At 41.7% G+C, this 144,179-nt stretch overlaps 4 protein-coding genes across 5 annotated transcripts; 2 read left to right on the forward strand and 2 right to left on the reverse strand.

Moving 5' to 3' along the window:
• Positions 1-25,633: 25,633 nt before the first annotated feature.
• thoc5 (THO complex 5) lies at positions 25,634-56,594 on the forward strand. The gene is made up of 15 exons (XM_069307447.1): positions 25,634-25,903; positions 27,059-27,196; positions 29,494-29,574; positions 30,641-30,850; positions 32,251-32,436; positions 36,820-36,927; positions 37,297-37,443; positions 37,731-37,857; positions 40,020-40,122; positions 42,442-42,667; positions 44,132-44,292; positions 48,529-48,716; positions 52,565-52,680; positions 52,802-52,998; positions 56,432-56,594. Exons 1-15 carry the CDS (start codon positions 25,718-25,720, stop codon positions 56,493-56,495), a joined length of 2,238 nt encoding a protein of 745 aa, XP_069163548.1. The 5' UTR covers positions 25,634-25,717; the 3' UTR covers positions 56,496-56,594.
• A 2,775-nt stretch (positions 56,595-59,369) lies between these two features.
• Positions 59,370-91,414, reverse strand: LOC123766925 (sulfhydryl oxidase 2). 2 transcript variants are annotated; one of them, XM_069307448.1, is made up of 7 exons: positions 91,124-91,414; positions 85,422-85,546; positions 77,681-77,811; positions 76,511-76,640; positions 74,549-74,753; positions 72,817-73,978; positions 59,370-59,484 (listed from the first exon to the last, which is right to left on the reverse strand). In XM_069307448.1, exons 1-7 carry the CDS (start codon positions 91,380-91,382, stop codon positions 59,385-59,387), a joined length of 2,112 nt encoding a protein of 703 aa, XP_069163549.1. In that variant the 5' UTR covers positions 91,383-91,414; the 3' UTR covers positions 59,370-59,384. The 2 variants fall into 2 exon arrangements, with proteins under 2 accessions (XP_069163549.1, XP_069163551.1); XM_069307450.1 differs by lacking the exon at positions 59,370-59,484 and adding an exon at positions 65,510-65,721.
• Positions 91,415-99,680: 8,266 nt separating this feature from the next.
• On the forward strand, positions 99,681-101,539 carry LOC123766926 (uncharacterized). Its single transcript, XM_045756418.2, has 5 exons — positions 99,681-99,839; positions 100,284-100,592; positions 100,758-100,932; positions 101,072-101,177; positions 101,329-101,539. Exons 1-5 carry the CDS (start codon positions 99,837-99,839, stop codon positions 101,480-101,482), a joined length of 747 nt encoding a protein of 248 aa, XP_045612374.1. The 5' UTR covers positions 99,681-99,836; the 3' UTR covers positions 101,483-101,539.
• A 34,176-nt stretch (positions 101,540-135,715) lies between these two features.
• Positions 135,716-139,249, reverse strand: LOC138353845 (uncharacterized). The gene has a single exon (XM_069307270.1). It carries the CDS (start codon positions 139,247-139,249, stop codon positions 135,716-135,718), a length of 3,534 nt encoding a protein of 1,177 aa, XP_069163371.1.
• Positions 139,250-144,179: the final 4,930 nt, after the last annotated feature.

Raw genomic sequence — 144,179 nt, forward strand, 5'->3', positions numbered from 1 at the left:
ACTAACCACCACCACCCACAGTAACCACCACCGCGCACAGTAACCACCACCTCCCACACTAACCACCACCACCCACACTAACCACCACCACCCATAGTAACCACCACCACCCACAGTAACCACCACCACCACCCACAGTAACCACCACCACCACTCACAGTAACAACCACCACCCACAGTAACCACCACTACGCACAGTAACCACCACCACCACCCACAGTAACAACCACCACCCACAGTAACCACCACCACCCACAGTAACCACCACCACCCACAGTAACCACCACCACCCACAGTAACCACCACCACCCACAGTAACCACCACCACCCACACTAACCACCACCACCCACAGTAACCACCACCACCCACAGTAACCACCCACAGTAACCACCACCACCCACACTAACCACCCACAGTAACCACCACCACCCACACTAACCACCCACAGTAACCACCACCACCCACAGTAACAACCACCACCCACAGTAACCACCACCACCCACAGTAACCACCCACAGTAACCACCACCACCCACAGTAACCACCACCACCCACAGTAACCACCACCACCCACACTAACCACCACCACCCACAGTAACCACCCACAGTAACCACCACCACCCACAGTAACCACCACCACCCACAGTAACCACCCATAGTAACCACCACCACCCACAGTAACCACCACCACCCACAGTAACCACCCACAGTAACCACCACCACCCACAGTAACCACCACCACCCACAGTAACCACCACCACCCACAGTAACCACCACCACCCACAGTAACCACCACCACCCACAGTAACCACCACCACCCACACTAACCACCACCACCCACACTAACCACCACCACCCACACTAACCACCACCACCCACAGTAACCACCACCACCCACAGTAACCACCACCACCCACAGTAACCACCACCACCCACACTAACCACCACTACCCACAGTAACCACCACCACCCACAGTAACCACCACCACCCACACTAACCACCACCACCCACACTAACCACCACCACCCACAGTAACCACCACCACCCACACTAACCACCACCACCCACAGTAACCACCACCACCCACAGTAACCACCACCACCCACACTAACCACCACCCCCCACACTAACCACCACCACCCACACTAACCACCACCACCCACACTAACCACCACCACCCACACTAACCACCCACACTAACCACCACCACCCACACTAACCACCCACCCTACAACGCACTCACCCACTGAGTGCCTCACCACCTGAACATCAGCATTCCATCTTGATAACCTCTTGATAACCCACCAAGCCTCGTCAATTGCTAATTGAGTCTACTGTAACTCCTACAATGCAGCAGAGGCAAGGTGAAGCAATATACCTTTATGCCCAGCATCGCTGAACACCCCATGGCCGCCTCGGACACAATTACCAAACCATCGAAGTACGAGGCTTTGTGCTCGTCCAGTGGGTCTCCTAAGAGATCCCTCTAGTATACTTTTGATGATTTCTTCCTCTTTCGATAAACAAAGCCTCAATGTAGGTTCATTTCAATGCTTGACAAGCTCTGATGACATTATAAACACGTGCTCGTATACTGGTTTCAAAGCACCGTTAACAATCTCCTGGTACACGCAAGAGTTGATAACCCGTCGCTTACTATACTGCATATAATATTGGGCGATGTGGCCTTGTACAGCATGTGAGACATCAGCCAAGAGTGTATCAGTTTGGTTTAGTTAAGGCTAGTGGCCTTCACTGTCACAGCCATGCATAGAAAACGAGACTACGAGCTTCCACTGGTTTAAAATTCAAATTCAAATTCAAATTCAAAAAATCAGTAAATCAGGGTAAAACAGTAAAATAAAAAAATCAGTTTACATCAGTAAATCAAGGCCACTCAGTAAATTATACTTGCATGTCTGTGTAAATATAGAATTTGTACACAAGTCTGTAAACTTAATTTAGAATATTTAAGTGACCTGTAAAAATATACAGTACATGATAGACAGTTCTAGTTATGTGTCAGCTTAGGAGCGTGGCTGGTGTGTTTTATTTAGTGTGTAAGCTTATATGTGATACATTAACGCCAGTTTCATGAGTAAATACATTGGAAAATGCAATGTAATGACAAATAATGGGATATCTTATCTGTAAATTTTGTCCTCGGTGAGCATAATGAAATGTTTAACATTAGGCTATCCCACATTGAACCTGCAACAGGCAATTCAACTCTAAATAAATAAATATTTGCATAGTAGATTTAGCACAGATTGTAAATTAAAATATTAAGCGGATTGTGATTGGAAACGTCGTGCAAAGTTTCCAGTGAGTTCCAATAATGGGTTCCAATCATAATATTTAATTTGATCACTTCTCACGTGTAGTGTGCAAAACTGTGCATGCTGTGCAGGCTGCGTGATCAATGGTATCCTTGTAGTAGACTGATTTACCCCCTGGCCGGAGAACATATCAAACCAAGTCATCCCTTTGTAATTTACATAGCATGATTAAAACATCAGAAATGGCAGTGAGGGTTGGAGTGTGGAGGCGCACACACTACATCTGCAAGTTCTTTGTCTCTCAACTTGTTTACTCTTTACAAAAAATGCAAATGGGTTGGTTATGCAGGGTTAATTGGTATAAAACTATGTTGTCTTTATTATACAAGTTTGTGTACTGTAACCCATTTCCCTTTATGAGCGTGCGAGGCTAGGCTGATTGGTCTGGCGGTGCTGTTAAACTTTGTTTTGACTTTTTTTGGTTGGGGGGGGGGGGGATTAGAGTGGCATTTGCATATTTCCAATCTAGGGGATTTTTCCTTGACTTGGAAATTTTCTGAATAGGCATTTCAGTGGTAGACACTTCATGAGCTAATTTCATGATTTTGAATATAATTCCTTCTGCTTGAAGATCTAAATTTCCTTAGTAAACGGAGATTTTCTTTAAGCTCAACAAGCCACAATGTAGGACAGAAAACAAGAGAGGCTTTTTCACCCACAGGGTTGTAAACTCGTGAAACCGCCTACCCGCCGAACCCGTAAACGCTAAAACTCTGCTGGCTTTTAAAATACAGCCGGAAAAGGTCATCAGGGTAAATGGGGGGACCTTTGACAAGCCGCCGGCTTCTTGTCCTCATTGAGGCCATTATTATTAGTGGCCTTCAGGTAAATTATGGTACATTTTTCCCGATTGTTTCGCACGTTATGAGGATGTTCTTCTAATTCTTTGGTTCTGCTTCAACCTTGTGTGTGGGTGTTAGAATACTGTCTAATGTTTCTAGCATTCAGTCAGTGTTGGCTGCCTCTTTATCATCAGTCAAAACTTGCTTGGTCTCATCTTATCTTATATTGCTCCTTGTGTATATATAAAAAAAGATTAGATCCGTCTTGATGTTTTCAGCAAGTTTTATTTCAGAGCTTCTTATGGCTGATCTGATTTCCTGGCCATTTAATGTCCTTTTTCCATGTCATCAAGTTCTTCTTTTTCACGATACACCTTCAGCGTTCCTCGGGTGTACGTACCTACACTGACCTACCTACCTATTGAGACCACTGCTCATTTGATAAGACTGCGAACATGTTCAATGCTTTCATTTCCATTAAAACCATTCATTTTGTCCGTTTCGGTCAATACCATAAAAAATATAGCTTCATTATGTTAGCATAGATAATCTGTCTCCACCAGAGCTATAACCGGGACCAAAGTTGTGGTACTCGCAAGTGAGAGTTAGCGTAGTTGAAGCAACTGTGTATAGTCAGCATAGTCGCTGTACTGCCTGCCTGGTCCTGGGACTGCTCGCCTCACTGCTCCCGCTTCACAAAATGGAACTAACCCATCGTTTCAAAGTAAACATTCTACGCAAGCAAAATAAAATGACCTCCACGTTTGGGATTTTTTTGAATCCTTGCACACTGATACGAATAGCTATTTTTCCCCCCAAATTAGCCATTCCAATCGATACCTGGCTGGTTTGTCAGTGCCAAATGGCATCCTACCAGCAGTGAATGCAGATTACGAGCGCACACAAGATCGCTACACACTCATTTTGTTTAGTTTGTAAAAGCACGTGTTCTCCGAGATATGGTTTCCACTGCCAAGACCGTCGGCCCAGCCAGCAGTACTTACTGAAACAAAGCAAAGTTGACATTATAGTTTTCTAGGTCAAGGTAGAAGGAATGCTATTTACGATGTGGAGGTTCCTGTAGCAATTCTGCCCTCAGGAGGTAGGAAGTGGTTGAGGTGATCTGCACCTGGGTCACTGCGACCTCTACGGAGGCCAGACACAGAAGAGAAGAGAAGAGAGAAGAGATAAGAGAAGAGATCAGCATAAAGCCGGCCTTGTCCAGATCTAAGTACGAACGTACAACTTTTCCTATTTCTAGGTTATCACCTCTTAATAAACAGAGCGACACGCTCTCCTTGCGGCGGAGGCATGCGTCCCCACCACCATCCCCACCACCACCACCACCACCACCACCATCATCATCATCATCCCCACCACCACTACCCCACTACCCCCACCACTACCCTCCCACCACCACCATCATCATCATCATCCCCACCACCACTACCCCACTACCCCCACCACTACCCTCCCCACCACCACCACCACCACCATCATCATCATCATCCCCACCACCACCACCACCCCACTACCCCCACCACCACCATCACCACAAACACCACCCCACTATTTATTTATTTATTTATAACACCACTAACACCACCACCAACGCCACCAACACCACCACGCCACCAACACCAGTGTGGAAAATTTGGCGTTAACAATCCGAGGCGAGGCTACACTGGCCTAGGCTGACCACACTAGCCTAGAAGACAACGCCTGGTTCAGTCTTGACGACAAGTGGACGTCGGAAGAGCAGCTCCGCCTGGAGTCCGGCGGATCACGCCACGCAATTCATCCCTTTGGGTCTCTATACTGCCGTCAGGCATCCCTGTTCAACGGTCCGGATTATTACGACGCCCGGCTATTTTATTGTCTGGGGGGCACAGGGAAGTTGGTAGGTCTTGACCGTTTTCTGCCTGTTCTTCGGGCGGGGGAACTGTTCGGTGCCAACCTGGGGCCAGATTCACGAAAGCAGTTACGCAAGCACTTACGAACGTGTACATCTTTCCTCAATCTTTGACGGCTTTGGTTAAATTTAATAAACCATTTACAAGTATGAAAACTTGCCATTCAACTGTTGTTATTGTTATAAACAGCCTCCTGGTGCTTCGGAGCTCATTAACTGTTTAATAATTGGAAACAATGTCTCCAAAGATTGAGAAAAGATGTACAGGTTCGTAAGTGCTTGCGTAAGTGCTTTCGTGAATCTAGCCCCTGGCCAACAGGTGTCGGGAGTTCCCAAGGGGCTCCCAATCATCTGCCTATCAGTAGGCTTTTATATTTATATATGCAAGAGTAATTATAAGGAGAAGGCGCAAAGCCATTACGACTATATACAGAGTTCTTACATTATTTTAACGCCACTAGCATGCATGGCGTTTTGGGCAGGTCCGTAATCTTAATTTTCCCTGGAATACGACCCGCCACATCGTTTAAGAACCAGGTACCCATTCACTGCCGAGTGAACAGAGGCGTACAGTTAAGGATTGGCGCCCAATCAATCCTCCCCGGCCAGGATACGAACCCAGGCCAAAATGCTGGCGAAGCGCGGGGCGAGTGTGTTAGCACTGCGCCACGAGGACCCGCAAGGCGTGTTCGTTTCCGCCGCCAGACGAGGCTAATGTAGGCGCCAGGCTTTATGTGTTACCCTTCAAGGGTACGCCGGGGCACGTGGGCACCGCTGCCCTCGCGGACCCTAAACCAATAACAACATTTACGTAGACTCAACCACAAAGAACTTGCCAAAAGACTTTATTAATTAATCTAACAGCATATCTTCATATTCACTAACTCGCTGTTATATCATTAGATGCGTATGTCTCTACTCACTGAACATATTCTCCATTAAGAACATTACTCGCTGATTAACTTGATGTTATCGTCCACTATAAGTGATGCAGCAGCGACGTCATGGTCACCTCCAAACATCCCCCCCTGACACCAGTCACCTCTTGGGTCACGATTTTATTTGGGAGATTTTATTTTTATTTTGAGAAATTTTATGTAAATAATCTGATCTCTTATTGCAGCAGGTGTAGGTGACCCGAGCGCCGCGCACTGATACTCTGCGCCCTATATGGACGGCTACTGCCCTGGACGTGCCCAAGGTGCCCACCCAGGACTGGACGTGCCCAAGGTGCCCACCAAGGACTGGACGTGCCCAAGGTACCCACCCTGGACTGGACGTGCCCAAGGTACCCACCCAGGACTAGACGTGCCCAAGGTGCCCACCCTGGACTGGACGTGCCCAAGGTACCCACCCAGGACTGGACGTGCCCAAGGTACCCACCCAGGACTGGACGTGCCCAAGGTACCCACCCAGGACTAGACGTGCCCAAGGTGCCCACCCTGGACTGGACGTGCCCAAGGTACCCACCCAGGACTAGACGTGTCCAAGGTGCCCACCCAGGACTAGACGTGTCCAAGGTGCCCACCCAGGACTAGACGTGTCCAAGGTGCCCACCCAGGACTAGACGTGTCCAAGGTACCCACCCAGGACTAGACGTGTCCAAGGTACCCACCCAGGACTAGACGTGTCCAAGGCACCCACCCAGGACTAGACGTGTCCAAGGCGCCCACCCTGGACTAGACGTGCCCAAGGTACCCACCCAGGACTGGACGTGCCCAAGGTACCCACCCAGGACTGGACGTGCCCAAGGTACCCACCCTGGACTAGACGTGCCCAAGGTACCCACCCAGGACTAGACGTGCCCATGGTACCCACCCAGGACTAGACGTGCCCAAGGTACCCACCCAGGACTAGACGTGCCCAAGGTACCCACCCAGGACCCAGGACTAGACGTGCCCAAGGTACCCACCCAGGACTAGACGTGCCCAAGGTACCCACCCAGGACTAGACGTGCCCCAGGATGACACACTATGGGTGATGACGGTGGACCCCCTCCCACCCCACACTCACACCCTCCTGGTCGACACAATAAGCAGCCGTGTTATGCTACTGCTGTAGAAGGGGACTGGACAGGTACGAGTTATATGGGGGAGGAAGTGAGGAAGAGTAAGCATGGAAGAGGAGAGTAACGGGAAGGACCTGCCAGGATGCGAATGATTGCGTCAGAGACCATCATCATGTGTCGCAATATGAGGAACTTTCCTTAAGTAAGAAAGGAGTGAGTGCAAGTGGGACACACAGGGGGGGTTAAGAACCTAAGGGAACTGTGATGCAATGGTGGCAATGTTTACACCAGCGTGAGGACGGGTTGCAGGTGACGCCACGTTGCGAGGGGCGACCCAAGCACATACACCCACCCACTACTCCTCACAACACCTCCCTCATGGAGTGCCAACCCACCAAACACACACCGTAACTACGACGTTGGTACAACGTTCGAACAAGTTTTAACACTTCCTAACCAGTTATAACAACCAATATAGCAAGTTGTAACAACGTTCTAATACGTCATAAACACGTTAAGCCAAGATGTAACAACTTTGTTACAAGTTGTAACAAGCGGAAAATAGAGACAGTTACGGTTTGTGTTTCCAGGGAAAGATACTCGTTTCTCTTCCATCTGGACATGGTTATAAGTTTGTTTATAATGACATTAACACAGAAATTTATTACAATTAATACACTCGAAAAGTGAAGAAGTTACTAATTGAGTTTGGTTACGGGTATCTGGTTATACCCGTACAACATATTTTGTTTTTTATGACGCCAAGTATTTGTGAATTATACCTTTTGAGATCATTGTACTGTGTCATTGTTATTCACAGTGAATATGTTCTTCCCTTTTTTCACTTTCACATGTTCTTTCACTGTTGTTTTCCTCCAGGTGTGACTGTGAAGCTGTGAGTATAGATCTTGGCTTTATTTGCTACGTCATTTTCATATCGTTTCTCTGCTGTTACACCGAGATACTCACTCCTGGCCCTCTGCTCTCTTGCGTCCTCTTGTTCCTCTCTGCTGTTACACCGAGATACTCACTCCTGGCCCTCTGTTCTCTTGCGTCCTCTTGTTCCTCTCTGCTGTTACACCGAGATACTCACTCCTGGCCCTCTGTTCTCTTGCGTCCTCTTGTTCCTCTCTGCTGTTACACCGAGATACTCACTCCTGGCCCTCTGCTCTCTTGCGTCCTCTTGTTCCTCTCTGCTGTTACACCGAGATACTCACTCCTGGCCCTCTGTTCTCTTGCGTCCTCTTGTTCCTCTCTGCTGTTACACCGAGATACTCACTCCTGGCCCTCTGCTCTCTTGCGTCCTCTTGTTCCTCTCTGCTGTTACACCGAGATACTCACTCCTGGCCCTCTGTTCTCTTGCGTCCTCTTGTTCCTCTCTGCTGTTACACCGAGATACTCACTCCTGGCCCTCTGCTCTCTTGCGTCCTCTTGTTCCTCTCTGCTGTTACACTGAGATACTCACTCCTGGCCCTCTGCTCTCTTGCGTCCTCTTGTTCCTCTCTGCTGTTACACCGAGATACTCACTCCTGGCCCTCTGTTCTCTTGCGTCCTCTTGTTCCTCTCTGCTGTTACACCGAGATACTCACTCCTGGCCCTCTGCTCTCTTGCGTCCTCTTGTTCCTCTCTGCTGTTACACTGAGATACTCACTCCTGGCCCTCTGCTCTCTTGCGTCCTCTTGTTCCTCTCTGCTGTTACACCGAGATACTCACTCCTGGCCCTCTGTTCTCTTGCGTCCTCTTGTTCCTCTCTGCTGTTACACTGAGATACTCACTCCTGGCCCTCTGTTCTCTTGCGTCCTCTTGTTCCTCTCTGCTGTTACACCGAGATACTCACTCCTGGCCCTCTGCTCTCTTGCGTCCTCTCTGCTGTTACACTGAGATACTCACTCCTGGCCCTCTGCTCTCTTGCGTCCTCTTGTTCCTCTCTGCTGTTACACTGAGATACTCACTCCTGGCCCTCTGCTCTCTTGCGTCCTCTTGTTCCTATAATTCCCCGTGTTCTTGTACTTCTTCGCTTCCTTACATGCTTCAGTAAACCATGGATTCGTTATTGGAATGTTTACCCTTTTACACCGGGATGAACTTGTTCACTGCCTCCTCACACTTTTGGCTGATGAACACCATCAAGTCTGCCCATTGTACAACCTTTGTACATTGTGCTCTGCCCATTGTACAACCTTTATACATTGTGCTCTGCCCTTTGTACAACCTTTATACATTGTGCTCTGCCCTTTGTACAACCTTTGTACATTGTGCTCTGCCCATTGTACAACCTTTGTACATTGTGCTCTGCCCATTGTACAACCTTTATACATTGTGCTCTGCCCATTGTACAACCTTTATACATTGTGATCTGACCATTGTACAACCTTTGTACATTGTGCTCTGCCCATTGTACAACCTTTATACATTGTGATCTAACCATTGTACAACCTTTGTACATTGTGCTCTGCCCATTGTACAACCTTTATACATTGTGATCTGACCATTGTACAACCTTTGTACATTGTGCTCTGCCCATTGTACAACCTTTGTACATTGTGCTCTGACCATTGTACAACCTTTTCTCTCAGTTCTGTTCCCACGGGCGAGTCTGTCCAATACTGCGCACACAGGTGACAGTGTCTAGGTGAGTCTACCCACGACCAAACAATAAAAGTAACACAATTCCCGATGAACTTTCCAATCCAAAAAAAAAAAAAAAACATTTTGCCACCTCCAATCACTTTTGTTCCTACTATATTCCCCTCACATTCCACCCCGGGCAGGAACCCTGCCTTTTAGCTTTCTGGGTCCTGGCCGGGCGCAAATTTTCCCAGAGTCCTGGCCACAAATTTCTGGGTCCTGACCGCAGTTAATTTGACCATTAATGGTAAGAAATATTGGGAAGATGGGTCCTCTCGCCCAGCCCAATCCTCAACTCCTGTAACCCAGGAAATGTGATGGGTGACTGAGTCAATCAATCAAATGACTGAACCACCTTGTAGCGAGCAACGGGACCGCCATATCTCTTACACTATATTTAGTAATATATTTATATGATATATTTATTTCCTGGCGGATATGAGGTGGGGTGGCGGGCTCCTGGAAGCCACAGATGTCACAGTCTCCGGGGAAGGTGCTGGTTTATCACCGCCTTCTCTACCCGTCTCTTATGAGACAAGTTCAACAAGGTAAGACGTAAGTGTTTTATTGGGCCAAGATCACTATTTGCATCACATTTGTTCACCGCTTCTGTTATGCCCGAAACGCTTTACGTAATACTGGCTTTAGGCATTGTATGTACTAGCTCTATCTGTAACTCCATCAATCTTTGTAAAATCTCTTGTATGTATGTACCTTACCTAAATAAACATTTATTTATTTATTTATAAACCAGGGAACAAAACAACAGCTGCAACAAGGAAGGTGTTAACAGACAACAAGGAAGACGTTAACAGACAACAAGGAAGGTGTTAACAGGCAACAAGGAAGACGTTAACAGACAACAAGGAAGACGTTAACAGACAACAAGGAAGACGTTAACAGACAACAAGGAAGGAGTTAACAGACAACAAGGAAGGAGTTAACAGACAACAAGGAAGGTGTTAACAGACAACAAGGAAGACGTTAACAGACAACAAGGAAGGTGTTAACAGACAACAAGGAAGACGTTAACAGACAACAAGGAAGGTGTTAACAGACAACAAGGAAGACGTTAACAGACAACAAGGAAGACGTTAACAGACAACAAGGAAGGAGTTAACAGACAACAAGGAAGACGTTAACAGACAACAAGGAAGGTGTTAACAGACAACAAGGAAGACGTTAACAGACAACAAGGAAGGTGTTAACAGGCAACAAGGAAGGAGTTAACAGACAACAAGGAAGACGTTAACAGACAACAAGGAAGACGTTAACAGACAACAAGGAAGACGTTAACAGACAACAAGGAAGACGTTAACAGACAACAAGGAAGGTGTTAACAGACAACAAGGAAGACGTTAACAGACAACAAGGAAGGTGTTAACAGACAACAAGGAAGACGTTAACAGACAACAAGGAAGACGTTAACAGACAACAAGGAAGACGTTAACAGACAACAAGGAAGACGTTAACAGACAACAAGGAAGACGTTAACAGACAACAAGGAAGGTGTTAACAGACAACAAGGAAGGAGTTAACAGACAACAAGGAAGACGTTAACAGACAACAAGGAAGGTGTTAACAGACAACAAGGAAGGTGTTAACAGACAACAAGGAAGGTGTTAACAGACAACAAGGAAGGTGTTAACAGACAACAAGGAAGGTGTTAACAGACAACAAGGAAGGTGTTAACAGACAACAAGGAAGGTGTTAACAGGCAACAAGGAAGGAGTTAACAGACAACAAGGAAGGTGTTAACAGACAACAAGGAAGGTGTTAACAGGCAACAAGGAAGGTGTTAACAGGCAACAAGGAAGGTGTTAACAGACAACAAGGAAGACGTTAACAGACAACAAGGAAGACGTTAACAGACAACAAGGAAGACGTTAACAGACAACAAGGAAGGAGTTAACAGACAACAAGGAAGACGGTAACAGACAACAAGGAAGACGTTAACAGACAACAAGGAAGGAGTTAACAGACAACAAGGAAGGTGTTAACAGGCAACAAGGAAGGTGTTAACAGGCAACAAGGAAGGAGTTAACAGACAACAAGGAAGACGTTAACAGACAACAAGGAAGGTGTTAACAGACAACAAGGAAGGAGTTAACAGACAACAAGGAAGACGTTAACAGACAACAAGGAAGGTGTTAACAGACAACAAGGAAGGAGTTAACAGACAACAAGGAAGGTGTTAACAGACAACAAGGAAGACGTTAACAGGCAACAAGGAAGGAGTTAACAGACAACAAGGAAGACGTTAACAGACAACAAGGAAGACGTTAACAGACAACAAGGAAGGTGTTAACAGGCAACAAGGAAGGAGTTAACAGACAACAAGGAAGGTGTTAACAGGCAACAAGGAAGGAGTTAACAGACAACAAGGAAGAAGTTAACACGAGGATCATATTTACAGAAAAAGATCAATGTCACACAAGTTCCCCAAAGTGCAGTATATCCAATGAAGTTTTTATGACGAGGACTGTAGTGGGCGGAACAGGATATCCAAGCAACAAGTAATGGTGCCGGCAACTGTTGCTTGCACACACGGAACACTGTTGTCTAGTGCCGCTAACTGTTGCTTGCACACACGGAACACTGTTGTCTAGTGCCGGCAACTGTTGCTTGCACACACGGAACACTGTTGTCTAGTGCCGCTAACTGTTGCTTGCATACACGGAACACTGTTGTCTAGTGCCGGCAACTGTTGCTTGCACACACGGAACACTGTTGTCTAGTGCCGCTAACTGTTGCTTGCACACACGGAACACTGTTGTCTAGTGCCGGCAACTGTTGCTTGCACACACGGAACACTGTTGTCTAGTGCCGCTAACTGTTGCTTGCATACACGGAACACTGTTGTCTAGTGCCGGCAACTGTTGCTTGCACACACGGAACACTGTTGTCTAGTGCCGCTAACTGTTGCTTGCACACACGGAACACTGTTGTCTAGTGCCGGCAACTGTTGCTTGCACACACGGAACACTGTTGTCTAGTGCCGCTAACTGTTGCTTGCATACACGGAACACTGTTGTCTAGTGCCGGCAACTGTTGCTTGCACACACGGAACACTGTTGTCTAGTGCCGCTAACTGTTGCTTGCATACACGGAACACTGTTGTCTAGTGCCGGCAACTGTTGCTTGCACACACGGAACACTGTTGTCTAGTGCCGCTAACTGTTGCTTGCACACACGGAACACTGTTGTCTAGTGCCGCTAACTGTTGCTTGCACACACGGAACACTGTTGTCTAGTGCCGCTAACTGTTGCTTGCACACACGGAACATTGTTGTCTAGTGCCGCTAACTGTTGCTTGCATACACGGAACATTGTTGTCTAGTGCCGCTAACTGTTGCTTGCATACACGGAACACTGTTGTCTAGTGCCGCTAACTGTTGCTTGCATACACGGAACATTGTTGTCTAGTGCCGCTAACTGTTGCTTGCATACACGGAACATTGTTGTCTAGTGCCGCTAACTGTTGCTTGCATACACGGAACACTGTTGTCTAGTGCCGCTAACTGTTGCTTGCACACACGGAACACTGTTGTCTAGTGCCGGTAACAGTTGCTTGCACACACGGAACACTGTTGTCTAGTGCCGCTAACTGTTGCTTGCACACACGGAACATTGTTGTCTAGTGCCGCTAACTGTTGCTTGCATACACGGAACACTGTTGTCTAGTGCCGCTAACTGTTGCTTGCACACACGGAACACTGTTGTCTAGTGCCGGCAACTGTTGCTTGCACACACGGAACACTGTTGTCTAGTGCCGCTAACTGTTGCTTGCACACACGGAACACTGTTGTCTAGTGCCGCTAACTGTTGCTTGCACACACGGAACACTGTTGTCTAGTGCCGCTAACTGTTGCTTGCACACACGGAACACTGTTGTCTAGTGCCGCTAACTGTTGCTTGCACACACGGAACACTGTTGTCTAGTGCCGCTAACTGTTGCTTGCACACACGGAACATTGTTGTCTAGTGCCGCTAACTGTTGCTTGCATACACGGAACACTGTTGTCTAGTGCCGCTGTTGCTTGCACACACGGAACACTGTTGTCTAGTGCCGGCAACTGTTGCTTGCACACACGGAACATTGTTGTCTAGTGCCGCTAACTGTTGCTTGCACACACGGAACATTGTTGTCTAGTGCCGCTAACTGTTGCTTGCACACACGGAACACTGTTGTCTAGTGCCGCTAACTGTTGCTTGCACACACGGAACACTGTTGTCTAGTGTAGGCTACTGCGCTTCTACACACACTCTTCTACAGAATAACGCCAACACAGCTGGTGATGGAGAAACGCCACATAATATATATATCTAGAGAAGAGAATGTTTATCTGTCCGAGGTTGGAGGCCATGCAGATGTTAGAGATTCGCCTCACCCAACTTGGACAAGAAAACGGTCAATTTAAAGTGGTCCCTCCCCTAATCTACCAAGAGGACCCACAACAGAAAGCGGGACAGGACGTCACTTTCGCCAGCCGCTTCCATTTTCTAGTACGACGGTTTTTGGCCTTATGTGACGAATACGAGCGAAATGTGACGTTCTTTGTAAGAGGAGAGGTTGCATAGGCATGTATATACCTCCCCACTTCTACGATTTGCATGATGTCTGGACTAAATGTTGTGTTTACCGTAGAGTTATTCGGCAGTTTCAGGGCTTCGAAATCTTAAATGTTCTGAGAGAGAGGGAGGGAAGGAGGGGGGGAGAAATGTTGGGGGAGAGGGGAGATGTTGGAGAAGAGGGGGGGGAAAGGTAGAGAGAAGGAAGAGAGGGTTTAGTGAGGGACGATAGAGATAGGGGAAAGAGACCCGGGCACAGCCGGGACCCCATCTAGTAAACAAATAAAAACCAAACCCGCACATGAAATAAGATGAAAGTGACGACTTGACAAAGAGACGGACCCAAACTATGTCACTTTCACGGCGCATGTGTGGGCTTGGTAACTGTTGTCAGTCACAATATTGACAATCTCTACGCCACCTACAACAGTTCTAGAACACATTCATCACTATAGTATCACGTCGGAGTAGTCTATACCCCAGCACATTACGATACCATAATTGAGGTCAAACAAATCACCAAGTGCTATTAGGCTGTCCTCATATATCCCAGCTCCTAGGCTGTCCTCATATATCCCAGCTCCTAGGCTGTCCTCATATATCCCAGCTCCTAGGCTGTCCTCATATATCCCAGCTCCTAGGCTGTCCTCATATATCCCAGCTCCTAGGCTGTCCTCATATATCCCAGCTCCTAGGCTGTCCTCATATATCCCAGCTCCTAGGCTGTCCTCATATATCCCAGCTCCTAGGCTGTCCTCATATATCCCAGCTCCTAGGCTGTCCTCATATATCCCAGCTCCTAGGCTGTCCTCATATATCCCAGCTCCTAGGCTGTCCTCATATATCCCAGCTCCTAGGCTGTCCTCATATATCCCAGCTCCTAGGCTGTCCTCATATATCCCAGCTCCTAGGCTGTCCTCATATATCCCAGCTCCTAGGCTGTCCTCATATATCCCAGCTCCTAGGCTGTCCTCATATATCCCAGCTCCTAGGCTGTCCTCATATATCCCAGCTCCTAGGCTGTCCTCATATATCCCAGCTCCTAGGCTGTCCTCATATATCCCAGCTCCTAGGCTGTCCTCATATATCCCAGCTCCTAGGCTGTCCTCATATATCCCAGCTCCTAGGCTGTCCTCATATATCCCAGCTCCTAGGCTGTCCTCATATATCCCAGCTCCTAGGCTGTCCTCATATATCCCAGCTCCTAGGCTGTCCTCATATATCCCAGCTCCTAGGCTGTCCTCATATATCCCAGCTCCTAGGCTGTCCTCATATATCCCAGCTCCTAGGCTGTCCTCATATATCCCAGCTCCTAGGCTGTCCTCATATATCCCAGCTCCTAGGCTGTCCTCATATATCCCAGCTCCTAGGCTGTCCTCATATATCCCAGCTCCTAGGCTGTCCTCATATATCCCAGCTCCTAGGCTGTCCTCATATATCCCAGCTCCTAGGCTGTCCTCATATATCCCAGCTCCTAGGCTGTCCTCATATATCCCAGCTCCTAGGCTGTCCTCATATATCCCAGCTCCTAGGCTGTCCTCATATATCCCAGCTCCTAGGCTGTCCTCATATATCCCAGCTCCTAGGCTGTCCTCATATATCCCAGCTACTAGGCTGTCCTCATATATCCCAGCTCCTAGGCTGTCCTCATATATCCCAGCTCCTAGGCTGTCCTCATATATCCCAGCTCCTAGGCTGTCCTCATATATCCCAGCTCCTAGGCTGTCCTCATATATCCCAGCTCCTAGGCTGTCCTCATATATCCCAGCTCCTAGGCTGTCCTCATATATCCCAGCTCCTAGGCTGTCCTCATATATCCCAGCTCCTAGGCTGTCCTCATATATCCCAGCTCCTAGGCTGTCCTCATATATCCCAGCTCCTAGGCTGTCCTCATATATCCCAGCTCCTAGGCTGTCCTCATATATCCCAGCTCCTAGGCTGTCCTCATATATCCCAGCTCCTAGGCTGTCCTCATATATCCCAGCTCCTAGGCTGTCCTCATATATCCCAGCTCCTAGGCTGTCCTCATATATCCCAGCTCCTAGGCTGTCCTCATATATCCCAGCTCCTAGGCTGTCCTCATATATCCCAGCTCCTAGGCTGTCCTCATATATCCCAGCTCCTAGGCTGTCCTCATATATCCCAGCTCCTAGGCTGTCCTCATATATCCCAGCTCCTAGGCTGTCCTCATATATCCCAGCTCCTAGGCTGTCCTCATATATCCCAGCTCCTAGGCTGTCCTCATATATCCCAGCTCCTAGGCTGTCCTCATATACCCCAGCTCCTAGGTTGTCCTCATATATCCCAGCTCCTAGGCTGTCCTCATACCCCAGCTCCTAGGTTGTCCTCATATATCCCAGCTCCTAGGCTGTCCTCATACCCTAGGTTGTCCTCATATATCCCAGCTCCTAGGCTGTCCTTATATCCCAGCTCCTAGGCTGTCCTCATACCCTAGGTTGTCCTCATATATCCCAGCTCCTAGGCTGTCCTCATATACCCCAGCTCCTAGGTTGTCCTCATATATCCCAGCTCCTAGGCTGTCCTCATATACCCCAGCTCCTAGGTTGTCCTCATATATCCCAGCTCCTAGGCTGTCCTCATATACCCCAGCTCCTAGGTTGTCCTCATATATCCCAGCTCCTAGGCTGTCCTCATACCCCAGCTCCTAGGTTGTCCTCATATATCCCAGCTCCTAGGCTGTCCTCATATACCCCAGCTCCTAGGTTGTCCTCATATATCCCAGCTCCTAGGCTGTCCTCATATACCCCAGCTCCTAGGTTGTCCTCATATATCCCAGCTCCTAGGCTGTCCTCATATACCCCAGCTCCTAGGTTGTCCTCATATATCCCAGCTCCTAGGCTGTCCTCATACCCCAGCTCCTAGGTTGTCCTCATATATCCCAGCTCCTAGGCTGTCCTCATATACCCCAGCTCCTAGGTTGTCCTCATATATCCCAGCTCCTAGGCTGTCCTCATATACCCCAGCTCCTAGGTTGTCCTCATATATCCCAGCTCCTAGGCTGTCCTCATATACCCCAGCTCCTAGGTTGTCCTCATATATCCCAGCTCCTAGGCTGTCCTCAAATACCCCCAGCTCCTAGGTTGTCCTCATATATCCCAGCTCCTAGGCTGTCCTCATATACCCCAGCTCCTAGGCTGTCCTCATATACCCCAGCTCCTAGGTTGTCCTCATATATCCCAGCTCCTAGGCTGTCCTCATATACCCCAGCTCCTAGGCTGTCCTCATATACCCCAGCTCCTAGGTTGTCCTCATATATCCCAGCTCCTAGGCTGTCCTCATATACCCCAGCTCCTAGGCTGTCCTCATATACCCCAGCTCCTAGGTTGTCCTCATATATCCCAGCTCCTAGGCTGTCCTCATATACCCCAGCTCCTAGGCTGTCCTCATATACCCCAGCTCCTAGGTTGTCCTCATATATCCCAGCTCCTAGGCTGTCCTCATATACCCCAGCTCCTAGGCTATCCTCATATATCCCAGCTCCTAGGCTGTCCTCATATACCCCAGCTCCTAGGTTGTCCTCATATATCCCAGCTCCTAGGCTGTCCTCATATACCCCAGCTCCTAGGTTGTCCTCATATATCCCAGCTCCTAGGCTGTCCTCATATACCCCAGCTCCTAGGCTGTCCTCATATATCCCAGCTCCTAGGTTGTCCTCATATATCCCAGCTCCTAGGTTGTCCTCATATATCCCAGCTCCTAGGTTGTCCTCATATACCCCAGCTCCTAGGTTGTCCTCATATACCCCAGCTCCTAGGTTGTCCTCATATATCCCAGCTCCTAGGTTGTCCTCATATATCCCAGCTCCTAGGCTGTCCTCATATACCCCAGCTCCTAGGTTGTCCTCATATATCCCAGCTCCTAGGCTGTCCTCATATACCCCAGCTCCTAGGCTGTCCTCATATATCCCAGCTCCTAGGCTGTCCTCATATACCCCAGCTCCTAGGTTGTCCTCATATATCCCAGCTCCTAGGTTGTCCTCATATATCCCAGCTCCTAGGTTGTCCTCATATATCCCAGCTCCTAGGTTGTCCTCATATATCCCAGCTCCTAGGTTGTCCTCATATATCCCAGCTCCTAGGTTGTCCTCATATATCCCAGCTCCTAGGTTGTCCTCATATACCCCAGCTCCTAGGTTGTCCTCATATACCCCAGCTCCTAGGTTGTCCTCATATATCCCAGCTCCTAGGTTGTCCTCATATATCCCAGCTCCTAGGTTGTCCTCATATATCCCAGCTCCTAGGTTGTCCTCATATATCCCAGCTCCTAGGTTGTCCTCATATATCCCAGCTCCTAGGTTGTCCTCATATATCCCAGCTCCTAGGTTGTCCTCATATATCCCAGCTCCTAGGTTGTCCTCATATATCCCAGCTCCTAGGTTGTCCTCATATATCCCAGCTCCTAGGTTGTCCTCATATATCCCAGCTCCTAGGTTGTCCTCATATATCCCAGCTCCTAGGTTGTCCTCATACCCCAGATCCTAGGCTGTCTTCATATACCCCAGCTCCTAGGCTGTCCTTATATCCCAGCTCCTAGACAGTTTCGACCATGGATTATTAATTTAAATAATCTCCGTTTTTGAAGATGTTGAAATTTGGTTTAACCTGAGGGTAGCCTCGTGGTGGACCGTCGTTGTCTCTCAACAAATTTGATTCGTGGATAATATTGCCTCTAAATCATTATATGCTGAAATTCATACGATTTTGATGCACTGATTTTAATCGATACACCTGAGGTGACAATGTGTGTGGAGATAGTGATGATATATCAACAAGTTTTCACTACGAAACAAATTTTACCAAAAAGTTTATCATGATTTTTCATTGTTTCTCACTAAATTTCGGGCGCCGATTCCTCAAATGTTATTATTTTTTATCCGCAACCGTTAAAAATTACACTTATAATTATGATTTTTAGTATCTGGAAAGTCACTTTGTTGTGAACAGCACTTGCAGCTACATATCTCAAATTATTTTTATTCATATCTAATTTCTCAATTTCTTGCTTTGGATTGCTTTCTAGAGCGGTTAATCTTAACTTTTTGCAATATGGCAAATAAACAATGCAGAAATTCGTCAAATACGTTCTCCTATGTTTATGGATATTATATTTATTTATGTATTTATATATGTACAAGAAAGTACATTGGGGGTTAAGTGAGAACATAGAGTTTAAGTTGGAATTACAATTTTGTAAAGCCACTAGCTTTATATGTTGGACCAAAGCAGATATCACATAATTGTGAAAGATGTCAAATTCTGGATAGCAAATAGACTGTACTTTGGCATGCCTATGAGTCACCAAGACAAGCCTTAGCTCCCCTTAAGTAATATATGGAAGCTGTCAGTCTACTCCAGAATGATGGTCAAGAGGTGCGAGAAGAGATAAGTTCTTTGCTATTTCCAGAATATAAAAACCACCCAAAACCACCACAACAACTGCTATTTATGCATGATAGATGTTTGCAAAGTGCAGGAGAGTTAAAGGAAGGCATATATAGTGGTATATATTAGTTGGACCTCAAGTAAATGCCTCTTATAGTGCCTCTTATACTCTTAAATGCCTCAAATGCGATGTTGAAGTTGAAAATTGAGCACCATGGAAGGGGAAGTATGGTAGGCATTGTGCTGTATAGTTCATGGATTTCAAGGGACTCACAAATATCCTAAATACAAGACAAGCCTTAATGAATAAGCCTTGCCCTGTATTTACCCTAAATAAAGGGCAAGGATGACAAGGTTCATTCAAAGCTATAACAACCCTGGCTGTTACATGTTTTTAAAAAGATTTTTTTTGTTTTTTTTTCATCTTAGTGTTTCCTGGAACAAAAAGAACAAACGTACCTTAATTGGGTGAAGACATGTCCCTCGAAGAGCTTAAACCCTACCTGTAATGGCATGTAAACGAATTATGCAAATGCTTTACAATTTTATAAAATATTTTTTTAATATTATTAAACACAATAAATTCTTCACGTGGATTATAATCATATTATATATATATATATATATATATGTCGTACCTAGTAGCCAGAACGCACTCCTCAGCCTACTATGCAAGGCCCGATTTGCCTAATAAGCCAAGTTTTCCTGAATTAATATCTTTTCTCTAATTTTTTTCTTATGAAATGATAAAGCTACCCATTTCATTATGTATGAGGTAAATTTTTTTTATTGGAGTTAAAATTAACGCAGATATATGACCGAACCTATCCAACCCTACCTAACCTAACCTAACCTATCTTTATAGGTTAGGTTAGGTAGCCGAAAATGTTAGGTTAGGTTACGTAGGTTAGGTTGTCGAAAAACAATTCATGAAAACTAGGCTTATTAGGCAAATCGGGCCTTGCATGGTAGGCTGAGAAGTGCGTTCTGGCTACTAGGTACGACATATATATATATATATATATATATATATATATATATATATATATATATATATATATATTTATATATATATATATATATATATATATATATGCGAACAAGCCTGAATGGTCCCCAGGACAATATGCAACTGAAAACTCACACCCCAGAAGTGACTCGAACCCATACTCCCAGGAGCAACGCAACTGCTATGTACAAGACGCCTTAATCCACTTGACCATCACGACCGGACATAATGAGGTGATAGCCGAAGCTATTTGAGCCACCCCACCGCCGGCACTCGGATAGTAATCTTGGGCATAGCATTTTACCAAATCACCTCATTCTTTGGGGCACACGTGAGGAACACAAATGCGAACAAGCCTGAATGGTCCCCAGGACAATATGCAACTGAAAACTCACACCCCAGAAGTGACTCGAACCCATACTCCCAGGAGCACTATAGAAGATTACTATCCGAGTGCCGGCGGTGGGGTGGCTCAAATAGCTTCGGCTATCACCTCATTATGTCCGGTCGTGATGGTCAAGTGGATTAAGGCGTCTTGTACATACCAGTTGCGTTGCTCCTGGGAGTATGGGTTCGAGTCACTTCTGGGGTGTGAGTTTTCAGTTGCATATTGTCCTGGGGACCATTCAGGCTTGTTCGCATTTGTGTTCCTCACGTGTGCCCCAAAGAATGAGGTGATTTGGTAAAATGCTATGCCCAAGATTACTATCCGAGTGCCTGCGGTGGGGTGGCTCAAATAGCTTCGGCTATCACCTCATTATGTCCGGTCGTGATGGTCAAGTGGATTAAGGCGTCTTGTACATACCAGTTGCGTTGCTCCTGGGAGTATGGGTTCGAGTCACTTCTGGGGTGTGAGTTTTCAGTTGCATATTGTCCTGGGGACCATTCAGGCTTGTTCGCATTTGTGTTCCTCACGTGTGCCCCAAAGAATGAGGTGATTTGGTAAAATGCTATGCCCAAGATTACTATCCGAGTGCCGGCGGTGGGGTGGCTCAAATAGCTTCGGCTATCACCTCATTATGTCCGGTCGTGATGGTCAAGTGGATTAAGGCGTCTTGTACATACCAGTTGCGTTGCTCCTGGGAGTATGGGTTCGAGTCACTTCTGGGGTGTGAGTTTTCAGTTGCATATTGTCCTGGGGACCATTCAGGCTTGTTCGCATTTGTGTTCCTCACGTGTGCCCCAAAGAATGAGGTGATTTGGTAAAATGCTATGCCCAAGATTACTATCCGAGTGCCGGCGGTGGGGTGGCTCAAATAGCTTCGGCTATCACCTCATTATGTCCGGTCGTGATGGTCAAGTGGATTAAGGCGTCTTGTACATACCAGTTGCGTTGCTCCTGGGAGTATGGGTTCGAGTCACTTCTGGGGTGTGAGTTTTCAGTTGCATATTGTCCTGGGGACCATTCAGGCTTGTTCGCATTTGTGTTCCTCACGTGTCCCCCAAAAAATGAGGTGATTTGGTAAAATGCTATGCCCAAGATTACTATCCGAGTGCCGGCGGTGGGGTGGCTCAAATAGCTTCGGCTATCACCTCATTATGTCCGGTCGTGTTCTTCAAGTGGATTAAGGCGTCTTGTACATACCAGTTGCGTTGCTCCTGGGAGTATGGGTTCGAGTCACTTCTGGGGTGTGAGTTTTCAGTTGCATATTGTCCTGGGGACCATTCAGGCTTGTTCGCATTTGTGTTCCTCACGTGTGCCCCAAAGAATGAGGTGATTTGGTAAAATGCTATGCCCAAGATTACTATCCGAGTGCCGGCGGTGGGGTGGCTCAAATAGCTTCGGCTATCACCTCATTATGTCCGGTCGTGATGGTCAAGTGGATTAAGGCGTCTTGTACATACCAGTTGCGTTGCTCCTGGGAGTATGGGTTCGAGTCACTTCTGGGGTGTGAGTTTTCAGTTGCATATTGTCCTGGGGACCATTCAGGCTTGTTCGCATTTGTGTTCCTCACGTGTGCCCCAAAGAATGAGGTGATTTGGTAAAATGCTATGCCCAAGATTACTATCCGAGTGCCGGCGGTGGGGTGGCTCAAATAGCTTCGGCTATCACCTCATTATGTCCGGTCGTGATGGTCAAGTGGATTAAGGCGTCTTGTACATACCAGTTGCGTTGCTCCTGGGAGTATGGGTTCGAGTCACTTCTGGGGTGTGAGTTTTCAGTTGCATATTGTCCTGGGGACCATTCAGGCTTGTTCGCATTTGTGTTCCTCACGTGTGCCCCAAAGAATGAGGTGATTTGGTAAAATGCTATGCCCAAGATTACTATCCGAGTGCCGGCGGTGGGGTGGCTCAAATAGCTTCGGCTATCACCTCATTATGTCCGGTCGTGATGGTCAAGTGGATTAAGGCGTCTTGTACATACCAGTTGCGTTGCTCCTGGGAGTATGGGTTCGAGTCACTTCTTGGGTGTGAGTTTTCAGTTATATATATATATATAAAGCATATGAGAGCGAGACTTACCTTGTCTTGAAGAAGTACTGGTAGTGGCGGCGACATTCTCCCATCAAGAAACTTATATTATTTTCACTCCTCAAATATTATGCCACTAAGAGGTGTTGTCAAACCTTGACTGATCTTGTGAGACGTCACAAGCACTCAACACGAAGTGGTTGAAGGAGTTATTACATGATGATGTTGACACAGTGGTGAAGTATAGCTGGCAGAGAGCATGGCTTCCACTAGTTTATGCCTCACAAATCACTAATTTCTCCTGAGTTAGCATTTAGTTGTGCATAAGAAGAGGAGGAGCGTGTCTAGTTGCAGTGTCTGGCTACACAAGACGCCAATAATTAGAGCACGGGCGCCGGATATAACATTTAGAAGTGAGGAGTTCCGCCACACTCACCCCCACCACCTGCTGCTGCTGCTCTCAGCCGCCAGACTCAAAACATTGACATAATGCTTCACTCGCTTCACGTGTTCGAACTGCTCTTTTAGGAATTCTTCAATCATGTACTTTTAAATGCAACGACACGTCCTCATAAACAGCGGCCAAATACTCATTAATCCGGGCGCAAAATTTTCTTGTTAACGAATGACAACACATTATACGCGGGCAAAATCTTCCTGTTAATGAATAACAACACATTATACACGCCTCACAACTAATGCCGCTAAAATGTTCTCTTCTCGAACAGTCAGTCCTTCGCTGAATTGTTCTGCTCGAACCACATATTGTAAACAGCCCATCCTCGTGTTGAGGTGGTACTTATAGTAACGATGACCACCATCCTTCATATGTTGATGTAATAAACAATTAGAAAGTAGAAATCTGTGCTATTGAATTTAGACAAACCGGAAAAGTTTTTGTATTGATGTTGCAAAGATACCTTAACCTATGAACAAATCCAAATAAGGATTTCCATTCCATTAAGCTAGCCTAACTTTCCTAGGCCCAATACACGCTGAGGCCTAATATAGTACGTATGGGCTATATTAGTCCTAGGAATATTTTAATTTGCTTTTTAGCTTCATTTTTTTCAGTTAATACTACTAAATTCTACTATCTAATTGTCCAGTATGTCCATGTAAGTACTACGGTCCACATAATTTCAAAAAGTACTATCTAACAGGAGGCTGGCTTGCTGTCTCACTAATGTACGAAAAATACAAATAATTATCAACAGAATCTAAAACCTAATTAATAATAAACTAGATCTAACCAAATTCTAATAAATAAAAATATTAATTTACATTTGAGAAAAACCTGATTTTGAATCAATAATACAATTAAAACTAGTGAATGCGCCTCAATGGTCGGCCGCACCTAGATCCTTGTTCTACCAATCAGTCCCAGTGATTGGGCACCAGTCCTTCCCTTTGTTCTGCCCCAGTGATTGGGCACCAGTCCTTCCCTTTTTTCTGCCCCAGTGATTGGGCACCAGTCCTTCCCTTTGTTCTGCCCCAGTGATTGGGCACCAGTCCTTCCCTTTGTTCTGCCCCAGTGATTGGGCACCAGTCCTTCCCTTTGTTCTGCCCCAGTGATTGGGCACCAGTCCTTCCCTTTGTTCTGCCCCAGTGATTGGGCACCAGTCCTTCCCTTTGTTCTGCCCCAGTGATTGGGCACCAGTCCTTCCCTTTGTTCTGCCCCAGTGATTGGGCACCAGTCCTTCCCTTTGTTCTGCCCCAGTGATTGGGCACCAGTCCTTCCCTTTGTTCTGCCCCAGTGATTGGGCACCAGTCCTTCCCTTTGTTCTGCCCCAGTGATTGGGCACCAGTCCTTCCCTTTGTTCTGCCCCAGTGATTGGGCACCAGTCCTTCTCTCTGTTCTATCCCAGTGAATGGGCACCAGTCCTTCCCTCCGTTCTATCCCAGTGATTGGGCACCAGTCCTTCCCTCCGTTCTATCCCAGTGATTGGAATAGAGCGGAGGTGGTGTGGTGGTAAGACACTCGCCTGGCGTTTCGCGAGTGCTTTGGCCAGGGTTGGTATCCTCTGGCCGGAGAGGATTGACTGGGCACCAATCCTTAATTGTAGCCTCTGTTTACCCAACAGTAAAATGGGTACTTTCTGATATGATTTGATTTGGCGGGTCGTATTCCAGGGAATATTAGGATTAAGGACCTGCCCGAAACGCTATGCGTGCTAGTGGCTGTACAAGAATGTAAAAACTCTTGTAAACATAAATAAATAAATTAATAAATAAATAAAGGGATAGTGGCTCTCAGATAAATAATAATGCCAGATGTTTCAGGGATCTTCCCTATATAATTGTATTGACTATTAAAAGTACATTTTCTTAATCAATCAGTTAAATAACTTATTAAATTTTATTATATATTTTAAATTATTATTAAGAATATATTCTAAGATACATATCTTATCGCTGCCCGAAACGCTTTGCGTAATAGTGGCTTTAGGTATTGTATGTACTAGCTCTATTTATAAATCTATCAATTTTTGTAAAATCTCTTGTATATATGTACCTTACCTGAATAAACATTTATTTATTATTTATATAGTTGAATTGCTTTGTAGCGCGGGTCCCTGAGATAAACACAGAGACCCTCCTCGCAGGTGGTGGTGGTAAGGCTCGTGGATCTCCAGCTCTCTTTACGGAAATATGGGACGAGGGGACGAAGATGGCGACACGGGGACTCGAGAATCAAAACGTCGACGCAAAGCCGGGCCAGAGTTGACCAAGAAGCCTGGAGCAGCCGGAGAGGCTGAGAATGCGACCCCGACGCCCCCGACGCCGGCCCGCACCCTGGCCAAGGAGAAGACTGTCACCATCACTGATTCTTACCAGGTAGGCCAGCATGAGACTCAAGGAAACTGTAGAAGGCCTGTTGGCCCATATGTGGCAGCTCCGAATTATGTCCACCAAACTCGTTCACATAACCACTATAGTGGCATGCGTTCACCAGTTCTGCGAACACATCATGCTGATTGATACCAGGTGAGCCAGGATGGATGCTGTCCTGTCTTCAAATAACTGTTTTGTTCACAGTACGTTTCATATCTGTGAACCTTTTTTCCGCATATATGCGCTAACTTGTTTTTTCTAGTGCTTCGTATTGCAATAAAATAGAATTATTCAATTGAAACAAGTTGTTTTTCAGATAATAAATTAAGAATATTAATAAACAGAATTTTACTCGCAAAGTGACTAAGATATGAACGATGTAAAACCAAAAATAGTTGAGAGTGGATTTCATAAATTGTGCCTGTAGCTGATTTGTGCTGTCTTCAGATTATTATCTTTTTTAAGCTCTATATAAAGCTTAAGTACAGTATGTATTTGTTTCTTTTGAATAAAGACAATAATCTAAATCTCGCCTATTACCATGTGATAATGTTTTACATGTTCCCAAACTGATATTTAACATTTCAAGTTTAGAAACAATTATTTTTATAATTGTGTAAGTAACTCACTTTCTCAGATACATGGAGCATCTTATCCAGGAAGATCAGAATAATGGAATGAGTTATTAAGGTGCAGTGCATAAAGTTGTTCTGAGAATGACTAAAAAATTTGTGTTACTTTCACTTCAGGAATTAATGATAAATACATTTAGTTCCTGTTTTTCACTTAAAGCAGCATGTGCCAGCAAGCTGCTAAATATTATGTTTGTAGCATTTGCTGTATATATGTTGCAGCAATAATAATAGTTAAGAGTGGCTAGATAGCTTTTAGATTCAATGTTATCTCCTTTTCCAACTCCATTCATAAAAGCATTTGCATTTGGTCGTAAAAATACAATTGTATGCTGCAATGCCAGTTTCTACCCAACTTAGTAATTTCACTACCCGCCCACAGTTAAATAGGGGCGGTTGAGTAAACAATGTGCCTGCTTCACGTGTTCACATTCCAACTTGAGCTAACTAGATTACTAAATATGTTAAGTAAATGATATCGTTTGAGTAATGTGTTAATAGAAACTAAAAGAATTTCATCTTGCAGGCAAGTTTGGACCATGAATGTCTGGAGGCTCAAGAGAGAACAGAGGAAGAAGACCAGAAGCTTGTGGCTGCCATTATGCAACAGATACGATCTCTGATGAAAGAAATTCTCAAACTGAAGCTTGACAGGCCAGACCAGGTAAATACTTCTTAATAAAAAAATCTACTTTACAGTATTATGCATCATGTAACTATAATTGAATGAATTGCAATAGAACAGTACCTACAGTGGGCCAGAAATAATTGGCTACTGGACAACCTAGATACTGTACCTGTATAAAGAAACAGGGTCTTTATATGTTGACCAGACCACACACTAGAAGGTGAAGGGACGACGACATTTCGGTCCGTCCTGGACCATTCTCAAGTCGATTGTGAGAATGAACAATCGACTTGAGAATGGTCCAGGACGGACCGAAACGTCGTCGTCCCTTCACCTTCTAGTGTGTGGTCTGGTCAACATACTTTAGCCACGTTATTGTGACTCATCGCCTGCATAGGGTCTTTGTATGACTTAGATGATATGATACTGTATTCTGAACCAACTCAATGCAGATCCCACTTTTCTATAAATTTGTTGCCAAATCATGCAGAGACTTAATGGATAAGAGAGGTGGACCATCTCTGACTAAATGGTGTGCATGATCATAAACCTGATCATACTCAGATTTATGGGAATGGAGTCCTGGATATTTCTATTGTCTGTTTAATCTGAAAGTTCAGATAATCAGGGTCTCGGATTAACCATAAAATGGCTAATCCAAAATAATGTCGCTTGCTAGGTATCTGGACATCCTACTGTCGGGGCCGAAATAATGGGTAATTTACTAATTTCAAACGTAAGTTACATTGATATAAATATGTCAAGTACTGTACTAGATATTTTTCATCCAGTGAAGATCATGAGTTGCAGATACAATTTAGTAAACTATTGTTAAATCTCTTATAATGCAGTACCTATTTACACTATAATCTGGCAACCTGTCCTTTCAAAATAGTACATCGCATTTTGACATATAATTCCCCAATGGCCAAAATACAATGTTTTATAAATCATAGCGACTCAAAATTTATGGGCTGTCATGTTTTTGGTTAGGTTAAGTTCTGGCAATTTAGCACACCATTTTTGTAATGTGGCAGCTCGCAAGGATGGGTGGAATCTGGTATGGGTATGGACCTACATACATGGGTATGTGTTAACGTGCTGATGGTGGAGAAGGAAATGAACTGAAAAGAATTTTGCAGAGGAGACAGTGTGAATGAGCGAGTGTGTGAGGATGAAGTGCAAGGGTCCTGAACCTGGTGTCGGAGAGGCTGCATGATCCAAGTAAGTTCAGTAAAATTTCTGGTTTCAACTCTTCATGCCGTAGCTCAGTCGATTAAGGCAGCGTCTGGGATGCTCTCGGACACAGGTTCAAATCCTCTTCACGGCCCTTGTGGATTTGTTCAAGAGTATTATGTGTTTGATGTGTCAGTGTGTTGAAACACTTCTTCACTGATTTAATCACCTCTCATAGATATATCAGTTGTCACACGATATTTCACTCTTCTCACATTATCAAATCTAATCATGTTCACATTAGCATCTCTTTCATCACTTCCACCCATTAGAAGAAGCCCCCACCAACTCTCCTCTTCACCATTTACCATTTTACCATTGCTATCTTGGGCATTCCCATATACCCATCAGCGTCTCCCTGCTACACTTCCTTATTATTTTCAAAAGATTTTACTGTTTTCAAAATAATTTTCTTTCATTTTCTCTTTATCTCTTCATTTACTTTTTTTTTTTTAGTTTAGCCATTTCATATATCTTTGGCACTTATACACTTAAGTTTTTTAATAATCTACGTTCTAATCTAATCTAAGTTAATAATTTAACGTTCTAAATAATCTAAATAATCTTTAGTTTTCCTGCATCTATCTCATTCACTCTGTATTCATAAAATGCACTTCTTTTTGTATCATCATCAATACTCCTGCTACCATTTTATCAACCCAACAATTTTATACTTCTACCAGTTTGTACAATTCTGTGCACACTTCCTGGGCATTCTTAACCAAACAGTTCTTGTTTACATCCCACATGACAGACACTGAGGTTCCTTTGTACATCACTTCCACCCATTAGACTGTAAGGGTATTATTTCTCTTTCTCTTTCTATTGAGTCTCTTTCTCCAAGATCACTCTCAACTCTTTTTCTTGTGTTCATTTCATCAGTTCTCTCTCTCAACTTATCCATTTTTAGTCTTTTACCTCTGGAATCTTTATGGAGAACATTTAATCTTTTGTCACCTAGCTTTATCTTACATAGTACCAACATGTGCTCAGATAATATTGCACAGTATTAAAGAACATTTCTTCATAAAGTGCATAATTTTATAATGTATAGTATCATAAACATAAATATAGAATAACACAATTTTTTGTTTCAGTGGGTAAACGAGGTAGAAGAGCGACGCATCCAAGTGCTGATGCTGATGCTATCATTTCGGCGTCTTAGTCGAGTGCAAAAGGTAAGAAAGAGGAGCGTCTTTATCAAGTTTTATAACTTATGCATAATCCAACATAGTTTGTATGATGCTGTAATTTAAGTGCAGTATTTGATCACTTCAGTCCAGCTCACCTTTTCACTATTGTATTCCTCGTTCTAGCATTGTCTTGCATTCAGTTCTTATTTTGTTCATAATACTTTTACCTCCTTAATTTACTGAAGTTAGTAATTTTATTTTGTTAATAGATCACCTCTAAACTGCATTGAACTGCATTTTTCTCATTGCTAAATTTCATTCACCTTTCACATTGCCTAATTTTCACACATTTAACAATAACATGTTTAACTTGGCTGTTTCCTTTCTTCACATGATTTATTCAGCACTAGGCAGGTTTATTTTCAATACAGTATTTTAATTTTGATGTTCAATATTGACTGTTAAATAAATATACTGTATCTATAAATTCATTTGAGCACCTTTAAACAGAATTCAACCAAAATTTAGCATGATGCTAATCAACATCTACAGGGAAATTGGAGTCTATAAGCAAGCATGTTGTGGACCCCAAAAGCCATAGGAATGCCCTAAGATGCCCTAAATGTAAAAAAAAAAAATATTTAGAAAATGGCCCATGTTAAATCTCATGTAAAAATTGCATACTGTATAGTGAAGATCCATTCAGATGAATATTGTGTGTAGAAAAATTCTTCACCCTGGCATTTCCCAAGTTGAGGATCATGTGTTGTGAAGACTGTTTAAAGATGATCTTCATCCAAGTATAGCCTGGATGATAATTACGTATAAATGATTTTCACTATATATTAATATCTATATATAGGGAAGATTATTGTGTAATGAAGATCTTTGCCCATCCATGGTTTGGATGAAGATCTGATATGAAGATGTTACAGTGATGGAGATTGTGTGAAATGAAGATGCTACAATTTGTAGTGAAGATATACCCTATAAATAACTATGCACAATTAGATTTAATAAACAAAGTTCATGGTTGGTCAAGGAGAAAGGGAAACCTTGTTTATCACCTGAACAACAGCACATCAGTTGTATCATAATTTCACTCCTACAGGTTCGAGTACGTGACTCCCGAGAAAAAACAGCTGAAGCTCGGCAGAGTGTTGATGGCGTGACATTGCAGTTGCAGAACCTTCTCTATGAAGTGGCCCATCTGAAGAAGGAAGTTAGACGTTGTCTTGATTTTCAGTCGGCTGACCAGGAAATAGATCTTGTTCCTGTGGAGCAGTTTTATGTTGAGGCTCCCGAGTACATCAGTCGACCAGTAAGGCATTCCAACTCATAATGTGCTTGTGTCATTAGATCTTTTGCTGTTTTACTTTTACTGTACTGTATGTAGACTACATGGGGTAATAGTAGTTTTTTTTAATATTTCCCGAAGGTTTTAAAAACAATAAATGAAAAGTGTGATTGTGACTCCTTTCTCTAGATTAAGAATAAAGGTATTTTTTATGTACATAACAAATTTGGTTATGTGGAACACTCCTGATATTATTTAAATATCCAAATAATATTTGAATATTTCTTTTATTAAAAAATTTATTTTATTCTTTTATTAAAGATTTATATTTTGTTTATGTTCTTTAATTACATTTTTTACTTTGCTGTTGCCCAACCACTTGGGGTGGACAGTAGAGCGGCGGTCTCACTTCATGCAGGTCGGCGTTCAATCCCCGACCGTCCAAGTGGTTGGGCACCATTCATTTTCCCCTGTCCCATCCCAAATCCTTATCCTGTCTCCTTCCCAGTGTTATGTAGTCGTAAAATGGCTTGATGCTTTCTCCTGATACTTCCCTTCCCCTTGCTGTTGTCTGTATTGTTTCATTGTACCTTTCTGGTGGGTAATTCTTAAGTTATCTTGCATTTTGTGTTCCTTGTGTCTCTGAGAGAGGATCAGGGTTGGCCTCGGGTCTCCGTTAGACTCTTCAAGATTAAAAGGGCCTGGTGTGATTTAAAATGGATGGAACTAACTTTATCATATATCACCAACTTCTTTCATGGGCTTTTCACTACCAGATGCGCAAGGACACTTTTCGGATTGAAGGGCATGTTTGCCCATGAGTATTGATTTTACACATGCATATTTAAGTAATTCCAATGCAAATTGCAATTAGGAGAAAATCCAAAGTATTATTCTTGTCAATAACACTGAGAGGGTTAATATGGCAACTGAAAAAGCAAAATCACTGGTACAGTACCTTCTTTAATAACAAAAAATAGTGAGACCAACAATGCTTTATTACCAGGTATGAGGTACTGTATATAGAAATTGTCTATAAACTGTAGGATAAATTTAAGAATGTATAAACATAAAAGCAGTAATCATGTACAGTACTGTATATGTATATGAATCCAAAGTCCATCAAACTTGATGGTAGGTGAGTACTGAGTGTCTGAGCCACCACACTACAGAGGTAGATGACAGTGATTTATGAGTGAGCCCCACTCTGTGTGTGCATCCTGGCCTGATGTATGGTGGTTTCATCATTTCCCATCTGTCTGGCAACTTAGGCTACAGGGTTACCATCCTGGAAAAGGCTTTGGATTATACATTTACAATAGCAGTATCTGTCACACAGTTGTTCAGGTTTAATATATCTGTCTATATGCATATGTCTAATAAAATATTATTACCTGTATTTTCACTTGTGTTGCTTATTCTAGGCTGATACTGTGGAGGATCCACATGAGCAGCGCTTGGCTCGTCTTCAGTGGGAGCTGGAGCAGAGACGTGACCAAACACAGCTGTTTGACAAACTCACTCAGGAAAAGGAGGCTGTTGCAGAAACAATAAATGAACAAGAACGTAAGCTAGCATCACTAGCTCCAAGGATTAACTCAATTTTGGAGGTAATATCTTTTATGATAAATTTGTATACATCAAATTCAGTTAATCATCAGTTATTTGCAAAAAATGCTCTTAACCATGTTAAAAATGGGTCACATGCCAGCTAAGGTCCCAGAAAGCATCTTAGATAACTAAAGATTTTGTGGAGTAAGAAAGAGGATAAATATTTAAATAGTCAATTTTTTCACCAGAATTAAAAAGTTGGAAAGTGTGTTGTGATGATGACAGAATAGCATTGATCCAAATTCATTAATTTGGATCAGCAGAGTGTTGTGAATGACAATATCATACCCATAACTTGAATGCTACAAGTACCAAGTACAGTCATTGGCAGATCCAAATATCTGTGATCCCATCCCAAGATCACATGCAAAACAAACCGTCTTCAGTAGTATTTTATTAAAGATCTCGTAGGTAAGAATAGATCCTATACAGTACTGACACACACACTCGAACACACACATGCAATTCATGCACATTCACACACTTACTACAAGCACATTCACACCATATACGGCACAGTGCTGCATCAGCCAGGAGCTCCAGAAATATTCATTGCATAAGTATCTTATGAAGATTTGGGAGTTATTTGAATGGAGTCCCAACATGTATGAACAGTCAGAGAATTGAAGGAATAAAAAGGAGGAAACAAATATGTTGTGTGTGTGGTATAAGTTTGGATTAAAGTAGTGAAGTTTAGTATTCATTACCATCTGCAAAATTTTGGTTTAACCCTCAAACCGCGCATATCATATATAAATGATATCAGTGACAAAACCGAAACCGCACACATCATTTATATATGATTTCGTGTCTAGCGATATAATTTAAACGCCCCGCATGGGATAGGGGCAGCTATAGTACAGCCACGACCGATAGTTGCCAGATGCCACCTAGAAAAAAAAATCCAGGCCAACATTCTTGGGTGTTACAGCGTCAGTATTGAGCAAGCCACCAAGGCTGGCGCACGCAGCACGAGCTCACAGCACCGCTGTTCAGCTTGTGACCACAGCATCGCCTACAAATACCATAATATAAATGATACTGCTACTATTTAGCAGTGATAGTATTACTGAAGCCCCCTGACTGTGATAAAACTGACCAGGATTCTGATAATAGCAGGATTGTGGTGATATTTAGCATTGTCTTCTGACTGTGTGTGGCCACCATTTATTGACTGCACTCACCATACCAGCTTAGTGGTTCGATATGGTGAACACAAATGTAGATACTTATATATAACGTGTGTATAGTGTGAGATAACAGCGAGAGGAGTAGGTTGGGAGCCGCCATTTTGGTGAGGGAGGAGCGTCGTCTGCATGACTTGGCATGTTGTTTACTGATGGCCACTATGGTCTTTGGGCACCATACCAGCTTATTTGTTCAGGTATAGTGAATAAAACAGGTAGATACTTATATGTAATGTGTGTATATAGCGTAATAACACTACAAACAATATTGTTGGATGACAAATATTAGTGCGTCTCGCCTTGAGGGCGGCCGCCGATCAGCTGACTGTGTGAGTAGCTACGTCTTATGGCCTTTACTCACCATACAAGCTTAGATGTACAGTTATGGTGAACAAAACATATAAATACGTATATATAACGTCTGTGTATAGTGAATAAATACAAAAGAGTATTGTGGGAGGTGAATGAGGGTGAGTGAGGTGGTGTTGAGGGAGGGAGTGGCAGTGAGTGGCTCGCTGGTGTTTGGCGGTCACTCCTCGTTGCTTTTTGACTCACAAGACCAACTTAGTAGTTCGTTATGGTGTACAAAACATGCAAATACTTATATATAACCTGTGTATATAGTGTAACAACAGCAAAACTATTTGTTTATTGTTTTATGAACATAATAATTGAATCACTAATATGCACACCATAATTTTGAGTACAGCGATGGTTCACACATTTTATAATATAAATATACCACAATTCACTGTATGGAATAATATTACTGCAAAAAAACTTAAGAAAAAATCAATCAGAGACATTGAAATAATTAGGTAATAATATATTTGTGGCAACTGCCGTCTGACAGCTCGGGCGGAGTAGACCTCGTCTGGCGAAGGCTCTGCCAACGCCCCTTTTTTGCCACACTTCCCTACCCTATTGCGGCTAAAATATGCCACCTACGATTTTTTTGTTATTTTTTCCGTGATCAGGGAACAAAAATGAACACTTCTATAAGACGAAAGAATTTTTTGGAATTTTTTTTTGTTGCGCCTGTGGGTGTGAATTCCATTTGGGCCCCTAGCAGTTTGAGGGTTAAAGTGAGGGAGGAAAATAATTCTAAGGCCAGTGTAATAATGAAGAAACTCATTCCTCTGAATGTTTGATGATGATGCAAAAATTATGAGAAGGATTAAGACAAGAAGAAAAGTGGCAAGAGACTACAAGATGACCTAGACAAACTGAATGAATAGTCCAACAGGTCCTTGTGTCTGGCATCAATATTCATAAAGAAATGTAAAGTACCAGTAGCGAGAGCACTCAGCGTAATATGGAGAAAGAGCCTGGATACAGGGGAGATACCAGCAGCACTTAAATCTGCAGATATAGCTCCGTTGCACAAGGGGGGGAGTAAAGCCTTGGCAAAAAATTATAGGCCAGTTGCACTAACATCACACATAATAAAAGTGTTTGAAAGAGTGATTAGGAATCAAATTTCTAGTTTTATGGAAAACAATGAATTGCACAATCCAGGACAACATGGATTTAGAGCGGGAAGATCCTGTCTGTCACAGTTACTCAACCACTATGACAAAATCATAGAAGCCCTAGAAGAAAAGCAAAATGCAGATGTTGTATACACAGACTTTGCAAAGGCGTTCGACAAATGTGACCATGAGGTGATAGCTCACAAAATGAGGTCAATGGGAATAACTGGAAAAGTAGGACGCTGGATACTCAATTTCCTGTCGAACAGAACACAAAGAGTAACAGTCAATCAGATAAAATCGAGTCCAAGCGATGTTAAAAGCTCTGTACCTCAAGGTACAGTCCTTGCACCGCTACTGTTCCTTATTCTCATATCTGATATAGACAAAAATACACGCCACAGCTTCGTGTCGTCCTTTGCAGATGACACAAAAATCAGCATGAAAATTACCTCTGCTGAAGACATTGAAAAACTACAAGCAGATGTCAACAAAGTTTTTGATTGGGCAGCAGAAAATAACATGATGTTTAACAGTGATAAATTTCAGGTACTCAGGTACGGCAAAAATGAGGATCTGAAACATAATACAGGGTACAAAACACAATCGAATCTTCCCATAGTAGAAAAACAGCATGTCAAGGATTTGGGAATAATGATGTCCGACGATCTAACGTTTAGGGAGCATAACCAAGCAAATATCGCGTCAGCCAGAAAAATGATCGGATGGATTACGAGAACTTTCAAATCCAGGGATCCCATCACAATGGTTGTACTCTTCAAGTCACTTGTGCTGTCCCGTCTCGAGTACTGCTCAGTACTCACTTCCCCCTTCAGAGCAGGAGAGATTGCTGAAATAGAGGGAATACAGAGAACATATACGGCACGCATAGACGAGATAAAACACCTAAATTATTGGGATCGTCTCAAAGCTCTCCAAATGTACTCTCTAGAAAGGAGATGAGAGAGATACCAAATAATATACACATGGAAAATACTGGAGGGTCAGGTCCCAAATCTACACAGTAAAATAACAACGTACTGGAGTGAACGATATGGAAGAAAATGCAAGATTGAACCAGTGAAGAGCAGAGGTGCCATAGGCACAATCAGAGAGCACTGTATAAACATCAGGGGTCCGCGGTTGTTCAACGTCCTCCCAGCGAGCATAAGAAATATTGCCGGAACAACCGTGGACATCTTCAAGAGAAAACTGGACGGTTTTCTAAGAGAAGTTCCGGATCAGCCGGGCTGTGGTGAGTACGTGGCCCTGCGGGCCGCTCCAAGCAACAGCCTGGTGGACCAAACTCTCACAAGTCGAGCCTGGCCTCGGGCCGGGCTTGGGGAGTAGAAGAACTCCCAGAACCCCATCAACCAGGTATCAACCAGCAGTAAGGCCAGAAAATAGTGCAAGATGTGAGGCCAAGACTCGGACGTAAGAGACTCGGGTACGACAAGATAGTAGTCCCAGTCAGCCTGACAGGAAACATAACGTGGGTAATGTAACCATGTGATTTGTCTTGTGAGGCATGTCAAGGAATAACTTGATGTAAAAGACTATTGCTTGGAACTGCCCACAGGCCCACATATCCATTACAACCCGGTTGGTCTGGCATTTCCTGTTGGAACTTGACTTAATTGTTTGTTAAAAATATTCAATATTGTTCAGGCACTTTCTTGTGTTGAGAATATTATATGTATTTTTATTATATGAATTCTTTCAGGCTACTCGTCCACTTCAAGATGCTTTGGACTTGCCAATAGATGCCAAGAGGGAGCAGCAGAGGATAGTACAACTACTGCCAAGTCCTCTGTACACTCTTTGGGTGCAGGTCAGTTGACCACTGAAGTATTTTCAATATGTTGAATATTGACACCTTGTTAAATTGTGGTTTATATTCTAAAATTAATGTACTGTAATATGTCATATATTGGATTATTTGTAATTCCCCATCTTGCTACTCAACATAAAATAAATGAAACCATATTTATACTGAGAAATATTACTATGAGACCTTAAAATCTGATTAGGTCCAAGATCAAAATATTTCGCTTTCGTTCCTTTTTAAGTGTAGATTTTGTTATTTGTTTTCAGTCATGTTATTGTGATTTATTCTCTGCATAAATTACCATCATTGATAATTATGTTGCATTCATGTTTTGAGTACATAGTTTGATTGTTACTACCCATACTTAACCAGGCATCATCATATGGGGAAGCATTTGACCCCAGCATTAAGGTTGAAGTCTTTGGAGATGTTGATGCTGCCAAGAAGCTCATCGTCAAAGAGGAAGATTCCAGAACTGAAAATCTGTCTGAGTCTGAAAATGATCAGGATCAACAGGAGGTGAGTGAATGTTGGCTATAAGCTAAACAATGTTGACCCACTTGTGTTTGGAGTTCTGTAAGTGTTTATATCTAATGTTAATGCTTGGGGTCAGGTAAGTGTATCCTGGTCACTAACTATGTAACACTATAAATAATGTAGGATAAAACCCAGACTTAGGTATTTCTGAAATTTATGTAAAGACTTACACCAAGTCTTTTGCATTCTCCTGTGTGCTTTGTCTAGGTCTGAGTATGTGGTATGAGTACAAAGCAAGCACTTAACTGCATTGTTAAAAATTGTCACAGGAGAATCTGTCTCGAAAGAAGCGCAATCGGAAGTCACAGAAAATGGATGCCGAAGACATAGATGATGGATTGAAGCAGATACTAGGACTACATCCACTCTTTGTTAAGATCAACGTTAACACAAAGGGTAAAGAACTAGTGTTTTTATTTGTGTACAGTGCGAACACTTATCCAAGTTAATGCATGCTGGAGGATGTCTATACATGATGGTTGGCTACATGTAGGATTTTGTCACATACTTTAATCAGGAATTTTGTGCGCATGCACACACACAATTATATTTTAATGTTCGATATATACAGCACATTATGGTCCTTCAATTCTAATGCATATAGAACTATATTTTTGCATCATAAATTATAATAAGTATTCCAATCTGAAGGAGATTAACACTTTGGCGTGCCCCGCCCGCCACCCCTCAACTGTGCGATTTGGGTCCCAGAGTTTCACGGGAGCGCGCGTTAATTCCGAAAAGTGTATACTCTCTTCAACTTTGTCACCTTAATTCTCGTCCTGCGAGATTAAATTTGGTATCATTGTGTTCGCAATAGAATTCTCTACAGCACTAAATGCATATAAACTTCAAAAGCCCGGCTAATTACCCGCAGCAAACGGAGAAAGTGCGAACGAGTTACCCAGGAGCGCGCAAAAGCGATAAAATGTGTTCACTCTTCACTCTCGTCACCTCAGTTTTCGTCCTAGGTCTTTCATTTTGATATCAATGGGTTCGCAATAGAATTCTCTAGAGGAACATTAGCATATAAAATAAAAAACCTGGTCACGCTCCACCCGCCGACGAGTTGAAGACGGGCCACGCATTAACCTCAAGTGAGCGCCCAGACGCCTTCCAGCTACACTCCCAATTCCTGCCCACAAATGCTTAGTATTTAGTATATGTAGTATTATAGTTTAGTGTTTTTTGTGTAGTTGTTGTACATCACATAAGCATTGTAGATAGCCATTTGCACAAAATAGATGGTCATTTTCTTCATCCATTTGTGAGTTTTTCTTATGAAGTGATAATATTTGATCATTTGGTCAAAGTGATCAACACCTTTCATGTTTGTATTGTAGTCACAGATGCATTCGGCTTGTTGACAGTTACCAAACAGTCCCCCCAAAATCAGATAAAAACCTGATTTTTGGCAATTATTTTAGTGGATGACGCAACGCTGCGTCATCCCCGAGATTACCGAAAGTAAACGGATGACGCAATGCTGCGTCATGACGGACTAAATTGTTAAGATAGCTTTGAACTCCACCAAGCCAAGTTAAAATTTCTGTTTGCTCATTTTTATTTATTTCTTTGAAGATGCTAGCATAAAATTGTAAATAACTTTTTAATATATTTGTAAATACAAATTAAATTTGTTGTGATAAAATACAAAACAAAATTAGTTGTTTTACTTGCGCTGTAAAAACTGAGTAACACGAACTCTCAACATAACTTTGGAGTGACCATCCTATATGATCTGAATTACTGAGTGATTACTGCATCTACTCCACTCGGAACATCCATCACCATTGTCTGAACCTGATCCAAGTCAAAGATTTAGTACTGTAAGTGCGTAAAGACAACTGCATCCACAAGAAGACGGCAGTTGGAAAGTAGGGAATATATAAGAATTAATGCTATAATGAGTGACTGGTTTGATATTAATGTAGATGTATGTCTGTATGACTTCAGTCTGGTTGTTTAGTATATACATGAATGGGGTTGTGAGGGAGGTTAAGGTCAAATTTCCAGGATTCGGGCTACAGAGACAAACAGCCTCACAGATCAGGCAATCATCAGGAAAGGCTGTCCGCAGGCTAGACCTGCCAGAGCAGAAGAACTCTTGAAATGAGTTAGTGGGTGAGTGATATTTTCTTTAATATCTGTCACTTCATTTCACTGTTTTGTTAGCTTGTTTCACTAGGCTGATTCCTCCTCGCTCCATACAAGTGGGAAACACAATTCAACCCCATTATATGGCCACATTTCCTCATGTGGTAATTTCATGGCACAATAATAATGTAATGTAACATTCTTCTTCTTTGTTGTTACTTCTGCACTCTGTAACTGTGTGTTTGTAACTAGCAATCAGCATTGATGTAAGGTTCCTGAGCCTTCCATTTTTATTATCCCATACATTCCAATCTTGTATAAAAGCCTACATAATGCTCAGTTCATGGTTATAAATCGCAGCCATTTATCTGTTATAAGGTACGTGTAATAGCTGGTGGTAGTTAAGATGGTCACTTTTATTCATAATTATTTCTTCATTTATGTTTGTTTTCTTTTTCCAGAGGGAAACAATGTGGTTATTGCATTTTACTATATGCAAACCTTACGTATAGTGACTGCAAAGTGCTCAGTGCACCTTCACGAAAAAACCAAGTCTGCTATGACGTAAGAATTTTACTGTATTATTAATTTTCCTCTTAGACTTTTACCAGAGGTAAAATCTTTTATGTTTTGTTGATAAAGAAATAATTTTGACCAACTGAATGCATCTCTATCTCTGTGCATGATTTTCCTTCCTGTAATGTAGAGTGCTGAATGACTTTGAGTCCCATCACTTGGCTTTCGGCCTTAATCACATTATTCCTACCCATGGAAGCCCTTGAAGCTCTTAAAGTAACACATCACATCCTAAAGTCCCAATTTGTAACTTGATTGTACTCAGAGTGTAGTCAGGCAACTTATACAGACAATACAGGAGTGTATCTAGTGAACAAATGGGTGTGGGTATAATAGCAGTCTGAAGTACAGTATAGTTATTTATATGTGGTGGTAGAGCCTTCAAAAAGAGGTGCAGTTTATAGTCAGTGCAAGTGGTTCACAATCAAAAGATCTAGGGTTTGATTCCCACCGGAGGACAGAGACTTTTGATCAGGCTTCCTTTCACCTAATGCCTCTGTTCACCAGCAGTAAATATGTACCTTAGAGTTAGGCAGCTGTCGTAGGGTGCATCATGGGTGAGGTCAGTGATTGGCCCATGGGAATCTTGATAGGCCTAACAGGCTTCCTGTCCTCTACAATAGCAAAGTATACCATATGGTTACCATACAGTTCTGCACAGTGGCTCCAACATATGGATTACTGTATATTGATCTAGACATATCTGGATTTAAGCGAAGTGTGAATTTCTGGAATTTTGCCCTTTCTAGAAATGTTTGACGGTGGCTCCCTCTTGCTAGCTGCCTGGTTGGCTCCAAGGAGGAGTGCACAGCCTCATTTTAAGGCATGCTCTTTATACTCTTGGTGTCAAAGACTAGTTTTTACCTTCAGAGTCTGATAAGCCTCTGCAGTATATGCTGTGTTATGGGATGGATTTGCCCCACTGAGCCCAGACTTGCTGGTGCAAGTTTGTGAGTATTATAAAATATGTTAGTAAATATAACGTTTTTAACAATGATAAAGATATCTGAACTTACTGCAAAAAGTATGCATTAAATGTAGGAGATGGTACATTAAATGAAGCACAAGAATACTGTTACAGTATAGCATTGATTATTTAATGTTACATTTTATATTGTGCAATGATTTTTCAAAATGTTCTGCAAGAGTTATTGTAGAAATAACTGCAATATATGGATTTACAGTATACAGTAGAATGACTGTTCTGTTCACTTTGAAAATATGCTGTTTTCAATAGTTTTGATAACAAAATGTATTCAGCAGTGTTTTCTTTAATTTACAATAATAAAAACACTAAAAGTTTAGTATAAAATAATGAGAAATAGCTAAATTAAGATTTAGTAGAATACAGAGGAGCCTTAATTCACAAATTTAATCCATTCCGGCACCGAGCTCGTCGTTTGAAATGCTCGTCTTTCGAAACAAATTTCCCCATTTAAATTAATGGAAATAAAATTAATCAGTTCCACCATAAAAAAACATCAATATGATATTTGATTTTTAAATAATGGAGCAGCCTACCTGACATACACTGAATACAGTACACTGAACGAACCTTTATGACAATTTTTTATTTATTTTTTTTATTTATTTTTATTTATTTTTTTTATTTTTTTTTTTTATTTTTTTTTATTTTATAGAAAATGGAGCAGCCTACCTGACATATACTGAACGAACCTTTTCGACGTTTTAATTTTTTCAATTTTTTTAATTTTTTCACTGGTTTTATTTTTTATAGAATATGGAGCAGCCTACCTGACATATACTGAATGAACCTTTTTGACATTTTCTTTCTTTCAAATTTGTTCAATTTTTTTATTTTTTATTTTTTTTTATTTTTTAGCAGCCTACCTGACATACACTGAACAAACCTTTTGACATTTGTTCTTTTTTCAAATTTTTTATTTTTTTTTAATTTCTAAAAAAAAAAATCAATGCTTTTGCAACATTACAGCAGTCACTCCTTTACATCCCTGCATCATTACCATCTTTTAATACAAAATCATTGATTTGCATTGTTGGAGGCATCTGGGAATTTGTGAGAACCAGTGGGAACGCTAGGAAGCACCACATGGTTTTCTCGTTAATGGAGCGAAAGCTCGTCAATCGAGACAAATTTTCGGCGAGTGGCGAGCTCGTTACTCAAAATGTTGGTAGATGGAGCTTCTCATCACTCGAGGTTCCACTGTACTTGTAAGAGTGAAAAGGGTCGTGCAAATCTGTCAGCTCAAGCGAGAGTACACTGTGCTTTTATACTGCTATGTCATGCCAGTAGAGTGGATTGTCATGGAAAATTTCTCTCTTTAGAGATGTGATCAGTGGAGATACACTCTTGAACTGTCTCTTCCCTGATGATGATGGGCAGACATCACCAAATCCGGCCAACTTCTTCCAGCTGAACCGTCTGCGGATTAATCTATCTGATCATCTCACTACGACTGGTAGACCATACAAGTGGGCTCAGACCTTGGCTGGTTTATCATTTTCAAATTCAAAACAGTCATGTGTTGGTGGTGAAGAGTCTCAAGAAATGGTAAGACAAAGTGTTTTCTTATTGTAGCATGTCTAATCTAGCATCATAATTTTGCTAGGCAATACAGTATATGTTTTCAGGGACTTGCAGAGAGTTGAGTGTTCTTGAAGGCCTGTTACCAGGATGTGAGAGATTATTCACAGGGTTGCTGCAAGGGTTACAGCTTAAAAACTCATTGGTGCACAAAGTTAATCACATTAATAATGGTAATGTAATAATAAAGATAAGTACTAATAATAATCATTTCATTTCGTAGTAAAAGTATAGTAAATTTGTTCGGTTTTATTGTGTTTTCAAAACTTGGGTCTTAATTTCTTAACATAGTTCTGGTAATAAAAATGTTGTCTGTATTGGGCCACAAGAATACAAGTTTGAAGAATATTGCAATATTCTTTGTCGGTGTGTGATGTCAAGCAGTGGTTAGTGCGGTTGTTGAGTACACATGAATGAACCTTCTAGAGGTCATTACTAGCTGGAGTGAACATTTTCCAGTGCACCAGTATGACCCTAATGTGAGGGCTTGGAAAGTTTGTTGCTGTACTGGTGCAGGATGTTGACCTTCCCAATGTAAGCATGATCCTTTTCATGGCGCCAATGAGCTCTTGCATTGGGGAGCAACCGAGTAGGGCTTTACAATTTGTGTGCTATCATGTCTTCATTTTTCCCAATATATTAGTTGTATTACCTTTATTCTTTCTGCTAACCTCAATTTCTTATGCTTCATCATCACCCATCTCATAAGTTAGCACTATGCCTTCTCTAATTTTATGTTTTGTAATGTATTCTACACCACTGTTATGAATTTCAATTTGGGTCTGACAAAAGCTGTAAGAAATTTTTTGGTCTATTTTCATTCTTATACACAAAGACTATATTGTCAATATTTATAAATTCTTATGTATATCGTATGTTCTTGCAGGTAGGCAGGATTACTCTCATTCTTGGAGTTTGTTCACTTTTTGTATCTAAGTAACTTACTCTCATTTTGATATGACTCATTTCTACAGTTAAAGCTGCTGAATTGGCCTCAACTACCTCTTCAAGTTTCTATGTCCTCAGGTGCTACTGATACTTATGACTTATTGACTGGGTACCAGTCCTTAATTGTTTGCCCCTTTTCACTCAGCAGTAGTTAAGGACCTGGTTGTTAACCGATTGGTGGGGTTCATGGTCCAGGGAAAACTTGTAAAGTAAGGCTCAACATGAGCTATGGTAAGGAAAAGCTTTAGGCCAGCTAACAGGAGTCAGATATCATCTACTCCTGTACCCACATGTGTAAGAAAACAAAAAGCTTTGCCCGTGTCTACTTTGTCTATGTAGATATTCATATTTCTGCAGCATTGCATATCTTGGCTTATTTTATTTGAGAGATGGACATAGATAGTTCTTCATAAATGACTGAAAATGCTTCATAGCATTTAAGGGAGTTCTGGTTTTAATTGTACCATGTTTTTTGCATTTCAGGCTGCAGGAGCAGGAATCTCTGGTGGTGACACTGAGGTTGTAGCATGGCAGGACAGTGCTGAGCAGATGCCTCACACCATTCAGGCAATTCGTCGCAGACTGCAAGCTAGACTGGCTCTACATGCACAGCTAGTCAACCTGGAAACTGTTAATTCAACTAGGTATGGTCACTTCAGTTTTCTTTATCATTATTATTGCAATCACCAGCATCAATCATCATCGATTCTGTATACAGTACTGTAAATCACTACTCAATGAAGGTTCCCTCATATCCTTCTGCTGCCACCTTTCTTAAGCTTTGTCTATGCATTTGTGCTTGCATGTATCTTTTCTGAACAAGTCTCTCTCAATAGCTCTTTTTAATCCTGACATAAATGGCATTAGGACACTGAATATGTCAGGCTTCTGGCTCACTTTTATACCCATGGAGGACACTTACCCTTGCAAAGCTTGACAACAAGTAGAGAACATACCTCAGTCCACCCTTTATTAAGAGAAACTGCCTGCTATGCAACATAAATACAAAACAAACAAACTCTCTACAATGCCAAGAATCTCATAACTACAGAAGCACCTGCTATCCACCTACCCTGGCTGCCACCAGGTAGCAGCTTTACTGACTGCAGGATCAAAGTAGGTATACACCTCACTTTTACATCTGGCACCACAATAGGTACATCGGTTGTGCAGACTGCAGTATTTTCAGTTAACACTTTCGCGCTTTATATTAGAGATAACTCGTCACTGGTTTTTCTTACGGTTCCGCATAACTGCCTACTTTTCTCGTCAATCGAAAAAATATTTCTATAAATTCCATTTTTTAACCGAAATGGATGGGGATACTTTTGTTTTGTAGAGAATTTATTTGCGAAGTTTTTGGTACCAGAATGAATATTATATCACATAAACTTCTATGAGTAAAAAAAAAAATACACAAAGTATGTTTGGGGGTGTGGCGAGCGTGTGGCAGTGGGTTCCCTTTAGCCGTTGATATATCCAACACGTGGGAAATATTTGTATGTGTTATGTATATGTCTGTGTAGGGAATTTTACTGCGATCACTGTCATACAAATTATAAAATGTTTCAACAAGTATAAACATGACAAACATCAAACGAACGAAAACAACGCGTTCGTTTCTGCCGCGAACGCATACTGAGCGACGTGTTTCTATATTTGGCGCTTCTCTTACACATGCTTTGTACCAATGTTATACAGTTCATCTTATAGAAAATTTTATTGCGAACACATTGGTATAAAAAAGAAATACGTACATAGAAAAGTAGGGTCAGGAAACGTATAAACTTTCCAAGCATGATTTCCCCCCTGTGTTTTCGCCAGTGCGCTCGCGGCTAACTACTCTCCACTTCACACACTCTTGCGGGTGGGCAATTACCTATATTAAACATTCATATGCATATGTCCGTGTAGAGAATTTTATTGTGATTCCAATGATACCAAAATTAGCGATGTAGGACAACTGTAGGCTTCGCAACCATTAAGAAAGTGGAAACATTTTGTTGCTGTTTGGCGCTCTCGGCGAGTGATCTGCATAGTTTTTTATTTGGTGTTGATACTCCTTATGCTTGGGCGGCATTTTATAGGTATGCTCTTATAGACAATTTCATTGCGAACACAGTGATACCAAATTTAAATACGTGCGCCTTCAATTATTGTCAGGACAGTCAAAAGAGTGTACACTTTTTCGGTCTTACTGCGTAGGCGCGCGAAGTGCCGAAAGCATCTGGGGTATTGTTTTTTTTTGAGCGCCGAGAGCGCGAAAGTGTTAACTGGCCATCTTTAAAACTTTGTTGTCTCCAAGGTTTGCCTCAGTGTTATGAAAGTTTCTTTGAGTGTGTGAATGCTGGAAGATTGAGATATATGTTCCTTGATGCTGATTGTGAAAATCAACAACCACCAAAAATACCTAAACTAAGATTGTTGTGTACCCCCTTAACTGGTCCAGCTCTTCTTGCATCCACTTGAATCCAGCATCTGCCCCAGAAATCACAAATGAAAGAATTCCAGTTCAAAACATTTTTCCATGCAGTGTTGTAGAAAAACATGTAAAGAAATAGCCTAAGCTACTCTATCCCTTTGAGATGTATTTATTGCTTATCTCAATAAACATACTTGAACTTGAACTTATGTTGGAATGAAGTTCATACTACTATTGACCAAATTACTGTGCTTGTTGTTTCACCCATATTGGTATCGCCCATATTTCACCGCCTGTTGGTGCCCCCATATTCCCACTCCTCCACAAATTATATTTAGAAATTAAATGTTAAATTTGTATTCCTATGAAATTATAAAAATAAAGTAGTGTGTAGATATGAAAAAATTGGGACAAACTCCGTTGCTATACAGTACTCTGGGTTTAGGAACATGAATATATGCATTTGTCACCACCAATTCTCTGCCCTGAGAAACCACACAGCAAGGACAGGAGCTTTGATTGTGTTTTGAAGATTGTATTCTGGTCTGGTTGGAGTAGGCAATGGCTAATGTGTAGGGATCAAGAAGGCTTCTTGGGTTTCTCTTCCTCTCCACTGTGGTTTCCCAAGTGGGTCTAAGCGTGGAGCTGGGTTCCAAACCCAGTTCCTCCATTTGTTTGTGGGTGGGATTTGGTGTTTTGTCTTGGTTCTCCTTGGAGTTTACCGGATATGCTTCAGTATATTGTACTCTGTTTAAACACAAAGTTTTGTCTCCTGTCTATCAGTATAGTTCCCATTTTCTGTGTTTGCAAACCAGTGATGAAATAAATAAAAATTGGTTGATTTTAGTAGCCTCTTGAATGAGCAGTTGATTGTACGGCTGCCTCTTATCATTTGCCCTGCACACACAAATGTTCCGGTAGGTGTTAGCCTCGGTGTCAGGCTGGAGTAAGTCGAGTTGAGCTACCAATAAGTGCAATCCCAGGAATATTTTGTTGAGCATAATGAAACACCCTTTTCTGGACTGCACCTCATTAGCTTCCTGTTCCCTCCCTTGTTTTCTAATCAGCCTTGTAAGGTATGTGCTTGTCATGTGTGTTAATAGTTCACTTCCACACAGTGTTCAGGTACCCCCCAACTGCCACCTGGTGGCAGTTATGGGTAGTTGGATTAGCGGGGGATTAAGTAGTCAAGAGAGTGGTTTGATGTTTGTAAGGATTGTTAAATGCAGTTCTTCTCAGTAGTGGGCTGGGGCCGGAATCATCGAGCAGTTATGCAAGAACACTGCTGTACTTACCTGTACATATTTTCTCAATCTTTGATAAATGTAAACAAAGCCACCAAAGATTCAAACAGTTTACAAGCATCGATACTTCCCAATCAAATGTTGTTATTGTTATAAATAGCTGCCAAAGATTGGGAAAAGATGTACAGGTCCGTAAGTACTTGCATAACTACTTGTTAAATCTGGCCCCTGATCTCTAGTCCCCACGAGCTTCCCACCATGTGGAAGGAACAAGACTGCTGGAAAAGGTAGTTGTCCATTGTGGGGAGAATTTGTCATGAGGAGCCTAACATATTTACTGTCTCCCCATCTGTGGCAGTGATAGGCAATGGGAACTACAATGAGGAGGAGTAGCCCAGAAAGCTGCATCTCCTTACACTCAACACTTTAAAATAAAGTGAATATGGAGTTGCAGATGTTTCTCTACTTCAGAAATAAACAAACAACTTGTTGAAGAAGATTGAAGTATTTGCAGAGATAAATTTAAATTTATGAATTCACTTCTGTGCAAACATGGAACAGTGAAAGGATACACAAGAGAATACAGCAGCACTGCTTGCTGTATTCTTGCTGTCACACATTTTTCCTTTAAAGGAAAAATGTCTACATCACTGTTGCCAGTGATGTAAACAAGGAATTTTTAATTATATACTTTACCTAACTTTCACCTGAAGAATCAAAACAAGTTTATCATATAATTTAGGCTGTTGAAATTTGCTGCATAATGCTTGTGGCATTAGTTAATAAGGTAACAATAAACAGTGCAAAAGTATGGGCTGTGAGAAGGGCTTTGTAACACTGATGATGATCCAGAATTGATGGGAGTGAAGTGCAATTATTATTATTATGGAAAGGTAAAAAAATACAAATACTGTACCAGTAATGGTATAGGGTTAATACAAAATGCTAATGGAGTACATTTAACTGCTTGGATATTTTTGTAATGAGACGAGTATTCCCAAGGGGAACAAGATGCCAGATTTATAGATAGATACAACACACAAAATTTATGTAATGTTTATTCTAGAAATTGCAATAATTTCCATGAATATTTCATGCCGGTAAATGATTAATAACACCAACAACATTGTTAACTTGGCATGATTTTCAGGTAGAATTGCTAACAATATTTAGTTCAGTTTGGCACCACTTGCTAATACACTTTAACACCACAGTTCGATTGCAATACCTGCTGAACTTCTACGTCAGCACTTCCCAGGAAAGGTGTGTTCTGAGCTGAAGTCGTGGCGCCCTGTCACTTGGGCCGACTATGAAGCGGCCCCGTCCACTCAGTCATTACGTGAGGCTCAAGTTGTCACGCAGCAGCATTTATTGTTCTTGGCTATATTTGAGCGGAAACATGGTAAGTTTATAAACTTAAGGTGTCAGATAATACAGTTATACTAAATGAGTGCAATTAAAATAGGCCAAGTATCTTATTTGTGAAGTGCTTTTTTATCTATCTGTATATTTGATGCCTTGTTCCCACTGGGAACTTCCCCTCCTGGAAGAGCTGGTTATCAACAAATTTAGCATGCAGTTACACTGCATCCAGATGTTGACATTTCACTTATCACTCGAAACTTTTGCGGAAGTTTTCCACAAGAATGTACTGAAGTAACCATTTGCTTACACTAGCAAACAAAAATGTACAATACCTGCATGTCATATGACTAAGGATTGTCACGAGTAAAATACATATGAGAAATAGAAGAGGAGAATGAGTAAGGCAGGAGCATGTGAGTGTGCTGGTGCATGATAAGTGGTCATCTTGTGCATGTCTTACAATGAACATGTTTTGTGTGCTCCATTGACACATCAGTATATATATACAGGAGGGGGAGGGAACAGGAGGCAATTATGTAAAACAGTGAAAGAATATCTTAAAAAAGCTGGCCATTGTAGTGCCAATTAAATTATAAACCCTAATGTGGATTCTATATATATTTTTTCTGGAAGGGCTCTTATGGTGGCTTGCTGTTACTATCAACCTGGATAACAAGAATCAGTCATTTTAAGCCTATTGGGGGGCCAAAGGTTAAGAACCTGGCCACCTCTTAGGGGACAGGAAGCTGAGGGTACTAAGGGCCATCAGCAAGGTAGAGTGAAACAGAACAAACAACAGCATGGTAAACAAAACAAAATGAGGCCTGAAACTATCAACCCAATAGTCAAGTGGTTGACCCCTTAGTGGCAGCTGCACCTCCACCAGGTGGCATCACTCCCTGCTACCAGCTCCACTGAGCCAACTCGTCAGCCATTTAGCTGGTGCATATGTTCAACGTTGTTCCTGTATTTCATCCATCTTTTGAACTCTTGTCTTAAAGAAGCCAATTTCTTTGTTTTTTCTTTCCGTGTTTGCTTTACATACATGTGTTTGTGCCTCACTTTGTGTGTGGACACAAAGTGTTCACCTCGCGCTATTTGCATCCAGGGTTTTACTTCTCTAGGTGTTGCACCTGTTCTGATAGGGTTGTCTTCTCTGGTGTGTTTGAGAGGCTGTTCCCCTCTGGAGGGACCCTTGCCCTGGGTATACCTGGGTAGTGCAGGGTCTTTGATTCCTCTGCAAGGCTTTGAGGTTTAGGGGGCAGTTTGAGGTATTTCTTCCTTGAGGGGGTAGCACAGGGGGTTTATGGGGGTTGTTTTACAGAACACCACTTATGCTCTAGCCTGCATTTGGCATTTGTTATTCTATACTCGGTGAGCAGCCCCCCTGTGCTCAGTGCTCATGCTTGGTCTTTACTTTTGGGTCCCAGCATGCCTGCACTCAGAGGGCTTATGTTTGAAGGATGTGCCTCAGTCTCAGTCCATCTTCCAATGGCCATTCTTACTGCCCCTGCCATGCTGCCTGTTTGGCAAGTCATACCTTCCTCCCTGAAGTCTGCGACTAGTGTAATCATGGTTTATCCTATATGGCCTGGAGCTGAACCCTCTTGCCAGGGTTTGGCTCTGGGCTCTACACTGTTTTCTTCAGAGTAGTTCCATTGGGTGCAAGCTCCACAGGCCCTTCAGCGGCTTATGATTTGCCAGTTTCATATTCCGGCTTTTCGAGGTTCCGTCTGGTGGCGTCTTCCTTTCCTTGCACTCGACCTCTTCACACACCCCAGCCAGAGCTAATCCTCAGTAGTTCAAGGTTCTCTGCTGATCTCTATGTCTGGAGTTTATAACACTCGTATCATATGGTCTGCAGGTTCCCAATCTCATGGCACGTCGCACGTGGTTTTCGTCGTGGTAACAGTACGAGGTCTCTTTCTGTCTCTTCCTAGTTTTGCTGTGGCTCCTGTTCTTATGGTCCTTTAATTTTTGACTTGGCATTTTGTTGAGAGGCTTCTCATGCCAAATGCCGTTGGCTTTTATCAGTCAGCCATGGCACAGTTGCTGTCAGTAACACAGAATGTCATGATTTTGTCAGCACTCCTTCACAACTTCTGGTCATTTGTTCACATCCAGCCTGCTCATGCTCCTGAGCCTTCTTAGTTTGTTAAAAAGGCCCTTTTTTCTCTCTCTCTTGCCCCTTTGATCCAGGATTGTTTTTATTGGCCTTGGCTTCAGAGTTTAGGGTTAGGAAGCTTCAAGTTCTCTTCTGGAAGCTGGGATTTTGTTCTTTTCGCCCAGCGGCCGTTTTCTTCATTTGCAGTCTTCTCCTTTTCTAACTAAGAATGAAATGGCTGGTTTCTGGAGTTTTTTTTTTTGTTTTGTTTTTTTTGTTTTTGGTGATTGATGCTTGGGTTAGTTCAGCCAGGGATGCATCATTTGTTAAGTTTAGTTGCAGCTATTTGATGTTACTGCCGCACCATTAGTGGTGTGCATGGGGACGCTTTGTTTGTGCACCCTGCTTCCCTGGTCTCTTGTTCTAAGGCCCGTTTGTCTCGGGTCATCTGCAGTGTTATGATTAGTCAGCCTGTGGTAAACCCTAAGGCCAATGATATTCACCAGTTTTATGCTCTGTCTGCAGTTTTCTTGAACATGTCCTGGCCTGATATTCAGGCTTGAGAGCTTTGGCAGTTCAACAAAGTGCTAGCGCAACGGGCTTGTGTGGTTCTAGGTGGAGCGACATTACTGATTCACTCTCTTATAAGTGTTACTGGCTTCTGCTCTCCTATGCCCCTGGTAAATTCTTCTGTTTTTCTCTCCTTGGTGAGATGGCAACAGAGAGCCTCCATAGGATGTATTGAAAGCCTCTTAATGGTGGATCCTTGAAGATTTCCTGGACCCTCCCTTTCCCTCTCATGGGCTGTCATTTTATGTCTTCCTGGCTCAATTATGTATTAGGTGGGTTGATCCCACCTGATACATCATTGTATCAGATAGCAAAGTGTGTGGCTGCCTGGTGGCATGCAGCTGCTACTGGTAGGGTGAACTGTCTCATGATCAGGTGGGTTGTTTTGGGTCCTCGTTTTGTGTTTTGTTTACCGTGCCGTTTTGTTTTGCTCTACTTTTCTGGACCTTTTCTTGGTCTGAGTAATACAGTATCTTCATGCTCCCTGCACCTTTATAGTGGGACCTATAATTTCCTGTAGGCTCTCAGTGACTAGCATGGAGCCATCAAGGATCTGCCAAACAGAGGTGTTTCATTTCAGTCAATTTTTTCTTTCCTTTCCAAAGGATGTAGCATTTGCAAGTTTGAGAAACTTATCCTATTTCTTCCAATTTGTCCTTATTTAAATCTTCTAATAGTTCATTAAGACAGCAGTTATATTTGCTGGTGCAAGTACACTGTACATTCAATATTTGTGCAAAAAAAAAAAAAAAAAAAAAAAAGTATTTGCTACATGACATGGAAAAATATGTCCATTCTTTGCCGTGTCTACTTCATGATGTTAGATGAAGCATTTTCCAATATATTGGAACCATTCGATTGTGAGGAAAAGAACCTCTTATAAAATACTGTACCTACCTAAGCTTTAAAGCTTAGAAGTGCTTTGCCATGTTGAGCTCTTACACTAGTCCAAATGCACGAGTTTATTTGCTTTTGATCATGTATCTGTCATGAACATTTCTTGGTCACAACCAAGGAAATCACGAGACATGAAAATAAATTATATTTATAAAAACTTTAGTTACAGCTTATATGATGCACACTACATGGCAATTACTGTTTAAAAACCTCTTCCAGCATATCTTTTAATTGATAAAAAATTCATTTTTTAAAAATAAAGTCATGGTATCTTAATATTTTCTTACATAGGAATATATTTTTCTTTGTCACAGTACGTCTGGAAGCACTGGTAGCAGTGTCTCCAGATCATCCAAGCACAGTTCCTGTGGTGGCACTGTCTCTCTTATGGGAGGGCCACCACCAAACAACTAACAACCCACAGCTAAGGGTTAGTGTTTTGTCATGCTCACAATATAACAAGTCTTGTAGTAACATAATCTGTGACATGTTTTATCATAGTTCAATTTCTTTTCATGCTGGATGCAAATCTAACTTTTGTATCTTTACAGCATATGGAGAAGGAGGTTAATGTACATTGGGATGAATTAGTATCATCTCGCAGTGATCGCCTTCATCTCCTCCCATTGATTTTATACCGACTGGCAGTTTGTTTAGACGTATACACCGAGGCATACAGTGCCCACGCTGATGCTAGGGGACCAGATGCACAGTTTCATAAGGAAAAAATATTTTTCAGACCTGCCAGGTACGTTCAGGTGGGCGAAACCTACAGTACTCGTCAATAATATATGACCGCCTACTCGGGGCAGTGTGTAATTATGACAAAAACAAAAAATTCTGGTCTTGAGGATGAAAGATTGTAGATGGAATGTATGTGTACTTTGCACAATGTCACAGTGTGCACTACTTCCCTGGAGCCACACAGCTGTGATGTTTAGTTAGCCCTGGGCATTCATAGTGAGCAGTTGTGTTTCCTGCTTCGCTCTGGCACTTTGCCATGTTTTATTGCAGTTATGAGTAGTTGTGGTATGACGTTGCTCTTTTGACACCCACAAAATAAAGAAACCATTGCTCAGATCAATGCTATAAACGAAGCAGGTCACCAAATTTAATTGTTGGGTGTAGCCAAGTTTCTAGGAGGACCACACCAATGTTTCTGTGATGGAATGTCACCACAGCTTTTCCTCTTGGAAGTGTGCACAGTACTTTCTCGCGTTGACTTGGCTACACCCAACAATTAACTTTGGTGACCTGCTTCGTTTAACCCCTTAACTGCGTTGCCTCCAAATGTGACACTCCCGCAGTGCACAGGAAATAAATTCTCTGGAAAAAATTATTTTTTCTTTTTAGTGTCAAAAACCCTTCCCTCAGTATGTGTATGTAAAAAAAAATCGAAATTGTACTTACTTTGGCTGCTATGGGGTCCGGAAGTTGGGGCGTGACGTCATCATTCCCCGTGCGCCTGTGCCATAAGCTCTCGGGGGCGGTGGGGCGCTCGGGGCGGGGCGCGCGAGTTGCCGCGAATATATTTTCGTTCATTTTTTGCGCACCTTTACAAATACATTTTCATTGTTTTTATGTGCCAATCTAATGTATAATGAACACGTACACTATAATATCGCAGTACAACATCCGTACTGTCCGTAGACACTGTGTTACGTGCATGAAACTTGTGTACACATATGCAGCACATAATTACTATGTATCATGCTAATTTGTGTATATATACAATCTATTTACACACTATACACTGTCACACACTAAATACATTCACCATCAACACGTTCAGAGCACCGCGAGTGAGAGCTGCCACACCCAGCCAGCCCTCCCTAACTTCTCCAACATTGTATTCGCCGACTTTGCCCCTCCCATCATACAGTTATTCACACCAATATTTCATGTTCATTTATGTATATTTACAACATATGTACTCACTATACACTGTCACACACTATATACATTTACCATCAACACATTCAGAACATCGCGTAGCAACTGCTTCGTATGGGCCAATAGCAGCTGCCCCGTATGGGCCAATAGCAGCTGCCCCGTATGGGCCAATAGCAGCTGCCCCGTATGGGCCAATAGCAGCTGCCTCGTATGGGCCAATAGCAGCTGCCTCGTATGGGCCAATAGCAGCTGCCTCGTATGGGCCAATAGCAGCTGCCCGTATGGGCCAATAGCAGCTGCCCGTATGGGCCAATAGCAGCTGCCTCGTATGGGCCAATAGCAGCTGCCCCATATGGGCCAGTAGCAGCTGCCCCGTATGGGCCAGTAGCAGCTGCCCCGTATGGGCCAGTAGCAGCTGCCCCGTATGGGCCAATAGCAGCTGCCCCGTATGGGCCAATAGCAGCTGCCCCGTATGGGCCAATAGCAGCTGCCCCGTATGGGCCAATAGCAGCTGCCCCGTATGGGCCAATAGCAGCTGCCGCATATGGGCCAATAAGAGCTGAAAAGGAACCTAAGAAATCATTCGAAGATTCCTAGATGAACGAAATAATGCTGTGGTGCTGTGGCTAGCGCTGTGAACATCGTGAACAGCATTGAATCACTGATATTTGAACATTGTACCCAGTCATTATCACACTCAGGCTCTAATATAACACTATCATAGCTAAATAATACAAGTTATATATATATTTTGACATTATTAGGCGATGCTGTGGTCACATGCTGAACAGCAGTGCTGTGCGCTCATGCTGCGAGCGCCAGCCTTGGTTGCTCACACACTACTGAGGCTCCCACACCCAGGAATGTGGACCACGATTTTTTTTAAAGATGGCGTCTGTTTACAAGAGCCCTGAGGAAGCTGATGTGAACCCCATGTAGCCGCGGGAGTTTTGAATGGAACGTGAAAAATACAAATACCCGGAGGCGCGTTGCGCAAACCAGACGTGAGCCTGCTGGCGCGTTGCGCAGTTTAAGGGTTAAAGCATTGATCTGAGCAATGGTTTCTTTATTTTGTGGGTGTCAAAAGAGCAACGTCATACCACAACTACTCATAACTGCAATAAAACATGGCAAGGTGCCAGAGCGAAGCAGGAAACACAACTGCTCACTATGAATGCCCAGGGCCAACTAAGCATCACAGCTGTGTGGCTCCAGGGAAGTAGTGCACACTATGACATTGTAAACAGAAGTATGTGCCAGGTACACAACCTTTCATACACAAGACCAGATTTATTTTTTGGCATAATTTATTCACCATCCCGAGCAGAGCAACGCATACTTTTGACAAATACCAGTAACCACAATGTATGTGGTGGTGTTCCAGGAATTTACTTTTTTTTGTTTTTGTTTTTATTTTGGGGGGGGGGCACAAATGTGGAAAAAATTTAAAACTATTATATTTGTCATATACAACAGTGTACTTAAATTTACAATTTCATAAAATCATTGAATGGCCAGGCCTGGGTCAAGATTCATCAAGCCGTTACACAAGTACCTATGAACCTGTACATCTTTGCTCAGTCTTTGGCGGCTTTGTCTGCATTTATTATATAGGTTGCGAGCATTGAAACTTCCCGATCAAATGTCGTTATTGTTATAAATAGTTTCTTAGTGCTTTGGAGCTCATACACTGCTTACATTTATTAAACAGTGTATGAGCTCCAAAGCACTAAGAGGCTGATTATAACAGTAACGACATTTAATTGGGAAGTTTCGATGCTCATAACCTATATAATAAATGCAGACAAAGCCGCCAAAGACTGTGCAAAGATGTACAGGTTTATAAGTACTTGTGTAACTGCCCTGAATGTTATGAGGGGTTAGAGTGCTGCAGTAGATGACTGTTGGATTGTGTTGATGCGCAAGATGTAACAAATGGATGGTTTTATATTAATGTTACCTTTCAATATACTGTATTTTTCACTTTTTTTCCTCCTGCCCCCATAAAACTAGGAAATGTAATGAACTTTGTTTCATGTCCCAAACCAAATGGGCATAAATATCTTCTGAAGCAAAATAATGACTCCAGTCATTTCTCAAACCCTAATGTTTGCAATATGAAAAGTTATTCCGATTAGTTTTGACCTTGGGGGAGGGTCAAACACCGAGCTTTATATTACTATATTATTATAGCTTTATATTAGATATGAACAGTGTTCATATCTAATATTCAATAGTGCTAATTTTAGTTAAAAAAATGGTTAAATTTTTTTTTATTTATTTTGCAGAGGCCCAGACAGAGCATTCCCTTTCAAGTACCATCCAAAACTTGGGGTCTTCTCTCAGCGTTAAAGGAAGGACTGATCCCTTTTTTTTTATGTAGCTTTATTTTGATCTAGGCATTTTTTTTTTGTTTATACAATACTGTACTAATAAATATACTTTTAAGGATTTTTGTTATCACTCATCCATTCTGCCTTTAGATGCAGTTCAGGCCAAAATTAATGTACACTGTACAGGTAGTTTAGTACATTATTTTTGTAATTTTTTTACGTGTATACCCAGTACTGTAGGTACAGTAGTATATCTAATTTTATATAAAAAAATATATACTGTATACATTTTTGGTAGTTTTCTCTGCTGAATATAGTATTCAAAGGTAAAAAATTATCAAAAGAAGGCAAATTGGGAAGCCTATGTAAGAATGGTAATCAAACGTTAAAATGTGACAAAAATATCCTACATTTCAAGAGGTGAATACAAGTCTGCACGTACATGCCATTTGTGGGTAATTAGGAATGAAGAAAGTGCTGAATAACAATCAAATGGCACCAATCCAGGAAGACTATGCAGTACTGTCACTGGATATTCAAAAGGCACAAAATATCACAATGCCAATACAAGAATAAGAGCACATAAGGTGAGCGATATCAAACATATTTGGTTCACCAAGGATTTTATTGATGAACGAATGACCTCCAGGTATATTAGGAAAGCACGATATATAGCTGTGCTAAAAATCTGGACATTCTACAAGGTGAACGACTAAGTGAGACAATGCAGTTCGGACAATAAAGAGCACGGCAGCATTCCAATACGTGCGTGTATGGCCAATACTTAAGCTAGCCAAAGCCATTTCCCACTGTATTATGCCTGGTATGAGGAAGACCAAGGAGGTAGGTTACCTTTAAGAGTGAACAGTTTGTTGCCTCCAATACCAGACAATGACCCTGCCAGCAGTGTGTGTGAGAGGAATGAAAGAATGGGTAGAAATCTGAACAAGGAATACGTTTTTTGGCAAAGTGGACAAGTGCAGATAGCCTTCTTAGCAACTGTGTCTGCATGTTCATTTAGAGTAATCTCAATATGGCTGGGAACCCAACAAAACTCAACTGTCAAACCTTCTAAGAGATAAGAAAAGGCCAATATTGGATTTTAACCTCCACAGGATGTAAGGGGTTAAATGACTCCAGTCATGAGGGCAAAAGATGACCACAATGACAAAGGAATGTTGACATTGAGCATACAAAATTGTATAAAGTTCCATTGTAAAGCTGCTAATCTCCACGGGTAGGTGGCACACACAGGTTTGGACAGGAAAGACAGTGCAGTAGCCAACATCATTGGCATATTTAGACCCACCTGAGAATAAGGCAATGGAGCATGAATGCGAAGACATGATCAAAGAAAGGGCATTTCGTAACGGTAGGAGAGGTATAAGCCCCTACCACGTGGGTCCAGGTCTTTGAAATCTTTGCAAGTGGAACCCTCATGGTTGGGAAGGATGGAACAAGATGAGGAGTGAGATTGCTAACATGAACCGATTGGGAATCTTGAAAGTGAAGCATCTATACAGAAAAACGGAATGGGGCCCCACATGAGGGGATATCAGTCAAAGCACAGCATAAGTGAGAGTGGGAGCGTTGCAGAAACCATGCAAGGCCGTGATGGCACTAACAGTCACAATGATCCTGTAAAGACAGGATGATGGTTTCAATATACAAGCTCTGGGTAGGGAATGCACCAGTGCCGAGGCACATGGTACCATACCCATTATGGTACCAAGCATCAAGACGACAAAGGAGCAGGCAGAGCAGCCATAATCGAGTTTTGACAGCATGAGAGAGAGAAGTGCAAATAGGGGAGTGTGCATCTATCAGCTTCCCAGGAAGTATAGGACAACACTCTAAATAAGGTAATGGTCTTAAAGCATCAACTCTGAAATGAAATATATGGGGGTGACCAAGACATACGAGTGTCGCCTCCAAAAGTTTAGCAGAAACTAGGGGCCAAAGAACAACCCACTTCTGAAAAAGTCTTAGCTCAAGTCTTTGTTGTTGTTAACTTTTAAGCCAAGATTGGTGGCCCAGGATGACACAGCATCACTCGCAAGTTGGAGATGGAGCTGGTGTTGGAAGCACGGGGAGTCGATCACACAACAGCGGAGAGTGAGATCCTCATCACAAAGGCCCAAGAAACTACCAAAGGTAAGAAAGGAAGATCATTAAAGGCAACTAGGAAAAGGATAATGCTCAGAATACTGCCTTGGGAAACACCTTTATTGTTGAAAAAAAAAGTCAAAGTGGTACCAAGTCTCACTTCAAATAAACGACAAGAGAGAGCTTTTAAGGAAGAGGAGATCCCCACGAAAGCCAAAAAAATGTAGTTGGGATAAAATATTATATCTCCAGGTCTCTTCCAGGCCTTTTCCAGGTCAAAAATGAATAGCAACTACAGATGTCTTTGCAGCAAATGTAGTACAAATGTAGACCTCCAAGTCTACAAATGTATCAATCGTGTGAAACTTGTTAAAGCCAAATTGAGAGGGGAAGAGGTAGCAATAGTGTTCTAAGAACCACATTAGATGTACATTAACCATACATTCAAAAAGTTTGCAGATGTAACTTGTCAGAGCAATTGGGTAAAAATCCTTAGGTGAAGTCCCTTGAGAACCGGGGTTCTGAACAGAACACTTGCCTCATGCCAGTCTGCAGGGACTGACGTCGTCTCTCAAATACAGATATAGATACAAGGTATTCAGTAAATACTGATAGGTGCACTGAGGGAGATGACAAAGCATTTCACAATGAATGTACTATGGTGGTGAGCTCAGGCAGCAATCTTTGAGTAGGCACAAAGATTGTACAAGTTAAACCCTATACTGTATGTCAATTCATGAGAAGAACTACATTTACAACTGCTGGGGTGTGTTGATGCATGAACAGCACTGTACACTTCTTATTATGAAGTGGTGGCTTGCTGCTGTGGACGACTGCTGGAGTGTGGTAGTCCTTGTTTATCCATTATGTTGTTCACCAGTTTTCTCTGGACTGGTGCCTCCCTAAATAATGTAAGTGGGAAGAGTGTTAATAATGTATGTTCAAGCTGGGGATCTCTTGTCATCACTCTCAAATACATCAGTCTGCCCCTTTATCGTTTGTGCCTGAAAAACTCCTGAACCAGGGACTTGTCTGTCTGTAGCCTCTCTTAAGGCACTCGACAAAGAATATAAGGACATGAAATGATACTCAAAACCTTTGGAAAGATTTGATTTTAAAACTTTCCATCACATAAATATTATTGAGTAAAGTAAAAGCTTTAATTAAGAAACATTAAATGTACGATGAAAAGCTGCAAATATATTAATACAAGAGCCTATACAAACAGCTGTACAGGGATATAAAAAATACAAAGAGCTGTACTACAATATGCAATAAAGCAACAGATAAATAATACCTGGTTAGACCTGGAACCGCCCCCCCCCCCCACACACACACACGCACGCCAATTTTCTGTATCAAGTTCAGAAAGTCAATAATTCTCTATGCATGAATGGTCTCCACTGACACCCTACCATCATAATACCTTAGTAGTTATTGTAGTATTGTTGATCACAATACTTGATGTGTAGTGTAGTACTGCTTTACTCATGTTAAATGGAGCATACATTTATTTTTTAATACCGGCAGTTCCCCTCTACCACAAACAGGTTATGTTCTGAAAATGTGTTCATTAAGTATTTGTTCAGAACAAGATTTCCCACAGGCTTAATACTATAAATTGGAAGATGAGTTCCTGGATCACCAAAAACCATCACAAAACCAATACTTTTGAGACATACAATATGATAAAGTATAACATTATTTACCTTGAATGATGGAGTTGTCCTGCTTGTCAATGTTTGCTCTTTTTGAGGAGTGAAGAGTTCCTGGAGGAGGCAGCAGCAGAAGGTAGTGATACGCGGGTATGCGCTGGCAGCGGAGGTTGGCTGTGTTTGATGGGTGGCAAACACCTGTGGGTCATCATCAGTCACTAGCTGCTGTAGAACGTGAAGGTTTTGGGTCAACCTTTTTCTTGACGATCATAGACTATTGATTAACGCCTCTTTGAGAGGTGATTGCTGGGCTAGTCTTTTTGGGGAAAAACATTCTCAAGGTACTTTGCACTTTACATGTAAATATGCTTCTTTTCCACGTAAATATGCTTATACGCTGTATGACCATTTAACACAATTTTTTAGATGTTTAAATATCTCTGCATCATCATCATGTTTATCAAACATTGCTAATCAGCTTAAATACCTCTTGCCATTTTCTTGAGTGTATTGTTTTACTGGGGTGTCTCAGTCCAGCAAAACAAACAGCTTCATCTTCAGTCTCTGCTGATCCAACTCCTTAAGGTCTTCATTTGTGAAGTCCCTTAAGGTCTTTATATCAGAAATTAAATTAAATCTTTTCCTTATTGTTGTTTATTTCAGATGTATAAAACACTTCACATTCTTGAAATTGTTTGTTTTGTCATTTAGATAGTTCCAATGGTTGAGTGGTTGCAATCTGTATTTGTTTTTCACCCCTCTCAGAGCCCTTGATATTTGCTAGCTACATCTCTTAAGATAATGGGTTGCGGCTTCCTTAGCACTGGTGCGTTACCAACACACTTCCTCTTCCTATCAGCCATTGTTCTTCCTTTCTTCAATATTTTACTATCCAGGTATTTCAAAGCAATTCTGAAGTTGGAAAGCCCAGCAAAGGCACCTCTGACAATATCCTTCATGTGGTCCTCTAATGACAGTTTATTATCCAAGATCACCCCTTGGTCTCTTTCCTTGTCTGAGTTCTTGAAAGCCATTTCACATAATTTGAGGTTCTCTGTGGCCTATTTTTTCCTATTCTACATTCCATAACTTGGCATTTATTCACATTGAATTAAATCTGCTAAGTGTTGCTCCATACATTTATTTTGTCCATGTCATCTTGAAGGGCATGACAATGGTCAAAGTATCTTCCTTAGTAGCTTAGCATCATCAGCTGTGTGTGTGTAGGGGGGGGGTGAATGGCGAGAGTTGTGTGTGTGGGTAATATCAAATACAACGAGCCTCGATTTACGATGGTAATCTGTTCCCAGAGACGTATCGTAAGTCGAAATGATTTTCCCATAAGAAATAAAGGGAAATGAATTAATCCGTTCCCGACTCCAAAAAATTACCTTCAAAGTAAATTTTATACCTAATTCACCCAAATCTTCACTACAAAAGTATGTACAAGTTATTACTTACCTTTACTGGTGATTCTTGTTGGCGTATGGAAGATGGTGAGGATGGGGGAGGAGGAGTGTTGTTACTGTTTGGAAGGGGAGTCCCCCTTCCATTATAACATCAGGCAGTGATGATTTTTCTGGGATACACACACGTACATTTTGCCTGCATACCACTAGGACCTGGTTGTGGTTCACTGTTTGTTTGTCTCACTAAAAATTTGTCTAGCGACACTTCTTTTTCCCTTTGTTTCAACATTTGTCTGTAGTGAAACATAAGTGTGTCATTAAAAAGGTTAAGGCAACAGCCTACTGCAGCTTGATTTGAGCAAGTCGTTTCAGCAAAAGTTTACAGTTCCTCCCAAGCTGCACACATTTTCTTAATTTTTCTGGAAGGGATATTCTGTACTGCTTCTATGGTCATCCTCACATGTGTTTTCATATGTTGAACCTTACTTACCACTGACTTTCTTGGGTCCCATGGCGTGATATATAATAATCAGTTTTATGTTCAAAAAGCAAAAAATCACAAAAAAAATTGAATTTCTTATAAGCGTGATCGTCACTAAGCGGGCGGCCCTAGTAAACTGAGGCAGGTCGGCCCACGCGACCAGGAACCATGCACTAGGTCGACCCAAACGTGTATCAACAAATATCGTTAGTCAACGACACTATCGTAAGTCGAGTCGCATTTTCCAATCAAATTTATATCTTAACTTGAAATTATCGTAAGTTGAGGTGCCACTGTACTATGAATTACAGGTAGGAATCTAGTTATACACAAAGGGAAAAGAATCAACATACAATGAGGCACCTTTTCCAGGTCAAACTCTTGGTAAGGCACCATGACAAATACAGAATTTTGGGCAACACTTTCCAATATTTAAAAAAATAGTCTAATGATTCTATACAGTATTAATGTTGTAGGTTTCATGCCACTACAACAAGGCATTCTTACGGAACAATATGGAAATTTACAACAAATAAATTATAGAACAAGATCACTGGTGACACCTAATAATCAAAGAGAATGGACAATCATTTTCAAGAATCAGGAATACTATAACATATTACCACATCAAAGAAAAATATCTGCACTTAGGGAAATTACTTACGTAGATTTTTCTAATAGCACGTTAAGAGGTTATTCCATGTTTGTAACAAGGTTTTCCTACATGCTGCTACAGAGTGCTCACCAATCACAAACAATCTAAACATGTGCAAGTGTTTTAGGGCTCAACATACAGTATAGTTCTGCACTATGAAACTTTCCACTAAATATCAAAAGACTGTACAAGTACTGTCCAGTATTTAAAAATTATTTGCTAAATAATACAGTACTGTAATTCTTTTTAGTTACAATATAGATTTTCTAAATAAAACACTACTTTGAATGTTTAAATGAAAAGCAAAAATGAAAATGAAGTACAGTATTGTAAACAGCAAAACACTACTTTCAGAGCAGGTGGTTACATGCTCCACGTGCCAACTCTGTCACCAGAACACTGTCACTGCATTAGGCTTTTGTCACTTTCTCTGCAAAGCCTGGTAAGGATCTTTTGCAAATTGTCTTATTAGGGATAAAAGGTGAGTAATGGTGACAATGCAGAGTCTTACTCAAGCCAACATCGAGTTATCAGTCTGCTACGACAGATAGCACATAGCACCCCAATAGTAAACAGCTTCACAGGGAGCTACCTCCACACTTTAAGCTAAGCCCACACAGGCAAGCTAGGGAAAATGGGGGTAAAATCAATGGGAACAAGAATATCTGATGAACTGCTAAGAAAGCAGGGTTTCAATAGGCTCAATACCCTATTTCAGATATAATGCACCTTTTTACAGTGAGCCAGCTCTCCATGTTCACTGAAAGATAAAATTAGGAACAAAATAGATAGGGCAATAATACAAGCTAGAGACAGAGTAATGCTGACACAAGCTGCAGATGAATGCAGCACCAAGTTATTGACCTACCCAAGCATTCCACCAATTCAGTTATTAATGACATGGATGAATTTAATTTGGAAGGTACTAAGCTGTCAAAGTCTAATCCAATCTCCAGAATCCATGGGTTCTAACATCAGAGTAGGACACAGCAGGAAAGCAGTGAGAATGGTGCACTATGAAGTCATGAGCCTGGGGGGTAAACCTGCAGCTAATTCAACTTAACCATTTGTCAGGGAAGCCGGGACAGACATATCTAGGAACAAGGAGCTATGAACCATGGGGTGAGGAACAGAAAATGAAAGATATGAAAATATCCAGTGATACCAATACAATACTACCACAGGAGAGAGTGATGAATGGCAGGGTAGAATGACAAGAGGTCTTCAACTGCAGAAGCTGCCACCTTGATCATGATCAAAGGAGGATAAAGAAGATGGAGGTGGTAAGAATGGCTATCAGATACAGTAAAACCTTGGTGCATCTTTTAAATTCACAGCCAGCCAGAATGAACACAGCTCCAAATCAGTGTCTTGGTAAAAAAAAACTCAGTGGCAGGAGGCAGCCCTGGAACAATTTTTTTAGGCACAATCAAAGCCAGGGAAGAATTCAACATGAACTAATCCATACAAAAGCAACTCCATGAAACTTCAGAAAAATTATCTCTGGGGCCGTTGATATTTGTCAAACAGTGCCAGGGAATTTAACTATGAAACAAAGCTGTAGTGAATAGCTATAGCCAATGGAACAAAAATATATCAAGTTAAACACACAGCGAAGAAAACCTATAAAAGGAGATAAATCATTGTCCTGATACAACACTCATTGGGAAAAAGTAGCCAAAAACAACCTTGCTGGTCTCTGGAGAGCTCAAGATAGTTATGGCGGGTCACTATACAAACAGCAAGATGGTAACTCTCTTCGACCCTAGTTACTAATACAGTTTTGTCAGTTGACACTAGTTAGTTTAATTGGTAATGGTAATTACAGAGCACTAATTAGTGTTCCATGTGTTGATAATTTAACACTTTAGGGGTGGAGAAGGTGTTCAAGGTAACTGCTCCCTGTTGTGTGTCAAAGTGGGCTGGTCCCTCTGAGGCCACTTAAGTTACTCACCATTGTTTCCCTTGCCCACCTATTATCTCAGACACCACCACTTGCAAAGATCCTTAGTAGGAAATATTGAGGCTGTACCATAAGATTGGTAGTGTGTGTGTGCCTGAAATGTCTAGGGAATGTGGGTGTGACCCCATCACATGGCCTCAATACTTTCTAATCCTTATTAGGCTTTGAGAGTAGCTCATGGGAGCCTAGTGTAGTAAAATTGCAACCCATCCTCAAATCAAGTCCATTCCATCCAGCGGTCAACCCCAAAGACGCATTCATAAATATTAACATGCTGTTCATTCAAAATAGGGATTTTCTCAAATATTAATTAATATTGTTATATATTAGCATATTGTGCATATTTAGGCATTGGTTAGGTTAAGTGTTTATGTTCTGTTGGCGATTATTTGTAGTTCATGGGTGAAGCACTGACAGCATTGTAGTTCGAACAAAAGTTGTCACCGAAGCACTTATTCCAGAAGTTTTGGGACGTCATCAATTGAGTGTGTGTAAACTGTTATTCATTCATAAACAAGGTTTGGCGGGTGCATGGAATGGACTTTGGCCTTTGATTATGAGAACGGGCTGGAAATTGTCCTGGTGGTCCAAATGACTCCCGAGTCGAGAGACATCTATGAGGCCTCGGCTTCAAAATTAGTGTAGTACAGCATATACGTACATTGTATAAATAAATAAATGTGAATGTAAAACTTATCATTTGCACTTTCTAATGGTTTTTACATAGATCAAACTAAAGCACAGGTGGAAACAAAATTTCATAATGCGTGTTGAAAAAACCTGAATAAATCGCTCGAGAAAGATTTCAATTGAGCCAGTAGCTTGATAGCCTGTATGTACGTATAGTGCATTACAAGTATGGTAATGTGAACATAGATTAAAGATCACAAGACATTACTCCTCCACCTTGTGATGATTGTCAATGCTTTCAATGTACTCTTGGGAAGCTTTTTGGTTTACGTCCTCTGTTCTGCTGCTGCATGTTAAATAAAATTTAAATTAGTCACTGAAACTAAATTTTGCACTTAAGATGTTTGATCAATAGGTATGTCTTATAAGTTTACAATATTATCACATGCAACAAAAACAAATGCACCCAGATTCTTATGAAAAAATCAAGTGCTGAATGTAATGAAACGCTCTTTTCTGGAGAGCCAGGGAGAGCCTTTTCTGCCTTCCTACTAGTCGCTCCCCCAGCCTGGTTTTCGAGGCTGGGGAAGCCATACCCTTTCTTCGCCTACTGAGGCAAAAACCAGAATTTGGTTCACTCTACGAAGCAGAGAGCAACCACAAAACTGGGGAAAGCCCAACAGAAATTATAGGTGTAACAAAAGCTACTGCTTTAAGGAATCTGAAACTGAAATACTAAAGTAGTACTTTATTCACAAATGTTTGTACATTTATAGTTGGGTTAGTTATCATAAATTTACAGTAAATTACTTAAGACACCATAGAGGTCAACAAGGCACATAAACGTTGCCTCAGATTAAATATGCAAAATGCGCCATGCCTCTCTACCATCAGACAGTAACCTAGGTCACCTTGGGTCTCAACCAGCCTGACCCTGACCCCTCTCGCTCTGGAGGGGTCAGGGGTGAACCTGCAAACACAAGAAATAAGGAAACAGGGCAGGGACAGGGAACTATATGGATTGCACCATAAAATAATTATATTCAACAGCTGGGTTTTGGGAATCACAGACACCAAGACTCTTATCTTCCACAAAGAGACTTTTCATTACATTAAATGCTGTTTATCTGGGAGAGAGCTGAATGATGGCTCCTCAAAGCTGACTATTATGAGAAGAAAAATCATAGGACTTACCAGGAATTAGGAGAGCAAAATGATACTCACAAAGACGAGACATCGGTACAGAAACCCAACCGAGGGCAACACAAGCCCAATGGGAACAAGGAACACTGACCAGGGAATGAACCACCAGGAACCTTAAGACCTTCAAAATCTCTATGCTAGAACCTGAGCCCATGACATGTTAAAAACACTGCAGACAGAGCTGCAATCTTATGAGCATTGTAGGACTGGGGGTAGACTGCAGGGTGGCCAGACACTGACACTGCGGACAACCCTGGATAAAGAAGCTTTGGAGCAGGGAACGAAGGAAACAGGATCAACAAACAGCAAATCCACTAAAGATGAGCAGGTGGCATGCAGTAGTAATGAACAACAAATGATAAACGAACACATTGCTGGAAACTGGTATGATTGTGAATCTAATATGGGCCAGACTTGTCTGAAATAGGGCAAAAGATCATATTGCTTTTGCAAGCCAAAGCACCATGGCTAAACTTCCAACATGTAATGCACTGGCACAAGGAGAGGACATGCATATGGGCAAAAAATTTTGCACAAATTAAAATGATCACTCTGCAGCTTTCCCATATTTGAGTTTCTGTAACTCATAAAGGTCAGTTATTGTCATTTGCTTAACTCTTGGTCAATACAGTTATCATAATTTGCCAATTTTAGTTACTATCACCCAGTTTTCATACAAATTAAGTAAATATTGTTATACAGTAATACTGTTTATATAGATGTAATTTAGTAGACCATGACACATTTTGCTATCATTTTGTAATTCCTTACTATGTGATGAGGTTATCGTTTACTAATGGCCTGCCTACTGTTATTGTCTAATGACAATTTGGGCTGTCTTGCCTGTTTGAATATTTCTGGACAATGTTCCCAAGCAAAATAGCAGCAAGTAAGTGGATTGCAAGGCACTTCTAAGCTGTGCCAAGAACAGGTTCACATGCAACAGAAAAATTCAATACATTGTAGGCCTATACATTACTCTGTCACTATTTTGGTCAATTATGAGTACATAATTAAGGTTATTCAACATAATGAAAAACTACAGTGGAATTATGAACATAATTCCTGGTAGTACATTTAAGAGGATCCCGGTAGTAGCTGGGTTTGTTCTCAACTCACAATAAATAGGTACCCAGGAGTTAGTCAGCTTCTTGTGGGGTTGCATCCTAGGGTGGGTCAGTAACTAGACCTGGGGGGGGGGGGGTTGAGATACCCCCTGGTGGGAGGTAATCTGGTGGGGGGTCTGGACCTCAGTACAAGCCTAACATGTACCTCATGTATAACCTGGCTTCATGTCCTCCGACACAATGAATTATTATTAACTATGAATTAAAACACTGTCTTGGGCAGAACAAAAACGGTTCCTTTCACCTTTCAAAAAAAAAAAAAAAAAAAAACTTAACTTGATGTATTTACCTATCAGTAAATAGATACCTGGGAGTTGACCAGACCACACACTAGAAGGTGAAGGGACGACGACGTTTTCAGAGTCAATTCTTGACTTGAGAATGGTCCAGGACGGACCAAAATGTCGTCGTCCCATCACCTTCTAGTGTGTGGTCTGGTCAACATACTTTAGCCACGTTATTGTGACTCATCGCCTGCCTGGGAGTTGGTCAACTGTTGCTGGATGCACCCTGGAGAAGGTCAGTAGGTGGTCTAGAGGACCTTGATGGACCTAAGTACTGTACAGGCTTCCTGTCCCTGACTGCGGGAACTATAAAAGCCATCCGTCTTGAACACAAGTCTCCTCAGCCCTGCATGTGTCAACAAATACCTCGTGTGTATGTACCCAGTGACTCCCCCACCTGGCTTACTCCTACTGTGCACCAAGCCTCAAAACATATCTATTTTATTTTTTCTTATTTTTTTACATAAAAATTAAATGTATTTGATTTGTGAGTAAAATCATTTTTTATACCTCGTCTATTTCAGAGTGATATCTGCAGATATCGTTTTCAATTATTCTCACACCAGCAAATTCAAGCATGTTTGCATTTAGAATTCCCTTCACCACTTCCACTCAACAGATTTTTACACCAATTACATTATCATTTCTACATGCTTTTATTTAACACTCCAATTTGCTTTTTTATTAAAACTAAAAATGAAAAAACTTCATAAACATTTGTACTGTACATTCATAATGAAGCTAATTTACACAAAATTACAGTACTGTACATTATTTGCCCAAGAGAAAGTCATAACAGCATAACAAATAATCAAAATTGTTAAAATGATTTCACATTTATTCTTCCTAACTGATCAACTGGGCTGTGACTCGTACCTCAGACTACAAGCAGCTGTATTCAATAGCCTGGTTGACCAGACCAGCAACCAGGAGGCCTGGTCCCATGGGCCACTGATCCCAAGAACTAGCACAAGGTAAACTAGGTAAATTCATAAATTTTTCTTTTACAGTTTAACCAAATGATCCACAATATATGTAGTCTCATCATATTCCTACGTTCTTCTCTCGGTTTTGCAGTCAGATCATTTTGGAAACTATACAAGGACATGCCGGTTCTTCTAATGTTTTCTGACTTACAGTCTACACATGTACAGTACATCGTGAGGAGTACGATCAAATAGTGCATTTCTTGATGCAGTCGGGCTTATGACCGAATTTAAACACTGTCATCATAAACTTGCATAAGAAAATCTAATTTATGCCTATGCTATATTTTTAGATGATTTTTCAACCATGACAAATCTTGTTATAGATTTCATTTATAAATTTTCCAAGATGTGTGTGTGACAAAGACATTTATAAACTTCTAAATTACCTCATTCACTTGCATCTTATAACCCTGATATACTGCAAAACATTTACTATTTAATAATACTGTACTTTCAGATTATGCCAATTACAATATTTTCCTCTTAACTTTCATTCATTATTCTCCTCAACAATAATCAATTCCTCTTCTTTCAGTGGTACAGTGTAGTATATTCACAAATTTTTTAAGTACTATTAAAAAAAAAAAAAATTAAATATTCTCCTCTATAATGCTTATTACTATGCTACTCATCAAAAGTATTCATCTTCTTAAGGAATTTATACTGCACTCAGTATTTCTATTGAGCATCCACAATTCCTTCTCGACCTACATCAAAATTAATAATGAAGTATTGTCATGATCACCTCTGGCCAATTATTTCCCTTTCGGAATGTTCGTCTGAATTGAGTACATGGGGGGGGGGCTAATGTGGTAGCAATATTTGTTAATCATGCATCATTAGTCCTTTGTTCTTGGGTTTGTTTGTTTGTTTGTTTGTTGTCTTCTTTGCTAACACATCTACAGTGAAAAATTCAGGCTGGTAGTTTTGGCATAAAGAGGGTGTTAGCCAGTCAAGGAATTTTACACTAATGGGGTGCTGGCTAGCCGGTAGTTGTTCCCAAGCCACACCAGCCATTTTCTCCCTCTTTTTTTTTTTTCCATCGTAAGCCTTGACCGATTTTCTTTTTTTTCCCCCCCCCCCCAGTTTGTCTACTACAGCTCTGTGGTGAGGTAGCGTTCAGTGCTGAATACAATGAAATGCCTCCATCTGGTTGCAAGTCAGTAGCTCCCTCCATCCCACCCCTTTGTCTCTTCCAATGGTGTCTGGGGGTTTGTAATTGGCCCCTTTTATTTTTATTTCTCCAAATACACTTACTCAATTTTTGTGTTTTTTTCACTGCAGTGTCTACATAGTCAATGTCAAAGGCTAATTGTACCACAAACATTCTATAATGTTCATTGTGGTACAGTTCATTGGCATAAAATAATTTATTTGTAAATGGTCCAATTTTATTTCACTTTAAAAAAAAATTATTTATGGTACTCAATATAAACTAGCTTATAACTATATTAAGAAAACTACAAGAAAAAATACTTTTTATTTAAAAGAATTAATGTTTACTGTATATTTTACACAATGTCAAAAAACTGATTACCGAGCTAAATCAGTAAAAAAATTAGAAAAATATAACTTCACATAATCTCTTGTAAATATGTCCAACAAAATGTGTGTACCGTGTTTCCCACACAGATGCGAAGTACGCCGGACTGTGTTCTGGTTATCAACAAACAAACCACTACCTGGATACTACAATAAAAACAAAACCTAATAAAACAATGCTTGTTTTAACATATGAAAATATCTGGCCATGTTAAAATACACGGTAAAAAAAAACACAGTTGTGACCATTACTTACTAAAGTGGAATGTGTGCCAAGTCTTAAGTACAGGTGTATTATACCGTGTTTTGTAGACAGGAGGAAAGGTAATGGGGCCGGTTTGGAGGAAAGGGGGGAAAGAGAGAGAGAAGGGGTGGGCAGATGAAGGACAAGAGAGGGAGAGAAACAAATGGGAGGAGAGGGAGAGGAACAAAGGAGACGAGAGAAAGGAGTGTAGGTAGGGAGGGGAGGAGAAAGGAGGCCAGAGGTAGGTGAAGGGGATGAAAGTGGTGTGTGTGTGTGTGTGTGTGTGTTACACAAGTATAATTACCTAAGTGTAGTTACATACTGAGAGCTATGCTCGTGGTGTCCCATCTTCCCAGGACTCTTTGTCATATAACGCTTTGAAACTACTGATGATTTTGGCCTCCACCATCTTCTCACCTAACTTCTTAAATTTGAGTGAGTGAGAGTGTAAATATGTGTATACATCTGTGTGTGTTTTGTGTGTATGTATAAAGTCATTTCTATTCAACTCTGGATGTGGAGAGAGTCCAATTGATAATAAATTATAGTTTATATCACATTGCATAGCAGTTTTAATGTACAAACATTACTTACCTGAATAAAACACAATTAAGAACTATTAAATTACTGTAGATAGCATGTCAAATTCATAATTGTTAAAAAAATTTAAAATATGACAATCAGGGTCATTAACCATGAGACATAAGGAAAATACTGTACGACATTAAAAATCAAACTCTAAATACTGCAAAAGTTATTGGTTCTAATTTAGGTGTTTTTTAGGGTGGGCAAATATCTTCCTTAACTGGCACGTAACTACCTTATTGTTAATTTTACTCATTTAACTACAGTGATTATGAGCAATCTGACATTTCTTTTCCAATAAGCCATTTACTGAACCACATTTCTGGAAATCAATTTGATAGGTAACCCAAGTCGCCAATCTTGTGTCCGAGTCACCGTCGCACACAACACACACAGGACCGCACTACAGTTCATGGAGATCTGCTAAAGGTTTCTACCTGTATAGGTTAGGCAATTCTCTCAACCTTTCAGCTGCATTTTTTTGTACAATTTTTCCCAAAGACACACAAAGTAAATTATTTCAAATATTTCCTCCATTAAAAATGATATGCAGCTATATGAAAATAGCGAGAAAAATAAGAAAGTCATTTTTGCCAGTGTTGGTCTGAAGCACTTACAAAGTCGACCTTAGAAAACCCGTTCTGCAACTGCCTGTATGCAGCCAAGTATGTTATCACAAAGGCTGCCACACAAACAAAATGCTGTTTACATTTAAAAAGCTTCTAGTATTAAAATTCACTGCTGCATAATGTTTTACCACTATAGTATTTACCAATAAATAATAAAGTTTACATCAATTAAAGTTTTTTTGGTTTTACAAGTCATAAATTACCATTATATTTGAATCAAATATAATACCTTTATTATATTTGTATACAGTATTAATTATTGTATTACAATAATTATTGTATAATATTAATTATTATATTCGTTTCAGTAACTTACTGAGTTTTAGAGCAATAAATTGATGGTAGATGTGGCCGATATCCTGACTGCTTTAAGTTACTCATCACGTGGTAAAGCTTTTAGAAACGTACTGCGGTAATGCAAGGCTATTCGGGAAAACACTGACATAAGCACATCACGCAGCTGAAGGGTTAAAGTTGCATAATATGATCAAGTTTTTAGAATGCACCAAGACAATATTTATATATCAAAGCCAGTTTATTTGTCCACCCTAACAGGAAGAAAAAAATTAACCAATTTTGCCAGTCGAGTAAAAATTAATTCATTTACATAATTTTTATTATACAGTATATATAAAATTAGTTATGAAATGGATGTGTAATAACATCATTACCATGAGGCAAAGTGCTATATTATTTCAAATTACTGTACTAAAAATAAAGAATTTATTAATTAAAAATTTATTATGCGAGTACACATCCAGAATTATCCCAAATTTTAATTACCGTATACATAAACTACTGTATCTAAAAAACAGGAAATATAAAGCTGATAACTTACGGCAATTTGTATGCCTCTAAGAACCTTCTTCTTCTCATTTTCCTTCTGATTACAACCATACAGTAAACACACATTATGATGACGGTTGAGATCCCATACAGGAACACACAAAGGCTAACATCGGTGCTGTTGAAGCCCCATGTATTCAACGGACGAAGAGCTTGGTCCTCGCTAATATTTTGAAGCTTCTTATTCACGGGCAATTTTGGTGTGATCTTTTCCTTTTGTTTGTGTTTATCCAACTCTTCCCTGACTTTAGCCAGTTTGTTTCTCAATGGAACTGAAATTGTTTGGGTCCCTCTGAATGACAGTGCCCCCTTCGCATAAATATTTTTCATATACGTCAGAACTTCCTTTACACTCATTTCACTTTCATTCCAACATGCTGGACATGATTTTTTGGGGGGAAACTGCTGCTTTGGGTGTAACAGATCCTCGGTCGCATCCCCTTTAAGACGCTTGTTAACTTTGTTATGCCCTCTCCACAACCAGAGAATGCCATCATCTGCTACATTTACAGAAGATTCTGCATCCTCTGCATACATCTCTTGGAAATGCTGTGAACAATATTTACAGGAGAAGAAATGCTTCACATACCCATGAATAGCTCGTAATGTTTTCTTGGGATTGTAGAACTCGCTATTTCCATCCTGAAGTACTGCATTTACAGTCAGCACGTGGAATGTTGTCCAAAGACCACAAGGGTAACCTCTGTACCTGGGTTCACTTCCTAGACACCCAATCCATGGTTGATGACTCGGTAGGACAGTATCTGCACCTTGTATGGACTTCATAACTTTAGCAAACTGTGCCCCATTGATGTTGTCCCCATGACTGAGAGTATATTTATACAGCTTTGATAGGAACTTATGGACAACTGGTCTAGCAGGGAGATATCTTACAAGTACATCTAAGAATTCCTGCAGAGATTTAAGTGCTTCTCCACTGATAACTTTAAACTGTATGACTTCATGACCTAATGCATAAGAAATTGCATTTTCAATATCCACCATGTACACTTGGTCTTCTCTCTCTGTCCCAGTAAACGCTGTATCAGGCAAATCGTCTTCATAGTTTAATATATCGCTGTTTATTTCTTCTGGCTGCCCATCTCCAGCTCCTTCCACATCATCCTTCTTCATAGAAGCATCAGTTTTTCGTCCTATAATAGTCAGCAAAATATAATTTGATAGAGAAGGTGGTTAAATTTAAGAAAGAAACTACCCAAATAATTTGATAAAAAATGAGTAACCCCACAAATGTTTAAAAGAAAATTAAATCAAAGTACTGTGACTTAATGCATAGGTCACGCTTATTTTTTCTAATGGTTTATATCTAAAATACTGTACAGCATAGCTATGCTAAACTACACTAAATTTGTCCAATATTTATATTACCTTTCAAATCCTAAGCTAAAGGTCACCCACTTTATGCCAAAAATGTCAAGTTTTATTTAGACTGATGTGCACCTGTTTAGTTCTGCCATTATTGTAATGATTTGCACAAGTTATGAACATAGTTCATGATTCTGAATTTGACAACTTTAATGACTTTTAAGTCACCGATAAATGTAGCTTCTAAATCTAAATTTGAGTATACAGCATATAATTAATTATTGATATTACATATTATGACTCAAATAATTTACTGTAATTTGTGTAAACTAACCCAATTATAAATGACACAAACATTTATGAATAAAGTAAAGTATTTCAATTTGAAAATAACCCACCTGAGAAGATGGTCTTGTATGGTAACATTCCTCGATTTAGACCAAGTTTTTTCATTATCATTTCTTTCAGTTCTTCACGGGTTTTGGGAGCATCTTTCACAACCTCTTCCTTCCCAGTTTTATCAATGAATATAACGACAGGAAGAGTTACAGAGCCAAACTCTCTGGCATCATTTATATCTACTTCCTTGTACCGAACAGCAACCTGTAGTTGAACATGCATTAATATTTGGAAAACACAGTACATTTTGGATTTATTAACAATTGCAATCCATTTATAATATGATTTATGTACAAAGCATCATAATATTCACTACGAAGTCACAATGGCATGAAATACATTATGTGAAAATCATTTTGACAATCCAGTGATTCGAACCAGCATTCTGGGTCACCCCAGCCATGCACCATAACCCACTGGACCATGATATGCTATAAGTAATTTAACCCTGGGATACAATTGAATCCAGTAGGAAGGCACCAAGCCGATACCAAATCAAGCTTTTATAAATTACCTGCATACACTCTGGTGTGGTATAGGATCCCAGGCTAAATTAATTACAGCATATTGTGCACCATTGGGTTAAGGCATGACTGGGGTGACCTAAAATACCACTTTAAATCCCCAGATTGCTCCAATGATTTTCATATAATGTTTTTCATGCCACTATGGAATGTTGTATTTAATTTCCTAGTGTGTATTTGAAGGGAGAATATGGTGTAGAATTCCTGCTGCCCTCCCTGGTCTTCCCTTCCCTTCCCTCCCTCCCTCCCTCCAATCCAAACACCTTATCCCTCCCCCACACGCGCCTCCCTGCCCCCTATCCCTCCCCCACACGCGCCTCCCTGCCCCCTATCCCTCCCCCACACGCGCCTCCCTGCCCCCTATCCCTCCCCCACACGCGCCTCCCTGCCCCCTATCCCTCCCCCACACGCGCCTCCCTGCCCCCTATCCCTCCCCCACACGCGCCTCCCTGCCCCCTATCCCTCCCCCACACGCGCCTCCCTGCCCCCTATCCCTCCCCCACACGCGCCTCCCTGCCCCCTATCCCTCCCCCACACGCGCCTCCCTGCCCCCTATCCCTCCCCCACACTCGCCTCCCTGCCCCCTATCCCTCCCCCACACTCGCCTCCCTGCCCCCTATCCCTCCCCCACACTCGCCTCCCTGCCCCCTATCCCTCCCCCACACTCGCCTCCCTGCCCCATCCCTTCACCTCACTATTAGAACTTTTACAGTAAAGAGGATAACCACTTATTTATAACCAAATTGTTACCGATAACCAAAATTTCTATTAAAGTTAAAAAGTCGCGCACTCTAATTGTCAATTCATTTGGGTTACCGGAATTTGGATTACCAAGCTCTTACAGTAGTTATGAATACACGAAAATCAAGCAAAAAATTACTTTTGCATATTTGACTCCATTATCTGCTGGTTTAACACAAACTTTTAAGTCTCATTAGCTACGATTTGTGCTTCCTAATCATAGCTGCTTTCCAAGAGTATTTTTAGTATAATATAATTATCTGGCATGTTCCAACTTGTAATATTTAGTTATGCTGGGCTTACCAGCTCTACTGGAGACTGTACCATCAAAGGTTAGGGATAATAATGCTGAATATAAACAGTGGTGTCAGATGTTAAGTACACATGCTTCACGAGAGGATCTAGATTCAGTTTCTAGGCACCCTAGACAGGCTAGAACAAGTTAGCACCTAGATACAAAATTGACAGATTGTGTTCCAGAATAAACATGAGCTGAGGTAAGAAAAGATTTCATCCTGTGAACAAGAGGCAAAAGGTATTTGCTTTTGTATCTCCAGTGCGGTAAAAATAATTATATTTATGTATTTCAATTCCTTACTTACACCTATAACAGATGAACACAAAAATACAAACAGCGAGTCATAAAAATGGCAAGTCAATCCAGATATTCTAGAAATGAAAGGCTCGAGTACTCACAGTGGAATAACCTCCAAGGTCAAGAATGGTACTCCAACTTCTATAAGATTTAGGAACATCAACAATAACTATCACATGCTCTACAGTTCCATAATTCCGCACTTCTGACCATGCATCAGCTGCTGCTCCTCTGCAAAGAGTATTTGTTTATAAAAATAATTAGTATAGTGTATAATGAAATCAGACAGGTTTTACAATTTACAGACATCAATATCACAACATTACAGTAATAGATTGTTACCCTACTTTTCCCCACAGGCACTCACCTGGAGAAATAAAAGAAAAAGCTTGGCAATAGCTACATACAATAAAATAACCTTGACAGAATAAATAGCGCCGAGTGGTCTACATCCTTGGCCCATAATCAAGTGACCCAGAGTTCAATCTCTGGGGAGGACACAAACAGTTTGACATGCTTCCTTTCACTTGATGCCTTGTTCACCTATCAGTGAAATAGCTACCCAGGAGTTAGACACTGTTTTGAGTTGCATCCTTGGGAAGGTCAGTCGATGGCCTTGGGAAACCTCCCCAAGCCATAGGTACATGCTTCCTGTCCCCAACAATGGGAATTATTATTATTATTTGATACCATAGATAAGACACACACTTCAAGGCACAGAGATAGCAGCTGCAATTGGGAAAACCAAGTGATCGAGTCTTACATACACTAACGACACCTGTACTAACAAAGGATCACAGCAAAACCCTGGAGATTAATTTTTCATTCTTAGCTACACTATCTGGTAAAATAACCACATTATATACAACAGTTTTCAGAAGATATTATAGGTAAAAAAAAGTTTCAGTATTAAGAATATTGATACAGTATTACAGTATCAAACAAGTATCAACCAGGTATTGGGGCTATTGAACAAAATTTTATGCACAATACAGTACAGGTAATTAAGTCATTATATATTTTCTTGTCTAGCACCAAGATTATAATTTAATTATAATAATTTTGTTAGAAACAGGAAGCCTGTGTATATATATACTTTAGGCTTATATTCAGGTCCTCTTTAAGGCTGAACTATTCACCCTCCCCAGCATGCAAAGCAACAACAGTTGCCCAACTCCCAGGTACCTTTATACTGCTAGGTAAACACTTATCATAAGGAAAACATGCCCAATGGTTTATTTTAAGAGTGCTAAACTGTTTCATTAAATTACCGGTATGGTTGAAGATTTACCCATGATGAAGAGCCATTATTAGCCCTCTGCTTCTCGACGAGGAAGTCGATGACAGAGTTGCCCATCTCCTCTATCGTTGAAGACCGTTTCATATCCGTGCCCACATCTCCCTGTAAATATAGAGCAGCTGGTTAGAACACTATAGCTGTGATATACTGTACAGTGGAACCTCTATTAACGAGTTTAATCCGTTCTGGCACCGAGCTCGTTACCTGAAAAACTCGTCTTAAGAAACAAATTTGCCCATTTAAAATAAAGGAAATAAATTTAATCCGTTCCACTCCCAAAAACATCCATACTTGTATGACATTTTTTTATGTAAATATAATACTGCACATGTAAATATAAATGTTTTGTTGTAGTGTTTTAATGTTTACTTTACCTTATGAAGAGTAGTTGCTGGCTTGAGGGAGACGATGGAGAGTTGGAAAGGAGGAGAGGGGTTATGGTGTGGAAGGAGAATCTACCTCTTGAGTCAGGCGGACTCTTCTTCTTGGGAATTTCACCCAAATTTCATTTCAAATGTCACACAAGGATGCGTTAGACCAGCACCAAATAAAAAACTACATCGATTACACTCGTCGTGTCAACAATATAATGGTCTTACCACGAAGATACAATACAGTGTCGTTCTCCCAAATAGGCAATGTGGTTATTAGAAAAAACGGAAATTTCATGGCAAACATGTATACAATCCCCATGTCGATCGGATAAGAATTGGATTTTAAAGAAATATTTTCTCAAATGACGCTTGAGCGCGGTGTTTGGGTGCATTCAAGAGAAAAAATTGTGTCACGTTCAAGCGACATATACCTGCGAAAGTGATAACACTTTCACAAAGTGTTATCACAAAGTGATAAATTAATTAAACATTTTCACACACCAGGTTGTCACTGCTTTATCAGGGCAGCTTTTCCAAGAATGCGTTCACCTTTTCAAACATTCCAAACACTTCCCTGATCTCAGTGGAAGATGCAGCATCCTCCCTTACCTCCTCATTCCCTTACTAATGGTGTAAATTGTTGATAAGGACCTGCCATACTCCCTTGTGAGATCAGTCACACAGACACCACACTCATGCTTTGGTATAATTTCCTTCTTCAAATCCATAGTAATTGTGTCTTTCTTCCTCTTGACAACACTATCTTTAGCAAGTAGCTTCTTTGGAGACATCGTGTGTTACAAATTGTAGTTGCAAAACCACTAAAAACCCAAAGAAAAGCTCAAATAAATCCAAAGGGATGCTTGTCGTGTGCGATACAACAACAACACTGGCATCAGAGGCGTCCGAGAATTTGCGAGAACTCGCGAGATGCTAGGAAGCACCATGTGGTTTTGCTCATTAATAGAGGCGAGCTCGTCAATAGAGACAAATTTGCTGCGAGTGGCTTGCTCGTTACTGGAAAAACTCGTTAATAGAGCCACTCGTTAATCGAGGTTCCACTGTATATATAAAATATTTATACAAAATAATTTTTAATGGTTAAAAAAAAAGTTAAACCAAGTATCATGATCATATTTAATATGTATATGCATGAACAAATGTAAAGGTCAAATTGGAAAAAAATTATTTTAGTGCCACTGGTTCTGTGAGGAATCCTGTTACTGATGATCAGCTGTTTATATTTTATACATCAGTCTGTAGGAGTGCTTCAGGCTTCCTGATTTTACACCGACATTCTTGCATCTTTTGTTCTCTATTGCATTCTACTACCAACACTGGTGCATACCAAATAATTGTGTATTCCACCATCCCCACACTCTTTAATTCATCCCCAATCATACTAGTGCATTTTTCTCCCCCCCCCCCTCACGCACACTCGTCTATTTTGCTCCTCCCCGTAACCCCCCCCCCAAACAACCACCCACACACAGAATTAGGTAAGGTTACCTTGGTTACCTTGAGGTGCTTCCGGGGCTTAGTGTCCCCGCGGCCCGGTCGTCGACCAGGCCTCCTCGTTGCCGGACTGATCAACCAGGATGTTGGACGCGGCTGCTCACAGCCTGACGTATGAGTCACAGCCAGGTTGATCAGGTATCCTTTGGAGGTGCTTATCCAGTTCTCTCTTGAACACTGTGAGGGGTCGGCCAGTTATGCCCCTTATGTGTAGTGGAAGCGTGTTGAACAGTCTCGGACCTCTGATGTTGATAGAGTTCTCTATCAGAGTACCAGTTGCACCTCTGTTTTTCAACGGGGGTATTCTGCACATCCTGCCATGTCTTCTGGTCTCATGTGATGTTATTTCTGTGTGCAGGTTTGGGACCAGCCCCTCTAATATTTTCCACGTGTAAATTATTATGTACCTCTCCCGCCTGCGCTCAAGGGAGTACAGTTTTAGGCTCTTTAGTCGGTCCCAATAGTTTAGATGTTTTACCGAGTGGATTCTAGCAGTAAAGGATCTCTGCACGTTCTCCAGGTCAGTAATTTCTCCAGCTTTGAAAGGTGCTGTCATTGTGCAGCAGTACTCTACTCTTAGAGAGCACAAGCGTTTTGAAAAGTATCATCATCGGTATGGCATCTCTAGTGTGAAAAGTTCTTGTTATCCAACCTGTCATTTTTCTTGCAGTTGTGACGGCTACTTTATTGTGTTCTTTAAAGGTAAGGTCTTCCGACATGAGTACACCCAGATCCTTTACATTGCCCTTTCGTTCTATGTTATGATTTGCCCGAGTTTTGTACGTGGTTTCCGTTTTTATATTTTCATTTTTTCCATAGCGCATGAGCTGGAACTTATCTTCGTTAAACACCATATTATTTTCTGTAGCCCATAGAAAGACCTGATCTACATCTGACTGGAGGTTCGCCGTGTCCTCTATGTTGCCTACTCTCATGAAGATCCTAGTGTCATCTGCAAAGGATGATACAGTGCTATAGGTTGTGTTCTTGTCTATGTCCGAAATGAGGATGAGAAAAAGTACTGGAGCAAGCACAGTACCCTGGGGGACTGAGCTCTTCACGGTTGATGGGCTGGATTTTATTTTGTTGACAATTACACATTGGGTTCTGTTGGTCAGGAAATTGTAGATCCATCTGCCTATTTTTCCGGTAATTCCTTTTGAACGCATTTTATGTGCAATAACACCATGGTCACATTTATCAAAAGCTTTTGCGAAATCTGTGTAAATTACATCCGCGTTTTGTTTGTCTTCCATAGCATCTAATGCCATATCATAGGGGTCCAGCAACTGCGACAGGCAAGAGCGCCCTGTTCTGAAACCATGTTGTCCGGGATTATGGAGTTGCTGTGATTCCATGTATTTTGTGATTTTACTTCTTAGCACTCTCTCAAAAATTTTTATGTGCGATGTTAGTGCTATCGGTCTGTAATTTTTTGCCTCTGCCTTATTTCCTCCTTTATGAAGTGGTGCTATCTCTGCTGTTTTTAGTATATCAGGAATAACGCCAGTATCTAGGCTTTGTCTCCACAGAATGTGGAGGGCCTGCGATAGTGGTTTTTACAAGTAAAAAACCTTACCTTTTTTTTTTAAGGTAAGTACATATGACTACACACACACACAAGGGAAAGGGAAAGAGCACAAGAAGTGAACCCAGATGTAATCGGACTCACCGAAACAAAACTCTCTGGAATCATAACGAATGCCGCGTTTTCCCAGGAGTACACAGTAATAAATAAATACTGTAAATAAATAAATAAATATGTTTATTCAGGTAAGGTACATACATACAAGTGATGTTACATTAATGGATTGATATATAGATAGAGCTAGTACATACAATGCCTAAAGCCACTATTACGCAATGCGTTTCGGGCAAGAAAAACATTAATATCTAGAACTTAATACTAATTGAGCATAAAGAATAAAAAGTGTTGAAAACAAATACAAATAAAGATAAAAAAAAGGGGGAACATGACTGAAAAAGCAGCACAAATACAATAGGTTGACAAACAGTGTTGATTAAAAAAAATAATAATAATAAAATAACAGACATGGGTTGACAATAAAGGAGTGAGGTGGGTTACAGGGAATTTATTAGGTAGTGTTTAGTTTTTATCTTAGGTAGTGTTTAGTTTTTATCTTAAACTGGTTGAGAGAGGTACAGTCTTACCTGGTACAGAGAGGTATAAGGAAAGAGAGGGAAGGTAGGGGAGGAGGCAGAGTGGCCCTACCCATGAGAAAGGAATGAAGCTTTAAGGAGATGGCCATCCCGGGCTGTGAGGAGTTCAGGGACTACATAGCAGGCACCATGACAATGGGAGGACCAAGAATAGTAGTAGCAGTAATATACAACCCTCAACCCGTTCTCGCAAATTTAATAAGTCAATATTGACTTATTAAATATGTGCATAGGTGACATACTTAACATAATAGATACCCTTAAGAAGATTCATAGAAAACACCGACCTTACCTAACCTTGTTAGTATCTTAAGATAAGCATCTTATTGCTTCGAATATACAATTATTACCTAACCTATAATAGGTATAGGTTAAGTAATAATTGTAATTACGAAGCAATAAGATGCTTATCTTAAGATACTAACAAGGTTAGGTAAGGTCGGTGTTTTCTATGAATCTTTTTAAGGGTATCTATTATGTTTAGTATATCACCTATGCACGTAGTTAATAAGTCAATATTGACTTTACGAATTTGCGAGAACGGGTTGACAACCCTCCACCAAATGACAGAAGACCCAGTCAAGAGTATGAAAACAACAACATGGCAGTTAACACTATAATTGAGAGGGCAGCCTCTGCTGCCTGTAGAAATAGATCCCACCTGCTCATCATGGGCGACTTCAATCACGGAAGGATTGACTGGGAGAACAAGGAACCGCATGGAGGCGAGGATACGTGGAGAGCCAAACTATTGGAGGTGGTGACAAGAAACTTTTTAACCCAGCATGTCGGAGAACCCACAAGGATGAGAGGCAATGATGAACCAGCGAGACTCGACCTAGTCTTCACTCTGAACGACTCCGACATAAGAGAAATCAGTTTTGAGGACCCAGTAGGAATGAACGACCACAGTGTATTGGTGTTTGAGTACTTGATTGAAGAAGGGTTATTGAACTCGAGGAGGGATACCGAAACCAAAAGGTTAGCATACCGAAAGGGAAACTATGAGGGGATAAGAAAATTCCTAACAGATATAGCATGGGAAACAGAGCTCAGGGGAAAGACGGCCCAAGATATGATGGATTACATCACGCAGAAGTGCAAGGACGCAGCAAACAAGTTTGTCCCAGTCCAAAAGGAAAACAGAGAAATGAAAATGAGAAACCCATGGTTTAATCAGAGATGTAGGCTAGCTAAGCAGCAAAGTAAAAGGGCATGGAGAAACTATAGGAATAACAGGACACTGGAGAGCAGAGAAAGATACCAGAATGCCAGGAATGAATATGTCAGGATGAGAAGAGAGGCAGAAAGACAATACGAAAATGACATCGCAAGCAAGGCAAAGACTCAGCCTAAATTGTTGCATAGCCACATCAGGAGAAAAACAACAGTAAAGGAACAGGTTATGAAATTAAGGATAGGGGCGGAAGGATTCACTACAAATGACAAGGAAGTGTGTGAGGAATTGAATAAGAAATTCCAGGAGGTCTTCACCTTAGAGCAAGGAGAAATTCCAGAGGTGAGGGAATAGCTAACCAGGAACCACTGGAAGAGTTTGAGATTGCCAGCGGGGAAGTAAGGAAGTGTTTACTAGAGTTGGATGTGACAAAGGCTATAGGCCCAGATGGAATCTCCCCTTGGGTTCTAAAGGAAGGAGCAAGAGAACTGTGCCTACCACTCTCCATAGTGTATAACAAATCACTGGCAACAGGAGGAACTGCCAGATATTTGGAAAGCAGCTAACGTAGTCCCGATATACAAGAAAGGGGATAGACAGGAGGCACTGAACTACAGGCCAGTGTCCCTAACCTGCATACCATGCAAGCTGATGGAGAAGATTGTGCGAAAAAAAACTAGTGGAGCATCTGGAGCGAAGGAACTTTGTAACACAGCATCAACATGGGTTCAGGGATGGCAGGTCCTGCCTCACAGGGTTACTTGAATTCTACGACCAGGCAACAAAAATAAGGCAAGAAAGAGAAGGGTGGGCAGACTGCATATTTTTGGATTGTCAGAAAGCCTTTGATACAGTGCCACACAAGAGGCTAGTGCGAAAGTTGGAGATGCAGGCTGGAGTGAAAGGGAAGGTACTCTGGTGGATAGAGGAGTACCTAAGCAACAGGAGACAACGAGTCTGTGCGAGGGGTGAGGTCTCAGATTGGCGAGACGTTACAAGTGGAGTCCCGCAGGGGTCAGTCCTTGGACCTATACTGTCTCTGGTATATGTAAATGATCTCCCAGAGGGTATAGATTCGTTCCTCTCAATGTTTGCCGACGATGCAAAAATTATGAGGAGGATTGAAACAGAGGATGATAGTAGGAGGTTACAAGATGACCTAGATAGACTGAGTGAATGGTCCAACAAATGGCTGTTGAAGTTCAACCCGAGTAAATGCAAAGTAATGAAACTAGGCAGTGGAAACAGGAGACCAGACACAGGATACAGAATAGGATATGAAGTACTTAATGAAACAGACAGAGAGAAAGATCTAGAAGTTGATATCACACCAAACCTCTCTCCTGAAGCCCACATAAAGAGAATAACGTCTGCGGCATATGCGAGGCTGGCTAACATCAGAACGGAGTTCAGGAACCTGTGTAAGGAATCATTCAGAATCTTGTACACCACATATGTAAGACCAATCCTGGAGTATGCGGCTCCAGCATGGAGCCCGTACCTTGTCAAGCACAAGACGAAGCTGGAAAAAGTCCAAAGGTATGCTACTAGACTAGTCCCAGAACTAAGAGGCATGAGTTATGAGGAAAGGCTGCGGGAAATGCACCTTACAACACTGGAAGACAGAAGAGTAAGGGGGGACATGATCACAACCTACAAAATCCTCAGGGGAATTGACCAGGTAAACAAGGATGAACTATTCAACACTGGAGGGACGCGAACAAGGGGGTCCCCGGAAGCACCTCAAGGTAAGGTAACCCAAATGAGCCACAGAGACATTAGAAAGAACTTTTTCAGTGTCAGAGTAGTTAGTAAATGGAATGCACTAGGAAGTGATGTGGTGGAGGCTGACTCCATACACAGTTTCAAATGTAGATATGATAGAGCCCAGTAGGCTCAGGAATCTGTACACCAGTTGATTGACTGTTGAGAGGCGGGACCAAAGAGCCAAAGCTCAACCCCCGCAAGCACAATTAGGCGAGTACACACACACTTGTACATCTCCACCCCCAACACACACAAACTAGAAAGTTCACAATACAATCAGTAGTTTCAAAACATCATATGACAGCATACTGGAAAGATAGGACTCCATGAGCATAACTCATCTTATAACTACCCTAACATAATTACACTTTGGCATAGCTACTTTCCCCGACACATACTTGGCAACTAGAAGCAGCAAATGAAGATAAAGGAGGCCAGATTAACACACCAAGCTGTTGAGCATTACAGAGAGCATCATGTTACTATGCTTCCTTTAAACAGTCCCTGCCATTATCCGAGTGCACCCGCGCACAGATTTTAGCCGATCATCGAGTATTTAGCCTGCCTGCATATAGTTGCTGTTTACACATTTGCTTTATAGATGCAGTTAAGTTTATGTCATGTCAAACAGTAAAAAACATTTTTACAAAGGCAAAAGATCAAGCAAACTGCTTATTGTGAACAACCAATTTACTAACCTTGTTTGTGCGAGCAGCAAATAGCATGACAGTTGGGTAACCCATAACTTCATGTTCTCGACATATGGGCACATTATCATCCTCGGCACAGTCAAGGACGCCAACTTTCACCGTGTGTTCCCAATCTGAAACGGATTCAAGATTAATTGTAAAAAATACTGTATATTAAATATAATAAAGGCAAATGAATTGATATATCTGTACAGTACTTATATCAGCACTGTCTTATCTGCCTTTGATAGCTAGTGCGCAGGTAAGGACATGATGTAAGGTGTAATGGTGGTAGTCTATGCTACTCAATTCTGAAGACTACAGTCAAAATACAAATGTAGTAATGCTTGTAACAAAAATTTAAACCTCAGTGAGTTGGAATAAGTTCTGTGTTACATGCTTAAATAGTTTACAATAATAATAATCATACTATTGCACATTCCTCACCAAAAGAACCGCTTATGAAAATATAAGACAGAAAATCTTTATTTTGTTAGGAAAGTTGGAAAAATCTCAATGTTCAAAAAACCCTGTCCAAAATTATACCAAATAACTGAGCGGGTGTGGACTGTATCAAGAAGCAGATGGGAGGCATATGTTAGCTTCTCTTATCAAATGCCAGTCTGTTGAAAGCCAATGCACCCACACACATTTCAGAATCACTTTTAAGTACTGTACACAAATGAAGAAATACGGAGGAGCTTGTTCACAACTTTGAGATTAAAACTGAATATGTAGCAGTTATAATGTGCCTATATCTCTAGTAGAACATCAATAAACTGGAAAGGGTGCAAAGACATGCTACTACATGGTATCTGGAACTGAAAAAGTAGTTATGAGAAGAAGCTAGAGATGTTAAATATGCAAAGCGAGAAGATAAACGGAAAAGAGGTGACATGATCACGACATACAAAATAGTAACAATTCGACACTGGACAAAGAGGAATTATTAAAACGTGTAACTCCACGAGATTCAAGCTAAGGAAACAAAAATAACAAAAAATAAAAGTAAGAGCTCTTTTGCAGGAAAGATTGATGGTTGTTGGACAAGATGGTTGGAACAAGTCAAGTGAGAAGGCAGTGGATCCCAAACCATCCATAGTTTCAAAATGTCATATTACAAAGATTACTGGGAAGAATGGACACCACAAGAGTAGCTCATCCTATAGCTATACTTAGGTAACTACGAGCATACACCCTTGCTTTGTCCCACCCTTCCACCTACACATCAGAATATTGTTCAGAAACCTAAATCAGGATTCAAGGCAATCTACATGTGGTTTATTTGCTCCTCGGCTCTCTCTTGCCTATTTATTGCCTGTCTCTACTTCCTCATCACAATCGAATTGAGAATGGTCCAGGACGGACCGAAACGTCGTCGTCCCTTCACCTTCTAGTGTGTGGTCTGGTCAACATACTTTAGCCACGTTATTGTGACTCATCGCCTACATGTGGTTTGTTAGACTAATATATATTATATATTATATATATATATATATATATATATATATATATATATATATATATATATATATATATATATATATATATATATATATATATATATATAAAATGCCTGTATATCTTTGTGAAGAAAGAAAGAGAGAGAGAAGGTGGGGGCGGGAAACAAAGACCTAGGCACTGCCAAGTACCGCTAGAAGTATCACAAGTACCAACTATCTATACAGTACAAATTATAATAAGAGAATGTCAGTTTGTTAGTTCAAAGTTGGAGGCCATATGCTTGGGGTTAGGCTCACCCAAATTTACAGAGAGAATAGTCTGGGTTATGGAATGAACATATTCTATTCAGGGTCACCAGAATTCAGGAGGGAACAGAGTGCCAGGGTCACATTCAGACACCACACAATTTTTGGCACTGCCCACCAGATACACAGTTAAATATTTTCAAACCAAACTTTTCAAAACTACAGTATTTTGTTTTTCTTATGGCAATATGCACCAATGTTCACAGAATTTTTGAAAAATTCACAGAATTTTTTAAAAATTCACAGAACTTTCCGATTGATAATTTGCCCGTACAGTACTTGCATAAAACAAACAATTCTTTTAGATCTTCAAAAGGTTTCTCAAGCCACAGTCCTTTAATAGAGCAAGGGGTAACTATTTTTTTTTGTAGCATTTCACACCACTAAGCTCCTCTCACTGGCTACCACCCAAACATTAGACAATTACAGTATATTTTTTTATAAAAGAAAGAAAGAGAGGGGCAGAACTGAGACAGGCAAAGACAGTGAGAAACGGGTAGAGAATAAGAGACAGACAGTAGATAGATGGATGGAGAGATGGATCAAGAGATGGATACATGGACAAATAGGCTTGGGTAATACCAGGTACCCCCCCTTTGTACATCTACAAAAAGAAAGGTTGGAAGCCAGACATTTTAGGCTAGACTGATTGGTAATTTTATGGGGAGTCTCATAGGGTTGGCCCCTACATTTACCCTTTGAAGGAGAATTGGGCTCTGCATCCCTATCATGAAGCTGGAGAATGTGAAATGTGCATCTAAAAATCCGTAGAGTTTATCGTTCATTTAAATATTATTGTATTCTATATGATGTTTGTTAGATCTCTCGTTGATTATAATGCTCTGCACTTAATTAATTTCCCCTCCTCTGTGTTGGACAAACTTGAAGTAATACAGAACGAGGCCATGAGGATAATTCTTGGTGCCCCAAGATGCACAAGAATCATCAACATGAGGGAAGAACTGAAGTTTCCAACCATACTAGAGAGAATAATGCAAGTTAACACTACCTTCTGTCTTAAAGTCATGAGAGATCCTACATCTCCTGCATTGCTCAGAGACAAATTATTTAGTGCTGTTAACACCCTTTTGACTGGTGCCGACATACCAACTCACTCCTTTTATGATAATTGGCTGAGAAACAATGCTTACAATCTCATTAAACTTAACATTCCTTTTAAGTGCAATCTACCAGTCTCTGATATTCCTCTTTATCTGTACCCCACCATTCAAGTATCATACACACCTGTCACCAAGAAAGATAATGAGAATCTTGCTCTACTCAAAGCTGTCACTCTTGAAACAATTGCCTCCTCCATCGAGAGTCTAAGATCTCACGAGCACTGTGTCTACACCGACGGCTCAGTCCAGTCTTCTACTGGACGGACTGCAGCGGCATGTAGGTTTTATAGAAATAATATCTGCACAAAGTCTGTCAGTGTCAGGTTAAACAACTGGCTGACCTCCACACAAGCAGAACTAGCAGCATTACATTTAGCAACCAGCACATTAAAAAATATTGGAGGAGGAATAATATTCTGCGATTCAAAGTCTGCTCTTCAAGCAATCGAAAACTTCTCTTGGAAGATCGACAGCAAGAACCTAATACTCCCAATTATAAATGACCTAATTGATGCACAGAGTAAAGGGTCTCGAATCTCCTTTGTATGGATACCTTCACACATAAATATAACCCATCATAATGAGACAGACATTGCAGCCAAATTAGCGTGTAACAAGTTTGAAGTTGAATTAGATCTAGGTATCCCCATCTCTGCTGTCAAAACTGTATTGGTCCAAACATTCAGATCTGATAGGAAAGAACTTACTGACTCCCAACGACCTGAAAGTACTAGTATAAAAAGCTATGATTTGTTCAGATCTGAAACCTACATCTATGGACAGCACAAAACGTCCACTAGACTGTGCGACACAGTGGTTGCAAGGATCAGGTTGGGTTACCATTACCTGTGGCAGGTGGCTGCAGGTGACGGGTCTCCCAATCCTGAGCACTCCAGTTGCAAACTCTGTGAGCAGGAACTACGGCATGATCTCCCACACTACATCACTGAATGCCCAGTTATTAGACCTTTCAGACCAGTTGGCATGAGGTACCTGGAGCTTTGCAATTACTTTATTCACTCTCGTATTCTTGAAGATATCCTCACAGTATACCCAAAATTTGCCAGTGCAGGCTATTAAACACATGGCCCTGTATGACTAACCATCCTGCGAGATGGGGACTTGTATTACCACTGCTACCTTATTCAATCTTGTGTTGTTGATATCCTCAAAATGCATCCGGAGTCTGCCAGTGCAGACCGCCTATCACATGTCTCTGTATGACTAACCATCCTGTGTGATGGGGATTTTATAGCATCACCTAGTTAGTTTTTTTTTTTTTGACACACTGTACTCCACTTCATATAGTCTAGGGTAGCTGCACTAATGCAGATGTACCTCATAACTTAATAAAAAAAAAAAAAAAAAAAAATTGTATTCGGAAATTGACATGCAAAATAATGTTCTGATCACAGATTTGCATTCTTGGCTCAACCTTTAGGGTGTAGTGATGTTGATAGTGTGTAGTGAATATGGTTACTATGATAGGGTGATATGGGGAGGGCATGCATGGGTAGAGGCTGGGATGATGAGTATAAATGGAGATGGGTATGGTGTGACTATGTTCACTGTGATGACTGTGTTTAGAGAATAGTTACAGTAATGAGAGACATGGAAGGTTTGTGTGAAGGGGTGTGACAGAGAAGGTGTATGTGGTTAGAGACTGAGAGGATGGTGCTCACTTGTGAGGTGAGCACCAGACAGCCTCCAGGTGGGCACGAAGGTGATACAGTGACCGCACCACAACACAACATTACAACACAACATTACAACACAACACAGCACCACAACAACACAGCACCACTATAACACAGCACCACTATAACACAGCATCACAACACAGCATCACAACACAGCACCACTATAACACAGCACCACAACACAACCACTCACCCGCCAGGTGAGCACCAGACAACCTCCAGGTGGAAACGAAGGTGATGCAGTGACAGCACCACAACACAGCACCACTATAACAGCACCACAACACAGCACCACTATAACAGCACCACAACACAGCACCACTATAACAGCACCACAACACAGCACCACTATAACAGCACCACTATAACAGCACCACAACACAGCACCACTATAACAGCACCACAACACAGCACCACTATAACAGCACCACAACACAGCACCACTATAACAGCACCACAACACAACACCACTATAACATCACTATAACAGCACCACAACACAGCACCACTATAACAGCACCACTATAACAGCACCACAACACAGCACCACTATAACAGCACCACTATAACAGCACCACAACACAGCACCACTATAACAGCACCACTATAACAGCACCACAACACAGCACCACTATAACAGCACCACAACACAGCACCACTATAACATCACCACAACACAGCACCACTATAACAGCACCACAACACAGCACCACTATAACAACACCACAACACAGCACCACAACACAACACAGCACCACAACACAGCCACTCACCCGCCAGGTGAGCACCAAACAGCCTCCAGGTGGGAGCGAAGGTGATGCAGTGACAGCACCACAACACAGCACCACTATAACAGCACCACAACACAGCACCACTATAACAGCACCACAACACAGCACCACTATAACAACACCACAACACAGCACCACTATAACAGCACCACAACACAACACAGCACCACAACACAGCCACTCACCCGCCAGGTGAGCACCAAACAGCCTCCAGGTGGGAGCGAAGGTGATGCAGTGACAGCACCACAACACAGCACCACTATAACAGCACCACAACACAACACAGCACCACAACACAACACAACACAGCACCACAACACAGCCACTCACCCGCCAGGTGAGCACCAAACAGCCTCCAGGTGGGAGCGAAGGTGATACAGTGGCCGCACCAGGAGCTGTAGAACTCCACCACCCAGGCCGAGGGCGAGCCGTGGACGGTGGAGGAGAAGTTACTGTGGTCGAGGATGACCAGCTGGTCGGTGGTGTTGTAGAGGGAGGCGGCGGCCAGCAGGAAGCAGGAGGAGAAGTGGAGGGAGAGGAGAGCGAAGAGAAGCAGTGGCGGCCGCGGCTCCATCCCGACGTCTGACATCAACACTAGACAACACTAGTGTTCGATTCCCTGCTTCTGGCTTCACCCCGCGCTTCTCCTCTATGCCTTTTGATTTATTTATGTATTTATTCAATCATTTATTTATTTATCTTATATATATGCAATAAGGTACATTGGGTTTGTGAGGACACATAGCGTGGTACAGTGTTTGTATTCTTGTAAAGTCATTAGTACGCGCAGCGTTTCGGGCAGGTCCTTATAATCTAACAGATAATTATAATTAGGTAAATTCTAGCAGAATTTATAAAATGAAAACAGATATATTATAAGAAAAAAATGAGATGAGAGAGGTTAGTAGGTATGTTAAAGCATATCGGTAGCTCTGATTGATTGTATTGACAGTTTGATTGGTAATTTAACAAAGATTAATAGGCACAATACAACATAATGGGCTCAGGGACTGAAACCCACAATTAATTTAACTAAGCAAGTAGCGCCTATTTCCCGCACTTCCCTTCCCAGCGGAAGTTACAGCCCCGCTCCTGTACCACGTAAGTCCACTACGGGCTCGCCATAGCCCGTGCTACTTGGAACTTTTTGTTCCGAGTAACTGAATCTAAAATAACAACCTTCCCACACTAAGACAATCACGTGGCGTCGCCCCCTGCGTGACGTCACACAGGTTACTCTTGGCACTCCGTATGAAAGATTGTCAACCTGTCTCCTGCGCGGTCCTCTATGTATGGGCCTCTCACGTCACACTCCACATGTATAACTTCTCGAGGTAATACCACTCAACACTAAAATAAAATACAAAATATTTATAAGATAAAATATTTGTGCTATAAGTTATCATTCCATGCAGCCTCAGCCACGTCACTTATACCGCGTGGCAGGAAATATTAAATGAAAACTTTCATCGCTGTACCGAATATAATAACTGCATTCACTGTAACGTGCTGTTTATGTCTTGCAATGGCTGTCAACAGTTGTTCCATATTCGGTTATACTCGATTTGTAATTACCGAGTCACAGGAGACGTTCGTATATAGGATACACAAGTACAGCCACGTTGACGCATTTCTCAATGTTATAAACAGTCCTTCATGTAGCATGCCAACACAGCCTTTATGTACGCACACCTTAAGTCTCAATGTTGCGCGACACCTGCACAACACCCGGAAAATTGTTATTCTTAGGTCGTAAACTGTTATTCACTCGAGAAGCAGCCTTATAGGTTGGCCGGGGCGGGCAGCTCCTCTCTCCGCCATGACACAGGCCATCCTGCAGGCAATACAGTGCCATGTATGCAGAATTATGTTAATTTATTATATATAATGAGTGTGTTTGAGATGAAGGTATTAAACCTACTTGAGAAGGCTACCCCACCACTTGCGTCTAAGATTGGGAACCGCTCATTTATAAGGCTGCGAAGGGTATGGTTGATATCTATACCCCTAAACATCGTAGCCAAAGCGAACAATGCATCACTGCCAAATACTAGTATCGCTGCTTTAAGCAATGTTCAGTGAAAGCCAGAGCTCATCAGTGTTCTAGCCACGTCCTGTCTAACTCTTGTAATGGTTGAGAAACCTACACAAGAAAGTAACAGGTGAAATTTATATGACAGTTCTCTTAACATTATCTTTAACCACATTAAGATACATGTCTATGATGTTGAAATTATATTAGATTCTTTATCTATATATTTGCATGTGTTTTGTGTTCTTTCTATTGATACTAAATGCACAAATATTTCATTCAAAATTATCTTCAACTAGAAATGTTTAGGTAAATATTCCCAATTTGCTAAGTGTAATTAGTAGATGTGGGTGACTAACTATTCCGCCGCTGCCCTTTGTTCAAGGTCAAGTATGTTTATTGAGACAAGAAAGAAATACGTCTCAAAGGGATAGAGTAGCTTAGGCTATTTGGACGGTGAGGGCGCGCATAATATGCAAATCAAACTAGCTTAAGGAATAATAATAATAATAATTTATTCACAAGAAGGCACAATGGGTTGGTGATATTACATAATATTGGTATTTTTCTTGTAAAGTCACTAACACGCATAGCGTTTCGGGCAGGTCCTTAGTCTAACATTTGGAAATATGTTATAAATATATATAATATATATATATATATATATATATATATATATATATATATATATATATATATATTATATATATATATATATATATTTTATTAAATATGACCGAAAAAGCCGAATTAAAAGCAAAGGTCAACAAACTGATCGAAACTGTGAACGCCAAGAAATCCGGACTCCACCTGCCAAAGATCATTGGGGAATATAAACCTGGATATGCGTATGGAAATGTCAAGACGCACAAGCCTGGAAACCCACTTCGGCCAATCATTAGCCAGATACCCACACCCACGTACAGATTGGCGAAGCGACTCAACGGCCTGCTGACTCCTTATGTTCCTTGCGCCTTCAGCCTGAAGTCTCCAAAGGAATTTGTGGACTTACTGCGGGGCGCACGGGCCACAGGGATAAGAGCCTCGTTGGACGTAGAATCGCTGTTTACCAACGTACCTGTGGACGAGACAATCGGAATGATAGCCGACAGAGTGTATCGTGATCCAGCCTGTACTCCTCTTGACATGCCAGAAAGTATTCTGAGGAAACTACTCCAAGCTTGTACTAAAGAGGCACCCTTCTTGAGCCCGGATGGGCACATGTATAAGCAAGTAGATGGGGTCGCTATGGGTTCTCCCCTAGGTGTCCTGTTTGCAAACTTCTACATGGGTACCATCGAGCAAAAAGTCTTAGTCGACATGAACTTGAAACCGGCCATATACTGCAGGTATGTTGACGACATTTTTACACAGGTACCTGATGTCAGACATCTGCAGGAGCTGAAGGAGGCATTTGAGCAGAGTTCCGTGCTGCGTTTCACTTACGAGACGGAAAAGGATGGGAAGCTGCCTTTTCTAGATGTAACAGTCATGGAAAAGGGCGGAGGTTTCCACACTGCAGTCTACACAAAGGAAACAAACATAGGAATGTGCCTAAATGCCAACAGCGACTGCCCTGACAGGTACAAGAGGAGTGTTGTTAACGCATACGTCGACCGTGCTCTCAGCCACAGCTCAGAATGGAAGCAAGTCGACGAAGAACTCTGTAGGGTAAGGCAGGTTCTAGTCAATAACGGCTTCTCCAATGGTTTCATCGAAGACATCATAAGAAGGAAAGTGAAAAGCCATGCAACCTCCGAAGAGACAACTAACACAACACCTATACCCCCTATTAGACTATTTTACAGGAACTTCTTTTCCACAGCTCATAAAACAGAGGAAAGGGTCCTGAAAGATATTGTTAATAGAAACGTTATCCCTACAGACAAAAATCAGAGGATACAACTGACGATTTACTATAAAACCAGAAAAACGGCCAGCCTACTCATGAGAAACTCTCCAGACACGAAACAGAACGCTTTAAAAGAGACTAACGTCGTCTATGCCTTCAAATGCCCACTTGGGGACTGTAAGCTCCAAAAAAAAACCAGTATATAGGCAAGACAACAACATCTCTTTCTAGGCGTTTAACGATGCATAAACAACAGGGCTCCATTAAGGAACATATAATCTCTTCCCATAACCAAACCATCGCCAGAGAAATCCTAGTAAACAACACAGAAATCATCGATAGATACAGCGATAGCAGGCGGCTCGACGTTTGCGAGGCACTACACATCAAGAAGTCAACACCAGCAATCAACAGCCAATTATTGCACAACTATATTCTACCCACCTCAAGACTCCGCTCCAATATAGAAGCATCAAGAAATATGGACCAATAGGCTTTCTACAAACACTTCTATTCAATATCCATTGTTTCGTGTTCTGTCTTGTGTTGATACTTTTAATACCCTATTAATATCCTCTAATGCCACATCATCCTTCCCACCTTACTCAAATGTAATGCCACATCACCCTTCCCACCTCACTCAAATGTAGATATAAAATCAGGGAAACGCAAGTTCTAATCAGTTGTGTATTTGTGAAGTCTTTGAAAATGTAATAAGTTTTACGAAACGCGCCCGTGTCGCGTCAGACTAGAAATAAAAATGAATTTTGGAGAAGTGATTTTTGATTTACCTCCAACAGTGAAGCATAATGTACGAAAGATTGAGAAAATTCGTGTTAGAATTATTAATCTTACTTTTTCGGTCATATTTAATAAAATATGTCTACAGGAAAGACTGCTACCAAAATATACTAATATATATATATATATATATATATATATATATATATATATATATATATATATATATATATATATATATATATATATATATATATATATATATATATATATATATATATATATATATATATATATATATATATATATAAATAAATAAATAAATGTAAGTTGCTTACCCTGGTGCCTTGTGGTCGTTTTCGAACCCATTGTTGGTATAATAAATCACTGAACTGTTGTAACTAGCTTATCAAGATTGTAACTGAAATTTTGGGGTTCAGTTCCTGAGAGATTAATATTAAGTTCTTCTGTAACCGTTTCCGTTATTGCCGTTCAGGATGGGTATGGGGTGTATAATAAATGAGCTAACGAAGAACAACTGCTAATAGGTTACAACCAGGAAACACATGACGTAGCCGGAATAGCATAACTTTATTACGCTCTTAAAAAGTTGTAACAACATAACAATAGTTGAAATACAGAGATGTTTGTGACAGTCAATGCTAAGCTTTCTATAGCCTAGTATAGTCTGTCATCTATGACGCGTTAGGAAATGTATATGTTTATCTCTCAGAATGTTTGGTAATACGTTTATTGTTTGTGATGTGTGTCTATGTATGTATTAACACGATGTACTAAACGGGGTGATAATAGCTTGAGCTACCTCATCCCTTTGTGTGTATTTTACCTCAATAAACTTATTTCAATTTCAATTTCAAATTTCTATGACGCGGGTACCAAAGCACACAAGCTGGGAAAGCTTTGATATCGGTATGTGTATTGTTATCTCCAGCAGCTCCCGTTAGATAAGTGTGCAAGGAACACAGATGTGGTCCCCAAGTTTGCAGGGACAATAACACCACGCAGGAGCTGGTCGGCCGAGCGGACAGCACACTGGGCTTCTGATCCTGTGGTCCCGGGTTCGATCTCGGGCTCCAGCGAGAAACGATGGGCAGAGCTTCTTTCACCCTATGTCCCTGTTACCTAGCAGTAAATAGGTACCTGGGAGTTAGTCAGCTGTCACGGGCTGCTTCCTGGGGGTGGAGGCCTAGTCAAGGACAGGGCCGCGGGGACACTAAAGCCCCGAAATCAACTCAAGATAACCTCAAGATAGCTGTTCTTTTCGCAAAACGTTCCCTTCATACCCAGGACGGTTTTCAGCTTGGGTACTCGATAGTGGTATGGGGAGATTTTTGTCCAAGATGGCCGCAGTGCCCACTTCGACTCGTATCAGAATGGTTTCTAACTCTGGGAAAGCTTCTAGCTAAATACTGCCGAGGACCACAATTATTCAGAACGTTTTTACGCAGCGTAATACCATGTTTACGTTAACAATTTGTTCTAATGAAAGAAAAATCTTGGATTAAAAGGAAAGTAAGTTACCGTTTAGGTGGGTGAAAAAATATATTATCAGCCATATCTTTTCCTAAAAAAAGAAAATATGTCTCCCTTAATAGCCCGTCGCATTTTGACTTATATTTATACGACCAAAAACTGTCGTACTATAAAATTGGTAACGGCTTACGAAATTAACATAATGTCTTCGTATTGTGTTCGTCAGAGGTGGGACCTCTGGTAGGTTAGAATAGGGCTCTTAAATACAATTTCTTGACGTTGGGAACACTCGCGAGAACGGGCTGATCTATAAGTCTGTTGGAGGATGGAGGCCAGATGTTTGGGGCTAGCCTTGCCAAGCTTTGCAGGATGACTGGTGATTGTTCAGGGATGGTCATAGGCGGGTTTGGGTTACAGCCTACACAATATTTGTCAGTGACACTGATCTCTAATTTAGTACCTCCTGTCTATCCTATTTTTTCGGAGTATTGGGACTACGTTCCCTATATTCCAAAATTATTTTGTCGAGTGTTTTATTGATAACTTTAGTTAGTGGGTGGTCAAGTACCTCTGTAGCCTCCTTCAAGAACAGTGATGAGACTAAATCTGTTTTTATTGATTTTGTTACATCTATAGTTCCTCTACGTAGACAATGGCTTAATTTCACTAGCTGTTGCGGAAGAGAAACATCAAGATATATGTGGGAAAAATCCAGAAAACTAAAGGAAGCCTATTGCGACCTAAACCCGCCCCCCCCCCCACACACACAGGCCCAGTAAGCTTAACAAACTTATAAGCTTGTGGAGTGATGCAATGTGCGTGTTTCTGACGTGAAAAATAACTTGCAAACTCTATAATAATTTAAAACATCACACAACAATTCCAGATTCCTGAAACTGTGTCATGCGTGGGCAGCAGAATTGTACCTAAACGCTTTTATATTTTCAGTATCTGGATTAACGTAATCGTGTTTAAACAAGTAATTCGTTTAAAATTGAGGAAGATGACTCCACCAGCCACTGATGGCAGAATAAGCTCAGGTAATTTGTAGCCTCATTGCCAGATGTGGTTCATTGAGCGGGGCGCACCTCACCTGTGTTGATGGTGTGTTGATATAATAAACTATCCTCTATTACTGTCACTCGCCCACACCTGCACCACACACACCTGCACCACACACCCAGCCCACACCTGCACCACACACACACACACCTATACGTCAATGTTTGCCGACAACCACAAGCTGATGAGGAATGTAAAAACTGAGTACTGCCTACCGTTAAAGAATGATCTTGACAAACTCTAAAAATGAGCAAATAATGGTTGCTAGAATTTAATCCCATCAAGTGTAAGGTCATGAAGATGAGAAAGTGAGAAAGGAGACCAGGGGGGGGGGAAATCTATACCATAACAATACAACTATAGGAGCCAGAGAGAAAGAAATGATTTGGGCTGGGATATAATTCCAACACTTTCTCCAGAGGCAGACATAAACAGATTAACATGGACATTGTATGCGTAATTGTTGTTTAATTTAATAATTTAATAATAACAGAATCGGCTACCTAAAACTTTGAGGTGAATACAGGAGTAGAGGACTTCTGACTCCTGTTAGCAGGCTGAGAACTTTCCCTTCCCACTGAAAGCCTCAATCTATATACTAGTTTCCCCCCTGGAACACGATCCGCCATTCGGTTTTCAACCAGGTCCTCAATTACTGCTGGGTGGACCTGGGCGAACAGTTAAGGATTGTAACAAGCTAAGCTTGCTGGTAAGTTAACGAGTGCACACCATGAGCTGATAGGTTAACTACCAAAGCAATAGTTAACACCACCTTAACTATCAGAAATGAAAAGCACAAATACAGTTTGTGCCACGAAACACAAGTTGGGCGTGGTTGGTGTCAGTATACCCTTGTTGATAGTGGCGGGGCTAACCCATTCTCTATCCTTACCCCCCCCCCCCAAAGTGCGGCCCATCCTAAACACGTTTTTGTCACTCTTATCGTACTATGTTTTCAAATTCTGCATTTTCTCAAATATCTTTAAATATCATTATATATATATATATATATATATATATATATATATATATATATATATATATATATATATATATATATATACATATATACATATATATATATATATATATATATATATATATATATATATATATATATATATATATATATATATATATATATATATATATATATATATATATATTAGATTTTGGTCCATAATTAGGCCTAGGCTAGGTGTTTAGGTTCTGTTGGCAATTATTTGTGTTTTAAGTACATGGTGAAGCATTGCAACCTGTCCTCGACTCAAGTCCATTCCATCCGGCGGTCGACCCCACAGACGCATTCATAAATTTTAACATGCTGTTCATTCAAAACGGGAATTTTCTCAAATATAAATTAATATTATAATAACATAATGTGCATATATAGGCATAGGTTAGGTTAGATATTTAGGTTCTGATGGCGATTATTTGTACTTGTAGTACGTGGGTGAAGCGTTTACAGCGTTGTGATTCCAACAAAACTCGTTAGTGAAGCACTTGTTCCGAAAGTGTTCGGATGTCATCAGTTGTGAGTCGTGTGTAAACCGTTTTTCATTCATAACCAGCGGGTTTGGCGGGTGGATGGAATGGTCTTTGTTTATGAGGACAAGCTGCAAGATCAGCGGATGGGCCAAACGTATCACCAAACTAGCACTTTAATTGTTTTGACTGTAGATCCAAGTGTAAATAGTGGCTGTGGCTTGTGGGGGAAGGCCGACCAATGGCAGCCCTGAGATGTATACATACGTAGACATTTTCAGCCAATCATAATTAATGTCGTGTGTATAAAAGTGGAGTTGTTGATCCTGGGAACATTGTGCTCTACTCCTTGCCACAGTGACAACACCTAGCCAGCTATGGTAAGTATTATACTTTATATTATTGTTTATGTACTGTTTGACACTTTAGTATGTATTATTACATAAATCTTATCTAGTACCAATGGTCAACTTTGGTGTAGCATAAAGTTATATTGGAATTTGCATAGACAATTGGACACTAACAATGTCTTTAATTATGACGTTAAGGTTTCATTATTTTTAATTCGCGTTTAATCACTACAGTAGGTGATAATTGCTAGATTTAAAAAGAAGCCTAATAATTATATTCTTTTAAACCCAACATGAGTAATGAAGGTAGGATTGTAAAGATTTAATATCTTGACCGTTCACATCTTTATATGGCAGTACTCTAGATGTAATGGGCCCCTTAAACCATCCTCTGTTCTTCCCTTAAACAACTTTAACGTTACACAGGCCTTTATAACCTACTACTTCGGGCAAATAAAGTTGGTTTCTTTCCAGAGAACTATCTCCACCCTGACCCTAGTGCTGGTGGCGGCGTCTGCCTGGGCCCAGTACCACATAAGGCGTGATGGTACACCTATAATATTCGGGGGGTCGGGTGACGCTACCATGGCGGCGTCCCCCGGGCTCCTTGTGGTGGCGCCCCGTCAAGAGGGCTCCCCTCAACCTCCCCAACCTGCTCCTCGGCCCCAACCTCAACCACCGGTACCAGCCCAAGATGTCTTGCCTCAACGGTTCCAGCTTTCCGGAGAGGCTGCTCCACTTAATCCATTCCAGGCTTCCCTCTGTGACGCTAAGAAACCTCTGGTAAAAATGATTAAATCTTGTAACTTAAATAGATATACTATATATAGTATAGTTAAACTTGGTAACGGTTGCGCAAAATTAAATCTGTAAAGTTATTACTATACAGTTAAATCTAAAAGATAACATAATACGCTAGTTTCTAGTGATTTATTTGGTAACTTGTAGGTTGACGAGGTAGAGTCCGGGAGGGCGTACCACCTGTCGTGGTGTCACGACTCTGGGCGGACCTACACCTGGGAACAAGCGTCGCGTTACTGTGCTGCTCTGGGCCACGGCTTCCAGGCCCTCAGTATAGAGACCCAACCTGAACAACACTTTATAGCCACTATCATCGTTAAACGTAAGAACTTCAGTGTAATCTTGGATATAGACAATAAGTTGTAATGTACTTTTCTCGTGAATGCCACAGTACTTTGTATGTAATCGTTAACTATAAAACTCTACCTAATATTATACACTGGTTTTCCCGTGTTTGTCAGACTACGTCACTGACATCTGGACTAGCGGCAACAAGATTAATAACAGGTTCTGGGTGTGGGCATCTGGTGTGGCTTCCACCTACACCAACTGGTCCCTTACTGGCAGGTAACTATTTACTCCTTCACACGCCAGAGCATGGTTCACAAACCGAAGAGAAAAATATTGTACGGTAATATAATTTTACTTTAAGGTAATTTGTCTAGAGTAGGGGGTTTATGAGTATTAATTACAAAGTGTACGTCGTGGGTTGTTGCAGGCGCGGCGTGCCCCAGCCGGACAACACTGAGGGCAACGAGGACTGTCTGGCAGTTCTCAACAACCACTACAACGACGGCGTCTCTTGGCACGACTCTAGCTGCTACCGCTTCAGACGTGTTATATGCGAGGCGCCACAGTTCTACAAAGTGTAAAACATTCCTTGGGTTAAATTGACATGTATAATAAATCTTCGTACACTTCTATACGTATTAATATTGTCTGTCTAACCCTCTGATAACTGGGAAGCTCTCAAATCTACAATAGTAAGAGATGTATGTAAGAAACACTTTATGTGAATTTTTTTGCCTGAAAGTTTGACTCTTGTGTACCGGGGACAAAGCTGTAGGTAGAAAATGCCTTCCTAGATACCAAAGGCCATAATCTAACTGAAATGGACAAATCCTGTGATTGCTCAAAAAATTGGTTAACTAGTGTAATGACAAATTTCTACCGATTGTACAAAATACATATTTAGCAGACTTGCTTGGAATATCTAGTCTCCAATCGGTAACACCCTCGCACATTGCAGGCCTTGTATACAAAAGCACCTCGGCTTAAATAGAATATTTAAGGTATACTGTAATCATCATATAAAACTTTCCACTATTCACACAGGACTTCAGGGAGAGTAAGACTGAACACTAGTGTACGTGAGCATGTACACTACATTAGGAATAGGTGGCATGTTAACGCTTCAAGGGCGTCAAACATCTGTTCCATGGGGGACCAGTGTACCACTAGCTTCTGGGGTGAAAGTTCCTTTGGGCCTCCATACCTACATTGGTAGTCCGTAGGGGAATTCCTTGGGTTTCCATCACCACCCGTACATAGGCTCTTATAGTGGCCCTGATCGTCCCATGGTTCGCGACTAACAATTTTTAGTTTAGTTCATTTATTATGCACCCCATAACCCATCTTGTGGGCGGTAGTAGAAAGGGTTAGAGGCACATAATGGGCTCAGGGACTGAACCCCACAATTCATTTAGCTAAGCAAGTTACAATCTTGAGCTAGTTAAAAAATTCAGTAAAAGTAGTCGCGTCATAAATGGGTTGGAGATCAACCACAAGTACAGGTTCTAAATTAAGAAACTGACATGTGGAGAGCTAATGTCACAATTGATGATTGTCCTGCACACCGCCCCCCATCCAGTGGGCACAATGCAGGCATGTCAAAGCTCAAATCGGAGATCGTTTATGAACAAAATGCAAGCACTTCATCTTGACCAACCTGAAGTATGATGGATGTAACTTGTACTTTTGTGTTTAAAAATATTAATACCGACAAGAGTTCAGAAGCACTTTAAATTAGTTTAGTTTTGTTGGGTTCCCAGCCATATTGGTGTGTAGTACATACATACATACAATGCCTAAAGCCACTATTACGCAATGCGTTTCGGGCAAGAAAAACATTAATATCTAGAACTTAATACTAATTGAGCATAAAGAATAAAAAGTGTAGAGAACAAATACAAATAAAGATAAAAAAGGGGGAACATGACTGAAAAAGCAGCACAAATACAATAGGTTGACAGTGTTGATTAAAAAAAAAGAAAATAACAGACATGGGTTGACAATAGAGGAGTGAGGTAGATTACAGGGAATTTATTAGGTAGTGTTTACTTTTTATCTTAAACTGGTTGAGAGAGGTACAGTCTTTAACATGGTTGGGAAGGTCATTCCACATTCTGGGCCCCTTGATTTGCAGAGCATTTCTAGTTTGATAAAGACGTACTCTTGGAATATCAAAACTGTATTTATTTCTGGTGTGGTGCTCATGGGTTCTGTAACAACCTTCTATGAAGCTTTTAAGATCAGGATTGGCATTATAGTTTAGCGTTTTATATATGTATAATACACATGAGAGAATGTGCAGAGACTTAATATCTAACATATTCAGAGATTTGAGTAGGGGTACCGAGTGATGTCTGGGGCCAGAGTTGTATATTGTCCTAATAGCAGCTTTGTGTTGGGTAATTAGAGGACGTAAGTGATTTTGGGTAGTAGAACCCCAAGCACAAATACCATAGTTGAGATAAGGATAGATAAGGGAGTAATAGACACCAGGGCAGGGCGTGGTACATAATATCTGATCTTAGAAAGAATGCCCACAGTTTTTGAAACTTTTTTTGATATGTTTAGAATGTGTCCCTGGAAATTCAGCTTGTGGTCAATGAGAACGCCAAGGAATTTGCCATCTAATTTGTTACAAATTTGGGTATTGTTTATTTTGAGATTTATATGACTAGAGGATTTATTGCCAAACAGAATATAGAAAGTTTTGTCAATGTTAAGGGTGAGTTTGTTGGCAGTTAGCCAAAGATGGACTTTACTTAGCTCAGTATTTACTGTGGCATTTAGAGCAAGAGGGTCAGGACTGGAGTAAATGAAGGTTGTGTCGTCAGCAAATAGAATTGGTTTGAGGTGTTGGGAGGCATTTGGAAGGTCATTAATGTAGATGAGAAAGAGGAGAGGGCCAAGTATGCTGCCCTGAGGAACACCAATGTTGATGGGTAGGGTGGGAGAAATTGTATTATTCACAGAAACATATTGGAGCCTGTCAGTAAGGTAGGACTCGAGGTATTGTAGGGAGTGTCCTCTGACTCCATAATGATGTAATTTAAGAAGGTTATGGTGGTTGACAGTATCAAAAGCTTTACGCAGGTCCACAAATAACCCAACAGGGAACTCCTTTTTATCAAGAGCTGTATGAATCGAGTTAAGCATACTAATAAGTGCATCGTTAGTGCTTTTTTTGGGTCTGAAGCCATATTGGCAAGGGCTAAGTATATTGAGTTTGGCTAGATATGAGTAAAGCTGCTTATATATAAGTTTTCCAAAAATTTTTGACAAGTTTGGCAGGATTGATATAGGTCTGTAGTTGTTAACATCTGTGAGATCATCACATTTGTGGACAGGCGTTACTCTCGCTTTTTTTAGAATATCTGGAAAGGTTTGGAGTTCAAGTGACTTCTTGAAGAGCAAAGCAATAGCAGGGGCTAAAGATCTGGAGGCTTTTTTGTAAATTAAAGTTGGTATCTCCTCAAGGGCACCAGACTTGGTTTTAAGGGAAAGGATTATCTCATTGACGTCAGTGGAGTTAATAGGCTTTAGGTACAGAGACTGTGGATAGTTACCTGTAAGATAGTCCTTAATGTCAGTACTGGAAGATGGAATATCATTTGCAAGGGATGAACCAATGGAAGAGAAGAACCTATTGAACTCAATAGCAGAATCAGAGGCTGAAAGCTGACCATCGTTATTAGACAGGAGAGTCGGTTTGTTATTTAAAGATTTCTTTGATCCCAATATTTGTGAAATTGTGCTCCAAGTTTGTTTAATGTTGCTCTTTATTTGAGTAAATTTATCTTCGTAGTATTTAGTTTTGGCTCGTCTAATTATCTTAGATAGCAATAATGAGTAATTCTTTGAGAATTCTTTGGAGACAATTCCTAACCTATACTTCTTGTCAAGGTCGTGTTTTTGTTAATGGATTTCAGTATTCCCTTTGTAAGCCAAGGATTGTTAAGCCTTTTGCTTGTGACTTGTTTTGTAAGCCTAGGACAGTGGGTGTTATAAAGGCTAAGAGTTGTTTGTAGAAAAGATTGCACAGCTAGGTTGATGTCCCCTATGTTACCTAACTCGGACTCCCAGTTGACATTATCAGCAGCAGTTATAAAATTGTTTATAGCAGTTTCATTGTGCAGCCTAAAGCTTAACTCCCTTGTTTCTAGAGGTGGTTTGCTAATGTTAGTTAAGAGAAATGTGGGGTAGTGGTCTGTAGTGCTATCGGTGATTATACCTGAAGTAAGCGGAGAGGTTATGTTGGTCCAGATGTGATCTAGAGTCGTGGCAGTGCTATCAGTGATTCTAGTAGGTCTAGTGATTAAGGGTATGAGGAAGCAGGAATTCATACAGTTGAGGAAGCTAACAGCAGTAGGGTGTTCAGGCTCGCAGAGGTCAATATTAAAGTCCCCTGCGATAATTAGGTGGTTTTTGTTCAGTTTGTTATCAAGTATTAGATATCTAAGGTTTGAGTTGAATACAGACACATCAGTGTTGGGAATTCTATAGACTGCACCCACAGACAGGACAGACTCGGCACCCTTGACTCTGAAGCTGGCGAAGATATACTCCCCATAGCAGTCTCTAGTGTCTCTAGTGTCTCTAGTGTCTCTAGTCTCTAGTGTCTTTAAATGAGCGTGCGGATGCTGCCGCTAAGGAAGCTGTCCGCTCTTGTCCCATCTCTCGTAAAGGCATTCCGTATTCCGACTTTTACCCGGTTATCCGTTCCTCAGTCCTTACCCGTTGGCAGGCTTCTTGGTTGTCTGTTACTGGTAACAAGCTGCGTACTCTTAAATGTTGTTTCCTCGTGGCCGTCCTCCTTCCACCGTAACCGGCGATGGGAAACGGCTCTGGCGAGGTTGCGTATTGGCCATACTCGCTTAACCCATGGTCACTTGATGGAGCGCCGCCCTGCTCCTTATTGTCCTAGTTGCATTGTCCCTCTTACGGTCGTGCATGTCCTTCTTGAATGTCCTGACTTCCAGGACGAGCGTGTGTCTTGCTTTCCGACCACCCCTCGCGGTCACCTGTCCCTCGATAGAATTCTTGGTGACTCGGATACTTTTGATATCGTTCGCCTTATGCGTTTTTGTTCTCGTATTGGCATCCTTGGTGATATTTAGCGCCCTCTGATTATTTTGCGTATTTGATGGTGCTACATAGCCTTCCCGGTTTGGTTCCTTCTTTTGATAATTACTTACTTTAAATTAGTTTATATCAAACTGGAAATTTTGCGAGAGTCCCTGCTGTCTACTTGGTTTTCTGTTTAGCAGCGTTACGCAGAAGTGTAAAGTACAATTTTGGGGATACTAAAATATTTTATGGCACCTAGATTTCGATAGGCTTATTAAACCCTAGATTATAATTGATCATTCAAAATGAGTTGCAAACATGTTGGATTACTAGATGGCTAGTACATAGTATGCCTTGAGCAACTAATACGCAGTTTCGGGCAAGGTAAAACTGGATAAATTGCTGGCCTGAACTAGCTGCTAGGTCTCCAGGAACTAAAAGTGAGAGGAAGCCGGCGGCTTGTCAAATAATCTCCAGTTGGATACCTTTCAATAATTTTGTTCTATACTGAAGTGCAATATTGCGGGGGGGGGGTACTGGGAGGACCCAGAAATAAGAACTAGGCTTTTTAATGTTTGTTGTTGTGCTATAGTTGTTAGCAGTGCCTAATTGTATCGCATTCCTGTAAGCACGAGGTGACGCAGGTGAAATGGGATGGTCAGCCTCTTAAAGATAACAGTTTGGTTATCCTTGCTCCTGGCAGTGATTGTTGAAATGTGTAGTTCGGTGTGTAGCTTGAGGTGTCTCAGCAGTTTGGAGGGTTAAGACCCCGGGTCGACCCGTCCTCGGGCCAGGCCTCGTCAATGCAGGGTTAAGACCCCGGGTCGACCCGTCCTCGGGCCAGGCCTCGTCAATGCAGCGCCCCCTTCTCCAAAGACTTGTCCAGAAATTTTAACTTTGGGTTTATTACATTTTAGGCTTCTCGTATCTAAACCTCACCTTCTCATTCAATTAAATTTCTATGAATAGTTCGATTAAGTGCTTAGGTTTTGTTGCGATTACTTGCATTTTTTTTTATGTACATGGGTGAAGCATTTAGAGCGTTGTTCTAGAGTATACGTTATAAAAGCACTGTTCGAACGTCGTCAATAGTCTTGTGTGAACTTAATAAACGGCGGATTGACGGCTGGATTAACGACCATTCGGCGTTTTATTGATGACTGACTTCCTCGCGATAATTTGCTGACCAACCAAAAAGTTGAAGGGCGACAAGGAAGAGATCTGATGCCCCATCTAGACCAGCCAGTACAGGGTTCTGAACAGTCCTGGGAAGGGTTTCATCAGCCATTTGTATAATCACTTGCCAGACCTATTTTTTCGTCAATCGTCGAAGCCTTGTCAATCGTCGAAGCCTTGTTTACTAAACAATTTAAGCTCCGAAGCACTAAGAGGTTGTTTATAATGGTAATAACCCTGGGGTGTGAAGGTTTCAAACATCATTAACTGTTTAATGTAAACAAAACCATCGTAATTGAGAAAAGATGGACAGGTTTCGTAAGTGGTTGACGAATCCTGGCCCAGGATTAAACTATTTTAATAATAATATATTTGCAAGAAGGTACAATGGGATGATGAGACTACCCAAGATTGGTATTTATACATTCATGCTTAGCCTAACACGCATAGCGTTTTGGGCAATTTTTTTTCTTAATTTATATACTACCGCATTTGTTCTGTTGCTACATATATGTAGTTACATATATATATATATATATATATATATATATATATATATATATATATATATATATATATATATATATATATATATATATATATATATATATATATATATATATATATATATATATATATATATATATATATATATATATGTTTCAACAATGGGTATTCAATGGGTATTAAATTCCAACACAAGACAGAACACGAAACAATGGGTATTGAATGGGTATTAAATTCAAACACACGACAGAACACGAAACAATGGGTATTGAATGGAAGTAATTGTAGAAAGCCTATTGGTCCATATTTCTTGATGCTTCTATATTGGAGCGGAGTCTTGAAGTGGGTAGAATATAGTTGTGCATTAATTGGCTGACATTAACATTAACAGCCAATTAATGCACAACTATATTCTACCCACTTCAAGACTCCGCTCCAATATAGAAGCATCAAGAAATATGGACCAATAGGCTTTCTACAATTACTTCCATTCAATACCCATTGTTTCGTGTTCTGTCTTGTGTTGGAATTTAATACCCATTGTTCACTGTTAACCTCATCCACTTCACCCAAATGTAGATATAAACCTCGAAGATGTGCAAGCTCTATTCAGTTTCAGTTGTGTGTTTGTAAACTAAAGTCTTTGAAAATGTAATAAGTTTTACGAAACGCGCTCAAGTGTCGCGTCAGACTAGAAATATAGAGAAAATTCGTGTTAGAATTATTAATCTTACTTTTTCGGTCATATTTAATAATATATGTCTACAGGAAAGACTGCTACCACTACCAAAATATACTGTGACGTTAATCTCCTTCAAGAGATTGAGCCTGCTCTTCCCTCCAAAATATGTCGATATATAAATCTATATAAAACTAGTATGGAAGAAATATCCAACAACGACAACAACACCAAGTTTTGCCAGAAGCGCAAAACGTATGCAGCCAGGAACACCTGCTCCACCTCGAACCACCAAACTACCTGTCTTGTCGCCTGCTCATCGCTGATTGGCTGCGGGTCCAGTTGCAACTGCACTCCACCCACCATACTACTTGATGTCTGGGTCCGCGCCGACCTCAGTCCTCAGAATATCCAGTGCTTTCATCAGGTTAACACGTCTCGTTGGTAGACTAAGCCGTGGCTTACGTGTACTAAGAGAGGTGATAGCTTGAAGCCAATATTCCTGCACCCTCTTATTTGATTGTATATTGTTCACTTGTTATTACTCCCTTGTCTTAACGTAACTTTTCATTTTGTCATTTGATTATTCTTACTATTTTGATTGATTGATTTTATTATACGAATTTGTATGTCCATTTTATTCATGTTTTGCTTTTCTAACGTAATTAAAATTTCATTGTTAAATTTACTTGTGTTTTGTGTGTCTTCTCATTACCTTACCACAGACGAAGTTCCAGATTTTCTATTTTTTTGTTTCTATATGTGACGAGGCCATACCCCTAGCTTTTAAACAGCCGAACACCAACGCGTTACCGTCACAATACTAATATATATATATATATATATATATATATATATATATATATATATATATATATATATATATATATATATATTATTAAATATGACCGAAAAAGTAAGATTAATAATTCTAACACGAATTTTCTCAATCTTTCGTACATTTCTTTTCACTGTTGGAGGTAAATCAAAAATCAATTCTCCAAAATTCATTTTTATTTCTAGTCTGACGCGACACGAGCGCGTTTCGTAAAACCTATTACATTTTCAAAGACTTTAGTTTACAAATACACAACTGAATAGAACTTACGCATCTCCGATTTTATATCTACATTTGAGTGAGGTGGATGGGGTGAGGTGGCATTAATAGGGTATTAATTTCATCAACACAAGACAGAACAAGAGGTGGTATTAATAGGGTATTAATTTCATCAACACAAGACAGAACACGAAACAATGGGTATTGAATAGAAGTGTTTGTAGAAAGCCTATTGGTCCATATTTCTTGATGCTTCTATATTGGAGCGGAGTCTTGAGGTGGGTAGAATATAGTTGTGCATTAATTGGCTGTTGATTGCTGGTGTTGACTTCTTGATGCGTAGTGCCTCGCAAACGTCAAGCCGCCTGCTATCGCTGTATCTATCGATGATTTCTGTGTTGTTTACTAGGATTTTCTCTGGCGATGGTTTGGTTGTGGGAAGAGATTATATGTTCCTTAATGGAGCCCTGTTGCTTATGCATCGTTAAACGCCTAGAAAGAGATGTTGTTGTCTTGCCTATATACTGGGTTTTTGGAGCTTACAGTCCCCAAGAGGGCATTTGACGGCATAGACGACGTTAGTCTTTTAAAGCGTTCTGTTTTGTGTCTGGAGAGTTTCTCATGAGTAGGCTGGCCGTTTTTCTGGTTTTATAGTAAATCGTCAGTTGTATCCTCTGATTTTTGTCTGTAGGGATAACGTTTCTATTAACAATATCTTTCAGGACCCTTTCCTCCGTTTTATGAGCTGTGGAAAAGAAGTTCCTGTAAAATAGTCTAATAGGGGGTATAGGTGTTGTGTTAGTTGTCTCTTCAGAGGTTGCATGGCGTTTCACTTTCCTTCTTATGATGTCTTCGACGAAACCATTGGAGAAGCCGTTGTTGACTAGGACCTTCCTTACCCTACAGAGTTCTTCGTCGACTTGCTTCCATTCTGAGCTGTGGCTGAGAGCACGGTCGACATATGCGTTAACAACACTTCTCTTGTACCTGTCTGGGCAGTCGCTGTTGGCATTTAGGCACATTCCTATGTTCGTTTCCTTAGTGTAGACTGCAGTGTGGAAACCTCCGCTCTTTTCCATGACTGTTACATCTAGAAAGGGCAGCTTCCCATCCTTTTCCATCTCGTAAGTGAAACGCAACACGGAACTCTGCTCAAATGCCTCCTTCAGCTCCTGCAGATGTCTGACATCAGGTACCTGTGTAAAAAAAATGTCGTCAACATACCCGCAGTATATGGCCGGTTTCAAGTTCATGTCGACTAAGACTTTTTGCTCGATGGTACCCATGTAGAAGTTTGCAAACAGGACACCTAGGGGAGAACCCATGGCGACCCCATCTACTTGCTTATACATGTGCCCATCCGGGCTCAAGAAGGGTGCCTCTTTAGTACAAGCTTGGAGCTTGTACTAAAGAGTTTTTGTCTCCAGACACAAAACAGAACGCTTTAAAAGAGACTAACGTCGTCTATGCCTTCAAATGCCCTCTTGGGGACTGTAAGCTCCAAAAAACCCAGTATATAGGCAAGACAACAACATCTCTTTCTAGGCGTTTAACGATGCATAAGCAACAGGGCTCCATTAAGGAACATATAATCTCTTCCCCACAACCAAACCATCGCCAGAGAAATCCTAGTAAACAACACAGAAATCATCGATAGATACAGCGATAGCAGGCGGCTTGACGTTTGCGAGGCACTACACATCAAGAAGTCAACACCAGCAATCAACAGCCAATTAATGCACAACTATATTCTACCCACCTCAAGACTCCGCTCCAATATAGAAGCATCAAGAAATATGGACCAATAGGCTTTCTACAAACACTTCTATTCAATACCCATTGTTTCGTGTTCTGTCTTGTGTTGATGAAATTAATACCCTATTAATACCACCTCTTGTTCTGTCTTGTGTTGATGAAATTAATACCCTATTAATGCCACCTCACCCCATCCACCTCACTCAAATATAGATATAAAATCGGAGATGCGTAAGTTCTATTCAGTTGTGTATTTGTAAACTAAAGTCTTTGAAAATGTAATAAGTTTTACGAAACGCGCTCGTGTCGCGTCAGACTAGAAATAAAAATGAATTTTGGAGAATTGATTTTTGATTTACCTCCAACAGTGAAAAGAAATGTACGAAAGATTGAGAAAATTCGTGTTAGAATTATTAATCTTACTTTTTCGGTCATATTTAATAATATATGTCTACAGGAAAGACTGCTACCAAAATATACTAATATATATATATGCAAACAAGCCTGAATGGTCCCCAGGACTATATACAACTGAAAACTCACACCCAGAAGTGACTCGAACCCATACTCCCACAACTGGTATGTACAGGGACGCCTTAATCCGCTTGACCATCACGACCGGACATAAGGAAGTGATAGCCGAGGCTATATGAACCACTTCCCCGCCGGCACTCGGATGGTAATCTTGGGCATAGCATTTTTATCAAATCACCTCATTCTTTGGGGCACACGTGAGGAACACAAATGCAAACAAGCCTGAATGGTCCCCAGGACTATATACAACTGAAAACTCACACCCCAGAAGTGACTCGAACCCATACTCCCACAACTGGTATGTACAGGGACGCCTTAATCCGCTTGACCATCACGACCGGACATAAGGAAGTGATAGCCGAGGCTATATGAACCACTTCCCCGCCGGCACTCGGATGGTAATCTTGGGCATAGCATTTTTATCAAATCACCTCATTCTTTGGGGCACACGTGAGGAACACAAATGCAAACAAGCCTGAATGGTCCCCAGGACTATATACAACTGAAAACTCACATCCCAGAAGTGACTCGAACCCATACTCCCACAACTGGTATGTACAGGGACGCCTTAATCCGCTTGACCATCACGACCGGACATAAGGAAGTGATAGCCGAGGCTATATGAACCACTTCCCCGCCGGCACTCGGATGGTAATCTTGGGCATAGCATTTTTATCAAATCACCTCATTCTTTGGGGCACACGTGAGGAACACAAATGCAAACAAGCCTGAATGGTCCCCAGGACTATATACAACTGAAAACTCACACCCCAGAAGTGACTCGAACCCATACTCCCACAACTGGTATGTACAGGGACGCCTTAATCCGCTTGACCATCACGACCGGACATAAGGAAGTGATAGCCGAGGCTATATGAACCACTTCCCCGCCGGCACTCGGATGGTAATCTTGGGCATAGCATTTTTATCAAATCACCTCATTCTTTGGGGCACACGTGAGGAACACAAATGCAAACAAGCCTGAATGGTCCCCAGGACTATATACAACTGAAAACTCACACCCCAGAAGTGACTCGAACCCATACTCCCACAACTGGTATGTACAGGGACGCCTTAATCCGCTTGACCATCACGACCGGACATAAGGAAGTGATAGCCGAGGCTATATGAACCACTTCCCCGCCGGCACTCGGATGGTAATCTTGGGCATAGCATTTTTATCAAATCACCTCATTCTTTGGGGCACACGTGAGGAACACAAATGCAAACAAGCCTGAATGGTCCCCAGGACTATATACAACTGAAAACTCACACCCCAGAAGTGACTCGAACCCATACTCCCACAACTGGTATGTACAGGGACGCCTTAATCCGCTTGACCATCACGACCGGACATAAGGAAGTGATAGCCGAGGCTATATGAACCACTTCCCCGCCGGCACTCGGATTTGATAAAAATGCTATGCCCAAGATTACCATCCGAGTGCCGGCGGGGAAGTGGTTCATATAGCCTCGGCTATCACTTCCTTATGTCCGGTCGTGATGGTCAAGCGGATTAAGGCGTCCCTGTACATACCAGTTGTGGGAGTATGGGTTCGAGTCACTTCTGGGGTGTGAGTTTTCAGTTGTATATAGTCCTGGGGACCATTCAGGCTTGTTTGCATTTGTGTTCCTCACGTGTGCCCCAAAGAATGAGGTGATTTGATAAAAATGCTATGCCCAAGATTACCATCCGAGTGCCGGCGGGGAAGTGGTTCATATAGCCTCGGCTATCACTTCCTTATGTCCGGTCGTGATGGTCAAGCGGATTAAGGCGTCCCTGTACATACCAGTTGTGGGAGTATGGGTTCGAGTCACTTCTGGGGTGTGAGTTTTCAGTTGTATATAGTCCTGGGGACCATTCAGGCTTGTTTGCATTTGTGTTCCTCACGTGTGCCCCAAAGAATGAGGTGATTTGATAAAAATGCTATGCCCAAGATTACCATCCGAGTGCCGGCGGGGAAGTGGTTCATATAGCCTCGGCTATCACTTCCTTATGTCCGGTCGTGATGGTCAAGCGGATTAAGGCGTCCCTGTACATACCAGTTGTGGGAGTATGGGTTCGAGTCACTTCTGGGGTGTGAGTTTTCAGTTGTATATAGTCCTGGGGACCATTCAGGCTTGTTTGCATTTGTGTTCCTCACGTGTGCCCCAAAGAATGAGGTGATTTGATAAAAATGCTATGCCCAAGATTACCATCCGAGTGCCGGCGGGGAAGTGGTTCATATAGCCTCGGCTATCACTTCCTTATGTCCGGTCGTGATGGTCAAGCGGATTAAGGCGTCCCTGTACATACCAGTTGTGGGAGTATGGGTTCGAGTCACTTCTGGGGTGTGAGTTTTCAGTTGTATATAGTCCTGGGGACCATTCAGGCTTGTTTGCATTTGTGTTCCTCACGTGTGCCCCAAAGAATGAGGTGATTTGATAAAAATGCTATGCCCAAGATTACCATCCGAGTGCCGGCGGGGAAGTGGTTCATATAGCCTCGGCTATCACTTCCTTATGTCCGGTCGTGATGGTCAAGCGGATTAAGGCGTCCCTGTACATACCAGTTGTGGGAGTATGGGTTCGAGTCACTTCTGGGGTGTGAGTTTTCAGTTGTATATAGTCCTGGGGACCATTCAGGCTTGTTTGCATTTGTGTTCCTCACGTGTGCCCCAAAGAATGAGGTGATTTGATAAAAATGCTATGCCCAAGATTACCATCCGAGTGCCGGCGGGGAAGTGGTTCATATAGCCTCGGCTATCACTTCCTTATGTCCGGTCGTGATGGTCAAGCGGATTAAGGCGTCCCTGTACATACCAGTTGTGGGAGTATGGGTTCGAGTCACTTCTGGGGTGTGAGTTTTCAGTTGTATATAGTCCTGGGGACCATTCAGGCTTGTTTGCATTTGTGTTCCTCACGTGTGCCCCAAAGAATGAGGTGATTTGATAAAAATGCTATGCCCAAGATTACCATCCGAGTGCCGGCGGGGAAGTGGTTCATATAGCCTCGGCTATCACTTCCTTATGTCCGGTCGTGATGGTCAAGCGGATTAAGGCGTCCCTGTACATACCAGTTGTGGGAGTATGGGTTCGAGTCACTTCTGGGGTGTGAGTTTTCAGTTGTATATAGTCCTGGGGACCATTCAGGCTTGTTTGCATTTGTGTTCCTCACGTGTGCCCCAAAGAATGAGGTGATTTGATAAAAATGCTATGCCCAAGATTACCATCCGAGTGCCGGCGGGGAAGTGGTTCATATAGCCTCGGCTATCACTTCCTTATGTCCGGTCGTGATGGTCAAGCGGATTAAGGCGTCCCTGTACATACCAGTTGTGGGAGTATGGGTTCGAGTCACTTGTGGGGTGTGAGTTTTCAGTTATATATATATATATATATATATATATATATATATATATATATATATATATATATATATATATATATATATTAAAGTAACTATATAAAAAGTATGGAGAGTATTAAGGAGGACGCAGATATTTTTAACTTTCATGATAATGCTAAACTTTAGTTTTACTTCTCAATTATGGTGATTTGCTTACGAGAACTCTGAGAATAATGTGAAATGATATACACATCACGGTTTATGCTTACGTAGATATATTTAGAGAACAAGAGTGTGAGGGAGACTATAATGTAATTGATACTTATTTTGCATACGAGTCTCTAGGAGTTCTGAATTGTTATTAAAATATAAATGTCATTTATGACATTCAAGAAAGAGCATATAACATTTAAAAACTTTGAGGGAAATGATCAAAGGCAGATTAGCTAAAGATTTTAGTCAAGAAACAGGTATAAAGTAGTTGAGTGAGAGAGGAGGCAGCGTGACCAGCTCTCCCTCGTGTTCAAGGATTACTGAGCGGTGGGAGTGATTTACTCACTTAAATATGGACTCAAGGAGAATGTTGTTTGTATAATTAGTCTTATCCACGTAGGTGATTGTTTTGTCACTAGCTGCTACAACTTTAAAAGGTTATGTTCCAGTGAAAATCTGTTTGCCTGAGTCAGTTATGTACATGTGGCAAGTTAAAGGGGGAGATGCAGCCTAAATGTTGACACTTGAGTGGCTTGAGCTAGGGTAGCTGGCCAGCATGGGTGTTGCTCTCACACTCTCCTAGTCTCTCCATAAGTATTTGATCCGTTCATGTCCCCCTTGACTGTACAGATTAAGTAGTGTCCTCAATAGGTTAACCCTCGTTCTTGATGAGGGAAGCGGTTTACCTACGTGTAGAGCCCCTTAAAGTGTAAACCCATCGAGTGGTTTTCATCGATTTCCCTGGGTGAAGAATGACAGGTGTAAAGTTGTGATGTATTACATGTACCTTGCGACCCTTCTCTCAACTCAACAGGACATTTCTGGCAACTAGGTTGGTGGGCCAAGTTGTTTTGTAATAGTGTAGAAATATATTTCCAAGTTCTTTGTGTACAATATATTGTTTTAGAGTGTGGTCGTAATATCCTGATCACTTTCGATCATTCCATTATGAGAGATTAATTCGTGGCGTTGGTGAAGCTGGTCGATGCTGCACGCGGCCGCTCTATATCACACTAGGCTCGTCTAAGCTTTATTAATATGCCTGTGACTTATTTTGTACTTGTTCTATTATATTAAAGTTGTATTGCTTGTATACTGTTTTATCTGTTGCATCAAATACTGTAAATTAGTCTAGTTCCCCGCGTGGGGGTATAATTACAGTTATGGATCATTTACGGCTTATTCATTAAAATTTAGTTCAGTTAATTCAATTATAATGCCACTTATTGTAAGGCGTATAATTTACTTATCTGGTTAGAGTTATATTACTAATTTTTACTTTTAGTTGTATAGAATAAATATTTACCCAGCATGAGTATCATTCGCCCTCCCACAAGTTTTTTTTTTACAAGTTTTCTGGTGTGTGTGTGTGTGTGTGTGTGGGGGGGGGGCGCCCCATGCTTGACAAGGAAGAATTTGTAACTTTAAACTCCGTATGTTTCTTAATACTTTGGTTGAACTTTTATCAAGACACTGAAGATATATCAACCTCTCACGTCCAGACTACATCACTTATAATTTTGTTGCTTTTTCCGAGCTTACCATAATTTTCTCTATAAATTTCATAAACACGCACAAAACAAGCAAAAACACAACAAAAGGGTTAAAGTTTTGCTTATTATTATTAATTAATTACAAAAAATTGCTCGGGTTTTGTAGCCAGTTTGGGTGTCATTGGGTAGGCTAAGGCTGGCACAGTGTACTGTAAAGTTGATTTTGAAATTGATATTGAAATGTTTATTGAGGTAATATATATACAAAAAGTTGATTTGTTTTGTTTACCGGACTGATCCCTCCCGGTGGTGCCAAACTTCTTCATTCTTTGCTGAATCTGTTTGCCAAATTTGAGTAAGGGGGAGGGAAATTAATTCCATCTTTTATATATTTTATGTCCATAATTCGGTAGTTGTATAATGATTATAATCTATGTTGTCTTGTAGGCGAGAAGTGTTAGTTTCTGCAAATGCTGGTATTGACACATCACCGTAATGGCTGCCAGCTGGGGAGGAAGGATCTAGTTTCCCGGTTTTATCAACAAGATCTGTTAAAAATATATTAAGTTAAAAGAGGCTGTTGAGTGGATTGTATTGCATATGAGGTACATCTTTCGATTTTTTTTATCAATTTAAGGTATATCTTTCGATTTTTTTTTATCAATGTAAGGTACATCTTTCGATTTTTTTTATCAATTTGTATAAAATTTATTTGGCTTGTTAATTTATTACCTCCAACCTGCTCCCCCCCACCTCCCCCTTCTTCCAAATTAGCCCCCTCCCCAACTCCTCCAAGCTGCCCCCTGTTACCTATCGTACGTTACGGCTCGTGATCCTACAGCAGCCAAACTTTAATAAGTCTAGGGATACGACACAACTGCTGTTCTCAATAGCGAATCACCAGTATAACCCCTTACTAGGTAATGAGCACAACAATAGAATCTTCATAGGACTGAAGAATAAAGACTAAGCATATGTATATAATTTATATTAAATAAATCTCAAAGGCAAACAGATGATTATATGGTCACAATATATCACATTAAAAATATCACTGTAACTTCCAGACATTAAATCAATACTAAGAATAATTATATGGCTAGAATAAAAGAATGACTTAACTCCAACAAGTGTTATCTCCCCGGTTTCTGCTCAGCTACTGAACTCCAATATGAGAGTCAAAAAACACATTGCCTTGCCCCGCGAATAAATTGCCAAAGTTACAATATTTATTATTTCAACAATGGAGCACTACATTGTGACAAGAGTAGTCTTAAACTAACTTAATGAATAATTAGTACACATTGATATAGACAACAAAAGTACGTGTTTCTTTACATAGTAATTAAAATATGCATACAGAATAGCATAATGGCATGCACACCCCAGCAACGGACGATCCCACGACAATTTGCCAGATACAGTTCACTCAATTATTATTTCACTCTGTTACCCACTGATGATCACATATAAATCATTAGTTCCCGTGGGAAAACTGATCACACAAAGAAATAAACAATCATTCCCACGATACGCTGGGCCTAACGCCAACACTGTAACATGAATGTGCATTTGCATAGAACATATAAGTATAACAATATACATGCTTGTAATTTACATACAATTATAAATGTACATATTAATATATTCACTTACGTATCTTATAAGGGTACGTAACACTTCCACCTCCAAGAAAAAAAATGCAATGGATTGAAGATCAATGGCATTTTTTCAGAAGTAAAAATGTTAGGTAAAAAGAAACATTTCATTTATGGTACATCAAAACTTCTTGACAAAGCATCAGCAATAACATTTTGTCTGCCTGGAATATGTTTGATTTCTACATTAAATTCCTGCAAAAACAATGACCATCGCAGAATTCGTTGGTTCTTGACTTTCATCATATTTATAAAGATAAGGGGGTTGTGGTCTGTAAATACTAACACTTTATTTCCTGATAAGTAAATCTCAAACTTCTTGATTGACAATATAAGACCCAACGCCTCCTTTTCTACCACGGAATAATTTCTCTGAGCTGCATTAAATTTTCTGGAATAGTAATACACAGGATGCTCAATCTGGTCTAAACCAACTTGAATAAGCACAGCACCTATCCCAACATCTGACGCATCAATGTGTAATATAAATGGTTTATCAAATTGGGAACTAGCAAGAATAGGTGAGGTGGACAATATGCCCTTTAGGTTCTGAAAAGCATTCTGACAATCTTGTGTCCACTGAAACTTTACTTGCTTGCGTAACAAGTTTGTCAAAGGAGCAGCTACTGTTGAAAAATTTCTACAATAACGCCTATAGTATGCACACATACCAATAAACCGTTGGACTCCTTTCTTATTGGTCAACACTGGGTAGTCCACAATGGCTTGAATCTTATCTTGTAAGGGGATAATCTTACCTTGGCCTACCTCGTGGCCAAGATAAGTTATCGTACCTTTTGCCCAACTACACTTATTCATATTTATGGTTAACTTTGCGTTTTCCAACACTGTAAACAAGTTCTTAAGGCCTAAGAGATGATCTGCCCAATTCTTACTGTACAAAACAATGTCATCAAGGTAGGCCCTACAATCTGGCACATCCTTGAGTAAGAAATTCATAAGTCTTTGAAAAGTAGCAGGTGCATTTCTCAAACCGAATGGCATGACATTAAATTCATACGCACCATCAGGTGTAACAAAAGCAGTAACCTCTCTAGCATACTCTGTTAATGGAATTTGATAATACCCTTTTGACAAATCAAGCTTACTTACATATTCGGCATGACCTATGGACTCTATACATTCTTCCAACAAGGGTAAAGGAAAAACGTCCACTGTAGTGTTCTTGTTCAGTTTCCTGTAATCCACGCACAATCTCCAGGTTCCATCTGGTTTTGGCACTAACAAACACGGAGAGCTCCAAGTACTTTGACTTGGCCGAATGAAATCATGCTGGAGCAGATATTCCACTTCTGCTTGCATAATTTTCCTCTTTTCGGGATTCACTCGGTACGGATGTTGTCGAATGGGGGTGCTGTCCAGGAGCTGAATGTCGTGTGTGATGAGGTGGGTCTGGGTAGGAACCTCCCCAAACAGAGATGTATGGTTGTCCAGCAGAACCTGGAACTCATCACGTTGTTCCTCCTGTAAATGACATAGCATCTCCCTGCCATTGGAACTGGAACTGAGAAGTGGGATATTAACATCATGTCCCTCACTACAATTATCCTCAGGTGGTAACTCTTCCCGACTAAAACAAGCTACTACACCAGGTCCAACATAAGCTTTTAATCTGTTAATGTGCACAGTCATTTGGGGTTCTGAAAGATTAGGGTTAATTAGTTTATAAGTTAGGTCTCCCACCTTGTCTACCACTTGGTAGGGTCCTGCGAACTTATGGGACATGGAAGTCCCCATACGAGGTTTCAACACCAACACCAAATCTCCGACATCAAACGACCTTAGCTTAGCCTTGAACTTCTTGTCATATCGTACTTTCATGGCTTGTTGAGTCCTTCCCAGATGTTCTTTCGCCAACTCACGAGCCCGACACAACTTAGCCTTGACCTCGCTCAAGTACAATCCGCTCTGATGAACAGAGACATCTCCCAACAACTTTTCTTGTAGCATTTTAAGAGGACCTCTTACTTGGTGACCAAACACTAGTTCAAAGGGTGAACAGCCCAATGACTCTTGTAGCCCTTCTCTAGCAGCAAACAACACAAAGGGGAGATTCTCATCCCAATTACGTGGATGAGTTTCTCCTGTTGTCTTCAGCATTTGTTTCAAAGTCTGGTGGAAACGTTCAAGTCCACCTTGGCTTTGTGGATGATATGGACTGGACAATTTGTGCCGAATCCCTCGGGATTCGCAAAAAGTTCTGAAAACTTTAGAAACAAAATTTCCCCCATTATCACTCTGAATAACTCTAGGCATTCCAAACAACGAAAAGAATCTTTCAAGACACTTGATGAGATTATGAGCCTTGGTATTCCGTAGAGCATAAGCTTCAGGAAATCTAGTAGTCATACACATGAGAGTGAACAAAAACATGTTACCCGATTTAGTCTTAGGTAAAGGACCCACACAATCAATTACAACATGAGTAAATGGTTCATCAGGAACTACAATAGGTTGCAATGGTGCTCTAGGTACAGATTGATTTGGTTTACCAACAATTTGACAGGGTATACAGTTATGACAATATCTGACCACGTCTTTCTTTAACTTTGGCCAGAAAAAATATTTACTTATCTTATGGTACATATTCGTGATACCTTGATGACCTCCCATGGGGTCATCATGTGCAGCCTGCAGGACCTGCCTACGATAATCATTGGGGACAACGAGTTGGGTTCTAATCTCACAATCCTCTGAAGAGGGAGTTCCCTTGGGTCTCCACCTTCTCATCAGAAGTCGATCCTTGAAGAAGAAACCCGTCCCTTCCTCCAATGCATCAATATTATCAGGAGCCTCAGAAATACACTTACTTAAACTAGGATCAGTAGTCTGTACAACACTTAAGGGCAATGACTCAGACTCAGCAGCGAGCGGGCAAGAACCTAGTAGCTTGATCTCTTTTCCCGATTGATCGGAATAAAATGGAGTCATAGCTACTTCGGCCTCACTCTCGACAACTGGCGCACTGGAGACAAGCGGGCAAGGTACAGATAGTTCAGCCTCCTCACCTTCACTTTCCTTGTGATTTAGGTTCGGCGGGGCTTCTACTACGGCCTCACTCTCATCATCCAGTCGAGTCATAAAAGAATCCTCAAGATCCACCTCCCACTCCTTTACTGAAGGGGTCCTGGTCTTGGGATCAGCAACCTTAGTGAAGACAGGATTACTCTCACCTGTTTTTCCCATTGATCTAGTAACAACACAAGCAGGGTAAATAATATCATCATCTGCTTCCGGTTGAGCTAATACATTATGGGGTTTAGTTAACATGATGGGACACTTTGGCCCTACAACCATTTGGTTGCCAAAATCATTACCTAGAATAATGTCTACCCCAGGAATGGGCAGTTGTTTACTTACACCAACATTACACCATCCTGAAGTATATTTAGAATCAAGGTTAACTTGCAATAAGGACACTGGTTGCACACTTCCGGCAATACCCTGGAGAAGCACAACTTCACCCAGATCTCGGGTGTCAACATCATCAAGTACCTTCTGGGTAATAAGAGACTGTGAAGCTCCAGTATCACGGAGTAATTGAACAGTCTTATGTCTACCATTAGTACATAATAAGGTACCTGTGGACATATAGGGTTTGAATTCAGCCATCCAATTGGGACTGACTGTAATACATGAAGAATTAATAGGTTGCACTCCTTTACTCATAATAAGACCAGTTGGTCGGAGTTCAGGATGCAAACTAAAACATGAAGAAATCACATGCCCCCTTCTCTTACAATGGGTACAATGTTTGACAGTGGACACACTGGTATAACCAACTGCCGGTTTAGAATTAGCATTACTAGGCTTAGATGATCCTGGCAATGGAGTAACCATCTTAGGGTTAGTAAGAGAAGAGTTCACGGGAGTAACTGTCGCACCAGGAGGAGACTTATACTGATAAGGAGTACGGTGAGCATTGAAATTTACTCTACGACTAGACTTAGGTGAAGTGGCCATAAACGGGGCCTTAGTCAGCAACTCATGCTCATCCGCGAGCTTTGACAGCTCATCAATATCGGTTACATTCTTTTGTTCTGCCATAAAAGTAGACAACTGGTCTGGAAGACAGGACAATACTTCTTCCATTATGAGAAGATTCTTTAGAGCATCAAAATCAGTGACTGCAAGTGACTTTAACCATCTGTTGCAAAAATTCGTCTTCTGACGAGTAAAATCGGCTATTGTCTGATCCTTGATTCTCCTTAGGTTCCTGAACTTTTGCCTGTGTGCCTCTGGATTTAGTTGGTAGGCATTGAGGATGCTTTTCTTTACAAAGTCATAATCAAAACTATGAGCGTCAGGGAGGGATGTGAAAACCTCCTGACTACGCCCCTTGAATTGAGACTGCATAATGGCTACCCACTGATCCCTTGGCCAGTTCATACTGATGGCAATTTTATTAAAATGTGCAAAGAAAACCTCAGGATCTTCCTCATTGAACTTGGGCAACTCTATATACTTATTCATCCTGATGGGATTATTATCACTATTTGTTGAAACATTACTAGTATTTCCATGCCCAGCTGCCATACGCTGTGATTCAAGCCTGAAGTTAGTGTCAGCCATTTGTTGTTGAATCTCTAATTGTTGCTTCTTTGTGGCTTCTATTTGCAACTGTACCGCAATTTCTAAACGCCTAGTCTCCAGCTCCCTTTGCTGAGCTTCAGCCTCTAATATTTGCTGTTGCTGTTGAGCTTCAATCTCTCTTTGACGAGCTTCAGCCTCTAATATTTGCTGTTCCTTTTGAGCTTCAAGCTTAGCATGGGCTATTTGCGCTTCTAACTCAAGACGCTTTAACGTCATCTGATCACTCGACTCCTCTCTTAACTCTTCTAGAATTTCTTCATCTAAATCCCCATTCTCAACAAAATGCGTCACAATGACTTTCAATATTTGGGCTTTAACCATTCTATTGCTGGCGGTCAAATCCAAATGATTTGCCATTTGTATTAACTCAGTCTTTTTAAGGTTCTGAATCCCTTCAAAGTCTGGGTGAGCCACCAACGCTGCAACTTTCTCCTCCATCGTTACTAACACTTGGCACTTGATTCACAAAATTAATTAACACAATGGCACTGCACTACACTTCACTGTAAAATTGTCACCACACTGAAAATTCGCTTGGCCTCACTGCACAAACAAAATATATAGGATGACTTACCTCAAAATCGTGAAACGTTGTTACTTGACACACAGGAAGGCTTGCTTGGCACATGGAATAGTTCTTAAGAAACACACAGAGACACTTGACACACTGGTACCTAGGAAGGCAAGGTTAGATTAGCATAGTTAAGTTAAAAATGGGACAATATTTCCCGGCACAGGCCCCCATAACTCTTTGTTACCTATCGTACGTTACGGCTCGTGATCCTACAGCAGCCAAACTTTAATAAGTCTAGGGATACGACACAACTGCTGTTCTCAATAGCGAATCACCAGTATAACCCCTTACTAGGTAATGAGCACAACAATAGAATCTTCATAGGACTGAAGAATAAAGACTAAGCATATGTATATAATTTATATTAAATAAATCTCAAAGGCAAACAGATGATTATATGGTCACAATATATCACATTAAAAATATCACTGTAACTTCCAGACATTAAATCAATACTAAGAATAATTATATGGCTAGAATAAAAGAATGACTTAACTCCAACAAGTGTTATCTCCCCGGTTTCTGCTCAGCTACTGAACTCCAATATGAGAGTCAAAAAACACATTGCCTTGCCCCGCGAATAAATTGCCAAAGTTACAATATTTATTATTTCAACAATGGAGCACTACATTGTGACAAGAGTAGTCTTAAACTAACTTAATGAATAATTAGTACACATTGATATAGACAACAAAAGCACGTGTTTCTTTACATAGTAATTAAAATATGCATACAGAATAGCATAATGGCATGCACACCCCAGCAACGGACGATCCCACGACAATTTGCCAGATACAGTTCACTCAATTATTATTTCACTCTGTTACCCACTGATGATCACATATAAATCATTAGTTCCCGTGGGAAAACTGATCACACAAAGAAATAAACAATCATTCCCACGATACGCTGGGCCTAACGCCAACACTGTAACATGAATGTGCATTTGCATAGAACATATAAGTATAACAATATACATGCTTGTAATTTACATACAATTATAAATGTACATATTAATATATTCACTTACGTATCTTATAAGGGTACGTAACACCCCCTACCCTTCAACTTGCCCCCTATCCCCCAATATGCACTCTACCCCCCAATATGCCCTCTACCCCCCAATATGCTCTCTACCCCTACCCTCTAACCAGCCTTCCAACTATCCCCCCAACCTTCCCCCCTCCTCCTCCCCTCACCCAAGTACACAAGTTTGACATCATGGTTTGGGTTGGTGTTGTGTTCAAAGCCTCATGAACTTCAGGTGTTATTCTGCTTACAGAAGTGTATTGACTTTCCAGTACTGAGTAATCGAAACGCTATGCGTACTAGTGGCTTTAGGTAGTGTATGTATCAGCTCTATCTATAAATCCAACATTATGTTGACCAGACCACACACTAGAAGGTGAAGGGACGACGACTTTCAACTTACTTTAGTCACGTTATTGTGGCTCATCGCTGCAATCCAACATTATGTTTGTAAGTAATCCTCTATTTATGTACTTTTACCTGAATAAACATTTGATTTGATTTTTTGAAGTACCCAGCGACACACTCTCCAAGAGTAGCAACGTTGATTCGACGTCACATCAACGGCATCAATGTTGCTCTTGGACTTCGTGTCCACCGAGTACTTTAACATTTCGGCAACTTTAAGTAAAGTTTGTTTTCACTCGTCTTTCGAGAGATTAAACTTGTCAGAAGGGACCAGTTAGCCTACAGATGTGGCATTAAGTGTTGATGTAATTATTAGTATTAATATTATTGCTACGGTGTCTATAACATGAACTTTATTGAACACATTATTAACTGTTGTTCAATATTTCCTAGATTAAAATTTAATTACCCGCAGGGATTTTGTGTACTTAAATATTTTATATTTTCCTTTCGTGCTAACGAAAAGTAAATACAGATTCCAAATATAAAAGTATTTTTTTTTGTAAGTTATAGAAAACTATGTTGTTTAAATACAATAAGCTACTTTAGGTACTGCTAAAAGAAAGTCCCATGCATGGGGGGGCATCCACAGCTCTAAGGTTAGCTTTCTCCCCTTGTGGCAGTGCAGCCTGGAGCTTGGGGGCTCAGCTTTTTCCCTCCATCACTTGGCTGTCGCAGCTGGACTGTGAGTATTTTTGTTGCGTCTGGTCTGGTGCTGGGGCTGCAAGAGCATCCCACTGATTGCAACAATCAATGAAGGAAGGATCGTGTATCCTTCCTGGGTGGGTTTGACGTACAGTCCCTTGCCGATGTTCTATTTTCGTTATATTACATGGCGATTATTTCGGTGTTATTTGTTAGGCTATCTCTGGTGGTGATGTGGTTGTGTGTAGAGACCATGCAGCGTTTCTCGTAGACATATGTTATTGAATATAACAATAGGAGTTAGCTCACTAATTCTAGTACGAATATTCTGTGTATATCTTATGTTCTACTGTAGGGAAGGCAGTTGAATATTTAACTCACCAAGGTTCAAATTACAATTTGTTCAGTCGTGTGCCGCTGAAGGTCGCGTTTGTTGTTACTTCAGCACCCACGGAGGCAGTGAATACATAGCGGGTGGGAGTACATTACACACACCAGGCAGCACGGGGTGAAGTGTGGGGTCAGGCGGTCAATGTCACCCGGGGCAGAACGTGTGGTGTAAGGGGAAGGAAGTTCTCTGCTGATGTAGACACTACAGGAAGGCTAAGAGTAAACTGGCCGGTGATAACCGGCTCACTGTTTTATGTGCAGTGCTTCGGTTATGACTAATCTTCTTTTGTTGTGTCTATCGATTATTTCCGTGTTGGTGTTGAGGATATCTCTGGTAATGGTCAGGTTGTGTGCAGAAACCATGTAATCTTCGATAGAGCCTTGTTGTTTGTGTATTGTTGGGCGGCTTGAGACGTTGTTGTCTTGCCTATATATTGAGAACATTGGGAATGATAGTCCCCCAAGTGGGCAGGTAAAGACATAGATGACATTGGTCTCTTTCAAGATGTTATGGTTGGTGTCGGGAGAGTTGAGTACGGGTAAGTCATTGGTCTTTAGATCTTTTTATTCTTGATGTAAACTGCGGTTAATATCGGCCGGGTTCACGTTTCCCTCGATAAAGTCTTTCAGGATTCTTTATGAAGCGATGAAAGAAAGTTCATATGGAAGAGTTTAATAGGTAGGGAGGATACTGTAGTGTTGGGTGTTGTATGGTGGTGGTCCATCACTATAACACGTATGGTGGTGGCTCACCATGGAAAAAGAAGTTTTGTGGAAGGGTTGTATAGGCGAGTGAGGTCGTGTAGTGTTGACCCCATCAGAGACATCATGGCTCTTTTACCTTGCCTTTAGTGATCTCGGTGGCACAGTTGACATTGTTTTCGACAACACTCCGCTTCTAGAGCATGGTTCACATAGGGGTCGACAGCACTTTGCTCGCGCCTGTCAGGCACTCATTTCTAACATTAAGGAACATTCCTATGTTAATTTCCTTAGGATAGACAAGTGTATGGAAGCCACTATTCCTTTCCGAGACTGTTATATCTAGGAAAGGCAGCGTCCCTCCACTCTCCGTCCCGTGAGTGAAGGTTAGCACGGAACTCAGCTCCTGGGCTGCCGTACACTGCGACAAACCTTCCATGTCAGGTACTTGAAGGAAGATATGATCAACATACCTCCAGTAGACGTCAGCCTCAAGCTCCATGTCAACAAGAACTTTCTCCCCTAATAGTGCCCATGTAAAAAATGGTAAATATGATAAAATAGGGGCGTGAAGACTCCATCTACTTGTTTATACATGCGCCCATCAGGGCTCAGGGAGGGTACCTCTTAAGTACATGCTTGGAGCAGCGTCCTAAGTATGCGTCGTGGGATGTGAGGAGGAAAGCAGACTGGAGTGTGATAAACTCTGTATATTAACATTCCAAGCTTCCGTTTTATCTAAATATCTTGAATACCTACGCGTGGTTTTCTCTCTATTGTCAATCTACTAATTATTGACCACCTGATGCGAACGGTCTTGATGTAATTAAAGATGTTGGGGACAGGAAGCCTGCGTTTGCCCTTATCGAGGTCCCCCCCTAAGGCCATCAGTTGCCTAGTTCACAGATATTTATTTGCTGCTAGATGGACAGAGACATCAGGTGAAAGAAAACATGCTCAATCGTTTCTGTCCTGCCTGAGGATTGAGCACGGGTCACTCGATTGGGAGTCGAGGACGTAGGCTACTTTGCTGCAAATGAACATTAGTTTGACTACATAAATGTTTTCGTATTATCATTTTTTGTTTTTATTTACGACCAATAAATTAAATTTTTTACAGTGTTTGAGTTTTATAATACTTAATTCAATTAAAAAAAATATAATTTCATACCGAGCAGTGCTGACATTTCCTCTCATCTTCCGGAACCTGTAAGCCTATTTCCCATGCACATGGGTACCCAAGCCTGATGCGATATAAGTGTACTTCTGTTGCTCTACTGCTCCCTTTCATCAAACTAAGTGGTTCATAGTTGGTTGAATTCTTGTACCAACCCGCAGATCCTGATGTTGCAACTGCCGTGTTGTGGTCACTGTACGTCTTTTGCATTGCTCTGTTTCTAATTACTTTCTTAGTCTGTGATAGACTCTGTAGTATGTAAATATCTACATTTCTTCTCTTAGTTGCAAGTTTCAACAGTGACTCGTAAATTGTAGTTGAAATATTGCACTTCTTGGATAGCTGTAAATTAATATACATTGCGTAATTCTATTATACAATTGGAATAGATTTACATTAAATAATCTTTATTTTCTGCGCGTAAAACTACAAATCACTGGAATCGTGATTCAATGAAATGGGAAGCGAGGTCTCGCTCAGCTGGAAAATACGACTGGCGGGCGCACGTAAACCCATTCCCATTGCTTACCTGATTTTCTCTCAGGCTGTGCCTTAGAAAACAAAAAAATATAACTAAACATTGCACATACATGAAAACATCCTACATTAAATGCATGAAATGATAAAAGCAAAAAACAAACATATCACCTATTCTACTCCCCAAATCCGTGCAGTACGACACTCTCTCACTCGGGACCACAACATTGGCCCTGGAAAGCAGTCATCTGTTTAGTGTTGCTTCTGGTTACTTAGTAGCAGTACGCTGCTCCCTCGCGCTGTGTTACAATCCCCCCTTATACCATTGAACATCAATAATAGTAACAGAAAAAAACCATACACTTAGCTCTAATTCGGTAAATACATATCAGTGCTTCTCCGCCAGCAACTTCTCGCTAAAAAAAGGTATGGTTTATTTATATTATATTTTGGCTCAGTAATTTATTGTTAAGAATTAAGCATATTTCCAGAAATAACTACATATTTAATATATATTATTTTCTTAAAATACTCCATATTAGAAAAGGGTCGATTTATTATGTGAGATCATGACATACTGGCTTCAAGCACATGACAGGTGTTAGATCCTGGCTTCAAGCACGTGACAGGTGTTAGATCCTGGCTTCAAGCACGTGACAGGTGTTAGATCCTGGCTTCAAGCATACGGCAGGTGTTAGATCCTGGCTTCAAGCACGTGACAGGTGTTAGATTCTGGCTTCAAGTATATGGCAGGTGTTAGAACTTGGCTTCGAGCACATGGCAGGTGTTAGATCCTGGCTTCAAGCATACGGCAGGTGTTAGATCCTGGCTTCAAGCACGTGACAGGTGTTAGATTCTGGCTTCAAGTATATGGCAGGTGTTAGAACTTGGCTTCGAGCACATGGCAGGTGTTAGATCCTGGCTTCAAGCACATGACGTGTTAGATCCTGGCTTCAAGCACATGACAGGTGTTAGATCCTGGCTTCAAGCACATGGCAGGTGTTAGATCCTGGCTTCAAGCACATGACGGGTGTTAGATCCAGGCTTCAAACACATGACAGTTGTTAGATCCTGGCTTGAAGCACATGACGTGTTAGATCCTGGCTTCAAGCACATGACAGGTGTTAGATCCTGGCTTCAAGCACGTGACAGGTGTTAGATCCTGACTTCAAGCACGTGACAGGTGTTAGATCCTGGCTTCAAGCACGTGACAGGTGTTAGATTTTGGTTTCAGGCACGTGATAGCTGTTAGATTTTGGTTTCAGGCACGTGATAGGTGTTAGATTTTGGCTTCAAGCACGTGACAGGTGTTAGATTCTGACTTCAAGCACACGGCAGGTGTTAAATCCTGTCTGCAAGGACATAAGTGTTTGATCCTGCTTTCATGGTCATGGCAGGTGTTAGATTTTGGCCTTACTAAGCACAAGACAGGTGTTAGATCGTGGCGCAAACATGACAGGTGTTAGATCCTGGTTTCAGCTACATGATCAGGTTTTAGATCCCTGCTTCAAGCTCATGACAGGTGTTACATCACGACTTCAAGCATTTGGCAGGTGTTAATTCCTTGCTTCATTACTTTGGCAGGTGTTAGATCCTGACTTCAGGTATATGGCAGGTGTTAGATCTTGGCTTGAAGGACATGACTGATGTTTGAAAATGGCTTTAGGCAACATTAACCCACATGGTCAAGCAACCCTACATGTGACATGTGTGAAGCAAACATGTGATTTAAGACAAGTCTGAAGCAAAAAATTGTTACGTAAAACCAGTCTATAGGAAACATGTGAATGCAACTATTTCAAAAGCAAACACACAACTGAAACCATGTCAGAGGTACACATACGTAGCTGAAATCATGTCAAAAGGACAATAACTGAATTAATACCCGTGTCAAAAGCGCATAAACGTAAAATACAATCACGTCAAAAACATGAATGTAAATAAAATCATGTCAGAGCACATAAGCGTAACTGAAACTGTTTTAAGCACATAGGTAACTGAAAACATATCACACACACACACACACACACACACACACACACACACACACACACACACACACACACACACACACACACACACAGATATTAGAAAGAACTTTTTTAGTGTCAGAGTGGTTGACAAATGGAATGCATTAGGGGGTGATGTGGTGGAGGCTCACTCCATACACAGCTTCAAGTGTAGATATGACAGAGCCCGATAGGCTCAGGAATCTGTACACCTGTTGATTGACGGTTGAGAGGCGGGACCAAAGAGCCAGAGCTCAACCCCCGCAAACACAACTAGGTGAGTACAACTAGGTGAGTACACACACACACACACACACACACACACACACACACACACACACACACTTGGCTTGGCTGAGCCACTTAAAGGTCACGCCAAGCCAAATTTAAGCTCATCACAGTTATGATCCAAGTCACTCCAGAATTGGAGTGAGTTGAGTCAACAAACACACACACACACAAGGACGTAGAAACCTGAATCTCACTCCTGAAGAAGTTTTTTTCTTGCTTCTACCTGAAGGAGGACGTCTTATCACCTGTGGTGGTAATTCGTGCCGTGTTTCCCCGCGCAGTGACGCGATATACCGCTCAGGAAATAAGAGTTGTAAGAGAAAGGTTTAATGGAACTTGAGTTTGGAACGATAGATTGAATACTTTTGAAGAAGCTGATGTGGGATAGGCTACAGGAGTCTGAGTTTTTTTAAGGGCGGGTACACACACACACACACACACACACACACACACACACACACACACACACACACACACACACACACACACACACACACACACACACACACACACACACATATTAAGTCATAGGCAACTGGAGCTAATATATCCAAAATAACAAAAATATTTTGTGCCAGACGTGTTACATTGTCATTAGCCTTCTCACAGGTGTTCATGTTTATTTCCAAAATACAGTGATACTGATTTAAAAGTAAAAAAATAGTTTGCCTTGGAGTAAAGATTTCATTTGCTAAAGTAATATTAACCGGAGATAAAAATAAGATTCATGGAATGTATTCGTGGACACGGTAGGGATCAGAAGGTGTAGCCAATAAAGGCTAACGAAGTTACGCACAGGAATATAAATGTTCTAATCCAGTAGTGATTTAGCAATATATGGCTAAAAAAAAAGCATGGAATATCTGTTACAAATTCGTGTGGGTTCGAGCCTTGGGAAGGAAGGGTCGACTGGGCACTAGTCCTTAATAGTCCACTCGCCTGTTGACCCAACAGTAAATGAGGACCTGGTTGTAAAGCGACTGGCAGGTCGGCTGTTGTTTGAAAAACAGTTTTAATGATTAAATGCATGATTAACGATTAACTTACACATGTCGACGAGTAGCCTAACTCAATAGTCACAAGTTTCTTTTCTTGTACTTATTTTAGTTGTATAAAAAAGGTAATTGATAATACGTAAACAAATTTAAGAAATACAACTGGAAATCTTTTGATGTTGCATAGATAAAGTGGTATTTCTAACTCCAAATTATTAGGCTACGACTCCACAGCCTTGACGAGGCTTCACACCTGCAACACATGCAGTTATACAACTGGCAACAGGGTCGGTGTATTGTCATGCTGCATTATATATATATATATATATATATATATATGACAGCTCTGTATGCCAAAGGTACCGTGATGTACAGGTTTCACTATCGGTCAATTTAGATGGGTAAAATTTAAGCAATTCACCAATTAGAGAACAATGATTTCCCAAAAGCAATTATATTTTACATAAAGCCTGCGAATGATCAGATTATAGAGACCCAGCAATTATAGTATGAAAGTTAGGGTCCAGTTATCTTCTATACATGGCGTAAGACCGTACTGTAAATACGCTGTGAAAATTATAAAACAAAATCAACAATTATATTCGTAAATGGTTGTACGTTTGTAATTGAGTTTACCCAAAATTTCAGTACATTATTTACATAAGAAAGAGTCGTAATAACAGCACAACCTGTGTTCATTATAATTATATACAGTATAATCTATGCTATTTATTATTCACATTATTATTGACAAAATGAATATACAATTTTGCTAAATCTGATAAATTCAGTGAGGATGCTGTTTATATCCACCTCCACACAAGACAAAAGATGAGACATGAGACAATAGGTCTAAATTGTAGGTGTACAAACACATATTTCATCAGGTTACAATATACTACATGAGATATACACGTTTAATTTACGAATTAAAATATGACGGCTTAAAATAATAATAATAATAATAATTATAATGATAATTATTGTTTCGAGGGACATAGGAATCACGCATAACCATTTCTTTCCCTCACTAAACTACATTTACATGTGGATAGCAAATTATTATATGTGGAAAGGTTAATTATACGCATGGAAAAGTTAATTTTGTTTTTACAAGGGGCTTGCTAAGGGAGAGGGGACTGATAGGTTGCGGAAAATTGTAATATTAATTTTGATTCAAAGGATAATTGGGGTTGGTAAAGGTTTGTGACCTATCCACAAGGCTTATGGCCTTGTTGCAGGTGTTGATGGTGTGTGTTGCAGAGTGCCAGTGTTGTGGGATGGTAGAAACTCACTACCATAGCCTAAGGCGATGTTAGTGGATTTCTCTGGGGAAAGGGCGATGCCGGTAACTTTATTTGGAGGAGGGGTGATGCTAGTGGCTTTATTTGGGGAAGGGGCGATGCTAGTGGCTTTATTTTGGGAAAGGGCGATGCTAGTGGCTTTATTTTGGGAAAGGGCGATGCTAGTGGCTTTATTTGGGGGAGGGGGTGATGGTGGAGGGCTCTGGAGGGATGGCTGGCCTCACGCTGCCTAAGTTTTTTTATACATGGAGTTTTGTTTTATTTATATTTTTCCAACCTGGTAGCAATTCACTGTAAATATTTTTTTTTTAAATTTTTACTTAGTGGTCGTCATGATCCATACAGTTATCAAGCTGTAATTTGCTAATACAACTAATTTAAAATTTAAGGAATAAAATAAAATAAAATTATAATGAAAGATGAGGCATTTTTTCCATCAGATTCTTTCCCAAACTGTTTAAACAAAATGTGTGAGAAAAAGTTTAGAACACATAGGCTTAACTGAAATTACCAAGATGAGGCTTCATAAGAGTGAGACGCCACAGTTCCTCGTCCCACATGTTTTAACATACATGATTTATATTGTATTTTCTTAAATAAAGATAAAAAAAACATACATGATACAACTGGGTCTCACAGTGTGTGTACTCACCTATTTGTACTCGCCTATTTGTGCTTGCGGGGGTTGAACTTTGGCTCTTTGGTCCCGCCTCTCAACTGTCAATCAACTTTTGTACAGATTCCTGAGCCTACTGGGCTCTATCATATCTACACTTGAAACTGTGTATGGAGTCAGCCTCCACCTCATCACTGCCTAATGCATTCCATCCGTTAACTACTCTGACACTGAAAAAGTTCCTTCTAATGTCTCTGTGGCTCATGTGGGTACTCAGTTTCCACCTGTGTCCCCTTGTTCGCGTACCACCAGTGTTGAATAGTTTATCCTTGTTTACCCGGTCGATTCCTCTGAGGATTTTGTAGGTTGTGTGTGTGTGTGTGTGTGTGTGCGTGTGTGCGTGTGCGTGTGTGCGTGCGTGCGTGCGTGCGTGCTCCACACTCTCTTTCCTCACCTCATGCACCTAAGTTTTGACGCAGTACAACTTGTGTGCTCGCCTAATGCCTCAAATTTTTGACGTACAACCTGTTAGATGAGGCTTGTTACCTCACCTAATGTACCCAAGTTTTGAGGCTGTCGCCCACCGGCGACAGCCTCAAACTGTCGTTGTGTTAGTGTAAAGTGGATTAATATTGACCAGTGAACACCAAGCTCGATACCTTGAGCGTATTTCGTGGGTTCAAACTTTTCTAGTTAGGCAAAACCACTTAAAATTTTACGTTTGACTATTGGAAAACAAACAAAAACACACAAACACTCAGAACTTCCTTTATAAATTTTAACTGCCGTTAGGAATTTGTATAAGAAATCATTTAGAATCTTGTATACTACGTATGTCAGACCAATCCTGGAGTATGCGGCTCCAGCGTGGAATCCATATCTAGTCAACCACAAGAATAAGTCGAAGAAGGTTTAAAGGGGTGCCAACAGACTAGTTCTTGAACTATTAGTTATGAAGAAAGGCTTCATGAATTTCACCACTCACACAAGCGACCACAGGTGGAGACTGAGTACCCAAATGAGCCACAGGGACGTTAGTGTTACGGCCCTCTCGGGACGCAACGGGGTTCTTACTCTGATGTAGTTAGAGGAAGATATATATATCCGTTCCCAAGCCAGTAGTGGCTATCAAGGGATGAGATCCGTGACGCAAGTAACTTAAAGGGAGTATGGAAAGATAGTTAAGAACTTAATATTATAATTAACACCATCACCATTTAAATATATAAAATAAAAGAGTACACAAGGGGGAGGGGTATTAACACTTTACATGGGGATCGTGCACAAACTAGTCTTCTGCTGAAGACTCTTGATCAAGAAGCTAGGTGCAGAGTCCGCGGTGCTTTCTTCGTGGCCTCAAGACGTGTCCTCTGAGAACGCCGAGCCTACCCTGGCCACAGGTCAGCCACAACACAGGTCCACTGGGGGCACCGTCGTGGAGGCCGTCAACCACACGTCCAGCAGGTCTGCTGGCAGGTACTGAGCCACCAAGGCTGGTACGGCCACTCCACGAACGATAAAGGGGGTACGCCCTAGACAGGAGTCTCGTGTGATATCACAAATCACCCTCCTGTCCTCAATACCCCAGTGGATTATCGTCTCCAACCGTCGGTCCCGGGTAAATCCTTCCACTGCCACTCCACTGGCAGGCTTAACACACCACAGTGTTCTTCCGGGGGGGGCGACGTCACGACAGCTGCAGCAAACTTCACAGTATGGAGACTGGCTGCCTCGGGTAGACTGACTCCACCTTCAACACAGTGGTCCCAGGTCGGCTCTGTAAGCAGACACGTTATCAATAACAGGGACACTAAAACACCACACTTACAGGCTCAGACACAAACGCCCGACATATCCACTCCATAGATGGCGTTGTAGTCTGAGCACCACCTCACCAGAGGTCAGCGGCGGCGGTGTTGAGAGCTGAACGGGGCTGGAAACTGGCCCTCGTAGCTAGTACACGTCGTCGGTTTGGAGGGGGTTTCGGGAGCTGACCCACAGATGGCGCGGCCGTCACTGTTTCGAGATTGGACGCTGGATCAGGGTCCGTAACACCTCCCCACCAAAAGAATTTGGTTTGGGTTCCTATAAAAAGAGAAGACAAACCAAATTAGCACGTGGATCTAGATACGAGATAATGCGTCAGCTACCACGTTGTCCACCCCTTTTATGTGTTCAATCTGGAGGGGATATTGCTGCAAATGTAGACTCCATCTGGTGAGCCTGAGGTTCTTTTGCTTAAACTGAGCCAGGAACTTCAGAGGGTTATGGTCGGTCCGTACTAATATAGGATGGCCATTGCTTGTTAAATATACCTCGAAGTGCTGGACGGAATTAATTAAGGCCAACGTTTCCTTTTCTATGACCGAGTAATTAAGCTGGCTGGGGGTGAACTTCTTAGAATGATAGGCCACCGGGTGTTCCACCCCCTTCTCGTCCGTCTGGGATAAAACGGACCCCAAGCCATAATCAGAAGCGTCGACCGTCAGGATAAATCTATCCTCAAAGCTCGGGGACCTGAGGATCGGAGAAGAGATTAGAATTGCTTTGAGACTCTCAAATGCCTTCTGGCAATTCTCATCCCATATTAATTTCACCCCCTTCTTCAACAGATTGGTCAGGGGGGCGGCGATGGAGGAAAAATTAGGGACAAACTTACGATAAAAACCAGCCATACCAAGGAAACGCAAGATGTCCTTCCTGGTAGCTGGCGTAGGATACTGGATTATTGCCTCTATCTTGCTGGCCTTCGGCGCAATCCATCCTCCTCCAACCTTATGACCCAAGAAGATGACAGAGGTCCGGGCAAACTCTGATTTATGCAGGTTGACCACTAATCCTGACTGGAGCATGGCCTTGAAGAAATCCTCTATGTGACGCAGATGATCCTGCCAATCTACATCATATATTAATACATCATCGATGTAGACTAAGGTGTTTTCTACGTCACGCAACACAGTACCCATCAGTCTCTGGAAAGTGGAGGCCGCATTTTTCATCCCGAATGGCATCACCTGACATTCAAACAGCCCGTCGGGTGTCACAAATGCTGATATGGGTTTGGCCTTTTCCGTGAGGGGAACTTGCCAATAGCCTTTGAACAGGTCAAACTTCGTCAGGTAACGGGCTTTACCTATGGCATCCAGACATTCCTCTATTCTGGGGAGAGGGTAGGTATCTGCTACTGTGACCTTATTCACCTGGCGATAATCAATACAAAGACGGTATTTCTTACCAGGTTTGGGCACTAGTAGTATCGGGGATGACCATGGGCTCGAGCTCGGGGCTATCAGATGGTGTTTCAGCATGTAATCTACCTCCTCTTTCACTACCCGTTTCTTCAGTGGGTTGAGACGGTACGGGTGTTGCTTTATAGGTCGGACGCCTTCCTCCAGCTCGACATCATGCCTCAAGACAGATGTTAATCCTGGAACATCGTCGAAGATAGGCTTGTATTGCCGGATCATCTGCAGCAATGATGATTGATGTCCTTCGGCCACGTGTGTCAACTTTGCCTGCAAGTTTAACAGAATGTCTGAGTTAGTCAACACTTCCTCTTCCTCCTCAATGTCGTCATTAGTGGTCACTAAGGTTACGGGGAGTGTATCCCGACCCTCGTACTTCTTGATCATATTAACATGAACCAGAGTCTCTTTCTTACGACGGTCTGGAGTACTCAGAAGGTAATTGAGGTTAGTAACCTTCTTTACAACCGGGTAGGGACCTACGAATCTGGCGCTCAAACTCCCAGTTATTGTAGGAGTACACACCAAAACCAGATCTCCTACTTGGAACTCCCTTTGCTTGGTCCTCCTATCATACCTGCTCTTGATCGTTCTTTGTGTACTTTCTAAGGTCCTAGTAGCCATCTCCCAGGCTGAGAACAGCCGTCCTTTAGTGGTAGACAACCAGTCCACAATATCCTCGTTGGTTTCTGCGTCCAGCCAATGGTCTCGTGCCACCTCTAAGGGACCTCTTACTGAGTGACCAAAGATCATCTCGAATGGGGAGATTCCTAGGGATTCATTGGGCACTGATCTTACCGCAAATAGGAGGTAGGGCAGTTCTTCAACCCACTTACTCTGCCTGTCGTAGCAAAACTTCCGAAGCATGCCCTTCAACGTCTGGTGAAAACGTTCCAAAGCTCCTTGAGACTCGGGATGGTAGGCACTAGAGGTAACCTGTCGAATTCCCAGGTCGGCGATCTGTCGGCGAAACAAATGGGACATGAAATTAGACCCCTGGTCCGTCTGAATGGTCTTGGGAAGACCGTATCGCGAGATGAACCAGAGCAGTTGTTTCACCAACACCTTAGCTGTGATGGTTTTAAGGGGGATCGCTTCTGGGTACCTACTAACCCGATCTAGTATTGTTAGCAAATACTTCACCCCTGAGGTAGCAGGTGGAAGAGGGCCTACTATATCCAAGATGAGGTGTTCGAAGGGCTCACCTATTGATGGAATGGGGTATAAAGGGGCTTTGGGGACAGGCTGGTTTGCTTTTCCGGCCACTTGGCAGGCATGGCAGGTCTTGCAGAAATGACGTACGTCCTCCTTCATATGCGGCCAGTAGAAACCTTTGGCTAGGCGGTGGAAAGTCTTAGAGATCCCACCATGTCCAGCAAATCTATTAGCATGGGCTGTTTCTAACAGCTTAGATCTGAACACGGCTGGGACGACTATCTGATCACCTACCGCCCTTGACTGGGGGTATCTCGGAGGATGCCGGCGACACAGTACACCACTTGACCACACATATAGATCCCCTCCTTTCGTAGGAGAGTCTACGGTGTCGGCCAACTTCCGTACCTGAGGGTCCTTCTTCTGTTCCTCTATCAGCTGGGCTCGAGTCCAGCGTTCGGGAACCGGCATCTGGACTGGTGGGACTGGTGTATGGCTACTTGTAACCTGCGGGATAGGAGGAGAGTCAAACAAAGTGTTTAGATCTAGTGGTGCATGGAGGTGCGCCTGAGACCTGGTTTGCACTGCTGCGATGGGACTGGTCTCTTCACGTCCTGGAATATCCACTACCAGGGGACAGTTGGGTAACAATCCTAGGGCTAAGTCATTGGCTAATATTACGTCAATTCCCTCTATGGGAAGACTATCCACCACGGCCAACCGACACTCACCTTTGAAGTGCTGAGAGTCTAGATGTACTTGTACCAATGGGGCAACATACAAGGTGGAAGGGAATCCACCCAGGATTACCTTCTGCATCTCATCCGCCGATATACCTTCGGGTAATGATGTTTCCAGAATTAGAGACTGGGCCGCTCCACTGTCTCTAAGTATTACCACAGGCGTACTTGCAAGGCCACTGGCTACATATCCTTGGGAGGTATATGGGGCGAACAATCCTTTCCTCTTCTCTAGGGTGGATGTCGGTGGCACTATACTGTTCATCAGCATGACTTCCCTACGGGGATTATTACCTGAACTGCTACGACACTTCGCAGCAATATGTCCTCTCTTACCGCAGGTCCAACACAATACATCCCTCTTCGGACTAAACCTCCGAGGACTATCCGAGGTTGACTTGGCGGCACTACGAGGGGCAGTTCTATCTTCCGGTTTATGTTTGGCTGGATATCTTGAATAGGTCTTCGGGACGTACCTAGCAGATGGCCTATGAGTCAGGATGTATTCCTCAGCCATTGTGGCTGCTGCACTCAAGGTCTCTACCTGCTGTTCCTCTAGGTACGTCTTCAAGTCTCCAGTCAAACAATCCTTGAAGTCCTCCAGCAGAATCAGCTGCTCGAGGTCTTCCTTGGTCTCCACCTTCCGAGAGGCACACCATTCCTGGAAAAGTCGCTCCTTGATCGTGGCGAATTCGGTAAAAGTGTGCTCTGAGGTCTTCTTCAGGTTTCTAAACTTCTGCCTGTAAGCCTCAGGTACCAATTGGTACGCCATGAGCACCACTTTCTTCACCATATCGTAATCGCCGGAGTCGTCAAGGGATAACGTAGAGTAGGCGATTTGGGCCTTCCCAGTCAGGACTGACTGTATCATGATGGCCCAGTTCTCCCTTGGCCACTCCAAAGAGGCAGCGACTTTCTCGAAGGCTGCGAAGAACTTCGAAACTTCTCTCTCGTTGAATTTGGGGACCATTTTGATATTCCTTACCGGATCGAAACCGCTTACTCCAGTTTGTCTCTGTCCAGCGCCTAATCTTAATACTTCTAGTTCATGTTGTCTCTGTCTTTCTTTTTCTTCTCTCTCTCGCTGTTTCTCTTCTCTTTCTCGTTCTTCTCTCTCTCTTTCTCGTTCTTCTCTCTCTCTTTCTCGTTCTTCTCTTCTTTCTTCTCTTTCTCTCTCTTCTCTCTCTCGTTTCTCTTCTCTTTCTAATTCTAAACGCCTAATCGCCAATTCCTTTTCTTTTAAGTCTCGTTCCATCTCTAATTTCTTCCATTCTATTTCACGATTGATCTCTAGGGCACGCATTTTGACTGTTAGGAGGCTGATATTAAGCTCACCTGCATCACTGTCAATGTCACTGCCCTTATCTTCCTTTTCTGTGGAAGCTATTTCCTCACCTTCCCTTGTACTAGGAGTCTCGCCTTCCTGTTTCTCTTCTGCCTTCAGGTGCCGGTGAACCTTGGACAAGATCTCCACACGGGAATCACTGGCACGGATCTTGATCTCCAGGTAGGCGCTCACTAGTACAAGTTCCGGTTTGCTCAGATACTTTAATCTGGCAAGACAGTCCACTCTGTTCAGAAAAGCCTGAACATCGTCCAGATCATCGATGGTAGCTTTGTCTGCCATTGTCACAGCTGGAACACTTTGCACTTAACACACTGCTTACACGTTAGCACTTAACACAACGAGCACTGTTCTACGCCAATATTGCACTTTGTCGCACCAAACACTGCACTTGCCAATATTGCACGTAATCACTCCGGGCACCGCACTACCCAATATTGCACTGAATCCAAGCGAACACTTCGCTCTACAATATTACACTAAATCACTGAGCACCGCACTAGTCAATATTGCACTTAATCGCTTAATCACAGCGAGCACCGCACTGCACAATATCGCGCTTAGTCACTCTGAGCACCGCACAGGACGTATAACGTCGCAATCGTCACACAGGGGGAATTATATACAGGGATTACGCCACTTCAACACCCCTGTCAAACATACTTAACAAGGGGACGGATCCCGCTGGGGATGCCAATTATGTTACGGCCCTCTCGGGACGCAACGGGGTTCTTACTCTGATGTAGTTAGAGGAAGATATATATATCCGTTCCCAAGCCAGTAGTGGCTATCAAGGGATGAGATCCGTGACGCAAGTAACTTAAAGGGAGTATGGAAAGATAGTTAAGAACTTAATATTATAATTAACACCATCACCATTTAAATATATAAAATAAAAGAGTACACAAGGGGGAGGGGTATTAACACTTTACATGGGGATCGTGCACAAACTAGTCTTCTGCTGAAGACTCTTGATCAAGAAGCTAGGTGCAGAGTCCGCGGTGCTTTCTTCGTGGCCTCAAGACGTGTCCTCTGAGAACGCCGAGCCTACCCTGGCCACAGGTCAGCCACAACACAGGTCCACTGGGGGCACCGTCGTGGAGGCCGTCAACCACACGTCCAGCAGGTCTGCTGGCAGGTACTGAGCCACCAAGGCTGGTACGGCCACTCCACGAACGATAAAGGGGGTACGCCCTAGACAGGAGTCTCGTGTGATATCACAAATCACCCTCCTGTCCTCAATACCCCAGTGGATTATCGTCTCCAACCGTCGGTCCCGGGTAAATCCTTCCACTGCCACTCCACTGGCAGGCTTAACACACCACAGTGTTCTTCCGGGGGGGGCGACGTCACGACAGCTGCAGCAAACTTCACAGTATGGAGACTGGCTGCCTCGGGTAGACTGACTCCACCTTCAACACAGTGGTCCCAGGTCGGCTCTGTAAGCAGACACGTTATCAATAACAGGGACACTAAAACACCACACTTACAGGCTCAGACACAAACGCCCGACATATCCACTCCATAGATGGCGTTGTAGTCTGAGCACCACCTCACCAGAGGTCAGCGGCGGCGGTGTTGAGAGCTGAACGGGGCTGGAAACTGGCCCTCGTAGCTAGTACACGTCGTCGGTTTGGAGGGGGTTTCGGGAGCTGACCCACAGATGGCGCGGCCGTCACTGTTTCGAGATTGGACGCTGGATCAGGGTCCGTAACAGTTAGAAATAATTTTTAGTGTCAGAGTAGTTAGCAAATGGAATGCATTAGACTGTGATGTGGTGGAGGCTGACTCCATACACAGTTTCAAATATGAGCCCAAAAGGATCAGGAACCTGTACTGCAGTTTATAAAGAGTTTTAGAGGTGGGACCAAAGAGCGGAAGCTCAACAAGTGCAAGGGCAGTTAGGTGAGTACACACACACACACACACACACACACACACACACACACACACACACACACACACACACACACACACAGGCAGGAAAAACAAGGGAGTCTTCAGATAAGCATTAGGCAACAAGCAGCCAAGATCACAAGTCACACCAGGGACAGGCGTACCAACGACATAAGTCACACCAGGGACAGGCGTACCAACGACACAAGTCACACCAGGGACAGGCGTACCAACGACACAAGTCACACCAGGGACAGGCGTACCAACCACCACCCCACAACATTATGACCTCCCTCCGCCTTTAGCACTCCCCCTCCCCCCCTTTAACCAACAGCCTCTCACCACCTCACGTCCCTTCTTAACAACCCTTCAGCTACCCCTCCCCCCCTCCTTTACCTCCAGTTTCCAACTTTACTCTAAGACTCTTCTCGCCCTTCCATTGCCTATTCCATCCTTTCCATGCAGCACATATCATCACAACCCCCTCTCCCACCACCACCCTCTCCGTCAGGACTGGCTTCCCCACCTTCCCCTCACTGCTACTATCCCCAATGACAACCATTCACCCCACTGCCCCAGTGCCATCTTCCGTGTTCCAGATCCCCAATCTGGCCCCCTCCTTGTGGGCCCTCTGCTCCTATCTTCCCAGCCTATGTAACCTGTCCCTCACCACCTCTACTGTCTATGTGTCTCCCGTGACCCCATCATCTGGTGCTGTCAACAGCACCAAGCTGTCACAGTGGTGACAGCACCAAGCTGTCCCAGTAACAGACAGCTTGGGAGTGGAGACAGTCTCGTGCCGTCTCGCCTCATCTCTGGCCTGAGACAGTAAGGACATAGTGGTCCCCCTCTCTCTCGTCCATTCTCCTAACTGTTACATATCTGGACCAGTCTTCACCAGTCACTTCAAGCCATCCTCGTGTCTAGCTCGTACTTTATGTAACCACGTGCGCCATAGTACTAACATTGACTTAAATTGACAATTATATAATAGAATTTGGTACTATTGACTCTATAGCATCCGAAAAACTAAAGCTAAAAAACAAATTTATATATTCCTAGGCCTTTATATAGCACATATATATGTAGTATAAGAGGCCTCAGCTTGCATTAGGCTTAGGAAGGTTAGGGTAGTTTAGACTGTCTTTGCAACATAAATACAAAACCTTTTCCGGTTCGTCCAAATTGAATAGTAACGATTTCTACTTTCTAACTGTGCATTGCGTCATATATGTACTATAGTCCACATGGTTACTATAAGTAGTTACTAACCAGGAGGATGAACCAACTGCTCCACTTCCTGTACGAAACCTGTACATCTTACCGCAATCATGGCGGCTTTGTTAACATTTTTTAAACAGTGTATGAGTTCCGGAGCGGAACGAGGTTGTTCATAACAACCTTGGGTTATTAAGTTTCCAAACTCGTAAACTGTTTAATAATTGTAAATAAATCCGCTGTGATTAAGATGTACAGGTTTCGTGAAAAGACATGCGAGTGTTGGAGAGATGATGGAGAGTACTTCATCAACCAATCTGGGGATTTAGTACAACCTGTCCTGTACTCTGAGGGATTCTCTCGACCAAAGCCAGTAATCCAGGATTAACTTTTCAAAGCAATCAGCCCACTGAGACCATTTCATTTTACTTGGTATAGTGATTGTGTACTGTGAACTCTGTCAGGGTACTGTTCTGGAGAGCCGGGGTATTCTATTCTGTGTGCTGGGGAAACAGTAGACTAATACTCTCAGGAGTTAACGTTTTCTCTAGGCCTAATAAGAGTACTGCTACTCGTAAATAAGAGTACTGCTACTCGTAAATAAGAGTACTGCTACTCGTAGATTACCTAGTGTCACCTATAAGTCCCTAAGGCTTCCCTAAATAAGGCTTATCATTCAGCCAATTAGTGCACTGATTGGTATGGGTTACCCACTCTCGAGTTAACGTTCCATCAGATCAGAATAATCAGAGGCCTGGCGATACCTATGCTCGGATTCTCCACCAATCAGAGCCAAGAACGGCAGCAGGGATTGGTTAAGTGAACGGTGTCCTCAAAGCACTTTTCGCATGTTCCTTAACAGGAATAAATACGTTACTGTTGCAACAGGAGATAACAGGATAACAGGAGTTACCTCTCTACCAAGCTACCATTAGCTACTAACTAGACTACACTGTACTCATCAAACTACCGAGGCACATTAGGAGAT

The sequence above is a fragment of the Procambarus clarkii genome, chromosome 60 (genome assembly GCF_040958095.1).
Source record: "Procambarus clarkii isolate CNS0578487 chromosome 60, FALCON_Pclarkii_2.0, whole genome shotgun sequence".
NCBI classification, from domain to species: Eukaryota; Metazoa; Arthropoda; class Malacostraca; order Decapoda; family Cambaridae; genus Procambarus; species Procambarus clarkii.

Excerpts from the sequence above, each read along its gene's own strand:
- thoc5 (XM_069307447.1), top strand. The coding sequence starts at position 25,718 with ATGGGACGAGGGGACGAAGATGGCGACACGGGGACTCGAGAATCAAAA. Across the intron at positions 37,858-40,019 it reads GATCAACGTTAACACAAAGG|AGGGAAACAATGTGGTTATT; the intron begins GTAAAGAACTAG and ends TTCTTTTTCCAG. Across the intron at positions 52,999-56,431 it reads ATATTTTTCAGACCTGCCAG|AGGCCCAGACAGAGCATTCC; the intron begins GTACGTTCAGGT and ends TTTATTTTGCAG.
- LOC123766925 (XM_069307448.1), bottom strand. The coding sequence starts at position 91,382 with ATGTCAGACGTCGGGATGGAGCCGCGGCCGCCACTGCTTCTCTTCGCT. Across the intron at positions 77,812-85,421 it reads TTGCTGCTCGCACAAACAAG|GGAGATGTGGGCACGGATAT; the intron begins GTTAGTAAATTG and ends CTATATTTACAG. Across the intron at positions 73,979-74,548 it reads ATACAAGACCATCTTCTCAG|GACGAAAAACTGATGCTTCT; the intron begins GTGGGTTATTTT and ends TGACTATTATAG.
- LOC123766926 (XM_045756418.2), top strand. Across the intron at positions 100,593-100,757 it reads GTGACGCTAAGAAACCTCTG|GTTGACGAGGTAGAGTCCGG; the intron begins GTAAAAATGATT and ends GGTAACTTGTAG. Across the intron at positions 101,178-101,328 it reads AACTGGTCCCTTACTGGCAG|GCGCGGCGTGCCCCAGCCGG; the intron begins GTAACTATTTAC and ends GGGTTGTTGCAG.
- LOC138353845 (XM_069307270.1), bottom strand. The coding sequence starts at position 139,249 with ATGGCTGAGGAATACATCCTGACTCATAGGCCATCTGCTAGGTACGTC.